The 144,179-nt window shown below is 41.6% G+C and overlaps 4 protein-coding genes and 1 long non-coding RNA gene across 23 annotated transcripts; 1 reads left to right on the top strand and 4 right to left on the bottom strand.

The window, feature by feature from the left end:
• Nucleotides 1–18,350: 18,350 nt before the first annotated feature.
• Nucleotides 18,351–27,312, top strand: LOC131222534 (protein DETOXIFICATION 42-like). Of its 2 annotated transcripts, none has more exons than XM_058217650.1 (13): nucleotides 18,351–18,488; nucleotides 19,028–19,149; nucleotides 20,955–21,167; nucleotides 21,424–21,557; nucleotides 23,265–23,400; nucleotides 23,691–23,787; nucleotides 24,752–24,852; nucleotides 25,024–25,187; nucleotides 25,334–25,405; nucleotides 25,525–25,641; nucleotides 25,948–26,043; nucleotides 26,628–26,749; nucleotides 27,146–27,312. In XM_058217650.1, the coding sequence occupies exons 1-13, from the start codon at nucleotides 18,397–18,399 to the stop codon at nucleotides 27,186–27,188; spliced, it is 1,509 nt and encodes a 502-aa protein (XP_058073633.1). In that variant the 5' UTR covers nucleotides 18,351–18,396; the 3' UTR covers nucleotides 27,189–27,312. The 2 variants fall into 2 exon arrangements, with proteins under 2 accessions (XP_058073633.1, XP_058073632.1); XM_058217649.1 differs by having other exon boundaries at nucleotides 21,367–21,557.
• A 2,235-nt stretch (nucleotides 27,313–29,547) lies between these two features.
• LOC131222533 (putative pentatricopeptide repeat-containing protein At5g52630) lies at nucleotides 29,548–31,747 on the bottom strand. Its single transcript, XM_058217648.1, has one exon. The coding sequence runs from the start codon at nucleotides 31,505–31,507 to the stop codon at nucleotides 29,660–29,662; it is 1,848 nt and encodes a 615-aa protein (XP_058073631.1). The 5' UTR covers nucleotides 31,508–31,747; the 3' UTR covers nucleotides 29,548–29,659.
• Nucleotides 31,748–50,486: 18,739 nt separating this feature from the next.
• Nucleotides 50,487–56,680, bottom strand: LOC131222530 (transcription factor MYB83-like). Its single transcript, XM_058217645.1, has 2 exons — nucleotides 56,235–56,680; nucleotides 50,487–51,956 (listed from the first exon to the last, which is right to left on the bottom strand). Exons 1-2 carry the CDS (start codon nucleotides 56,525–56,527, stop codon nucleotides 51,254–51,256), a joined length of 996 nt encoding a protein of 331 aa, XP_058073628.1. The 5' UTR covers nucleotides 56,528–56,680; the 3' UTR covers nucleotides 50,487–51,253.
• A 33,588-nt stretch (nucleotides 56,681–90,268) lies between these two features.
• On the bottom strand, nucleotides 90,269–139,289 carry LOC131222527 (ATP synthase subunit O, mitochondrial-like). 18 transcript variants are annotated; one of them, XR_009160092.1, is made up of 5 exons: nucleotides 138,882–139,255; nucleotides 121,100–121,339; nucleotides 105,998–106,065; nucleotides 93,687–93,798; nucleotides 91,110–91,227 (listed from the first exon to the last, which is right to left on the bottom strand). XR_009160092.1 is itself a non-coding variant. In XM_058217639.1 (3 exons), coding segments are annotated over exons 1-3 (402 nt in total). In that variant the 5' UTR covers nucleotides 139,165–139,256; the 3' UTR covers nucleotides 90,269–90,662. The 18 variants fall into 18 exon arrangements, 8 of the variants coding, with proteins under 8 accessions (XP_058073622.1, XP_058073625.1, XP_058073623.1 ...); XR_009160090.1 differs by lacking the exon at nucleotides 105,998–106,065 and having other exon boundaries at nucleotides 93,629–93,798; nucleotides 138,882–139,254; XR_009160091.1 differs by lacking the exon at nucleotides 105,998–106,065 and having other exon boundaries at nucleotides 91,110–91,201; nucleotides 93,629–93,798; nucleotides 138,882–139,254.
• LOC131222529 (uncharacterized) lies at nucleotides 134,856–135,885 on the bottom strand. Its single transcript, XR_009160096.1, has 2 exons — nucleotides 135,675–135,885; nucleotides 134,856–135,601 (listed from the first exon to the last, which is right to left on the bottom strand). It is a non-coding gene; the product is annotated as an uncharacterized LOC131222529 (long non-coding RNA).
• Nucleotides 139,290–144,179: the final 4,890 nt, after the last annotated feature.

Raw genomic sequence — 144,179 nt, 5'->3', positions numbered from 1 at the left:
ACCCGGATGGTTCGGTGGACAGGTATAAGGCACGTCTTGTGGCCAAAGGGTTTTACTAAAAACCGGGACTTGACTATGGAGAAATGTTCAGCCCTGTTATCAAACCAACCACCGTTTGAACTGTCTGCAGCCTTGCCGTGTCCAAAGGATGGACCTTGCACCAACTCGATGTTAATAATGCTTTTCTACAGGGCTTTCTTGCAGAGACCGTCTATATGGCACAACCTTCAGGGTTTGTAGACCCGGCTTTGCCCAACCATGTCTGCCGACTCCATCGTAGCATCTATGGTCTCAAACAGGCCTCGCGGGCCTGGTTCTCTCGTCTCAGTAGTTACTTGGTTCGCATGGGCTTCGTGGGATCGAAGTCCGATACTTCTCTATTTATCTGACGGCCTGGGTCCAATCTCCAACTGGTTCTCATCTATGTGGACGACATCATCATCACAGGGGATAACTCCGACTCAGTCGATCATCTTATTAGGGATCTTGGCCTGGAGTTTTCCTTAAAAGACTTGGGCCCATTTCACAATTTCTTGGGAGTCGAGTGTCACCGTACTCTGGATGGTATGTTTTTATCTCAGCAAAAGTATATTCGCGATCTCTTACTCAAACTCAAGATGGATGGTGTGAAGCCTGTCAACTCTCCCATGGCCACGTCCTGTAAGCTATCAAAGTTTGGAGGTACTCTCTTGTCCGATCTTTTCCTCTTTCGAAGTATTGTTGGAGCCCTTCAATACCTCAGTTTCACTCGACCAGATATTGCCTTCTCCGTCAATAAGGTCGCCCAGTTTGTGCAATCTCCTACAGAGGATCACTAGTGCTCGGTCAAGAAGATTCTCTGTTATCTCAAATCTACTATTACACATGGTCTCTATTTCTCCTCTCAATCCACATTAGGTCTTACAGCCTATATTGATGCAGACTGGGCCGGATCTATTGATGATCGAAAATCCATTAATGGGTATTATGTTTTTCTTGACAAAAATCTTATCTCCTGGAGTTTAAAGAAACAATCTACAGTGGCACGATCCAGCACCGAGGCCGAATACCGGGGAGTTGCCAATGTAGCCGCCGAAGTTGGCTTCAGTCTCTCCTTCGTGAGTTAGGACTCCCCCTATCCACTCTTACAGTGCTTTGTGATAACCTTGGAGCAACTTATCTATCGGTCAATCCGGTATGTCACACTTGGTCGAAACATGTTGAGATCGACGTTTATTTTGTCCGTGATCATGTGGCCAATGGAACCTTTAATGTTCAGTTCGTCTCCACTGAAGACCAACTTGCTGATGTACTCACTAAACCGTTAAGTTCCGCCCGTTTCTCTTTTCTCAAGTCCAAGCTCTCGATTCTTTCAGAACCATTACACTTGTGGTATATAATGTTAGAGTAGATGGCATGCCTGGAAAATATCTCATGGATCCACCCCATAAGGCAACTCGTGATCCATGAGATATCTTGGTGTCTGAAAAATATCTCATGGATCCACCCCGTAAGGCAACTCGTGATCCATGAGATATCCTGGTGTCCTTAGATAATCTTGCTCCAATTGTACATAGTTATAATTAGCCTCACAATATTCAGTTACCATGTATATCTTATAACAGCCCTCCAAATCAGTGGCTAATTGTTCTCCTCTCAAGTTATTAATAGAAGCCGTGCACCTCCATGAGATGCATCGGATTACATCTCAATCTATCTCCACATACAGTACTTGAATTTGCTACCACTGATCAGAATTATGGGAGAAGATTGCACTGGATCACACCATAACGTGCTTCAATTCCACAAGAAGGGGGGCCATATCGGAGCATCGAAGAAATCGGCTTCTTGAAATGACACAACACCACATTGCCACATTGGATGATCATGTGATTTCCATGTCATATTGACATGTATGGCTTCAACACTGCACAAGCATTTCATGAGAGGCGTCTGTGGGATGTCAGCGTGCCAATGTGGTGTAGATGTATATCAGCTTGTTGGTGTGGCGTTCTTGGTACCTCTTGCATTGCAACGATTTCAATTTCATTGTTGAACTGTACCTTTCCTCTTCTTCTTCTTCTTCTTCTTCTTCTTCCATTAAAAAAGTGAATTTTTACCTTTCCTTTATTTTTATTTTCAGGACATCTTGAATTTTAATGTCTCTCTCTATCCGAATTCCTTCAAATCTAGAAAATACTGAATCGGTATGTTCTTAGTGAAAAGGGAGGAAAAAAGATTGAACTGAAAATCTTTCATCGAGATTTCTATTTTTCTAGAGAGACTGATAAAATATCTGGGCGGCTTTTCTAACCGTTGATCAGGCAATCCACGCACATCTTGGATTAGTTTGTTGATTTCATTCCTCCAAATGTCTATTTCTATGCGCATGTGGGCCCACTTGATTAACAAATAGATTAGGAAAATTCAAATCGGAAATAGGAATTTTATCAACAAACCTCAATTTATAGCTGGTTTTCCGTACCTTACGTGTGCAAATACACCGGTGTCATTTCCTGTCGCACACATGTTCTTATTATTAAAATCACAGAACTGTAATGACGCAACCCATTATTAAAATGGGACGCGGATTGCGTCCTATCCCACCTGTCTCTAGCCACGAATTACGTATCTGTTTGTTCACGCCGTCCATCCCTTTTTTTAGTATCATTTTAAGGTATTGGCCCAAAAATAAGCAGAACCCATGCTAGGATCCTTACTCTTGCTCTGGTGGTAGACTCTCAGGAGTTTCAACACCTGGTCAAGGGTTCGAGTATCCATAGGTGGTGAAAACCCACCACGGCATGAGTGTGTGGGGATGTGTGTACGTGTGTTGAAAAAGAAAAAAAGAAAGCAGAACCCATGCTAAAGTGGACCACACTACATATGATTCTTGTATTTAATGCTTTGTACATTTAATGCAACCTAAGTTTTTTTTTTTTAATTTTTTGTGTGGTCCACTTGAGCATTACATCTGCCTCATTTGTGGGCTCATATCTTAAAATTGGGAAACATGAACCCACTTATTTAAAAAATATTAGATGAAGTTGTCTAACACATCCAACTATTTCCAATACCGAGGCCCACATACTGATTGGACCAAATTTTATTTTTGAGAAACTTGTACAAGGTCGGACCAACCTGATGGATGGATTAGATCTTGCTTGTATGTGCCATGTTGGTGCATGTGTGCAGTGTACACGAGCTTTATTGCACATGTACGTGCACTTAGCGTCTTTTTTTTTTTACACACACACACCACCACACACTCACACCGTAGTGGGATTTCACCACCTAAGGGTACTCGAACCCTCAACCAGGTGTTGAAACTCCTAAGAGTCTACCACCGGAGTAAGAGCAAGGACCCTAGGTGCACTTAGCTATGGCGAAGCTTTGTTCTTGACATAAAGTTTTTTGTTCAAATTGGAATGTTCTTGACGTAAAGTTTTTTGTTCAAATTGGAAGGACACGAGCTTTATTGCACATGTGGGTGATTCATTAGTTTTGCAGTATGTGGTTGTTGGATTTGTTGTTAGATGGTTAGATGTTGATGAAATGATTTAATTTTATGGCAGGATGATCATGCAGTGCCCAATGATGATGAATATGAGGAGAAGATGAAGAAAGAAACTATATCGTTTTTCTTTTTAGAAACGTAAGTTAGAGTCTTTTTAGATTGGTTTAAACTCCTGTTTCTCTCAATTTTTATTTATATATCTATTTTTTAAATTCAGATACGAGACCATTATTATAATTTTTTTTAGGGAATGTACGGCTAAGAGACACCATTATAATACATAAGTTTTTTTTTTTTTTTTTTTAATGCAGTGGCTACGGCTATTAACCGTAGCCTATTATCTACAAACCCCAGTCGTTTCTAACTTCAGCCTATTGCTACGACTCTCGTTCTACTTTTAGCTACAAATATAACCTGTAAGTGTATGCACTTTTTAGGTACGGATAATATAATCCGTAGCCATAAAGATCTATAGCTACGGTCGTACTATAGAAGATAACCGTAGCCATATGATTTAGCTATAGTTTTTATCCATAGCATTTACTCCTTTTCTGGTAGTGCATATTAACTAAGTTCATAGTGTGGCCTATTTACAACTAGCAGAAATGACGATTCGATTATGATCACCATAAACCGTCGATTCTTAGGTTAAAAGAATACTAGGTCACTTTGATTTGTTAATTAAGATCTGACCCTTAGTTATCTTTGCTTTAAGTAGATCTTTATTTAGTTATGGTTGTTTTGATTAGTCAGTGATAGTTAGCTAAATTTGGGATACATGTGAACAAATCACGAGGCTAAGTCCAATGTTTAAATGATCGAGCGAATTCATTAGTTTCCTACAATTGATTAATCAGATTTGAACAGTTCTTTACTGGTATCATCCACATATAGGCTCACCTCGAGCATTAATGGTTAGTTAGTGACAACGTGAAATAATTATACTATAAAATTTTTAAGATTTTTGAAAATTCAAAATAGCAAAAATCCATGACATTACACATCGTCATGTTCGTTAGAAATCCACCGGGGTCCACCCTGATGTTTATATGCCATCCAAACTGTTCATAAGGTCATTCTCACTAAGATGAACTGAAGACGTAAAAATATTAGCCGGATCCAAAACTTCTCTAGTTGCATGAATGTTTCAATGGTTGGTGTTCAATCCACAAATTTCTTTTTATCGTGTGGACCATTTGAGCTCTATATCTGCCTCAGTTTTGATTTTATGTCCTAACATGAGCTGGAAAAACAGATGGACGGGGTGGATTTTTAACAAACATCACGGTTAGCCCCACCTATCTTCCGACATCAGAACTTGCTGGGGTTGGCTACCAACCACGAACAGGTAAAGGACGCAAGACTCCGTTGACGAGAAGAACTTTGGTACTCTGGCAGAGTGTGATCAATGAAACGCAGGTACTTGGCATTTACATACGTAGAATACAGGTAATTCGAGTTAAACAGTCTAATCGATGGGTCATACTTAGATTCGTCATGGCCCAAAATTACACTTATTTACTTACTTAAAAATTATACTTATTTAGTTACCTGACCATCTGATTGATGGAAAATTATACTTATTTAGTTACCTGACTATCTGATTAATGGAAAAATTATACTTATTTAGTTGCCTGACTATCTGATTGATGGACAATTATTGGACGGTCAAGATGAGAAATATTTATGCTAAATATACAATTCTGAGTGCCTGTGTATCAAGGGTCGTTGCAGCTAGAGTATCAAATAACTCCCAAAACCAACATGGTATATCAATGGGGGCATCTGAATCCATATCTTGGTAATCAAAGGCAACTTTACCATCGTTAATGGTCCTCGTAAATGGGCCCCACTCCCACTACGAGGCAGAACATGGCGGGCCACAGCAAATGGTGGTGCGAGTCCATCGCCATCTTTTCAAGAAGCCACATGAAATCTTTAAATAGAGAGGAGGGGATGATCTATCCTCTGAACTATTGATTTGGGTGAGAGTGGGAAGTTGAGTTGGGTAACTTGCAACTAAAACACTCTTCTCATATTGTGATTTGTGAGCCAGCCAAACACGTCAGGAACCAAGCGCTGTTGGGAAAACAAGGTATGCATTTACACCTTCTCTCTTTCTTTTGATTGGGTTTCTTTGAATTTGGATTTGCAGAGAAACCCAATAGATTTTTATTTGTAAATTTCATTTTTAAGCATTATTGAAGCAGAGATTTGTATGGGAACCCAAAAGTCTCTCATTGGGGTTTACAACAATGGGGTAGACTCATCTTCCTCGATCTGGAATTTCATGCACTGCTATCCAGACCGTCCAGATTGTGGGAAACGCTTTGGATGAGCCATATCTATGAAATTATGATAATCAATAAATCCTAACCTGGCAATTTGTGGCCGTGAAATGGATGGTTAAAAGTGCAATAGTGATGCTCCAACTCATACTCAAGCAGCTTATGACGCTTGATACGCAGGATTAAACCGACCAAATTGTGGAACCCACTGTCGCCGAGAAACAATCTCAAATTCCAGTTGTTTGAACGATCCCAACCGCTGATTAGTGGCTATTTTTATTTTTAACCGTCCAAAAATTGTCCACCAATCTACTAGTAAGATAATCACTCAAAGATGGCCTTCGGGTCATGATGCATCTAAACTAGCGATCCTAATTTGGACGGTTGATTTGAGTTACTTATATGCCTTGAACGCAATTTTAAGTGATTTTTAAGGGCCTGTGTATCATCCATCACACTCTATCAGAGTATCAAAGTTTTTTTTTTTTTTCTTTCTCTTTCATGACGCTACCTACACAATTGGGTCAGTAATTTGGACGGTCTAGATTGCCAACTTTAGCACGTTGAATGGTGAGGAATCACTCTTATTTTAAGAGGCCCACAGACTTCCAAGAGACAACACGACATCATGCAACTACGTGATTCTTGTTTAAGGCTATTGCGTGTCAATTACGTGTCAAAAGCAGATTCCTTCTATGTAGAGTATTTTACAAGACTCTCTCTCATGCATTATTTAATACATGATTCGCATCTTTGTACAGTAAACCTTCGGTTTTATTTGTGGTAAGTGGGCCACGGTTCAGTAATCTAGAGCATTAGTCTGATGATTATAATCATAGATTGAAAGTTTCTCAAAATTTTAGTTGATATGTTGATCTTAACCATTCGATTAGTGGCTTACGCATTTAGATGGTTTGAAAAGAAATAAAAGAAAACTGGTGATTTTGGTCTCTGGGATCTTCCAATACGATTTTTTTTTTTTTTTTTTTTTGAGGAATTGTTCATCGACGGTCGGAATCAATCTGCCACCAATGGTCTGGATTACTGGGCCATGATCCCCACTTTTCAGATTGTCAGAATTGAAATGAAACGTGTCATGTTTCCAATCGCCAATTTTCTGAACTTTCTAAGATACCGCTTTATCTCCTGCGGGTGTAACTTTTTTGTAGATGAATCGAACCATTCAAAAAGTGGGCCGTGTCAAAGAGATTCCCTGGAAATAAATTCATGGTGGCCCACTCATCAGGCGGCCCACAGTATTGAAATCCACGGACAACGGATGGTCTGACTCAATGTATGGAAAGCGAACACCCAGATCCATAGCTCAACCGGTAGACTGAGTGGATACCTCGTTTAAAAACTTGAGGTCTTGGTATCGATCCCTAGTGGGTAGTTAACATCGAGTGTGTGTACTGACATGACATGGGTGCGTACTAACAAGCTAACCCCCAAATAAAAAAAATTGGAAGGACCGCGAATTGCCTTCGCGGGTACTTTCTTATGTTGGTGAGGGGAACGGATTGGCTACTCCCCCTGACACCAGCCCCGTGGCTGGTGGTCGGTGCTCTGTGGGCCCCACCATGATGTATGTGTTTCATCCATTTAGTTCATCCATTTTTACAGATCATTTTAAGGCTCGATACAAAAAATTATAGGGATATAAATCTTAGGTAGGCCACACCACAGGACAAAAATAATGAATGGATATTCACAATTAAAATCCTCGTTAGGCCCAATGTACTGTTTATTTGACATCCAATCTGTTGATTTGGTCATAAAGATTCAGATGAAGGGAAAAAATAAATATCAGCTTCATACAAAACTTTTATGGCCCCAAAACGTTTTTAATGGTCAAAATTCATTCAACACTGTTTCCTGTAATGTGGTCCACTTGAGATTGATATATATTTCAATTTTTTTATGATATCATAAAATGATATATAAAAATAGATGGACTGCATGGATGACACACATAAATCATGGTGGACCCCACAGAGCACCGACCACCAGCCAATGGCTGGTGTCAGGGGGAGTAGCCAATCCGTCCCCGTTGGTGAGAAGTCCACCCGTGTATCCCTCATCTTAAGGACATGAGACAGAAAATTGAAGCAGATCCAAATCTTAGAAAGTCACACGAGAGAGAAAGAAATAGCTAGGATTGAAACCTTCTTGGTTCACCTTGATGTTATATGCGTTCAGAATCGTTTATAATGTCATTCTCACTTAGATTATCTTGAAACATAAAAGAAAAACCTAATTTATATTATTTACACTTAACATAATTGACATTGTTAAATAAGAAGCTACCATGTGATGACACTACAATAAATCAATAATTTCAATCTTGCAACTTACTAAAAGTGGCTCCGACCGTATCTATACACAAGTATGAGATAGAAAGAAAGAAACACCACTCGAAGATTTGTGACTGACGCACGCATGAAACATGTAACCCCAGGATGTTTCCTAAGTACAACCAATGGTTGATTCTTCACAATCTAATATATGCACGGCAAAGTTGTCTTCCCAATCAATGTTATTAATGAAAATGTCCAAAGTATGAGTGATATTGTTGTGTGGATGCCTTGGATTTCGCTCCGTCAAGAAGGTGAAGCAGGGTTAATTTTGTCGGTTGGACCCATTGGATATTGGTTCGACCTACAAAGTGCGAGTTTTCTCAGAAGTGGAACATGTTCTGTTGGTCCGAGTTGGTCCAACTGATGGTGACTGTCGGTCCGATCGGCGGACACCGATTAGTTACATGGTTTTACACAAATCAAGGTATTTAAGGTCTAATATGATTAGGGCTTGAAAATTACGAATGTTTTCTCTCATAGGGTTAGTGTTTTAATGCTTGAGAGGTTTTCTACACTTGTAAGGCTTGTGAAAGTATTTTCTTAAGTAGCTAAGGTTTTTTATTTTTTGATTTAACACACGCTCACACACTCACGCTAGTGGATTTTCACCACCTATGGGTATTCGAACCCTTGACCGGGAGTTGAAACTCTGGAGAGTCTATCACCCGAGCAAGAGTAAGGACCCATTATAAGGGGAGATCAGGTTGCTTATATAATCGAAGAATGTGAGTGGTGTAATTCTAAGATTTTGATTATAGTGGAGATCTTTGTCACTTTGTGTTGTGGTTTTTTTTCCCGAGACTTTTTCATATAAAAAAGCGTGTATTTATGTTTTGCTTTAATTAGTTGTTTTTGTTTGATTTTTTTATATTTATTGAACATGTTTCCGCAAAGCGCATGATTGACCATAGTATTAAATTCAAATTTCTAAAATCTGAAGTTAATTCAAGTTTGTTGTAACTTTTAATTTCAACAAATATTTTTTTGGAGGCAACAAATATCAAAATTAGACCTTAGCCCCGAAAGAAATACCTACTGTTAAAACCTTTATGGGTCTACCTAAATGTTTATATGCCATTCAAAACCTTTATGAGGTCATTCCCACGGGTAAAAACTTAAAACACAAAAAACTTAGCTTGACTAAAAAATTTCATGGCTACGCAGATGTTTTAATGATAGTCATTCAATCCCACTGTTGCTTCTCTTGTGGCTCACTTGAGTTTTACATCTGTTTTATTTTTTTCATCTCATGTCTTAAAATAAGGTGGAAAAACAGTTAGACGGTTTAAGTTCACAGGAACTTCTTCCTAAAGGCTTTGAGAGGCCATCCCATTCAAATGTAAGGGTGCTGCCCATCTAATGAGTGAGTTGGTCCGATTTTCTTCTCGAGTGATCTTCATGGTAGGGTCCTTCTTTTGCACGGCTCAAATGTGTCACGCAACTGACATGATGGCCTAGATGAAAACGACTTACGAAAGAAGTTCAGAACAATGGCGTCAGTGAAAGTCTCTTTCTAGAATGTTAGATTGAAAATTTCTGGACCAAGAAAAAATGGGTGGCTCGAGTCCAAAGCAAATGAATGGTATATATGGAGGTGATAGGAAGGTTCCTGCACCTTCTGGTACAGTGTACTTGGGTTTGAAGTTCTGAGACTTGACTTGAGATCCTTAATCCGGTAATCCAGACCATTGGACTGTTGTCCATCACCATGGATGGATCATTTCTTAAAATTGTAATCAGTTGAAAATTTCTCGCCTTTTTATTTTGTGACCTACTAATGGACGGCCAAAGGAGATGATTATAGTAACCGTCCATATTCAAAGGAAAAGTTCTCAGGATCGGTGGCTATGATCTTCCAATCTTGGATATGGGGTATTGTCTGTCCCTTGTAGGATGCAAACTGATAGTCTGGATTTCCAAACAATGGGCCCACTTTTCAGCTATATATTGTGCTTGGCCTCCCGTGCAGGATCTTCTAATTCCCGAGCTACTTTTCGGTCTGTCGCGACTCACTATCTAGCAAATCTCGCCACCCGCGGCGGTAAGATAGTGCTATGAATTGAACCGTCTATATGCTCTGCGCTACCATTAAAAAGCTATTATTCCATAATTATACTTCAGAAATCATCCTAGCCTCTGAATTTTTTTAGTTGAATGCGGGCTATGAGAAATCTTCTTTTCGTTGTTATAAATTCACCCGTAGATACTGATGTCACAATCGTTCTTCTAGAGTAAATTTCCTATGGTTGCCCATATAGAATTGAGCCCACAAAATGGACGGTTACGATCATCTGGCCACTCAGCATGTGGGCCTCAGTGAACAGTGACACACGCTGGAAGTGTACGCTAGGTTGCTAATGTACACCTCAGATACGCGTACGCTAGGTGCTAATGTACATGTAGGATACATGCGCGCGCAGCTAGCCGAACGTGCAGAACACATGCCAGCGTGAAAAGTATGCTGGATATGATATCGGATTGCGTGCAGACTAATTTTCTGAGGAATGGTTTGGCTACTCCCCCTGCCACCAGCCCCGTGGCTGATGTTCGGTGCTATGTGGGACCCACCATGATGTATGTGTTTCATCCATTCAACTCATCCAATTTTGTGGCCCCGGAAATGTTTCAACGGTGGAAGTTCAATCCCGACTATTTCCTGTCGTGTGGCTCTGCCTTGTTTATGGCGCACATCTTAACATGAGCTGTAAAAACGGATGGAAAGAGTAGATTTCTTAGAAAATTCATGGTGGCCCCACCTAGATTCCCGCTGCATGAATTTCGTAACGGTGTGGGCTTCTGACTTCTCCATCCGATCTAAGACTCTTGTAAATTTGGGCCTTTGGTCCTAGTTATTAGTAGATTTTTTTTTTTTTTTTCACTTATTTTATTCCCTTGTAGTGGGAAGCGGATTAGGTGCGGCCCATACGATGTGGACCATTGATGTATTCTATATCCACACCGTCTATCCGTTTCTGCGGATCATTTTAGGGTATGAACCCAAAATTGAAGCAGATCCAATTCTCAGGTGAACCATACTATTGGAAACAGTAGCGATGGAACTGCTTCGTTTTTTGAATATGTCCTAAAATGAGCTTTCAATACGGATGGACGGCGTGGATGTAGTCACATACATCACAGATGTATCACAGTAAGCCCCATGGTCAGGTGTCCCAGCCACCTGGGGGGATCCGGTTTCTCACCTTATCCGCTCGTCGGATTCGAGTCTTCCGACGGAAGAATCAAAGACTTCTTAAGCGAACTCGCGTGTGTAGTAAAGCTCGTTTAGACGCCACACATGTGTCAGCATGGTTCGCACCACAGGTGCGAAATCCAACCCAACCATCAGGTTGGCCCCGGCCTTCCCCATTTAAACCCCAAAATAAAATCCATTCAGAATTTGGGCCCGAAATAGGTAGGTGGGTTGGCGAACCAAAGCAAAGTTTTTTAGAGTCTTACATTTATTTTGAAGAATGACCCACCTGATTAGTGGATCAAACTGATTCTTGGGGTTCTTATATCAATGCAGTGGTTCGTATCCAATGGATGGATTGGATCTTGAATACATCGTCCCATGCTTGAACACGTTTGGCATGTACATGAGCTTTATTGCACATGCGTGTGTGCTTAGCGAAGTTAATGAATCTTATCATAGTGGAAGGTTTGCACGAATATACCCCGAGGCATTGCAACGTGATACGTCAAAACTTTAGCCTTTCAATCTGGATCGTCTTCTAATGATCCAAACCGTTAATACGACGAGTATCAACTTGTATGGTCTAAAACAACAAAGGAAAATCTTCAGGTTGGATCATTTCAACCATTCGAAGTTGGGCTTTTTTCTTTGAAAATGGACGGTTAACTAACCTTGCCTTAATCAAAGGGTTGAAATATTCAATCTCTTAAATTCTAAGCGTTCCCCATCAAAGGATAATTCTATTCATAAACGGTTTAGATCATTTGAATAATGGCCAATTGCAATGGATAAAGTCCGGACGTTTCGCACTGTAGTACGCGCATGATGTATTGAGAAAACCTCCCGAATTTTACCCATATTTGGCATTTATCTTCTTAACCGTCTGTCTAAATGCGGGCCACAGATTAGGGATTTGATTGTTCTATGTTGGAGATTTCTGGAGAATCTCCAATCCAGATTGGAACATCAAATCGACGGTCGGATTACCGGGATATGTGCCCACTTGCACAATCTAAAGTATCCGGAGGGTCACATAATTCCAAGCCAGGCCATGTTTAGATTTTCTAGACCCACACGCAGTCACGTACCGTCCAAGACGGGCAGTTTACCCGCGGCATACGTGCCACTTCCAACACGGTACGTGCGTATGACATCTGACAATTGCAGCTGCTCTCCAGCATTGAAGTTGGCCTGATAATATCAGGCGGGCCACACGTGTAATCCGAATGTGGATTGTTTGTCATGTCATCCTGAGCCGTCCATTGTATTTTACAAGGAGGCCCACCTGATGAGCAGGCTGGAGTTATTTTTGTGCAATATTATATTCAAACTTCGAAGTTAACGTGACTTTACAAAATATAACTTTTTCATCCATTCATTTTAAAATTCAGAGATTTCTTGGGCCCCGATTGCAAGCGGATTGGCTGGTGAACCACACACCACCAACTTCAGTAGTGTCACGATATCATGCATCCGGTTGAGTCGGGTCGACCCAACACAGTACCGAGTCTAGCACGCTTGACCCGATCCGAGTTCAGGTATGGCATGGATTAATTCGGACTAAGTCCGACCCGGTCAAAAGTATCGATTCAAGTCGAGTTGCCACCGAGTCAAATCTAAAGGTGATGGAGGCAGGGAGTGGAGTGGAGAGAGAGAGAGAGGAGGAAGAGGAGGGTGGTGATGGTGGTGGGTGGCTGTTGGGTTTAGAAGACAAGGGAGGGAGGGAGGGAGAGGAGGTGGAAGGTGATGATGGTGGTGGGTGGCTGATGGGATTGGAAGAGGGAGGGAGGGAGTGGAGATGAAGATGCGGAGTGTTGTGATGGTGGTGGGTGGTTGCCGAGTTTGGAGGAGGATGAGGGAGGGAAAGAGACTGTTTGGGATGGGATTGGGATTAGGGTTGGGTGAGGCATGTAGGGTTAGATATACTTGATTTTTAATTATATATATACTCAAATTCGAGTTGAATTAGGTTTCAGATCGAGTCAAGTATGACCGGAGGAGTTTTGGGTCAAGTAAGGCCGATGGGTATTCGGATCGACTCATCAAGCTCTGAAATCTACATATGGTTCCAAGGAAATTAAAGTTAGTGGACTGGGCAATGATGTATTTATCATATCGCATCGCTTATCCATTTTGCGAGATCATTTTAGCGAAGGACACCACTATTACTAATCAGACAATGATTCCCCATTAAAACATTCCTAACATTCATGCTACTCTAGAGAGGGTTTCAACGGTGGATGTTCAAATTCCTGCTGCTTTCTGTAGTGTGGTCCACTTGATCTTTGGATCCTCTTATGGTGGGGCTCAAGCTTTACAACAATCTCACCGAATTAACGGACAGTTTAGATATAACACATACCTGATGGTGGGCTTACAGAACTTGACGTCAACACACCAGAGGTCGGTGTTGCGTAGTACACCAGCCAATCCGCATGCGGCGTTCAATTTCCTCTTACCTACGAAGAAATGATGGCCTTGAATTTCGGATCTCACGTGATACTCTGCGTACCGTGAGGCTGCGGACCTCACGTGAAGCTTATCGTGAGTTTGGAGCCGTGCAGCCTCTGACAGTTACAGGCAACAATTGATGGTGGATATCCACCCATCGCAAAAATCGGGCTACGTTACGGACAACAGTTGACAGGGACACTCACCCATTTAAACCTTCCTATTCTTTTATATGGCCTATTAAGATTTGGTTCACAAATCCAACCCATTCATTGTGTGTGCCCCACTTGGATGAGGGGGTAATACCAAGTTTGAGCCGTATTCAAAACTCATGTGGGCCTATCGAGTGCTTTTTTTTTTCTTTTTTTTTTTTTAATGTTTTAGGCATGATTTCACACAGTCTCAGGTACTATGACCCACTTGAGTTTGGGACACCAGTGAGTTTTTTAATATCTCATAACCTAGAGTGAGGGACCCACCAAATGTACGGCGTGGATGTTTGATACACGTCACGGTGGGCCCCACACAACATGAATGTCTGATACACATCAAGGTGGGCCCCACACAACTCGACCTCATGGAAGCTCTCGTCAAAACTCCATGGGGCTCTCAGTCTCTCACAATGATGTCCCGGTGGGATTCGTTCGTCCATCAATTTCACCGGATGACATCAAGACATGACCAGCTCAATTGGTCCATCGGAAACCGTGTCATCATGGGGGCCCACCGTGATGTTTATGTGCTATCCAAACCGTTCATGGGTTATTTCCACTTGGACGAAGGGAGAACACAAATGTCATCCTGCTCCAAAGCTACCGTGGGCCCACTCTACAAAGGTTTCAATGGCGAGCGTTCAATTCCCACTGTTCCATTTTGGGTCTGCCTCAATTTTGAGGTCATGTCCTAACATCAGCCGACGAAACTGGTGGACTGAATGGATGCCACGTGGACATCACAGTGGTCCCACAAAGCTTCCGCTTATGGAGACTCTTGTGTGGGAGATGAGCTAAGGGGCGCTTGTTTGATATTTTAATTAATTGATAAATATCTGTAAATGGATAATAATCAACAGAGAATTCCTATTACCCTAATGGTTTGGCGTCCGAAGCCGTTTTTTATTATTTTTATTTTTTAGTGAGTAGTGACGTGGACCAATGAGAATTAGGGTATCAGGAATACTCTGTTGACCTGATAACAGATATTTTAATTAATTGATAAATATCTGTAAATGGATAATAATCATTTCATCTAGTGTTTACATTACTTTTTCTGTACTTGATTTCACCATATGCTCTTTAGACCCAAAGCCTAGTAATATTGTAAAATATTTGTGGATCTCACTGTCATTTACGTTGCTTATCTACATCATTCATCCATTATACTATTTGTACTTATGGCACGTGCAAAAAGATGAGTCGTATACAAAATTCAAGCGAACCACATCGTGTAAAAAAGAAAATCAAACACATACCCTTAAAAATCTCTTAAGGCTACTGTTTCTTTTGATGCAGGCTACTTGAGTATTGGATCAGCTTCATTTTTTATCTTATGCTTTAAAATATTATGAAAAAATAGATAAATAAAATAGATATATAATATACATCACCTTACCGGTAACAAATTTAAATTAGTTCTTTTGAATTGGTTTTCAAGGCAAGAACGCATGTAAATTTTCAAACGGAGGGAAACTGTGATAATTACTCGTTTGTTGAATATTTACACCAGCCTTGAGAAATCAAACATGCCATAAACTCCTTTACACTTGTTTTAAGTGCATTTATCCTCATCTTTTTCTCCTAAATAAAATTCATACTCTTGCACAGCGAGATGGATGATACGCATGCACCTGGAAATTGCATAGATGGCGTGCACGCAGACTCTTTAAACTGTACAAAATCACTCATCCCAGTTCAGATGTATCATGAACCAAAAATTACCTTATTTGCTTATGTAACCATCCGATTGCTGGACATTTATTGTACTCTTGAAAACGAAAAATATCTATGGTCTTTTTCCACAAACACGTGTCCCCAAATCAGCAGTTAGGATTATTAAACCAATCTGATTTGGGGCATGCAGCATAGCTACCGTAACTCCCACGATTTAGTCGGATTAAGCTAAAGCTAATGTAAGCCACGTGTTCTGTTTCTGAGCGCTTGTGTATCAAGCATCATAATCTACCAGAGTACCAAATAATTTGCCGAATAAAATCGTATCCGTATCAAAACTCCTCGTCTTCTCGCCAGCTCTTTCCGCCTCTTGCTTTCGTACTCGACAGAGAGAGAGAGAGAGACAAAGAGCTGCCTCTTGCTTTCGTACTCGACAGACAGAGAGAGAGAGAGATGGATGGACTTTTGCAGGTGTGGCATGCCAGATTCCATGGCACGCTACGTTGAAAACAGTCCTACATCAATTTCACTCAATTTCATCGGTCTTTCCTTTGAATTTGAGGACATTTTCATTTCACAGGAATCCCACTTTCCTCTTTCGTGCGTAATCTGTAGATTTTGGGGTCAATAGATTAGTTAATCCAAGCCATTGATCTGATGTCCCCCACCTTGGATGAACGATAACCAAAAAATCTACCTAATTGGAAGATCCTAACCATAAGATATTTTGCCCTTTTCTCGATTGGATGTTGGTGGATCGTTCATCCATGATGGGGGCCATGAAATCAATGTATTATTAGATAAACCAACCATGGACCCCAAATGCACGGGTTTCGTTAAAAGATATGCCCAAATATCAGGCCGTTCTAACCGTCGGATGAAGAAGCCCAACTTAAAATTTAGATGTTTTTATGGTTGTGGTTCTTTGTTTCTGATTGCAAGGTTTTGATGATACTTGGTGAATAGTTGTAAGCTGTAACTGATTAGCCTGTAAATTGTCTAATCCTTCCATTTATAGCCATTAGGTTGTAATTGGATTATCTGTAAATAAAATTACAGCGTTTTGCCTGTGAATCAAATGAGGCTAAAAGCTGTAAATCGTTTACAGTTAGCCCCATTTATAAGCATCCAAACACGATCTTGATTGATCATTATCACCACCCTCAGTTCCTCAAAGTGGGGCCCACGTTTTGAGCTGTCGTCATGGAAACGGCATAGATGATCAGAATCGTACGGTAGTTCTTTACATTGCTGTTTTATATTTCGGAGAGGAAAGAAACGGATCAAGAAGATCCAACGGTGGAACGTGTTCTAGGAGGAACCGTGCCTCCATATCACTGCTGCACACGTGGCATACGTTGACTAGATCGGAACTTCGGTACATCAAACGGTGAGGAAAGATCCATTTATTAGATGGTTGGGATTGTTTAATCATGTATTTTTCTATTAGTTGCTAATCAATGATAGGGCCCACAGGATGTCTGGTTGAGATCGTCGTACGCATGTGCCACGTGTACAGTACAGGATATGGAGGCATGAAAAATGTGGTGTGGTCAGTTGTAAAGGAACGACGCGTTTGGGCATGGAAATATCATGGGTAGTTCCCATATGGTGAAATCTTTCTTGGTAGAATAAGACGCGAGTTTGGATACGGTTCCTAGTCAATGGCCGAGGTTCCGTGAATGTGGGGCCAATGTTTTCTGACATAAAAGGTCCCGCCGGTGGGCCCCACCAGAGATGAAAAAACCATCGATCTGATAGTTCCACTATCATTTCTGAAAAGATCATTCGTAAGATTCTCAAAAGAATCTGTCAAGCTTCTAGTTAGACGTTGTATCAGATTAGTTTCGGCCAATGGTTTAGAATTTAGAATGCTTTGTTATCTATCTTTGTACATGGACTTGTCAAAGAACAGCTCTTTAGATGTTTGGTATTTGGTTATTTTGTAATTTCTATTGCTGAATTATTTTAATTGCGCGTTTGTTGAGTTGGTTGCTTTTTTAAATGTTCCGTGGCATTTTATTCCTTTTTTTGGGGGGGGTTGGAAACACATGCCATTGGTTGTTTGTATGTGGGCCCCAGCTGTTGGGCCCACTACCTATTTGATTCTATGCCTTGGAAGAATTCATATATATATGTATACTTCCAAGGAAGGAGGTAGTAACCGGGCAGGCTCTTTTGCAATTCCATTTTCTTTGTTTGAGTCTTGGAGTTGAGAAAAAGCTGTTTTGGGTTTTGAAAAGTATAAATTAAAGTCAGTGTGTATTTTGATTATTTTTTTTTTTTGTTTTTTGTTTTTGGAGCATGGATTAAAGTCTGCTGAATTTTTTTTATTTTCATTTTCTGACACCCAGCGAGCGTTTGGGCAGCCTCTCTTTCAAGGTATGGCTTCTAAAATTGAATTCCTCGTCACTCCAATTGTATTTTTATTTTCTTTGAATGAATTGGTGTGTTTGAATTCTGTTATCTTGATTCTTGGGTGGTGTTTGGTTTTGTTCTTGTTCATGATTGGGTATTGTATTGAAGGATGTTTGTTATGAATTTTGGTTTTGGCAGTTCTTGTTGATCATAACTTGATGACGATGACGATGATGGATCCTGCGGTGAATTGATTTTCCTGTGGGAAACTGAGTTTTCTCTGCTGCATGATAAGGTGGTACCTACTGCAAGCGGAACCCTTGTGCCTTGTAGAATCCTTTTCACATAAAGGTGGTTATTACAAATGGACGGCCCCCTTATGGGCAAGGATACTAGTACCTATCAGTCCAGAAATGGAAGGAAGACGCCTTTTCATATTTTTCTCAACGATGCAAGGTACCTTTTTGTTCTGTTGCTTATAGCAGAAATTTCTCATCCAAGAAATGCATTGCGGTGGTTTCATCGCTGGCGGGGATTTGGGAATCACAATATGTAGAGACTTCAAAGAAATGGCAGTAATTTGTTCCAACGCCATATCTGTATTTGAGGCTGGTTATTGATGCATAACATTTTTATTAAGAGGACTATTCATTTACAATCCATTGCATGTGAATTTCACATACTCACATGTCATGTGTATGACATCCAAGCGGTGCAAAACGTGGGCCCCACCAAGGAGGTCACCTGGCAAGAATAAGGCTGGTCCACTCATCATGCAGATTGCCCTGTACTATGAGAATGGATGGTTTAGATCATACCTGCTGACGATGATTGAAAGTGATCATGTGGCCTGTCCAATGAGTGGACCTGCCAGATTTAATGGTTTGCTAGGGAGGCCTGATTTTGTTAGTTTTTGTGATTTCTTTTGACCTTGAATTTTTTGTTTTAGTGATCATTTTGAACGCTGATGCTCAGATATGTAATTGCATGATCAGGCTCATTTTCAAGAGGGATGAGCTAGGCCTGGAGATAGCTCAGATTGCACTCCCTGCGGCACTGGCTTTGGCAGCTGACCCTATTGCTTCTCTAGTTGACACGGCATTCATTGGCCATATAGGTTGATCTTCTCACCTTTTCTCTCTGTCTTCTTCTTCTTCTTCTTTTTTCTTCTCTTAGAAATTGATCATTTTATTAGTATGAGATCTACACCATATAATGCGAGCAGCTTTTAGACGCTTTCCCCACAATTAGTTTGGTAGGGCAGAAAACTTTTGAATATTCAAAGGATGTGGGAGGACAATTTAAACGTAGGGGTACTTTGGGAATGGAAAATGTAGCTGGATTTTACATTTAGCCAAATTTACCACTGCAAGTAGGTGTAAGTTTGCTTTTTGTACTTTCAAATCTTTCAACAAGTAGCTGCATCACCTCTCCACTTTGCATGTAGCCTGTGGGAAAGGCATCTATTAACAACCAGTGGATCAGAGGCTCTGTGCAGCCCACCTTGATGGTTTGTGACATTCATTCCATATAATTGTTGTTTCGGTTCATGTTAGGTCACTAGCCCAAACTTTAGGCAGTTTGGGGACTAGAGTAGACCGCAACAAGGGAAACAATGAGGATGGGTCGCCTATTGTTTCTCTCTCTCTAGGTGGCATGCACCTGCGTGTAGGCTCTACCCTTCCCTCCATCTCTCTCTCTCTCTCTCTTTTTTTTCTCCCTCTCTCCTTTCTCTCTCTATCCCCACCATGGCAAGAAGAGCATGATCTGATATGACAAGTGATCCTCTAGTCAGTCAGATATTAGGCCAGACATAGCAAAGCAGGGAATGGAAATATTATGAAAAACCCAGACCCAATATGACAAATGACCCTCTAGTCACTCAGATATTAGGCCAGACAGCAAAGCAGGGAATGGAAAAATCACAAAAAAAACGTGGGCCAAATTGTAACAACCATCTACAAACAGTCTGAATTCCCCAAAAGATTTGCCTTGAGCAGTGCCGGAATTCCTGCCTTGCGAGAGCCTAATCGATAGTCATATGGTGGATCCTTCTTTTCATAGCTTCAACCAACAAGATGCTATTCAAAAAAATTCTAGTATTCTCTCCTTCCTCACTCCCATAAAATCCCGAAGAATTACATCCTCCAAAGCGTTTCCTTATGGCCCTTGAACGAACCAGCTAATGATTCCTCCACCTTTCCAATTGAGTTGTTAAAAGACCAAGCAACCCCACAGAGAGGAAGAAAATGCCACCACATCTCCCTACCCACTACACACTGAAGGACCAAGTCATCAACCAATTCCTCATCATTCCACATGATACGCATGTTAGGGAAGTTCATTTTTTTACTTTCTATATTTATTTGAAAAAGAATTATATGATCTGTGACCCATATCTTTGCACGGTACACCTGGGCTTTCAATTCTGACAAGTAGTCTGTTGAATTCCAGCCATAGGAGTATGGTCCAAATATATCCCAGACCGGAAAAATCCTAATCAGCTATTAGGACCTCTTTCTGTTGAATGTGGACCACTTTTGTACTTCTGTTATCTCTCCATCTATAGGCCAGAAATCAACAGGCTATGATTTTCCAGTCTGGATGATAGCAAGTGAACCATAGGAGAGTTTCTTGTAATGCAATTTAATTTTCCAAGTCTTTTCTCGGAAGAAGAAAACCAATAGATAAACCAACATTCTAAAGAGGTGCACTCACATGGTAATGGTACCATTATTGTGGGGCCCATGTGATGTGGCCCACCTAAGTTTTGGATCGGACTGATTTTTGAGTTCTATGGTGAACACAAGGGGGCTAACACAATTGACAGGGTATTTTGATGCAAACATCAATTGGGCCCCCAGTACCACCACTCCTGGAAGAATAAGTCATGCATCCTTGCCATTTTGTTTTGTTTTGCAGGTCCAGTGGAGCTTGCTGCCGTAGGAGTTTCCATTGCTGTATTTAATCAAGTATCAAGGGTTGCTATCTTCCCACTTGTTAGCGTTACAACATCATTTGTTGCAGAGGAAGATGCTGCGTGTAAGATGATGAGCACTGAAGAACGAGGAAATGAAAATCTGGAAGAGGCTTTACCTTTAAGCAGTGAAATGAAAAACTTGCCTTCACATCTTGGTATGCCAACATCCATACAGCCTCGTTCTTAATAAGAAGAAATGGTTGGTCAGATAAAGTGATGAAATTAGAAAGTGTCTGAATTTTCTTTTGATCTCTTTCATATTGATTTTTTCATGTTTACATTCATTTGGAGTTTCTTAGTTCAATTCAACCACCTGGAAAATCAACATGCTTTCTTTCATCATTGCTCTATCAGATTCTGGCAACAATGAGTACCACCCGTTCATTGCTTTTGAAAATCAAAATATGGCAGAAAGCAGGTATGAGAGAAGGTATATACCGTCGGTGTCTTCAGCACTGGTTATTGGTGGAGTGCTTGGTGTTCTACAAGCTGTTCTCCTCATTTTTGCTGCAAAGCCTCTCTTAAACTTCATGGGCGTGCAGTCAGTAAGTGGAACACATTAATGGGTTTGCATTAATTGTTGGTCGTGGTTTCTCATTTTCTTTCATATGTCATAAACATCTATTAGGATTTTGAAAGAGAAAATGCATCATTTTTCTAATGTTTTCCATAAATATACCTCCCTATTTTGATTTACAGGGTACTTAAATTTCTTAATTTTTTAACCATAAGAATCTTTAGTCTTATAACTTGTGCTTATTAGCATTTTCACTTTAATACATTGAAGCACAAAAACCTATCTAAATTAATTTCTTACACATAATTACATTTATAAGACCATGTTTGGATACACGTATTCCAAGGGAAAAGAAAAGAAAAGGTAATAATTAGGCAATGATTATTGTTATGAGCACTATTGAAACATGAATTCCATTATTAGGGGGGCTTGTTTCGATAGCAAGTGGAAATATCATGTTTTTGAGACTATAAAAGGTGAATCCAAACTATGGAAAAGTGAAATGATTGCTTTCCTCCCTTTTCTTTGCTATCTAAAACATCACAAACTGTCACATCAATGGAAAGCATTTTCCATTTCTATTGATTTCCATGGAATTGGTGATATCCAAGCACGCTCTAAGAAATGATCTGGTGGGAAGCGAATTTTAACATGAGAATGCATTAAGTGAGAGAGCCATTAGATCTACCATGCATTTTTTTATGATTGGATTTCAGTTTGAAGAATGTTGCATTACGTGTGCTTGTGTGTCTTTGCTCATGCTTATAGGTAGGGAAACTTAGTGTATAACGCAACCATGTTGAACCGCATCACCACCGCAACTAGAGGTCTTAATGTCGTATGGCTAATTGGAATATTAGACAAAAAGGAAAGATGAAGGAGAGTAGGCAGTTCATCCATATAAAAAATGATTTATTTATTTTTTAATTGTGTGCTCACTGCTATGCATGCTCACTGCCATCACATCTATATATAAGAAAAAAGAAACCTAATCCTGATATAGCTCATATACCATGACCTGATCCTACTTGATAGTCTTGATTGCATTGAATCCCAACAATTGCCATTCAGACACATGATACTTCTTAATTGTGAGGAAACCCATTAGCAAGAACTCATAATCTAACTCTAACAATGACTCTTTAACAAAGACAACCATGATAAATGCACATTAGTATTTATCATGCAAAAATTTTATTAGATCTAATGGATCTCCCACTAGATGCATTGTAATGTTAGGATGAGATTATACTGCTACATCACCTTGATCTCGATCATGATCTCGACTTGACCCCCACCCCCGATTGCATGCGTGGCCCACCATTATATGGTTCAGATCCAACTTGTTCATTGTGTGCGCCCCATATGGATGAGAAGGGTTTCAGGCCATTTCAGAACTCAGGTGTGCTTCACAAAGTGAAATTAGAGTGCATGATTTGTCACTTTTCCAGATGGTGTGGTGCACCTTAGTTTTGGATATGGATTATTGTTTGGGGCATCCCATGTTCAGGAGAGGACTCACCAGATGTATGGTTCATATGCGAGATACACATCGTGGTTGGACTGACTCTGCTCAACCTTACCACGAGTTCAGGTAAGGTTGACCTTACCTGGACATTCTCCTGAGAGAGGCATGATTTGTTGTTGGAATTATAACATGGTCATAACTTATCCTGTTAGAGAGAGGCATGATTTGTTGTTGGAATTCTAACATGGTCGTAACTTATCCAAACAGGATTCCCCAATGCTAAACCCTGCACAACAGTACTTGACATTAAGGTCCCTTGGTGCTCCTGCTGTTCTTTTATCATTGGCCATGCAAGGGGTTTTTCGAGGATTTAAGGATACAAAAACTCCTCTGTATGCTACAGGTAAGCAGAGAACTAGTCAACTTCTTTTCTCTATTTATATCAGCTTGTATGATTTCCTAGCTGCCTTTTGTTCCTACTCCTTGATCCGGAACATACCATGTTTCCAATGGTTGTCACTTAAGACGGAAACTGAATATTTCTTCTAATGATCGGAGGAACATTTGTCGTCATGCCCCCATGGATTCCTGATTATTATTATTATTTTTTGAACAGAATTGAATTTTCTCGCATTTGTTATTTGGATTCCGTATGCATTTCATTTAACTTCTGTTCATATTGATCCAATTCAGTGGCAGGGGACCTGACAAATATCATTCTAGACCCGATTTTTATGTTCGTCTTCCGCTTAGGTGTCAGTGGTGCAGCCATTGCCCATGTTATTTCTCAGTAAGAACTACTGGATTTCTCTTCCAAAATAATTTATCTTACCACTAGCGTATATCAATGCTTTAAGGGGCACACTCTGGTGGTACCGGCTTATGATGGTACTAGGTGTGGGACCCATGTGATGTATTCACACCATCCAACCCATCTATCAGATGTGCCACCTCAGAAAACCTCTCAGCTCCAATCCAAAACTAAGGTGTGCCATAGCAAAGGGAACAGCTGGGAGGGAATACCACCCTTAAATTTCACAGAGGCCCACCTGAGTTGTAAAATAGCCTGAATTTTGGCTTGACCATCATCTGGACTGGATGAAGGGTCTGAATAGCATTGACTATATGCACACAACATGCTGGGCCCCCAAGCTAATCAACTGTGTATGTTCCCTGTGCTGTGGCCCACCTGAGTTTTGGATCAGGCTGATTTTTGGGCCTTCAGGGTTTTCTGAGGTGATGCAACTTATGAACAGTTTGGATTCCACAAACACATCACTGGGTCCCACATCTGCCCTGTGCTACTAGAGGGCATCCCATGTTTTAAAACCTGGACGGCACACTGACCCAATTTTTGTGTTCAGTTTTGTCCAACTGGTCAGACATGTTCCTGACTGTTTTGGCCTTCAGTAATTTAAATTTTATAAAAATAGCAAATAATATGCATCTGCTACAGGTTGGGGTGTTTGTTTTCCAAGTGGAGGTTGCAGGTTTGAACTTTACCTATGGCATTGCATTTTTGGAAAAACCGTTGACCACCGTGGTTGAGACGGGGGTCTAGCAATCCGCCGCCCCATTTTGTTGTCACTGGTTCCAGTCTTCACTGGCCCAACAATCCATTTCAGTTGTGGGTCTTAAAAAATAGGCACATGCCTTTCTTGTTTACGAGCATCGAAGCATTCCACTTTTCTTTTTGCAAGGCTGCATGTTATATGTGTTCATGTCCCTCTGGCTCAAAAACCTTGCTCTTGTAGGTACCTGATGTCACTGATACTGTTATTGAAATTAATGGAAAAGGTCGATGTCTTGCCCCCAAGTATCAAAGATCTTCAATTTAGTCGGTTTCTTAAAAATGGTATGGGTTTTTGTTCTTGAAACTATCTATAGTTGTTCTTGGGGTATTCTTCAACTGTGATGTGATCATGCTGTTACTAGTATCCTTTGAAGGAAATTAATTTCAGAAACTCTATTGAGATTCTGATTTTCCATTGATGAGGCCTTACTCAGTCCATGCACTTGGATTCAGGCTCTCTATTGCTAGTGAGGGTGGTAGCTGTAACATTCTGCGTAACCCTGGCAGCATCAAGGGCTGCACGTCAGGGCCCGATCTGCATGGCAGCATTCCAAATCTGCTTACAGATTTGGTTGACGACATCTCTTCTAGCTGATGGATTGGCTGTTGCTGCTCAGGTTAGAAATGCATTCCCAAACCATATCAGCTTTTTGTAGCATTTAACAGAACAAGTTCAATCTCAAGTGTTCTTTTTCTTTTTCTTTCTTTCGTTCTTTCTTTTTATTTTTTTGGTTCAAACTCAGTTATTTTAGACTCTTCTCAGGCAATACTCGCATCTGCATTCGCCAGAAATGATCGTGACAAGGCCATGGCCACCACATCCCGAGTATTGCAGGTACTCTTTCATTCTGTTCTGACAGAACACACCATTTTCTCTACTTGTGATTTATCTGTTTGGTCCATGATTTATGTAATTGGATTCATCTAAATACCATATATGCTGCGATTTTACAGTTGAGTCTGGTTATGGGATTGTCTCTGGCTGCATTTCTTGGGATCGGCTTGCAATTTGCATGGAGATTATTTACAAAGGACGTCAAAGTGATGCAACTCATGCGTATAGGCATTCCGGTATCTCGTTGTTGACTTTTTAGGAACAACAATATAATCATTATTATTATTAGGGAAAAGATTGTGTGCCAGGTGTTCACCGAGAGCCAGGGAACCGTTAATATCCCACCATCCATAATGGTGGGCAGAAATCTTGACGGGCATTGAAAAATGGAATTTATTAATCTATGAATTTGGAAATGCTGCTATATTCCTGCCATCCTTAAATGTTGAGAGATAATATGCACACTACTCTTGGTGCATTGTTGTTGTTGTTGTTGTTGTTCTTAATATTTCACTACTAATGTTTTCTCTTCATTCACTCAGTTTGTAGCTGCTACCCAACCGATTAATGCCGTGGCATTTGTTTTTGATGGGATCAACTTTGGAGCTTCGGATTTTGCATATTCTGCTCATTCGATGGCAAGTCCAGTAGCTGATATTTATTCCATTAGTGTGTGTGGCGCATGTGTGTGCGTGTAGGGGAATGCTAACATTCCTACCTTCATGGGGCGTTGGTAACGTCCCAGAATCTCTTAAATGACACATGGGATTAGCCAATTATCAATCCGGACTGTCCATTCATTCATACCTCCAGGTGCAAGCCATGGTGCAAAAAATCACACTGATTGAATGATTCTAACCATCCGATCAATAGCTTGAATAGCCAATCGACTCGTCCAACAAGCCCCAAATGGATGGGCATTGACCCAAAACTCTAGCCAATCAGATGGTTTTAACCACTCAAATTGGAATGGGGCCTGCGAATCGGCTCTGATCATATTCACCTCAGCTCAAATAATTAGGATCATCCCATGGGCTTTCTTTTTATGCTACAGGCAGTCCATGGCTGGGTCTGGCTGGAAGATTGGTCCAGATTGGTGGATGTCCACAACGTATCCCATTTTTTGAACTCATGTGAAGTATCTTTCGTGATAAGCAATGTGCAATTAGCATTCTTCCATGTTTTTAATATAAAATTTTTAAAAGGATTCTCTGTTTTTCAGATCATCGTAGCAATTCTCAGCATTGTCTGCCTGTTTCTTCTGTCATCAAGCTACGGTTTCGTCGGAATATGGATAGCTCTGACCATCTATATGAGCATGCGCATGTTCGCTGGTTTTGGGAGGTAATCCACTGTCATTAACTAAATTTGCAGCTACAACACACTACAACTGTTCCCATTTGCCGTACATATGTAGCTAGGTGATGAGCAAACCAAACCATTGATATGATCATCTTGTGGGGCTACCTTTTGCACGGTTCAGATGTCCCACTCATTTGGCAGAATGGCACATCTATGGCATGTAGATGTACACATGAAGAGGCTTCATGTGGTGCTATCAAACCTCTGATATTTGTGATCTGCCTAATGAATGGCCTGGATCTCTCAAAAATATACCATGCTCAGGAGACTCACATGAAGAAAAAAATTAGAGGCGTTTTCTGACTGTTGTTTTGTATGTGTCCCACCATTTCAACGGCCAATGGGGGCCTCTGTTTTGACTTGTGGAATATGTTGCAGGATAGGGAGTGCAAGTGGACCTTGGAAGTTCCTCCGGAATTGATATTTTCGTTCTGTTGAGTGAAAAATTCCCAAGCCCTTTTGTGTTACATAACCCACTACTAACCATTATATTTCTTGTATTATAATTAATAGAAAGAAACAAAGAGAAAGAAAGGCTGTTTTCTTACTTCCTGTGTATCCATTTGATGGCCAATGATTGGATGGTTTGGATCATCTGCTAATCTTGTGCAGTGGCTCACCCACCATGGAACCAACGGGGATTGGGCACCCATTTGTTTAAAGAGAAACCCATGGAAAATTGTAGCACCGAAACATTGTGCTGTGGCATACTTCAGTGTGACTGTGGAAGATCCTGGCGATCAAATCTTTGGTTTTTCCTCCGTTGAATGTGGCTTGTTCATGCATTTCTTTTTTAATCATGTATTCCCGTGCCAAATGTTAGAGCTGACAGGGGATCTTTTGGGAATGGTTCATCCGTGATGGTGCCGTCAGATCAATGGCTTGGATGGACCCACCATTGGCCCCAAATTTACAAACTGTGTTTCGCCCAACTAACTTGCTTCGCCATGTGTTACGAATAGGAAACTCTGGGCTCTTATTTTAATACATCTTATGGCTAGAAAAGCACTGTACCGCTAGGTGATCAGTTCTCCCATAGAGAACCGATGAGAAACATTTGTTGGAGCTGTATATGGTACTCCACATTCAACTGAAAAAAGGTTCATGGATTGGTGGCTAGGATCTTCTGATCTAACAGATTTTTTGGGGGGCAAGCCGTCAAATTCTGGATTATCAAAGCATGGGCCCCACATCCCATGATACCTCTTTTAATAAATCTTCGCTAGGAAGTAAAATCCAAACTCATCTATCCTCAAAATCATCATCATTACAACCTCCTCCATGCACTCTTCAAAATGAAGCAACTCAATGGAAAACACATCAACGTGGCAGCATTTCACCATAATCAAGGTATCCAAAAACCGTTAAATAATAGTAACGGTGGCAACCATTACACGTTACTAGGATGTAACAGCCGTTGTGGAAACATGATAAAAAATAAAAAACAAAACAAAACAAAACTTATATTGCAATTTTCCACCCTTTCATAATTGAACTCTTTTCACTTGAATATATTCATAAGTTTTAAATAATAAAAAGGTTGAAAGATTTCAACCTTGGGTACACCACATCCATGGTGAGACTCATCTAAACGGTTTGGGTCGCTGAAAGAGAAAAAGAAAAAAAAGAAAAAAAAACCAATCTAACAGTTACATGCGCTGATGAATCCTATTGCAATCATAGTTCATAAACCCAAAAACTCGACTCGATCCTCACTAGGGTTGGGTTGACTTGAAGACACGAACGAGTCTTGAATTGACTCGAGTCGATGTTATAATATATGTTTGAAGAATATAATTGGTGTGAATACATATTTAAAATTCTTACACATAGATTTATCTTTAGAGGGGCAGACGTGTAGCTTCTGCTTGTGGAGTGCAAGTAACACTGTTGCGCTTCCACAAACACTGCCAGGGCATGAAGCTGAAATTGACGGATATTCCATGGTACAACTGAATGTACCATGTGCACCCAGCCCAATGAGCAAAAGGACCTGACTCTGGGTTGGGCCCACCTGCACATATTAATTTGTTAGAGAGCAGGTTTGCCTGTGAGGCTTTGGCTAACCAGTCTCCAGCATCTCTGCAGCCTTGATTTTGGGCCCGGATGAATGGTGGGGACAGGCTGATGATCGGCTCAGATCAAGAACATACGTGCCACATTGGCTCTGGGCAAGTTCCTCCCCTGACCATGTCCATGAACATCAATACCAATATAGCAGCACAGAGGTGGTTTTAAACATTAATTTTACATGGCCTATTGTTCCACCAAGCGTACCATTAGAATCATCCAACAGGATGAAAATTTTACGCACAACCCATGCACAATAAGGCCCACCGAATGAGCGGTCTGGACACCCAAAAGGTGGGATCCTCCTCAATGCATCCAGGTTGAGCAAGAAATGCCTTTTAAATAAAAATGAGAAATGATCAGATACTGTATCAGAAGTTCACATACAACCATTTTTATCCTGCCAACATGTCACATGTGTAGAGTATCCAATCTGTGGAATATATGTGCCACACCATGATGAAGAGCTGATATGAAAAACAAGCCAATTCACATACTGAGTTTTGACAAAACATCAAAATTATCGAGTATGACTAAGTGTAATGGTGCCGTCCACCAGATGAGTGGATGAGCCTATTTTCATATCTGGTGATTATCATGGTGTGGCCCACCTTTTTGCACAAATTGGATATCCTAACCATGTGAGAACTTCTGATCCAGCCACTGGATGTGATCATTTCCCAATGGAAAGTTGAGTTATCGTCAAGGAGTTGGTGTCAAACATTTGGTTTTTCAAGAACACTGTTTGATTCCAAAATTGCTATTTTGCTTCTCTTAAATAAATAAAAATGTATTAAGGTAACTCAATTTGTATAATGCCCATTACCAATAATCGCCGCAAGAGCACATCCCACCCTCAAATCGATGGAATCGATTGTTATCCCTCAAGATAACAGTCCTTGCTGTGCACTTGGACACAAATTTGATTGCCGTGTGACAGTCCCCGCATATCCGTAAGTTCTTCATCACCCGTATAAGCCGATCAGGTGGGAAGCTAATCAGCCCAAATGCAATAGCTAATCTCTCACTGTGATACCGGATGGCCTGCTTCTTTTCTTCGCTATCCAAATCATGCAAAACAAAACTTGTGTCAGCAATGTAGCCTGCCCGCTCCATCTCCTTCTCCAACTCTGCTAATTTTCTATAAATCTCTTCAGTCACTGGGTGTGACCGGTCCCCAGAGGCAAATGTGTGGACCCTATTGCCCTCCTCAACCCAACTCAAACCAGTCTCCTTCTTCACACCCCGGTCCCTCATCATCTTCCTTGCCCTTGCAGCATCGGCCCATCTTCCTACAGCTGCATAGGCATTCGATAACAACACATGTGCACCGGAGCTCATGGAGCCTGATTCGAAAAGTTTGTCGGCCGCAAATGCCGCTGTCTCTGTATCCCCATGGATACGGGATCCAGTCAACAATGCGCCCCAAATAGATTCCGTCGGCTCAATTGGCATCTTTTCAATAAATGTGACTGCATCGGGCAATTTGCCGGCACGGCCAAGCAAATCCACCATACATGCATAGTGCTGAGCCCCTGGCTCAATCCCATGTTCACTCATCAGCCTGAAATAGATTTCGCCCTTCTCGACAAGCCCCGCGTGGCTACAGGTGGAGAGCATGCACAAAAAAGTAATGAAATTTGGCCGAATTCCAACCATCTCCATCTGGCCAAAAATTTTGAACGCTTTCTGTGTGTGGCCATGTTGGGCACATGCAATCAGCATCGAATTCCATGCGCCAAGATTTCTGTCAGGCATTTGATCGAACACGCGATAAGCTTCCTCAACAATGCCGCACTTTGAATACAAAGAAATCAAAGAACTACCCACGAAGCTTGATGAATTGAAGCTCGTCTTCAAGCAAAGACAATGCACCTGAGAACCCAATTCGAGAAGCGTGGAATGACCACAGACCCGAATCACACTCGAGTAAGTAAAATCGTTAACAGCCAAATCAGCAGCCAAAGCCCGTTTAAACAGCCTCAGAGCCTCCTCATCTTCGCCGAACTGAGCATATCCATATATCATTCCGCTCCAAGAAACCACATTCCTCTCAGGCATTTCATCGAACATCTGCCGAGCATCCCGAATTTCCCCACATTTTGCATACATATCAACCAACGAACTGCCGACAAAGACATCCAAATCGAACCCGGTCTTCAATGCTAGGGAATGTATCGATCGGCCGCACAAAGTGCTCGACAGGATTGCGCAAGATTTTGTTGCGCTAGGGAAAATGTGGTCGTCTGGCCTGATCCCGGCCTCGAGCATTCGACGGAAGAATTCGAGGGAGAGATCGGGGAGTTCGTTCTGGGCGAAGGAGGAGATGACGGAACTCCAGGAGGTGGGTTTCTTGTAAGGAATTTCGTCGAACACCTGGCGGGAATCGAAAGGGCGTTGGCATTTTGAATAGAAATTGATGAGGTAGTTGGAAAGGAGGGCGATGTTCCGTACGCCGGTTTTGATAACGTGCGCATGGAGTTGCTGGCCATTGGTGAGCGATCTGGAAAATGTAAGGGCCTGGAGAAGGCTGCAGAGATCTCGGTAACATTGCTCGAAGCTCACTGAGTTTGATCGATTCTGTAGGAACGTTGAGAGATGAACGGTTGAGATCGAGAGATGAGTGTTTAGATGTTGGAAGGGCTTTCTGGGGATTTGCAGTGGTCGCATCAGAGATGCTGTCTCAGGGTCTTGTATTTCATTTCTTTTTTGTGGCGGTGTAAATGACAGAGAAGAAAACGGCGGGGAAGGACAAAGGAAAAGGGCAGAAGGGTATTTCTGTAATTTACTAACTCAACCCTATGCTTGGTCCACCTTGATGAGTTGATGAAACAAGGGCAGGTAAAAGATACGTTGGGCCCTGTTTACTCCCGCACCTATTACAACCTTAGCCTACGAGTTGAATGTTGCTGTGCGTCGGCACATTCATGCATAGGCACATAAAGTAGACTAGCGAATCACGAGTTAGTTAGATCGTGGGTATCTTAAATATCTCTTTTTTTTTTTTAATCAGACGTCGAACCAGAAAAATTAAAATGTCATGATAAGCAAAACACTATTTCAACGTATTTGATACAGCAAGAGAAGTGTAATGACATCTAATGAAACATGGCTAAATATAATTAGCCATACACACCCAAAGATCATGAAATGGGGCGCTAAGAAAAAGAAATCGTGTGAAAATGAAAATACATTGTATGCAGAAATACATTGTATAGCTGTTTCATTTCAAAAATTAAATGTATCATAACCAAGACGACTAATTTATTGAATGCCAATTTCAAAAGTCAAGAGGCCATACACTAGCCCATCACTTCTCTACGTTTATAAACATAGCACTGAATGAAGAGCTTCGTGGCCTCGCCAATTTAATAAAAAATAAAATCAAGTCAACGTTGCTCATCAATCTTTCGTCATTTATGAATGCTTATCTTATCTTAGTGATAGCTATTCAATTAAACACGATGTCACACGTGTTAACGAAAACTCGTGTTCAATCAAATATGTAATTATGATAGTGCAGATGTGCCAAAGTCATACTTGACTCGAGTTTGATTGAATACTTATAACCTAAGTTACGGAGAGCAATTAAGATCGGATTAGTGAAGATCACCCGCTTTCTCAACCACTAATTGTTGCCACGTCGATCAATTTAGAAGAGGAGAGTTAGTCCTTCTAAATGAAAACTTTTTGCCATACACTAAGGATTTTTCTTTTAATGGTGATGGTGACCTTGTGTTTCTCAATAACACACTAATGGATAGAAAGAATAAAAATTAAAGGCTAAGAATGCCGAACTGGTGCTCCTTGTATAGATTAGGAGGGCAGTAGTCCATGTGTAAATTTTCACATCATAAGATATTTGAATAATCATAAATCTCATTGATTCTCCACATAGTTAGTTGTATCATGCCACATGTATATGAAAGATCCTGTAAGCCTTCAAGAGTCTTGATGTGACCGGACTCTTTCCTTTTATAGAATTACTTTTTCCTTTAAATTCTTGTCTAACTTTCTTAATTCTTATTGTTTAGGCAAACACATTCAAGCCATTATCATTGTGATAAAAGTACTGTCTCTGGGGCACTAAAAAATCCATCCAAAGGACTAACTCTCTCCTTCATATATCGCCTGGTCCCATTGTCAATCATTGGCTGAGTAGTTAGGTCTATTTTCACAAATCTGATTCTAATTGCCTGTATAAGTCACATGGTGTTTGTCTCGTTCGAGTCGAATATGACTCTGGAATGCTCAACATACACATACTCGCACACGCATAAACAAAACCAGGTCATTCGTTGCATGTGTTACTTTCTGTTTGAATTGAATAGCAGCAGACCCCACCACCACTTATAACTACCCTTGAATAATCCCAGGCTACAATAGTTGTAAAAATCTTTAGAATGTTTTAGAATTCTCTAAATACTAGAGCTATAACGGCTAGCATAAGTGGCCTTTTGCAGTGATATTGAACAATTCTAGTGCATGATCCTATTCAAAACCAAGTTTTGCATGGCCCAAGCTTGGTTTAGATGAGCATGGAATATTATTTTAGAAGAGTTGTAGAGTGTATTAATAGATTGAAGGAATGCCATATGACATAATTTTAATAGTGGTGTAAAAAAGCTAAAAGTTCTAAATAAGTGAGCCCTTCTCATATGGAGCACACCAAAAAGAAAGAAAGAAATAAAAATGTAAGCCTTTTGAGCTCTTAAGCCTGTGAGTATTTTGACTTCCACTCTTTCATGCGTTCTGGTCTCTCTTCCCACGCAGGAGTGGATTAGGTGTTACCTTCGTGTGACTGGGTGTTACCCTGATTGCGGAGCCCACCTTGATGGTTTTCTGTATATCCATGTCGGCCATCTGTTTTTTCAGCCCATTTTAGGACATGGTTCAACAAATTATGTAAATCCAAATCTCAGATGGACCACACCACGGGAAACAGTGGTGATTGAACACCCTACCATTAAAAATTTCCTAAGGCCCACTGTAAATCCTCCGAAATGTTTATTTTCCATCCAACTTAATGTGGATGAAGGAAAAATACAAAGACCGGCTTGATCCAAAACTTGTGGCCATGAAAAGTTTTTAATGGGCGACCTTCACCACTATTTCCAGTGGTGTGGTCCACAGGAGATTTGGATCTTCTTAAGTTTTGGAGTCACATCCTGAAATAAACTGGAAAAATAGATGGACAGCGTGGATATAGAACACATTAGTCAAGGTGGGCCCCACACGGTCAGGGTAACAGCTAATCGGCTCCCCAGCTAACACTCTTGACAGTTGGCTGTTCGTCCGAAAAGGAATTGTGGAAGCCTTAAAAGGACAACGGTTTATTGCAACCGTCCATCTAATCCCACTTTGATGCAGTCAGCATTGATGTCAGATTATTCTCCACCATTGATTGTCGAGCAGCTTGTGATTATGACCCTTCAAGGCCCAAAATTTCAACCCATGATGCATGTATGGTCATTTTTATTACTTTAGGGTACCATGATCGTGAGTGGATGAAGAGTGGCCACTTTCACGCTGAAGAGCCCTTTACCTAGATATGTATAATTATCAGTATTTCTGGCACTTTAATGGCTGTTGTGGTATTTCGTGGTAATAGACAGTAATTACACCTTTTTGGTGTCGTTTGGCACATTGTCCTCTATGGTAAATGAAAGCTATTTATTATTTTTATGTACTTTGAAATCTCTTTATTTTGTTGTAAATTCATTCAGTTTAGTGTGAAATACCTTTGCTTATTCCCTTTTTAAAGGCAGGAAAGTCACACCAGTAACAAAAGCATTGCCAGGTTACTCATCCACCATACATCTGGCATGTTGTTAATACTACAAAAAAAAAAAAAAAAGAAAAAAAAAAGAAAAAAAAGAAAACCCTAATAATAAGATGAATCACTAAAATCACACCGGTAAAATAATCCAAAATATCCAAACAATGGTCATCTAATGGATGGTTGAAAAATGTTGGGAAGTATTTTTCGGGATTCTTATGTTTGGGCCCACCCAATGCTTGGAATTTCCTTTTTTTTTTGGGCTAAAGTATATATTTCAATGGGCTTATAATAATCATTTTGTCAAATATTACATATGTACACTAATTTGAAATGTTAAAGTTGATTTACTAAATCAAATTTAGATTCCCATGTATACAAAGGAACTCGAAATTCATTCTAATTATAGGCTGCCAAATAATACAATTAAGGATTTCAATTTAAGTCGATTCTATGGTAATACATAAATTTCATGGTAATTGTTATTTGGATTCAAATTCATACCAAATATCAATTACCAAATGAGCCCATAGTGTGTCAAATGATATTGAACCCATGCAAAATTGGTCACATTAAAAACTTATTTGACTTTCAAATAGTCCAAAATCCCAATAATTTCAAAATTGTTTAAGATGATTAAGGCTGATTTAATGAAGTCCTACACAATAGAATCATGGTGATTCTAAATCCTTAATTGTGTTTGAAAGCTTGTAATTGGAATACAATAGAATCTAAACCTTTCCTTGAGAGCTTGTATTTAAAATGTGATGAAATTTTTTAACATACAAGACTTAAATTTAATTAACTAAATCAATTTTAGTATTCCAAATTAATAAACATATATGATATTTGACAAAATAATTATAATGAGCCCATTGAAATAATGAGAAATTTCAAGACTTGAGTGGGCCACAAATGCAAGGATCACAAATGAGCAACTCACTGATGCTTTTTTAACCATCTATTTATAACGTTTGGATAGTTCAAATCATTTTATTAAGGTAATTTTAGTGTTATAGCCAATAATTAGATTCTTTGAAGGTATCATCAATGTGCTGTGTATGGTGAATTAGTATCCTAGCCACACCTTTTCTTACACGTGCTACTCTCTTGCTTTTAAATGAGAACTAAAAGTAGCATTTCATTCAAATTACACCCAAATCACACACAAAAAAAAAGTGGGATTTCAAAACATACTAAAATTACATATTTCAAATATATTTGTTATCAAAATTGTGAATTTGTAGTGTAACAGATCCGTCGAAAAACTAATTAACGACGGATTTTGTCCGTCGCTGTCTGCGGCAATGCAAAACTAAAACGACGGATGAGGTCCGTCGCTGATCTTAGGAGAAGCAACAGGCTATCCGTTACCAAATTTTATAATGACACCAAATTAAAAATCCGTCATTGAACTATGGAAAAGCCCGAGTAGTACGTCATCATAAAATTTTGCGACGGTTACGATCCGTCGCTGATCTTTGGAGAAGCGACGGCTACAGTACGTCGCCGATCTTAGGGGAAGCGACAGATCTCAAATCCGTCGTTTTTTTCGACTTGTTCAAAAATCAGAGATGGATTTGGTCCGTCACTAAAATTTCTGAGTTTTTTTTTTTTTTTTTAATTATTATTTGTTTTTGAATCTGTTACACTTGATAGTCATTGGAAAAAAAAAAATCACACAATTATTTAATAAGAATCTCATTCAAAAAATTAAAGTGAATATCATTTTGGGTGTGTTTGGATGCCCAATTAGCCTTAATAGCAAATTGAACTAAATATATAGTAAATAGTCAAAATTGGGTCAACTACTGATGAAATAAGGTAATGTAAAGAATATCATCTGCCATGAAAACTAGACAAATGATCATCATAATTATGTCCCATCAATTAAAATTCAAATCCATGAGATATTTTTTATTCTCAATATTTCTACAAGCATCCAAATGAAACATAACACAATTGAAACAAAAGAGAAATGGTAAAGACGATAAACCTATAAGTTGCTTCCATTGATGTTTCATCATGAATGCTAGCATTATAGTCATCATGAACATAAGAGACATTGCATTAGTTTTATATAAACACATTTGATAAAGTGATATTACAATCCTAAAGTTTGGGTTGTTTAGTTGTCTTTTTGCCATAAATTCATTGAAGTTATCAATCATAAACATTGAATTACTATTACCCTCAGAAGTATGCAGTATTAAAGTTCAAAGGTCAAACTAAAAAAGAAAATCTCAGTACAAAAAATAAAACAAAATGCTCATTTCAATCAATGTTGCTTCCTATGGAATGATCCAAGATTTAAATCTTCCTTATTTTTGGGCACATGCCTTAAAATAAACTAAGAAAATAGATGGATGGAATGGATAAAACATAAATCATGATGGTTTCATAAGAACGACCAGTACCACAACCTCAGTAGGAGAGGAGGCGGATTAGGTAGTGTGCAACACACCACCGAGCTACCTGGTGTGTTAAGGTGGCAAACTGCTGTGACCCAAACACGTTATATCTATTATATAAACACTATCCATCCATTTTACCATACCATTTTAGGGCTTGAATGCGATAGCTAAACAAATTTAAAGCTCAAGTGGACCACACCACAAAGTAGTGGAAACAATGGTGCCCACCATCGAAACCTTCCTAGGGTCCACCGTGATGTTTCTTTGTCATCCAATCTGTTGTGAGGTCTCATTGACAATGATGAAGGGAAAATACAAATTTCAGCTCGCTACAAAGCTTCTCTAGCCCCCAAGAAGTTTTCAACAGTTCGCCTCATTGTTCCAATGCTTTCAATGGTGTATTCCACTTGTGATTTGGATTTAGCTCATTTTGTCTCATACATTATGGTGGGGCCATAGCAATTTACCACATCAACACACCATGAAGTTCTGTGGTCAATTGCAGGCCACCCGATCCGCTTCTGGTACAAGAGGGATGGGAAGCGGATTGGCTGGCTCTTGTGTCCACGTCAGCAAGTTCTGTGGCTCCCATCATGAGGTATGTCTTATATCCACACTGTCCATTTGGAGAGAGCCGTAAGGCTTGAGCCAAAAAATGAAAAATAAAACAGATCCAAAGATCAAGTGGACCACATTGCAAAAGCAGTGGGGGATTGAACATCTATCTTCGAAACCTTTTTGGGGTTGGAGAAGTTTTGGATCAATATGATATTTGTTTTTCAATTTCATCCAGGTATGTGTGACTTTATGAACATATTGGATGGAAAATAAATATTATGGTGGGCTCTACGAATGTTTTAACAGTGAGAATCATTGTCCCACTGTTTTTTGTTGTGTGGTCCACTTGAGATTTAGATATGAATCATTTTTGGGTTCATGATCTAAAATTATCTCAAAAAATGTATGAATGGTGTGGATATAATAAATACATCATTGTAGGGCCCATATAACATTGATCTCCTTTCAACCGTTCGTGCAACTCGTAGCTCGAGTAGGTCAGCGCTCGTCTTGACCCGACATGTACCTACACTAGCCAGGTCGGCGGGGTGTGGTACACCAGCCAATTCGCTTATAGAGAGATCACTATCAAATTTGAATCCTCTGATGGGACACACCTTTTTAAAAAAAAAATTGAGCTTTGAGATCTAGAGCCACAAGTCTATCTGTACTCACTCTCTCATGGGAAGTGGATTGCCTACCGACAGCCTCAGTAGCGAGGTGGCCACTGACAGTCCCCCATGGCTGCATCATGATATATGTCCTATCAATGCTTTTTATCCATTTTTCCAATCTATTTTATATCATAGCCCAAAAATTAGTAAAATACAAATCTCATATTAACCACAACATAAGAAAGAGCTGTGGTTGAACACTCACCATTAAAAACTTATTAGGAACCACAAAAGTTTTGGATTTAGCTGATATTTGTGTTTTCTCTTCATCCACCTGGTCATGACCTAATCAACAGGTTGGATGACAAATAAAAATTACAGCGAAACAGTAGTCAACTCAAAATTTGGATCTCTCATTTTTGGGCTCATGCTCTATGATGATTTGGAAAATTAGATGGACAGCTTGGATAAAACACATATATATCATGTGGGGCCCACAGAGAACCATCAGTAGCTACAATTCGCATCCCTCTGTCATGAGCTCTCTTCCTTCATACTTGGACAGTTGGCTGAGTCGTCCAAAAAATGAATGGTGGGTACGAATGCGCAGTCTATCTAATACCAGCTTGGTGCAGTCGGCATCAATGTTGAATTGTTCTCCACCAATGATTGTCGAGCAATTTGTGATTATGACCATTCCAAGGCCCGAATTTTCAATCTACTGTGCATGGATGGTCATTTTTTTACTTTAAAAGGACAGTGATAGTGATTGGATGAAGAGTGGGTTCCTTCAAGAGTCCTCTAGCTTGGTTACTCCCAACTTCACTTGGTTTCGTGAAAGAGATATTCTCTTAGCTTTTTTATCTGGATATGATTTCTAGTATTTTTTGTTGGGTTTGTATCCCAACTACTTGCCGATGTGTGGCTGCAGCCACCGTAGAATAAAAGATTGAAAAGAGAAAGATATGAGCTGCTGCTGTATTTTCTTATATATAGAAACGAATTACATTGCTGCCTTTATAGGCTTTCTTATACTATGAAATTACTAATTTATCCCTGTCTAGATTCATCCTAGGGGCATCTAAAGAAAGGAAAAATCCAAAGGAAAAATCTACTGTTTATCTTCTCCAACTAATATTCTAAAATTAGAAAAATCTCACGGCTAAAAAAATCTTACAGCTAGCATGCACAGCTAGCACACACACCCTTCACACGGTTTTGGATTTGCAAAATCCTCCACTGTATCCAACACTCCCCTTCAAACCAAAACCGGCTTCATTCCGAGCATCGTTCTTAGTCGTTTGAATGCATCTGTCGGCAATGCCTTTGTGAAAATATTCGTCACCTATTCCGTAGTATGACAATACTCTAATTTCATCGTTTTCTGCTTCACATGATCTCTCAGAAAATGGTATCGGGTATCGATGTGTTTGCTTCTTCCATGCTGCACCGGATTTTTGGCTAGCTCGATTGCCGACTTGTTATCCACATATATGACTGTGGATTCTTCCTGCGGATGTTTCAGCTCCTTTAGCAGATTTCTCAACCAAATTCCTTCACAGACGGTGGACGATGCTGCCATGTACTTTACTTCATATGTGGACAGGGCGACCACACTCTGCTTCTTCGAATTCCATGTGAATGCTGTCGACCCAAGATAGAAAACATAGCCTGTGGTGCTTTTTCTTTCATCTTGATCACCACCCCAATCACTATCAGAGTATCCATACAACATCGCATCATCATTGTACGGATAAAAGAGACCAAACTCAATAGTCCCTTTGATATACCTCAGTACTCGTTTTGCAGCTAGCCAGTGTGACTCTTTTGAGGCTTCCATATACCGGCTTAGAAGCCCAACACTGTAGACTATATCTGGCCTAGTGATTGTGAGGTACCTTAAGCTTCCGATTAGGCTCTTGAATAGGGTTGAGTCGACATTTCTTCCTTCTCCATCTTTCGTGAGCTTCAGGCCTGTTGTAACAGGTGTATTTACGGCTTTACAGTCGACCATCTGAAACTTTTCAGGAAGTTCCTTTGTGTACTTCTTCTGGGATATGTGAATGCCGCCGACTTGTTGCTTCACCTCAATGCCCAAGAAGAAAGACATCAATCCACCATCAATCATCTCGAACTCTTTGAACATAGCCTGATTGAATTCTTTAAACATCGCCTGACTGCTCCCAGTGAACAGCAGATCATCAACATATAAACAAGCGATAAGCATATCACCACGGGCATTCTTCTTTGTGTAGACGGCATGCTCATATGGACATTTGACGAAACCATTTTCTTGAAGATAACTGTCGATCCGTGCATTCCAAGCACGAGGAGCTTGCTTCAACCCATACAGGGCTTTCTTCAGCCGATACACCTTGTGTTCCTCCCCTTGCATGACAAAGCCTTCAGGCTGGTCAACGTATACTTCTTCTTCAAGTACCCCATTTAAGAATGCAGATTTCACATCCAGTTGGTAAATCATCCAACTGTGATGAGCTGCAAGGGAGATTATCATTCTTACAGTGTCAAGCCGAGCAACTGGGGTGAAAACTTCTTCATAGTCTACGCCATATTTCTGTTTGTAACCTTTTGCTACGAGCCTTGCTTTATATCGTTCGATCTCACCATCGGCATTCCGCTTGATTTTGTACACCCATTTGAGACCAATGGTCTTCTGGCTTTTGGGGAGTGAGGTCAACACCCATGTTCGATTCTTCTCGATGGCATGAATCTCTTCTTCTATAGCCTTTCTCCAACATTCTTCATTCACAGCCTCCTCGAATGTGAGAGGCTCATGGTTCGCATACAGGCAGAGTAAATTTACTTCCTCAGTTTCTGCATAGACGTCGTTAAGGCTTCTCATTTTAATAGGAGCCAAGGGTGAAGAAGAATCGGATGAAGATGTGCTGGATGAATTCTGATTTGATGAAGTACTTCTAGGAGAGATGGAGCGTACTCCTGGACTTCGGCGATTCGAATGGGGTGATATCTGCTCTTGAATCTCAGGTCTCTCTTCTTCGTATTCTTCGACCTCGACTTGCTTTTCTTTGGCCGAGTTTCCCTCGTTCCATTTCTATGCTTCTTCCTAACAAAATACCACATCTCTACTCACCACCAGCTTATTGGTTAGTGGGTTGTAGAGCTTGTATGCCTTTGACTCTTTGCTGTAACCGATGAAGATGCATTTCTCGCCACGATCATCAAGCTTTTTCCTTCTCGCTTCTGGAACTTGAGCGTAGGCGACACACCCAAAGATCTTAAGGTGCGCCACGCTTGGCTTGTATCCACTCCATGCTTCTTGCAGTGTCTTGAATCTAACACTTTTGGTCGGACACCTATTAAGCAGATAGGCAGTACATGCAATGCCTCTGCCCAGAAATTCTTTGGCGGACTTTTCTCCTTTAGCATGGTCCTCGTCATGTCGAGGATGGTGCGGTTCTTCCGTTCTGTAATTCCATTTTGTTGTGGCGTGTACGCTGCAGTGTGTTGTTGCTTAATGCCATGTTCCCTGCAATATTCTCGAAAAACATTTGAGGTGTACTCCCCACCTCTGTCAGATCGGAGAGTTTTGATTTTAAGACCACTTTCTTTTTCAACAAAGGCCTTAAAATTTTTAAAAATAGTAAAAGCAGCAGACTTCTCTTTAATTACATACACCCACAATTTTCTACTGAAATCGTCAATGAAGGTAATAAAGTATTTATTACCCCCAAGAGAGATTGGCTCTAATGGTCCACAGATGTCAGTGTGAACCAACTGCAACGGTTCTCTTGCTCTTCGGGATACTCCACTCGGAAAGGAGTTTCTTTGTTGTTTCCCAAGTGTGCACGTCTCACACACATGTTCTGGAGCTTCAATGGCAGGCAAGCCATGCACCATGCTTGATGAGGACAGAAGTTTCAAGCCACTGAAGTTTAGATGGCCAAAGCGAAGATGCCACGTCCAGGAATCATTCTTTACTTTCCCATAAAAACATTTCTCAAGCATTGTGTTTATATGGAGAGGAAACATACGATTCTTCGCCATCTGGACTTTTACAATCAAACATCCATGGATATCTCTTATGGAAAGAGAAGAGTTCTTCATGTGTATGACATACCCTTTTTCGAGGAGTTGTCCGAGACTCAGTATGTTACTTTTCATGTTGGGCACGTAGTACACATTTCGATATAGTTTGGAACACCATTCTTCTGAAAGATTTTGATTTTGCCTTTACCTTTCACTGGCGTTTTTGATGACTCTCCAAACGTTACATCGCCATGAACTCGTTCTGTGAGTTCCACAAAAAGTTTCTTGTCGACGCACATGTGATTACTTGCACCCGTGTCGAGATACCATACATCCTGCTGATCACTACTTTTCTCTTGTGCAAGGAGAAGTGTGGAGCTTTCTTGTTCATGGCCTGATGCTTCAGCATAGTTGGATAACTCGTCTTGAGTTACCGGCTTGCTCCAGCAATCAGATGTATAGTGGCCAAGCTTGTTGCAATTATAGCATTAGATGTTCTTTGTACTTCCCCGTCCATGCATAGATCTACCTCTACCATTTCCTCTTCCACGGAAATTGGTATTCTTCTGTTGGTTTTGGCCATGACTTTGTTGGTATTCGCGCCCTCTGCCTCTTGCGCGATTGTTAGTAAAACGTCCACCACGTTGTGAACTTCCACGTCCACCATTGTTATCATTCAGAGTCAATCTTGACTCCAAAGCTTGTTCCATCGGCATGGAACTGGCATTCTTCTGCATTCGTTGCTCATGAACTTGCAACGATCCCATCAACTCCTCAATGGAGAGTTTCTCAATATCTTTTGATTCTTCGATCACCACAACCACATGCTCAAACTTGGTTGTGAGGGATCGAAGTATCTTTTCAATAACTCGGACATCTTCAATCTTTTCACCATTTCTTTTCAAATTATTGACAGTTACAAGCAAACGCGAAAAATAATCAGTAACATTCTCACCTTCCTTCATGTGAGTCGCTTCGAACTCGGCTCTTAATGTTTGAAGGCGAACCCGCTTCACTCGATCTACACCCTTGAAGATGGTGCCAAGAGTATCCCATGCTTGCTTGCTTGATGTTGCTTCGGCAATCTTTTCGAAGGTGGATTCATCCAACCCTTGATAGAGGAGAAACAAAGCCTTATTGTCTCTCTTCCTTTGATTTTTGAGCGCAGTCTTTTCTTCGTTGGTGAAGGCGGTTTCTTCTTCCATAGTGGGTTCTTCATACCCATCGGTGACGATCTTACATAGTTCTTGTGACCCGAACAATGCCTTCATTTGGATGCACCATTTTTCATAGTTGTCCTTTAACAACTTAGGAACCTACGGCTGGATTGTGCTAGCCATCTTTTTCTATTTCTTTTTTTTAAAAAAAAGGATGGACTAGAAGAAGAGATTTTGTTTTTTTTTTTTTTGCTGAAATCTGATTTTTTGAAAAAAAAAAATTAATCTCTGATTTTTTTTTTTTCGAAATCTGATTTTTTTTTTAAAAAAAAAAAACAAATTTTTCTGCTCTGCTACAACTGATTTTTGAAAACAGATTTTTTTTGAAATCTGATTTTTTTTTTTAAAACAGATTTGCAAACCTCCTTCTCACGGCTTTTGAAAAACAGGTGTTGAAAAATAGCTTTTGAAAAACAGCTTTAGGATCTGATTTTGAAAACAGATTTTTTTTTTGAAAAACCAGGGAGTGCAACAGGACCTGCCTTTTTGCTGATGAGGCCCAATGATCGAATGCTGCTCTGATACCACTTTGTTGGGTTTGTATCCCAACTACTTGCCGATGTGTGGCTGCAGCCACCGTAGAATAAAAGACTGAAAAGAGAAAGATATGAGCTGCTGCTGTATTTTCTTATATATAGAAATGAATTACATTGCTACCTTTATAGGCTTTCTTATACTATGAAATTACTAATTTATCCCTGTCTAGATTCATCCTAGGGGCATCTAAAGAAAGAAAAAATCCAAAGGAAAAATCTACTGTTTATCTTCTCCAACTAATATTCTAAACTTAGAAAAATCTCACGGCTAAAAAAATCTTACAGCTAGCATGCACAGCTAGCACACGCACCCTTCACACGGTTTTGGATTTGCAAAATCCTCCACCGTATCCAACATTTTTGGCATTTTATCTCTAATTTAATAAAAACTTTTTTAAATAAGAGCTACTTTAATAAGTTTTTTTTTTTCTTGCCCTTGTTTTAAATAAGTTGATTTGATAAGAATTATCTTTTCAAAACTTGGGGGAAAAAACACTCTTTTTTGAAATTAACATATTTGGTAAAATATTTAAATAAAAGCTTTTTTAAAAATAGTAGATGTCATTTTAAATACTACAACTACTCTATTATTAGAGCAATTCATATTGTTGTTTTGATGGAACTCATCATAGGTGGCCGTGCCCCAAATGACAAAAGAATGAATGACTACAATCTCCTCTATATTTAAGACATTTGGGCTATCTATTATGTCAGACATTGAATGTGGATTATTCATCATACAAAATACACCTTTGATGTGGACCATCCATTGTGTGAGCCAAAACTTCAAAGTGAGTTGTCCATCGTGCGAGGCCCATCTTGGATATGGATCATTCATCATTAAGGGCTAACCTTTGATTTGGACCATCCATTATGTGGGGCCATATTGATGTAGACCATCCATCATGTGGGGTCCACCATCAATGCTAATTGTCCTTTATACGGGGCCCCTCAATGTCCATTACCCATGATATGGAGTCCACATTCAATGTGTCCATTATGTGGGCCCCACCTTCGAAGTGGGTTGTCCATCATGTGGGGCATACTTTGGATGTCTTCCATCTATCATGTGGGGCGCACCTTTTAGGTGGATCATCCATCATATTGAGCTACTTTGGATACGGCCCTCCATTGTGCGAGAGACCTTGGATGTGGATTGTCCATTAGGTGGGACCTACTTGATGTGGATTGTCTATCAAAAGGGGCCGTACTTTAATGTGGGCCATCCATCATGTAAGGTCCACTCAGTTCATTATGTGGGCCCTCCTTGACATGGACCATTCATTATGTGGGCCCCCACCTTCAATATAGGTCGTTCATCATGTGGGCCCACATCTTATGTCAATCATCCATCATGTGTTCCCACCTTCAATATCTTTCATACATCATGTGGGTCCTACCTTTGATGTGGATGGTCCATCATGCTAGGCCACACTTTTATGTGGGCCTTCCATCATTTGGGGCCCACATTTGATGTGAACTGTGTATTATGTGAGCCCACCTTAATGTGGACCATTCATCATGCGGGTCCCACCTTCAATATGGGCCATTCATCATGTAGGCACACCTTTGATATCCATCATCCATCATGTGGGCCCCACCTTTGATGTGGACCATCCATCATGTGGGGCTCACTTGATGTGGATAGTCCATCATCCGAGGCCACATTTTGATGTGGGCCATTCATCATGTGGTAGCCACCTTTGATGTCCACCATCCACCATGTGGGTCGTTCATCATGTATGCCCACCATTGAAGTCAACCTTTCATTGTGTGGTCTCACCTTCAATGTTCAGGTGGGGCCCACTTGATGATCATCCATCATGTGGGGCCACACTTTGATGTGGTCCATCCATCATTTGAGGTCCACCTTTGATGTGACTGTGCATTATTTGGGCCCACCTTGAAATAGACCATTCATCATGTGGGACCCCACCTTTAACATAGGCGGTTTATCATGTGGGTCCACCTTAGAGAGATTGTGAAGAGAAAAGATTAGGACAAATACGAATTACTTTAAAATTTTAATAACAAACTTGTTCAAAAAATAGTTAAAAATGTCTACGCTTAGGCAAAATAAGCTCTCCAAACAAACAAAAAACAAAAAACAAAAAAAAAAAAAAACCTTTACTCACTTATTTTTAAAGAACTTTTTACTAATTTCTAAGTATTAAAATTAAAATTTTAACAAACCATCTATTTTTTAAATAAAAGTATATCCTTTTAAAATAAGCAAATAAGTTCTTATTAATAGAGATGTCAAATGGCTCCTGATGATAAATGGAGATTTTTTGTCATAGAACTTGAATTTATTATAAATGATCTAAACCTCCCACTTTCATAAGCCATTAATGGTATGATAGGATTGTCTGATCAATGTGATTTTAGTAGATAGCCCACTAAGAGTGTACATTAGCCAGGCTTGTTCACTGAAATCATAAGCTAGAATGAACGAAGGAGTAAAAGCATCCATTTAAAATCAACATAAAGACAGATAAGCTTCAAAATCTCGTGAGCAACGGATTAATAAAAATCCCAATTATGAAATATCAGAGCTGCTCAATAGGACCGATTGTTCAAGAGTCAACAACTATACCCTTGAAATTTAGGATCAAACTTCAACTTTCTTTTATCAAATCAATCTATTGTATGATAAGATTTAGAGACTAAATATATAAGAGGTTGTTTGGCACCGTGTATTTGGATTTGACAAGTCGTTTGACAGGATGGATTATTTGAGTGTATTCCAAATTTTCAATATGGATCGATCTCCATGTTAGGCTTAGGGCTGAAAAATTAGCCATACTCATGATTTAAGTGAACTACATGATTGGAAATAGGCTAAGGTGGAACCTCCAAACCACTTTCCTTGGATGGGCCTGATTTTTGGAACTCATGCCTTAATTTTTGTGTGGCATCTAATGGTTAGAGTGGATTTCATGTAATTATTATGGTGGGCTTTGTAAAAATCAAGGATGGATATTTCTCTCTCAATTGTTTCTTTTGGCATGGCCCACCTGAATCACAAGTCAGCCTAAAATTTTGGCTTTGAGCATAATGTTAGATAAGTCATCTAATGGTGGGAGTGGATTTCAGGTACACATCACATCGCTGCGACTCAAATTCCACGTTGGGATTAGATCTTTTAACTTTTTAAAAAATATATATGTTTTTTTATTATGTGAGTTTGCTGCACAATGCACTATACAATAGGTGTTAGCTGGGCGAGACGCTAGTGGGTGTTTCCTTAACCATAGGGCCCACCATGATGTATGTATTATATATTCATGTCATCTATAATTTTTTCGGCTCATTTTAGGGTATGGTCTAAAAATGAAGCAGATCTAAATCTTGAGTGGACCACACAATACAGGTTGAATGCCCACCTTTAAAAACTTTTCGAGGGCCACAAAAGTTTTGGATCAAGTTAATATTTGTATTTCCCTTCGTTCAGGTCATGTGACCTTATCAACAAGTTGGATGGCAATAAACATTACAACGGCCCTAGGAAGTTTTTTATGGTGCGCATTCAATCACTACTTTTTTCTTATTGTGTGGCCCATCTCAACCATAAGTCACCTTAAATACAAGCAAGCAAACCAGCCCTAAGTGTATTTGAGATGAGTTAAGTGAAATTTGTCCTAAATCTATCATTTGGTGTCCTATATTTGGAGGTAAATGAAATCGAAGGAATTTAAAATCTCATATTTTTGTTGTCATTGGGTTTAGTTGCTGCTAGGCTACTAATTCGTTTTACACGTAGCGTACTGATAATATTCCAAAATAATTTGATTATTGACTACAACGCTAAAATCACATTAATAAAATGATTCAAATTGTTCAAACGTTGGTTGTAAAATAGACTGTTAAAAAATGCTTATAAGTTGCTTGTTGGTGATCCTCACATCCGTGGCTCACCTGAGGGTTACAATTCATTATTTTGGCCAAAGTATATATTTTAATGGGCTTATATATATATATATATATATATATATATATATATATATATATATATTTGTGATATTAAAGCTAACTTAGTTAATCAAATTTAGGATCTATGACTTTACTAAAGAATTTCAATACAATCTGAATACGCGCTCCCAGATAAAAGGCGTAGATTCCGCAGCATTTTAATGATAGATTGTGATTGAGTATTCACTATTCAGAATCACCTTAATTCCAGTGTAATTTTAATTTGAATTCCAATGCATCTCAAATAAAAGATGCCAAACAGGGCCTCCATCTATAGCTGATCTTAGATAAGATGGTGCTTGGCTGAGTTGACTCAGTCCATGGAAATTTAAAAGCGCCCCATTCATAACCGGTACGTATTTTTGCCCAACTCGTGTCAAAGACATAATAAGCCATTTATCTAATTAATGGGGGTGGCCTAAGATGATCTAGACCATTAAATTAATGGATGAGATGTGCCATAAGAACATCTAGACCCATTAAAATAATTGACGGGATTTACCTAATGGGTTGGTTCTAAATCAGGTCTAGGGTTTAAAATTATAGCAGGCTTTTCACACATATGATGCCCATGGCCATGCAGTGGGCTCCACCTTAAATATGGATGGAGAAAAACTAAGGACCACACGCCATCAGTTATTTTCATTTCCTACCATCATGAATATGAGGGCCACTCACCAAATGGACAGGATTATCTGATAGATGTGACATTTGAAATATAAGCCGTCCAGGCTAGGTTCCAGTGGATGGATGGACCCCCATTGACGTATCACCTGCCACGTGTACAGTGCTATCATGTTCTCGTTATTCCTACTCAACCTCATCAACTCCAACTTCTTATTTGCTTAAGAAGCAAGCTTCCAAGCTTTAGTGCGTCGGAAGCGGATTTCCTGATAAAGTACTTCTTGCGACCGGACGCTTGGTGGGGCCCACCGTGATGTTTGTGAGAAATCCACCCCGTCCATCCGTTTTTCTGGATCATATAAGGACATGTTCCGAAAAATGAAGCAAATCCAAAGCTGGAGTGATCCGTACGACAGAGGATTGAACCTCTACCGTTGGAACATTCGCGAGGCCACAGATGTTTTGGATCAGGCTAATTTTTTATTTTTTCAGTTCATCCGACTAGGAATGACAACGGTATAGATGGTATATAAACATCACGGTAGATCCAGGGAGGTTTCAACGGTAGGCATTTACCTACCCACGTTTTCCTAACGTACGGCCCACTTGAGTTTTTTTGGATTTGCATCATTTTTCGGATCATGTCGGTAATATGAAAAACGGACGGACGAGGTGGATTTCCCGCCTCACCTAGCTTCCCGTAAGAGGAAGTTTCTGCGAAAGGGAATCCGCGTCCAAACCACCAACCCACCAACCCACAAACGCCGGTCTGGATATATAACTGTCAGAAATGCTCCAATGCTCTCACAGCACTTGGAAGTTATTGTGCTCCTAGTTGCATCGGTTCACTTGAAGACTCCAATCGACCAATCTGAACCGTCCATTTAAGTCCAGAACACATTGGATGGCCTATTACAAAAAATTTTCACGGTTCAGATGGTCCAATTTATTCTTTATTTGGCCTTTTTCCAAGCCATGGATGGCATGGTTATGATTGCCTAACAAAAACATTCTTTAGAATCATTAACAATCCATCATGGGATCTAAAAATTAGATGGATCAAATTTCTGATTAGACCTACTTTGGTGTAAATGATCTTGATCATCCCTATTAAAGGCCATTGATCAAGTGGTTAATATTTGTCTAATCAATGGGATCTTTCACTCAGAGACGTTTGATCTTTCTACAGCAATCATGTTCCACGTGGCGCTCCTAGATGCCACACGATGATGTTGAAGTAAAGACGTGGTCAATTACGATGGCATTGTCCGAAGCGATGATGACATGGATGACCACCGTGACTCAGATGCGCACTTATTCATCTTTCATACACTTGGTAATGATGATTAGAAGGAGGTTTGATGAAAACCACACGCGTGCATTAGGCCATCAAACACGCGCCAACGTGGCACACATGTGAGATCTGAGCTGTCCATCTGGTGCATCCTTTCCTAAACATGTCCACTCCATATATCAGGTGAATCATAGTTTATAAAACAAATCGACGGTTAAAACAAATTTCTGCTTGTTCCGAACACTATGGGCCATCCAGTGGCCAGACAGTCCAGATTTTTTGTCCAGGTAATCTAAACGGTGGGATCCACCTCGTGGACGGAATGGATCTGACGCAGATGTACCATTTTGGTCCATGTGGTGGTGTGCGTGTAGGATTAGCAAACCTCATAGAGAAAAGATAATACTCTCAAAGCATCTTTCATGCATTTGTCTATTCTCTTTCACCAAATCTTAGTATAATGATTGCCATAGTCTGTTATCTCTATGAAATAATTGATTAATGGAAATGGTATTATTACTCATTTGGAATCTAAGGTGTGAGGCTAACAACCTACATTATGAAGAATGGATGTAACAACGTGAGGAGAGAGAGAGAGAGAGAGAGAGAGAGAGAGAGAGAGAGAGACTTGAATGACATAAGTGCATCCAGCTGGGCAATTCATCAAAGCTTTTGAACTCCACTTGAAGAAAACATGATATTCCACAAACTCTTATTTCCTTCTTGAATATTACAAGATCAAAAGTTCTTATTATATGTGCAATGCTACAACATAGAGAGAGAGAGAGAGAGAGAGAGAGAGGCTGCTCTTCACTAATGTGTGGTAAATCCTACTCGCCTCCCACTAATAACAACTTTTTCATCCCCCAAAAATCTCTTCTTCTTTTTTTTCTTTTTTTCTTTTTTACATCCATAACAACTACAGTCTACCACCAACATATGATGTGGCCCACCTCTGCTATTCACATTCTCTGTTCAAATATTATTTGATATTATTAGCCCATGAGATTGAAAGAACACCACCCCTGAATTTTCATCAAACCACAAGATTACCCTCATCCCAAGGAAGGAGTAGATAAAAACCAGAAAAAAAAAAAAAAAAAAAAACCCAAGAATTTCTTGTTTTCACCAAAATTACATGCGCCCCCCCTACCCTAACCTTCTGTCAAAGGATTGCTATGGGTTTTTCATGGCAGGAAGGGCCAGTGGTTCAAGGGTATTTTAATCATTCAAAATGCATGTGTTCTCTTTGTTTTCTTGGAGAGGAATAATCAGTTGGGTATTTTGGTGGAAGAAAAAAAGAAAAGAAAAAAGAAGAAGAAGATAGGTATGGATTAAAAGAAAGGTAAAAGGAAAAGGAAAGTCCATGTGACTGAAAACATGTGTATGTGGACAGCTAATCATTCAGCTTGGAAGTTAAGAAAAGGAAAAGAGGAAATATCTTCCATCAAATCCCCTAGGTCCCACTCCCCCATCCTCAAGTTTTCACCTTCCCAACCATTCCCATCCCCAACCAAATTCTCTCCTTCATTGTTGTTGTTATTGTTGTTGTTGATAGTAGTGTTATTGACATTGTAGTTGTTGTTGTTGTTGTTGTTGTTGTTGTTGTTAGTGTTGGTTTCACTATTGTTATTTGTAGTAGTATTCTCTTCAAAGCTTACACTCTCCAGTGGGGGAACAAACATCCCAACTTGTGCTCCCATCTGACCACCATCCATGACCCCATGATCACCATATAATATATGCTCAAAACCAGCTTGTGTTAGGCATGGTGGCACCTGGAAGTAGTCTGCGGCTAAGCCGGCCATGTCGAACGCAGGCAACGGGTGGAACCGGTTGCTAAGGGTCATGGCATGGGCTGATGTTGATGACGATGACGACGACAACGATGATGATGATGATGAAGAATCCATGCACATGGTCATGATGTCATGGTCATGGATAGATATGAGCCCCCCCACGACTTCTCTAGGCTCTGAAGAATCACTGTGTTTTGGTGATGATGCAGATGAATTTCTCAGCCTTTTCTTTATGGTGGAGTTCCAGAAATTCTTTATTTCGTTGTCGGTCCGTCCCGGCAAGCGCGCGGCAATCTGGGACCATCTGTTTTTGTTGGACACACAAGGAAAAAACACATAAATGGAACGTAAAAAAGGAAGGAAAATGGATTAAAAATGGATGGTATGAGTGCATCTTAAGGTCCATTTGTAAGTATTTTTATGCAAGGCTAGTTAATAAAGCTGGTACATACATACACAATCTAGCACACGTGCCAATATGGAACGCGTGTGTGAGATCTGAGCTTAGAATCAGGTGGGCTAAACTATTTTGATCTTTTTTGTCTAAGGGTGGACGACCACAATATACAAAACAAATGGACAGCTAGAAAATCTTTTAACCATCTTTTTGATTCATACCTAGTGGCCCACCCAAAGAGTGAACGGTGTGACTTTTTTTAGGAAGAAGATTCCAACCAGATGAAAAGCTATACTCGTGTATTGGCAAGTGTGCCTGCATGTGGACGGATGGCTCCAAACATGTGGAATCTCTATACGTACAAAAATTAGGTTTGCTAGCCCCACAAGCACCTTCTCCACACACAACTTCATACACGGCACGTGCTAGCCTAGGAAGTGTGTAAGCCATCTGAGCAATGCATAAGGTGGCCCATCTATGAAAACAACCATCCTATAAGAAAGTAATGAAATGACAAGAGATTAAAAAAAAATTGCTTGATGAACTTTCATGTGATCATCTTCAAAGTGGGGTCAACCTTATGATCAGACGTTCCACATATTCGCCATGTGTGCACGTGCGCTGCGTGTAAAGATGCGTGCGGGGTTAGTAAATTTACTATCTTTTACTCCTGAGGCTGATATAAATTGGGGGAACTTTCCGTACCTTTTTCAAAAAAGTCTTCAGTAAGCTACCCCATTTGAGAGTATTATCATGAAGAGCAGCTTTCGTTAGATTTCTAGAAAAGGTTGGGTCGCCCGTCCGAGCAAAGCTGTAAGCCGCTCGAGTGGGCCCCACCATTATAATGATACTTATGTAAAATTCACACACCAAGGGATTGAAAACCATATACAAGCAACTCTCACCCTTCAAATTGTTTTCTTTAATGTGGTCCACCTGGATCAGGTATGGGCATAATGTTGGGGTCCCAAGCTTAAATTTTAATACGATATCTAATGATTAGAGTAGATTTCATACAATCATCTCAGCAGGCCCTGTAAAAATTTAAGGTGGGTGTTTCTCCCAACTGCTTCCTTTGGTGTGGCCCACTTTAATCACACGGCAGGCTGGATGTTTGGCCCTGGGCTTAATGCAGGAATACAGATAGAATGGTCGGAGTAGATTTCTCATGCACAAAGGTGGGGCCGTAAAAAAAAGAAAAAAAAAAATCAATGATTTATCTCTATCAAATGTTCCAAAAAGAACGGCGATTAGGTGAGAATTTTTACCAAACGTCGACCGTTGATTTTTGACAGATATAACGTAAACATTACGTGATATCTATCGTGAAAAAGTTAATTAAGTTGACCTGTCATACAGGTGAGCTGTACTAAAGGAAATAGCTGGGAGAAAGACATGCACTAAATTTTTTAGGGCCACTGCAATGATTATATAAAATTCACTTAACCATTAGATGCCCTCAACAACATTTCTTGGGCCCACATTAAGGATTAAGGAGAATAGTTTGGAAGGTGAGAGTTTTTCCTTCTTTTTTTTTTTTAGCTATAAACATCTCCACGTGTGGATGATTTCCTGCCCATTTACTGCCCTTGTAAGTACTCTTTCCAATCATGTAGTCCATATGAAGTACGGATTAATCTGATTTTTAGACCTTGGCCCTAACATATAATGACACACTTATTTGTGGAAACAGATTTCACATAAACATCACAATGGGTCCACCAATAAATCTAGCCAAGGTACGAGAATCAAAATTACTTAGCTTGGATGCCTATTGCCCGGTGAACGTAAGATATCCCTAGTTTCCTGGCCTTAAGGGGCCACCATGATGTGTGTATATTATCCATGCCGTCCATTCACTTTGCTGGATCATTTTAGTGTCTATGCGACGAAAAATGAAGGAGATTCAAAGCTTAAGTGAACCATGACACAAGAAATAGTGGGATAATGGCAACCACTATTAAAACCTTCCTAAGCCTACAATGATGTTTATTTGCCATCCAACATGTTTATAAATCACACAACCTGGATTAGGGAAATGTAAATATTACCTTGATTCCAAACTTCCGTGGACCTCAAGAATTTTTTAACGGTAAGCATTCAATCTCCACTGTTTCCTGTGGTGTAGTTAAGCTTTTTATATGCCTCATTTTTTTGGCTCATGCCCTAAAATGATCTGGTAAAACTGATGGACGGTGTGGATAAAACATATACATCACTGTGGGGCCCACAGAGATGGGTCACGATCTCCAGGCAATCCAGCTCCTGCCTATTGAAACCTTCTCCGAAAAGATACCGGAATGTAGATTATGTATTAAGTATTTTTTTTGTAAATTTCCCTATAAACTATATACATGGTGGTGTCATTTTCAGCCCTCGTTCTTCCATACAAATTAAAACACATACGTAACATGCGTTTGTGGCCCTAATAATTAAACACCCAATAACTCTCAAGTCATGCATCGCTTATTGAACACTGTCCTGATGTACCATTCTGTACAAGTGAGGCCTATATTTCATCAATCTAGACCGTTGATATTGTGGGACTCACTACAGATGGTATATGACCTAAAATTTGTCTAGATCTAAAATTGTAACAATCCACTCTATGGCGCTTTTTCCTGACCGTAGGTGCATTTTTTTCCTCAGCCGACTATTTCCAGGCCTCTAGTTGAAGGGTTAGGAATCTCTAATTTGGGAGATTTTTCTGAAATCTCCAATTAACGATAGGGCCCATCAAATCAACCATCTAGATCACCTAAACGTGATTCCATTTGTTGTTAGATTGGAAAATGGACAGATTATCTACAGAACCCGAACGATCTCATGAGATGGAGATTCCATAATTCCATGCGTTTACTTCAATGATGCAAGCGCGACTTTTGAGTAAACAGACTCGATTCGGTAGTAACCCCTCCAATATCGACGTTGGTGCTGGAAAAGCTGTGTGGGACCCACAATGATTTTAGTATTTTATCCATGCCATTCATCCATTTTTCCTGATCATTTTAGGCCACGAATACAAAAATGAGGCAGATCCAAGTCTAAGGTGGTCCCCACCACAGGAAAGAGTATTGATTGAATACTTACCATTAAAAAACTTCCTAGCGCCGACTGTAACGTGTATTTTCCATCCAACCTGTTGACTAGGTGACACCAAATATCAACTTGATTCAAAACTTTTGTGGCCCAGGAAGTTTTTTAATAGCAAGCGTTCAATCACCACTGTTTCTGTGGTGTGGTCTACCTGAGAATTAGATCTACCTCATTGTTTGGCTCAAGCCCTAGAATGATCCGTAAAAATGGATGGACGGCGTGGATGAAACAAAGAAACTATGGTAGGGACAGAGATTTTCCGGCACCGACGTCAGTACTGGAGCAGTCACTACCGAAGTCTTGATTAAATATAAACATACACGTGCAAGCCAGGCATGCCTACATGCACGCAGTCATGCATGCGTATATCACACGTATGTCCGTCTCTATGCGTCATTTGTCATGCAGCATATCAATCTAGAACGTCCATCCTTTCATACCATTATGTACAACCCATGGTCCAAATTCACACCGATCAAATGATCCTAATCCTTTAAATGTGATCCATTTTATTACAACCATCCATTTTTCAAGATCCACATATCATGATTATCATCGCCAAACCAAAATGCTTCTTTGAAACCATAAGCAATCTATGGTGGGGTCCATCGAATAGATATTTTAAGAAACTGATTGAACCTATCCGTTTCCATCAATCTTTACTGTCCATCTTTCATATTATTGATTAGATGGTTAGGAATATTGATCAATTTGATTTTTGCACAATGGATAGCCTCTAGTAAAATGAATGAATGGACAGCCTTGATCGTCCGTCCTACATGTCAATTAAAAGCTTTGAAGACTTTTCTAACAGCCCAATGAAGTTGAGAGACTGGCATATATATATATGAAATTATTTCCTATTGTCATGGCGACCAGAATTTTGTATCGGGATGAAAATTGGGCTAGTGAGGTTTCAAGGGGTGCTGAATCATATGGACCGTTCAGATTATGTGCACATGACACGTGTGCAAAGGTGCCTGGTGCGCATTCATGTATATATATATATATATATATATATAAAAGAACACTTATTGTGTGTGTGTGTGAGAGAGAGAGAGTGTGTGAGAGAGAGAGAGTATAGATCACCTGTTGCCAAGGATGGAATGCAAATGGATAATGAGATCTTGTTCGTGGGAAGAGAAAGCGCCCCTCTTGAGATCGGGGCGGAGATAATTGATCCAACGAAGGCGACAGCTCTTACCGCATCTTTGAAGGCCTGCATTCCGAGCGACGTCGCTCCAACAGCCTTGACCATTGCGGAGCATGTAATTCATAAGCTTATCATCTTCTTCAGGAGACCATAACCCTTTCCTAAGCTTCTTGATGTGGCTGTTGTCGTTGTGGTTTTGCTTTGCCGGTTGATCCGGCTTCTTCATCATGGATAATTGAGAGTCGTTATGGGAGAGTAGGAGTATATGTTTCTCCAACCCAGTTTGATAGAGAGGAAGTGAGAATTTAATAGAAGGAGAGAAGAGTCTTCATGGAGTGGGATGTGATGATGGGAGTGGAAATTTGCTTACAATTTGGACAAGGAAAGAGAAGAAAGAGAGAGAGAGAGAGAGAGAGAGAGAGAGAGAGAGAGAGATGCTTGAGTTTGTTGTTGGGTCGTGAGGACAACGGTTTGGAGGGAGACCTTTTTAGAAGAGTGGGGATAGTGAGAGAGATGGGTGGTCATCTTGTCTTTGACTCCAGCTCTCGTCTTTTTCGATGCATTTTTCTTCACTCACAAGGTAATCATCATATAGAGAGAGAGAGAGAGAGAGAGAGAGAGATCGAGAGGAGCTTGTTTTATAACCAAGCTAGGGAGATCTTGCTTCGACTTCACATAATCTCTCTCTCTCTCTCTCTCTCTCTCTCTACACGATACATGTATGTAGTGAGTGCGGTTCGTCTGTGTTTAAAGGCACACGAAATTCCTCTACCGTCGCTTCTCATTAATCCATGTCATTTCGATGGATACGCTGGATTTCTCTCTCCGAATAGATTGCTAACTACCCAACACAATTTTTAATGTGTAACTTTTTCTCGGTCATATCATGATTTTTTTGTTAGATCTACGCCATCCATTAATTTTTCAGATAAATCTAGAGCATGACTCTAAAAATGAGTACATCTAAAGCCAAAGTATATCATACTACAAAAAGCTTCGGGGAATGAACAAAACACCCTTAAAACATCAACCGTGACTCTTAAAAAGCTTCGGGGAATGACCAAAACACCCTTAAAACATGAACCGTGACTCTTATTTTCCTTCTTACATGTTCACGAGATCACATGTACTGGGATGAAGTTAATATACAAATATCAGCTTGATCAGAGCTTTCTAACCCATAAGAAGTTTTCAACATAGCATCAATTCCTACTACTTTTGTTTTAGGATTTGGATCTTGAATGATATGAAAAAAATAAATGAATGTTGTGAATCTAAGAAATACATCATGGTGGGCCAGTAAATTTCACACCTCATGAAATTGTGTGAAATAGCGAATTAGGTGATACTCTGGCCTCACCCAAGACGGTGCAACCCTTTGCATGGGGCCCATCTTGATGTGTTTATTACTCCATCCGTCCTTCTTTTTTTTCAAATTATTTTAGAACATGATACTTAAAATTAAGAAGATCCAATAATTATCAAGTCGACCATACACTAATAAATAGCGGTGATTGAACACCCTATTTTTAAAATCTTCTGAGGGCTTACCTTAATGTTCCGGAAGATTTTATTTTCTATCTAATTTATAGATAAGTTCTCATAAGTCCGGATGAAAACAAAAAACCAAAAATCAACTTTCTTTTTCTTTTCCTTTTTTTTTTTTAACACACGCACCCGGTACACACCGTGGTAGTGACCACCTATGGGTATCAAACCCAAGACCTCGTGTTGAAACTTGTCAGAGTCTACCACTGAGGTAAGGACTCGAAGCCAAAGCAAACAACAAACAAACATCAACTTGATACAAAGCATGTGGCTCATTAATAGTCAATCACCACTGTTTCTAATGTTATGGTCCACCAAATAATTAGATTTATTTCATTTTTTGGATAATGACATAAAATGATATACCAAAACGGATGGATAGAAGGGATACATAATACACACGTGACGCATGGTCTTGGGTGGGCCAGAGTCTCACCTCATCTTCTCCCGTGGTGCGGTACATTCCGGGTGGAGAGAAAAAACTAGAACGGTTGACATGTGAAACTTATGTGGGCCCATCATGACATATGTATCGTATCCACACCGTCCATTCATTTTTTTTCATACCATTTTATTAGAATAAGACCAACAACTAATCATATCTAAGGCTCAAACGGGCCACACAACAGAAACAGTGAGAATTGGATGCTTACTATTGAAAACTTTTTAGAACCACATCGTTCTCTGATCAAGCTTATATTTGTATTTTCCTTTCATCCATGTCTATGTGAACTTATGAAGAGGTTAGATTGCAAATAAACCTCACGGTGGACCTTAGAAGGTTTCAATTGCAATCATTCAATCCCTGCTGCTTTTTATGGTGTGGTCCACTTGGGACTTATATGTGCCTTATTTTTGGGCTCATACTCTGGAATAATCTGTAAAAATTGATGAAAGGTGTGGATCTAAAACATAATGATTTATGGGCCAGAGAAGTTCCACACGTTAAAATTCATATTGTGTAGCAGAAACGCATCGAGTCATCGGTGATGACGTGGACTAATGAGAAGCGACGGCGCTGAATTTTCCTGTGTTGAATCCGCACTCGTATGTATTTTGTCTGGGCGCGCTCAAATGGTCTTGTGTGTCACAGTAATGTACTCATGGAATTCAACCCATTGGTGAGAGGTACCACTTTAGAAAACCTCCAAAGCTCAAAAATCAACCCGAGCTACAGGAACTCGGATTGCGTCGTGTAGCATACAACACCGACATACATACGTGCTGCTGGAAAAGCTGTAGACCCCCACAGTTGATGTAGGTGTTTTCTCCACGTTGTGCTTTCACTTTTTCATATCATTTTATGGTATGAGCCCAAAATTGAGGTATAACGAAATCGTGGAGATACCTCGTTTCAACACTTGATGTCTTAGTATCGATCCCTAGCGGGGTGGCTAACATGGAGTGTGTCTACTGACATGGGTGTATGCTAAAAAGCTAACCTAAAAAAAAAAAAAGTATAACGAAATCACATGGGAACCACACCACAAGAAATAGTCGTGATTGGGCGTGCGCCGTTAAAAACTTCTTAGAGCCACTGTAATATTTACTTATCATCCAAACTGTTGATTAGGTTACAAGGACCTAGATGAAGGGACAATACAAATATCAGTTTGACTTGAAACTTTTGTAGCCTCCAAAAAGGTTTCAATGGTGAGCTTCAATCACCACTATTTCCTATAGTGTGTTCCACATGAGATTTGGATCTATCTTATTTTTGAGCTCATGAACTAAAATGAGCCGGCAAAATGGATAGATGGCCTGGATAAAAATACATATATAATAGTGGGGGGCCACAGTTTTTTCAGCAGCATACACTGCCAATGTCGGTCCTCCATGCTACGCTACGCAATCCGAGTCCGATCCGATTCTAGGATGGACTGTATTGGGAGGGAACCCCACCGTTGATTAGCCTAGAGGTCCATTGTGTTGTGTACATATAATCAAGGTCTTTCAGACCCTTCATCGACTCCACGTGAAGGGTCAGGATAATATCCAGGTTGTTTTGTGTCTCAGATGGACCGTGGTGAAATTCAAGGGCGGGCATTGCCTCCATCTGGTTTCCTTTTCTGTGGCCCACCTTAGTTTTGGATCAGGTTGGTGTGGGGTGGCAGAGGTTTTCTGAAATGACCGATTTGATAGACAGGATGAATGGTGTGAATATATTGTGTGGGCCCCACATCTGCTCAGTACTACAACCAAAAGCTTGCGTGGTACCTGTACCACTAGAGCGCATCCCATACTGCATTTGCGAAGGTCAGCGTGGCGTCATGGGCCTACATGCACGCATGGTTAGATTCTTGTTATTCAATTCAGAGACGTGAGTGCACTTATAATGAATGGTTTGATGTCTGTTAAACGTATACGGGTTAGATTAAGTGTTTTTGAGACATGTTAGAGTTATATTCAACTCAAAGTAAATTGAATGCTTGTGACCCTAGGCATATAATTTACCAAATTAGAATTAGATTTACGAAGAATAGCTGGACTATGTATTCAGCCATTGACTGTTAAAGTGATCATATAATTGCAAATGATTAGAAAGTTAGTCCCTCTAAACGAGATCTTTTTGTATTAAAGACAATTCTTTAATGACTTTGCTTTCAACCGTGATAGCTTAAATCGTGTTTCTCAATAAAGAAATAAAAAATATACAAATTTTAAAAAATGGTTGGATCAGTGATTTTATTACTTAGAATATCAAGAAAGTACAATCAGCAAAAGGAAAAGAAGTAGATGATATTATCAATGGTCGTCTGCACTAGTGGACGGTTGTGAAAAATACCCGACAGTTGTGAAACGATTGTGGTGTAAGGTCAGTAGGACATGACTGAAGATATACCAAGTAAGAACTCTATAATCGGGGGATCCGACGACAGGGTCGTGGATGTTTAGACTAACCTGCTGATGTACCGTAGCCGTGCGCTAAACAACAACGAAACTAAGCTAAGAATTAATGGGTTCGGACTTGCTGCGTCATAGCTGGTCAGAAGTTTGTTAGTGCACTTATTTTTGCACCATGATTTGTCAATTACGTAAGTTATTATATCCGTAGTCGGTTGAGCCTTTAGAGAGTGAAGACTGAAGACACAAGTGAAACTAGAGCATCAAGGAGCACATACAGGTAAAAGAGATGCTTTGGTGACCCTAACCCTTGATCCGATACAACCACATAATCTCTAGATGATTTTGTCACAAATAGGAATATTAAATTGATCATCCATTTGCCTTAGGAGACCAAGAAAATTATGATAAAAAAATGCTAGAAGATGTGCGAATCTATTGCGTAGAAGATAGCCCAAATCAGCAGATTTCAGGCCATATTTGATGACATCGAGCTGCCATCGAACTGCCTTTGATGGCATTGAGGAATTGCCCTCGATGACATTGATTTGAGATCCTAAAATGTCCATCAAGGTTTTTAGATTTTTCCACTGACTCTCTCGATGGCATTAAAACCACTTCGATGACATCAAACTATGATTTTCGATTGCATCGAAAATCATGTCGATGTAATCGAAATGGGTCCAGAATTGTCCAGCAACCAAACATGATTTTTAGCTGAAAATCTTGATGGCATCGAGGAGCCCTTCGATCCATCAAAGGAATCTTCGATGGCATCGAAGGCCCTTCGATGTTATTGATAGGACTGTTTTTTTACCGTTGGAGCTCGAACTATTTATAAATGACATTCGGTTCTTGGGCTTTTTATGGGTTTTTGGAGCAACCAGAGGTAAGGTGATCTCATATGCATATCATTCATTCCTTGCCTCCATTCTTATGAGTTTCAAGCAATCTCCCTTAATATTTCAATTCTGATGAGGATTCCAACCTCACCATTGGAGATGTGCTTGAACTCTTCCATTTCCTAGATATTAGACTTAAGCATTTTGGTAAATCATTGTCGAGATCTTCTAGAAGACTCATCTAGTTAAATCCCCTAGGCAATCAACTACCCATTAGTTGTAGGAGATTCAACCCACTCCTATCACCTTGGGTATCTCAGAGGAGCGTTTTCAGCAAGGTGATTGATCGTGGAGCTGAACTCATGGTGAAGCTGTAACAACATGATCGGGGGAGCATTGAGGAGCTGATTGAAGCATGGGAGAGCGAAAATCAAGCAACCCACAAGGCGCGATAAGCGAGGCTCAATTAGATAAGTGAGTTGTTATTTTTAGAGTCCATTGTTGTACTCCTTCCTTGTATAGGTTGGATTGCAAGAGTTTATGTTCAAACTCACCTAAGTTCTTTCGTAAGACCATGGCTCTTTCATAGGGCCTAAATTTCGTGGCTCTTGTGTAGGACTAAGGTTGTTAGTTAGCTTAAATTCCAATGTGTAAGGCCCGTATCCTAGTTCATACCGTTCTATAGACTTTCGCGATCCTTCCCGTCGAATTTCGACAATTCACGACTGATAATCGATGTTTGTGCACGACCCTAAGTCGTTTCCATAGATCTGAGTCGGTTCAATCCGAAACTTATACTATTGTGACCGAACCGTCACTACGTTTCCAACGCCGCGTCTTGCATACTGATCCGATACCCCGGCCAGGAGATGTGGACCCGCGTTCAATTCGAGAAAAACACCTCGTATTTGCAATCCCAATAAAATCTCTACAACATGTCTCATCAATCAATCACTCAAATCAATTACATCATGTCAAGTACAAGAGTAACTCCAAAGTCAACTCTCTCTCACCCTCTCTCTTAAACACTCATACATGTCAAGTACAACCATCACCTCACATCCATCACTCACCTCTCTTACAACCATCCCTTCTCTCTCTCTTTCTCTTCACAAAAATTCGAAGCAAGAAGTAGTGCACGCCCAAGCCATTTTCAAGAGAGAAAAATGTATTGCGTGGCCCACTTTCCACCCCAAGATCCATCATCCTAGCCCTTCTTTTCTCATCATCTTCCATCAAAGTGAAGCACAAGGAGATCAGCATTCCATCAGGCCAAGAAGATCGAACGGTGGGTGCTTTATAGGCTAGATTTTCATGTTTTAATGATGGGCCAAGTGAGGCCTACTGATTGATGGTATGGATCTCACTTTGGACCCTAGGTGTGGTCGATGGCCCACCTTTATCCTCATGATCATTCCATGATGGGGCCATTTTCAATGGACCCTATCATGATGTTTATTTTCATTGCATGGATAGGGTCATCTAGACCTTTCATTTTGGTAGAGAAAGGATCTCCACCGTTGATTTTGATCGGTGGACCCACATATAATGGGACCCACTTGATTTATGTTGTGATGTACGGAAGGGAAGGCCCATAATGTCAGGGTCCCTCCATCATTCGATCTCTTTCTTTTTCTCTCTCTCCCTCTCTCTTTCATTTTTCTATTGTGTGTGATGATGTGGCTGCGTGGCCTACTTGGATGGACCCCACCTTGATGTATGTCTTATCGACACCATTCAGCCATTTGGTGGCCTACCTGGACAACTCGTCTGTAGGTGGGGCCCACCTTAAATGTGTTGTATGCAAACCGTCCAGCGTCCAGGGACGCTGGACGTGGCCAGGCCGTGAAGTGTGAACTGAGGTGTTACTGACATGAAAGCAGAAATATCAGTTTGTTTCAAAGCTATTTGGGTGGGACACTCATACAGGCCCCACCTTGATGTATGAATTCAATCCACGCCGTCCATCCTATTTCCCAACTCATTATAGGCGTTGAGCCGAAAAATGAAGCTGATCCGATTTTCTGGCGGGCCATAGCATAAAAAACAGTGGTTTTCACCGTTAAAACCCACCTTGATGTTTCGATACGCCAAAATATATCGAATATTAGGCTTGATGGGTCTGTCTTGAGCCGTAGAAGCCAACGCTAGGGCATCTGGATGCGGACCCCACCTGTGAAAAACCACAAAAAACTGTTTTTAAAAAAATGTAAAGCAGCTGACACTCCTACTGCTGCAGCAGCAGCAGGACGCTGCGTATAACGCTGGGAGACTGGGACGTGGGTCCCAGTCATGGCCCCCACCGTGATGTGTGCGGAACATCAACACCTTGCATTTGGTGGCCCCCCTTAAGATAGTAGGCCACCCCAAAAATCAGCCATCTACATAACTCAAGTGGCCCACACGACCGGGAACAGTGTTGATTGAACGTCTGCCATTAAAACCCTTTTGGGTATCACAAAAGTTTTGGATCATTATGAATTTTTTTTCCTTTCCATCCAGGTCTATGTGACCTTATCAATAGATTGGATTACAAATAAATGTTATGGTGGGCCCCACGTGGGACCCATTTGCATGGAAACGGATTGGATAGTGTACCGCACACAGCTATATATATATAGCTGCTGTATTGACGTCAACACCCATGTGGGTCCACACAATGTACGTATTATATCCATCGTCCAGCTGCTGGACGGTGGTTCATACAGTGATGTATTTGCCATCCAACTGTCCGTCCATCTTTGGGCTGTCGTGAGACCCACTCCACACATGTTGCACGTGTGAAGGTGGGGCCCACAGATGTATGCATTGTGATGTATGTGGCTGGGAGGATGTACTGTACATCCTAGCCGTCCGTCCACCACACCTGGACGTTGGAACTTGTAATATTTAAATAATAGTATATTATATATATATATATATATATATATATATATATATATATGAAATATACATATATCTTGTATTTGGTGGGCACGCACGTGGGACCCACCAAAGGGATTAGCTGACGTACCTCTGATGTATTGACGTCACCATGGTCCGTGAGCCACACATGATAGATGTGTTTTATCCCTGTTGCATTGCAGCTGTGGGACCCACACACGTGTGGACTCCACCATGTTATATGTATCTTATCCACACTATCCAAACGGCGGACCACACCTTGATGTATTTGTTTCGATCCACACCGTCCAGACAGTGGTGGACGGTGGTGGACATGTTTGGGTGGTACTTATTTACTTAGACAATGTTTGGATGGTCTGCCGCACACTAGTCATATAGTTGTCGTGTTGCAACGTGTGGGACCCACCTTGGAGTATGTATTGTGTACCCACTCCGACCATCTGTCTAGATGGCATGGGCCCCACTTGTACTGTATGTTTTATAACCACACCGTCTGTTCTTGGACGGTGAGCGTGGGACCACCTTAGTTGTATGTATTGTATATCCACCGCCCATCCATTCTGACGTGGCCACACCATGATGTATAGTTTCATCCACACCGTCCAGATATTGCTGGACAGTGCTGGATCATGTTTGGACAGTGCTGATCATCATACGTGGGCCATGTGTGCAGTGATACACGTGTTACACCTACAACTATTGAAATGATTTTTGGTGCGGCCAATATGATGAGGCCCACCTTGATATATTTGTGGCCGTCCCTGAGGCCCACCTTGATATAATTGTGGCCCATCCCTGAGGCCCACCTTGATGAATTTGTAACTCGTCCGTTGAGGCCCATTTGATGTTTGGAGGCCCATGGGTCGAGGCCCATTAGGAGTACATAAGGCTTATTGTAATGTGATTCCACCAAGATTTATGTAATGATGTTTATGACAGGCTATACCTTGGGAGCAATGATGGTTTGACGTCCACATTGTAAGAATAATGTTGGTTAAATGTACACATTATAACTCTCCCTAGGGCCCATTGATAGGCTCATACTTGTTGTGTGTAGGCCATCTAGATCCATTTTCGTTGTGAGGATAATTCATCACCTTATAACATGCTTAGTATAATTCCATAACTCATGCTCATACGCATCATATGTATGCTTGATATGAGTAGTGACTGATCATAGCATATGCCATTGGGTAGACCATTCACTGGACTCCTTATGAGACGGAGTGCCCCACATTATTGCGCGGTACGCGCAGGATTACTGCATGACTGGACGGTGTAACTCATGCATCTCGTATATGTGTGACATGATCATTGTACGCCCTAGCGACATTAGGATCGTGGCCTCCACAGGCACATCGTGGATGGCCAGATGAGACACTAGAAATACGTGGTTCTAGCACTGTGGGCACTTAGGATGTCCTTGGATGAAAGTCACAGAACCTCCGAGGCCAGGAGACGCCCCAACATCTAGACCGAGTAGAACATAAGCTTCCGAGTGCCGAATACTAGTAGGCCGCGTCTCTCACTGTGTCATAATCGGTTGGGAGGGGGTGTGGCCTTATCCACCTGAGTGAGGGGGCTGTAAGCTAGGCTGAGTTTGACTAGCTCACAAATGGGTCTGCTATCGATGAGCCAGGTAGGTATTGGCATACTACTGGTCAGGCAGATAGTGTGGTCTCTTCCACTCGCTGGGTTGTGCAGCTAAGGAGACGGCAGTCAGTGTGGAGTGTAATAGACCTCGATGATTCTCCAAATAGGAACAATACTGATTTCTGGACTTGATATGAGGACTGACATAATATTATGACACCCCATCACTATTGCACATGTGTGCGGGCGCACGTGGGCAGACACTGATGTGGGCAGGTGTGATATGGGCGGGACTGAAGCCTGGGCGAGCTACTAGTGGTTAGAAGGCTACTTTGCTGGCAGGCTACTTAGCAGGAGTTGCATACCCATTCATTCATCCATTCACTATCAACTCGGGCTGGTGGTACACAATTATTTATTACGTGTACCTTCGTAATGGCGAGGATTTCGGTTGGGACACACGACTAACCTGAGATCAGGAGTTTACCACATTGTGTTTGACTATCAAAATTTAGGTATGGGACTGGTTTGGATAGAATTCCCTTGTGATGGATCCCATAGCCTGCGATACTACATATTATCATCCCGACTTCACTCTAGCTTGTCATTTCATTCGCATCGCATATTGCATGTCATCCACGGCATATGGCATTTTAAATTACTACGTTTCTACACTTATATGACTTAGACGGACTTGTCAGGATTCGCATATTGTATTGCATCCGCAGTATATGATATTTGGTTCATTATGATCTGCATTGCGTACCCTGATATTATATGACTCATGGGTTACCAGTATATTTTCGCTTACTTTGATATTGTATGATTCATGATCTTGTCAGTATTTTCGCATATTCTGATGATGTATGATATATGGCATTGTATTGGATACTTGGCACTTATCTTATGCACACACTTTCACCACTCTCTAAGCTTTCTATAAGCTTATGCACGATAGATGCGTGCAGGTGATGTTAGGATGCAGCCAATCTAAGGCAGGAGCGTGTGGTGGAGCTTTTGGAGTTTTCTTTTATATCTTTATATTATATTTCCATTTCAGCATTGTACTCGAATGATTATATTAGTGGATATGTGGTGATGATGTTGCTCTTGTAATTTGGGTATACTTGTGGTTATGCTTCTTACGAGATAAATGTACGTTGAAAAATCCTTCTTATAGAAACCTAGGATCGGAATCTGGCGCATGCATACTGGGAGCCGACAATGGGGTACTACGGAGGCTGTTGGCACTGGATTCGGCAATCGAAAATTTTGTGAGCCCGATTTTCGAATTTGGGACGTGACACGATGGGTCCAGACCTGCTGCATCATAGCTGGACAGAAGTTTAGGTAATTAAGTTAAGAAGCTAAACTAATATGTGTCCATGAAATACGAGAGAAATGAACAATGTAGAGCTAAAAGATTGTGTGTGATTAAATTAGCAAGTGGCCCTGAGCTCTTCTTCGAATGCTTATTTTATAGACTTTGAAAGGCGTTGATCATACATAAACTTTATTACTTACGCATAAGTCTTCTAATTGTGTAGCATTTGTATCCTACTTGGATATGAAATTCATGTTGTATGCTATCGTCAGTGGATGATTTACTTCTTATTTTGGATGGCTTTCTACTATTCACTCCGACTTTCTTGCGGCTTCTAAAAGATTTTGAATGATCTCTCGAAGAGTTTCCTTTTTAAGTCAAAATCTTGGGATGGCTATGCTATGTGTTTACTAGCTACGGATAATCCAGCAATAGCAGGTCTTTGGGTGAAACTTCCTCCATATGCTAAGGTTCATGCGCACCTTACGTCCATTGGTCACATATTATGTGAAAGATTACCACCTTTTGGGTTTTGCCCTTGCTTAACCAAGCTCTACTTGTTAGTACAAGAAAAGTTGTGTGCCCCACCATGATGTATGTGTTATATCCACACTACCCATTCATTTTTCCATATCATTTTAAGGAACGAGCCCAAAAATGACACAGATCCCAAAGTTCAAGTGGACCACCCCATAGTAAGCAGTGGGAATGATGACTCCCACCATTGAAACCTTCTCAGGGCCCACTATGATGTTCATTTGCCATCCAACTTGTTCATAAGATGACACATACCGAAATGAGGGGAAAACACAAATATCAACTTGATCCAAAAATTGTGTGCGCTCAAGTTTTCAATGGTAGGTGTTTAATCCCCACATTTTCATGTCTGGTCCACTTGAGCTTTGGATCTACCTCATGTATCTACTTATGTTGTAAATTAAGCTGGAAAATGGATGGACGGAGTGGATGAAACAAACACACATATATCATGGTGGGGCCCCCAAATCTTTAACTAATACTGAGCTCGACAGTCCTAGAGGGGTCACTACTGAATTCAAGTTTGTGTGTCACTACTCAGCGAGGCCTCATGTTGAGTGTTTTGATTATCAGAACCATCCATTTTGTGGAATCTATGCTATAATGGCTATCGTATTAAAATTGATGTGAATAATTACTTTGATCATCACTATTTATAAATGATTAAGAACAACGTAAAAAATCAATAGTTAAATTTAAGCTTTAAATTTTAAAGATTATGATTATTAATGAAGTGAGATTATATAATAATAACAAGAAAATTAACTGTTCCAATCATTAGACCATCTCAGCATATGGGGCCATAGTAGGCGGCGACATGGCCAAAACATGTTGGAAAAAAAAATCCACACAAAATCGATGCAACCAAAGCAAAACTACAAAAGCAAATAGCTAAACCGGACACAAGAGGCAAAGAGAAAAATAAAAGATAAGAGCCTAGAGGTTTCGTTGTTTGACAATATATATACCTATGTCTACAGGAGAGCAACACGAAGTTTTTAGCTTCCCTAAAATAAGAAAAAACAAAGGTAGAAGGCTTCTCCGACTCTTCTATTGTACGGTAAATCTCTTATAAAAAGACATCCAAAGAAGATGCCCTAACTTTTGACATATGTTCACCTTATATAGAGCTTGCTTAAAGCCTAAGAAAATACATAGGTGCAAAGAGAGGGAGAAGTTGTTTCCTAGTAAAGAAACACTCTTTACATACATGTACACATGAAACACATACATACATACGCACATCGCCAAAACAACTCTAGCATATTGTTCGCATTTCTCATTATGTAGTCGATGCAAGGGTTGGTGTGACTAGCTTAGTTGTTAGTCAAACATCATTTAAAAAAGGGGGTGACTTATTCACCTCTACACCCTCACATATATGTATAGGAATTTGGACCCAACTAATTGTCGAGTAGTTATGAATGAAAGATAATTTGAAAATCAAACTAATTGGCAAATTCATATATTTATTTCCCTAATTGAATTGGGGCAGTTGTCCAAGATGCTCTTAGCTATCTATATAGGAGGAACTAGATAATATGGTCTAATCAATAATTAGCAAGTTAGGTGATATCCACAATGGGCCCCACAATTTGGACACTCTAATTTCACATGCAACATGTACAATGGATGAGTCATGGGGATAATAATGGTTAACTCCTTTAGCTTCAAGTGAGAAGCATTTCCCTTAATGGTAAAATGATCAGCTTTATATATTAGGTGATGGATATTATCCTAAGGGTAAAGTAGCCTTTTCGCCTATGTCTCCAAGTTAGGACATGTTTATAAAGACAAGGAGATAGTATGCTCTTTGTAGAGTGTAAAAGGGTTTTCACATGTGCTATCAAAATAAAGAAGAGAGAATAAGAGAGGGCTCCTCCCAAGGGGAGAGTCTTCTACAAGGTTTTCTTCTCATGTATTAATATATTAATAAGGTGAAGAGAGGAGATGAGTGGCTTTCAAAATATTCTCTTAATATATGATGAGAATGTTGTTGATGGCTCAAATATTTCAGCAACAGGGTTTGTTGATGCCATTGATAGACCATTCGATGCCATCAAGAGTTGTTCGATGTCATCAACAACTGTTCGATGCCATCAGAAGAATTCAAAAATCTCACGATTGGTTGTTGGACACTTTAGGTGTTTTGCTTGATGTCATCGAAAGGAGTTCGATGGCATCGAAGTCCCATCGAGAAAATTCAGAAAATACATGTTAGTCATTAGAACGTTTCGGTGTTTAGTTAGATGACATCGAAGAGGTTCGATGCCATCGAAGTACCATCGAATATGTCATCGAACGATTGGGCAGAGTCGCATAAGTGTGGGATTTGTTTCCTATTTCAATTGTGATTCACCTAAAGGCTATATATATGAGTGTAATCGAAAATAGGGGTATCAAAAGAGCTTTCTAATTCGTTACTAGGGTTTCAAGGGTGTAGATTGGATGATTCGAGGCTTGTTCGAATCGGGTAATCTCTATCTCTTGTAAGTTTCTGCTTTCATAGTTTATATTTGTCGCTTTGTGCTGTGGTTTTTTTCTACAAGGGTTTTTCCATGTTAAATTTAGAGTCTTTGTGTTTGAGCTTGATTGTGTTATTTGAATACTTTGCTTGATTCACCACTGTGTGCTTCCACGATTCCCCGATAGAGAAGAAGTGAGAGACATTTCATGTATGTATACTGTAGTTAAGCATTGCTTCTCTTCTATCTTGCATCTTATATTCTCCTTTATTTAATTAGTAGAAGTATGTTTGTACTTTCCTGTGGATGTAAGTACAATGTAACAAACTACATATATTTTGTTTTTCCTTCTCCATTCATTTTCCTGTATACTTAAATTTATGGTTATGATTATTTCATATTATCTTCACATGATCTATGAGCTTACTGCATATGAGAGCTCAATTCATCTACCAAATTAGTGATTTTGAGAGCTCAGATCGTCTCCTAAATTGGTGATGGTGAGCTCTCAATTTTTTGCCACAACATAAGTCACTAAAATGTCTAAAAATGATGGTGCAGTAATCAAGCCATGCTTACCCTAGAGTTGGAAGACTTGGGAATGTGGCAATCCAACTCTACGTGCCACATTTAACAGGGTGATGTGCAAATTGGGTGACTCGTATGCAGGACCCCTAACATAGATGGTTTATGTATCAAACTTTTACTCACACTAGACAATCCTATCCATTCAATTTGTGGTCACCAAAGAAACAATGAAAAACAAAAATAGTATATGGTCAAATATGCAATGGATGAAGTGTACAAAAAGTTATGGATTTGATTGTATCATTGGCTTGATTTTTAATTAAAATACAAGCCATCTATCTTAGTGCCAGTATCCAGGTCGACCTAATCCATACATCATCCTGCCACGTCTTGTGGAGAAATGGCTCTACCATATTCTTATTCTTCCCACTCAACTATGTGATCTCTCTATAATCCCTCAGCGTACATTGGAAGAAAACATCTCCCACCTTAAGTTGATGGTGGAGGAAATCCTAGCATATTTTTCTAACTTTTTGAAAATTTGGTGAGAAAAGCATAAACCTAATTTCTTCGAAGCACAGCGATAAATTTAATTGATATTTCGACATATACAATAGGATAAACTATAGAATCTCTAAAAAAATAGAACAAAAAATAAAAAGCAAAATCTTACATAATTGATGCAACTGAAGAAAAACTGCAAAAGAGACAAATAGAAACAACACACAAGAGGCCTAGAAGTTTTTGTGGTTTAATAATACACATATGTACATAGGATGGTAACACAAAGCTTTTTGCTTCACTAAAATAGAAGGAAAAAAAAAAAACACAAAGATACAAAGCTTATATCTCTCCCCACTCTTCTATTGTATGTTAAATCACTTATAAAAAGACATCCGAAGAAGATGCCCTCACTTTCTACTTATGTTACTCTTATATACATAATATATGAGAGAGAGAGAGAGAGAGAGAGAGAGCTTGCTTGCTTAGAGCCTAAGAAAATACATGGGGTTAGATCTTGTTTCCTAATAAAGAAACACTCCTTGCATACGTGTACACATGAAACACATAAATACATACATACGCACCACCTCAACAAAACCAACTCTAGCATTGTACCACTTTCTCATCATGTAGTCCATGTAAAGGTAGGTGACTAGCTTAGCTGTTAGTTAACCACCATTTTCAAAGAGGTGGTGACTCATTCACCTCTACACCCCGCCTTTATGTATGGGAATTTGGACCCAATAAATCATGGGATAGTTGTGGATGGAAGATAGCCTAAAAATCAAATTGATCAGACAATCTCGTCTATCTATTAATTTCCTCAATTGAATTAAGACAGTTATCCAAAATACTCTTAGCCATCTATATAGGAGCTACTAGATAATACGGCGGATGAGTTATGGGGATAATAATGGTTAACAACTTTGGCGTTAGGTGAGATGCATTTCCCCCCATGGCAAGGTGATCATTTTCGTACATTAGGTGATGGATATTATTCTAAGGGTAAAGTACTAGTCTTTTCACCTATGTCTCCAAGCATGGATGGTTAATATGTGTAAACTCATATGTAGGACCTAGCATATATGGTTTGTGTATCAAACTTTTAATCTCATTAGACAATCCTATCCATTTGATACTAAAGAAATGGTGAAAAACAAAAACAATTTACGATCAAATAAGCAATGGATAAAGTATAGAAAAAGTTATGTATTCGATTGGCTTGATTTTTAAAATGTAAGCCATCCGCCCTAGTGCTAGTAATGGGTCGACATAATCCATGCATCATCTTACTATGTCTTATGTAGTGGGCCTCACCGATCAACGGTCTGGATTGTTATACAGTGGGACTGGATGATTGAGTAGACCAGTGGGCCCCACTTCGGGTGATGCGCAGTCTATCTGCGCAGCTCTGCATACTAGGGCTGGAATGCTATAGCTGTCTTACGCAGACAGCAGTTTGAGTTGAACTATGATGCTACAACGTGGAGCATGGGAGAGAGAGTTGTGATGGGTTTCAAACTCCCTCTCCACAGACTCTATAAAAGAGAGTCGGGTCTTCGATCCTACACCACGGAAGAAATTCGAGTCCCATCTTGTGTATTGCAGAAAGGAGAGGAAGATCCTAAGCTCTACAGGTTTTCTGGTATTCTTATCCGGCTTCCATGGCGGCGTCTCAGCTAGGTAAGCTATCCGACCCCTGATCGCCATGTCCCATGCACAGACAGATCCGTGGGCCTATTCCGCATATAGATCAGATCCCACAGTTGGTATCAGAGCCATCTGTGCATAGGTATGGAAGATCATATTCAGTCATCTCACATCAGCATCAGAGATTTTCGAATTCCTGGAACAGTTGAAATCAGGGATTTTTCCCTGAATTCAGAAATCAACTATTAGGGATTTTTCCCGGAATTCAGACCTGAATAAAATAAAGGATTTAGGATTTGGAATCCCCAAATCAGGTAATTAGGGTTTTCAGATTTGGATCCCCAAATCAGATAAATTAGGGATTTCAAATCCCAAATCTCAAATTGGGGATTTCATATCTACAACCCCAAAATCAAGTTGAGATTAGGAATTTTCGAATCCCTGGATTCTGAAATCAGACTTATTAGAGATTTAGATTCGAATCTCCAAATCTGGATCCAGTAATTAGGGTAATCTGGAAATACGAAACCCACATCTATTTAGGGTTTTCAGATTCCAGAATGCAGAACTTGGATTCGCATTCGATTATCCCAAATTGGGGATTTCATATACCCTTACCTGTATCCTCAGTGGAGGCAGACGTGGATTTCCATTCCACCTCCGACAGCTTTCGCATACAGAAACACCGTCAGCCGCGATAACCTTCATCGGAGATGGTAGTGCCATCTTGATCGGCACTGTGGAAGATGTCAGCGGCTCGGCTTTCGTCTGACTGTGAATGCATCTACTGCGGCTGGGGATTTCATCCCAATCTCTTCAGTCGCTGCATGCAGTAAGTCGAAAACGGCTGGGGATTAGAGAGGAGCTCCGTCTCCATCTCCGTTCGTTGGACGGACAGCGAGGGCAACTCGCTCTCTCTCTGTCTGTCTCTCTTACAGAGAGCTCGAAATAGGGCATTCTAGCCTTTTGAGTTGAAAACGGGAGTTCTCTTGCCCAAAATTCCATCGGGTTAGTGGACCCGATTGTGCTGATTCGGATCCGCTTGTGGACCCGCAAACGGGAATCACCTATGTCCAAGTCTTGGGCTTGACACGGATACGGGCCCATTAAGTATATCCTCGCCACACAACCGTGTTTCCCATGCCGCTAGTGGGCCTCATGCATATGGACCCATCGTTTTGAACCATCCAGTTTACATTCATTTGATATATCATGGCCTGATTAAAGCATATAGCTTGTCCATATGCAACCCATATTTAGCGCATGTTGGATACTTAAACTAATGTTTGGGCCTTCCCTTTAGGGCCAAGTTTGATATCCGCTTCCTATATCTGAGTCATCTGTTTAGTTTATAATGAGTAAATAATCTGGACCACTCACTAAATGGACGATAAAGAATATGAAACTTTCACATGTGGATCTTAAGTATTGGATATAACATGTCCATCTTATGGACATTAATGTAAGGATCTAACCATCCATCTGAATTGTTTCATACCAACCGTCTATCGTGTGAGTGTCAAAGCTAGAATTGTAATACTCATTGATGATGACTAGATCATACAGAGTCCTGATGCGGCCCTATTATTGGCCCATCACCCATCCTTAAGAGTTGATATGGACCATTGGAATATATGGTGTGAAACCTTTCCGTTTGTTTCACTTTAAGGTTCCTTTATTTCCAAAAAGGGTCAGTACCAACTAACTTATAGGCCGCATCGGACTAATTAAGATATAATCCATAGAGAGGCAGGATTATAATCGCAATCCTAAGTCTATATTCATAGAATTGGATTCGATTGTGCTATCAACCATAGTGGCCTCAATCGATGAAAATTTTATAAGTACAGACTTGTGTCATTGGGATAAGGAGGATTGCATGCAGTTGCGTTCATGTTTCATGCAGATGGTGACGAAAACACAAATAATCACTGTTTGGCAGTCACATGGACAAGTGAAGTAAATAGTATTAGTGATGTAAAGCTGAAAGACTCATCTCACCCACAGGTGTTGAATGTTTTAAATTTACATAATTGACATCACTTAGTTTCATGTTCAGGAGGATCACTAACATATTATCATTATCTCTCATAGGAGGAATGATGATGATGTAACAAATCCTCACCAGGATGAGATGGTTGGGCCCATTTTCATCCTGGATGATTCAGTTGATGCCTCCCTTAGCAACTGAATTGATTAACTTTGCCTGATATTTGTTTACATTCACAACATTACCTTTGTGAAACTATGAACTAATGTGAGTATATGTGTATCTCTTATATTTCAGTCTCAATTCCAACTAATACGCATCAAGTTCCTGCCTTAAATGGGTCTAATTATACTCAATGGAAGAACGCCATTGAAGTTGTACTGGGCTGTCTTCAATTAGATCTTGCCCTGATAACACTAGAACCGCCAAAGCCATCTGATAATGCCACTGAAGCTGAATATAATAGATGGGTTGCATGGTTTAGATCAAATGATACATGCCTGAAAGTCATTAAATATTCAATTTCTGAATCGATGAAGGGTGTCATGCCTGAAACAGATAAGGCTAAAGTTTTCCTAACTGAAATGGGAAAACGATTCAAGAAATCTGATAAATCTGAAGTAGGCATTCTTCTGAATAAATTGACTCGCTCGTCCTACGATGGAAAAGGCAACATCCGTGAATACATTGTAGAGCAGATCGAAGTTGTTTCTAAGATCCGTGCTCTAGGGCTTGTACTCACTGATGATCAACTGGTTCATTTGATCATGAACAACCTACCTCCCCAATTCGGCACGTTCCTGGTAAACTATAACACTCAAGGACATGTGGACATTGGATGAACTCATCACTCGGTGCGTCCAAGAAGAAGACAGGATCAGACAGATGATAAAGGTTCAAAATATTAATATGGTGACTTCAGGACAAGGGCATGGGCAAGGGAATAAAGGTAAAAGAAGAGGAAACAAGGTTCTAATAATGGATTCTCGTGGTCCTCCATCCGGAAACCATGAGAATCAATCTGAAATGGATCTAAACGCAAACGAGTTAAAGGCAAACCATGCTACTTTTGTAAAAAGACGGGTCATCTAAAGAAAGACTGCGAAGGTTTTAAGGATTGGCTCATAAAGAAAGGTAATCATTCTGTTCTTGTCTGTTTTGAATCTAATTTGACCGATGTGTCAGTGGATTCCTGGTGGATAGATTCAGGAACTACTATTCACATATGCACTTCTATGCAGGAATTATTACAGGCCAGGCCACCAACTGATGCGGAGCAGTCAGTATACGTAGGCAATGGTGTCAAAGTTGATGTGGAGGCAATAGGAGTCTATAGGCTTAAGTTGAAGACTGGTCATTTTTTGAATTTAGTAAATACATTCTGTGTGCCGTCTATAAGGCGCAATTTAGTTTTAATTTCCTGTTTGGATAAGTTGGGATATTCGTTCCACTTTGGAAATAAAAGTTTTAGTATTTACTTTAATTCGATTAAAATTGGAACCGACTCTTTAGTAAACAACTTATACCAGTTAGACTTGGTTGCCTCTCATGTCTATAATATTAATACCTTGCATGGAAATATAGTGGGATCCAAGCGAAGATTAGACTATGAGAATTCTTCCATGTTGTGGCACAGGCGGCTGTGCCATATATCTCGTGAGAGATTAGACAGGCTTGTGCGAGAAGAAATTTTGCATTCTCTAGACTTCTCTGACTATAAAGTATGCATTGATTGCATCAAAAGGAAACAGACTAGAACGAGAAAGAAAGGTGCAACCAGGAGTGTAGATCTATTAGAAGTTATACATACAGATATCTGTGGACCATTCCCTACAGCCTCATAGAGTGGCCACAAAATTTCATTACCTTTATAGATGACTACTCTCACTTTGGGTACCTATACCTTATCAGTGAGAAATCAGATGCCCTGGATGCTTTTAAAATCTATAAAGCCGAGGTTGAAAATCAACTCGATAAGAGAATTAAAGTTGTCAGATCTGACTGTGGTGGTGAATACTATGGCAGATATGACGAATCAGGACGCAATCCAGGGCCATTCGCTAAATACCTGCAGGATTGTGGCATTGTTGCTCAGTACACTATGCCTGGTACTCCAGAGCAGAATGGAGTTGCTGAGAGACGTAATCGCACCCTTATGGATATGGTGCGAAGTATGGTCAGCAATTCAACATTATCAGAATCTCTGTGGGGTGATGCGATCAAAACTGCAGTTCATATATTGAACAGGGTTCCCATCAAAGCAGTAAGCAAAACTCTTTTTGAGTTGTGGAATGGGAGAAAACCAAGTCTCCGATATCTACATGTTTGGGGTTGTTCTGCTGAGGCCAAAATTTATAACCCGCATGAAAAGAAGCTTGATCCTAGAACCATAAGTTGTTTCTTCATTGGATACCCAGAAAGATCAAAAGGCTATCGATTCTACTGTCCTTCCCACTCCATCAGGATTGTTGAGACTGGGAATGCCAGATTCATTGAGGACACTGAAAACAGTGGGAGCACGAACATAAGAAATTTTGTATTTGAGGAATAAAGGACTGTAACTCCTGTTATAGTCAATCCAGATCACGTGGACATTAATGATGCAGTCGATTCTGCAGTCACTGCAGAGCACCACGTAGAACCTCATATACAAACCACTGATGAGGAAAATCAAGATCAGACCCAACAAACTGAACGAAGAAGAAGATCTCAAAGAGAGAGAGGCTATGAATCGAGACGATTACATCGTATACTTACAGAAGCACGAGTTTGACATTGGGATGGAAAAGGATCCCGAATCCTTTGCACAAGTCAAACAAAATGTTGATCTTTCTCGTTGGTTTGATGCCATGAAAAATGAGTTGAAATCCATGAGGGATAATAAAGTATGGGATCGTGTTGAGTTACCCTTTGGAATAAGGCCGATCGGTTGCAAATGAATATTTAAAACCAAGTGGGACTCCAAGGGTAATGTCGAAAGATATAAAGCCACACTTTTTGCCAAGGGTTTTAATCAACGTAAGGGCATTGACTTTAAGGAGACTTTCTCACCAGTATCTAAGAAAGATTCATTCATGATCATAATGGCTCTTGTAGCTCATATGGATTTAGAGTTACATCAGATGGATGTAAAGACTGCATTTCTTAATAGAGATCTAAATGAGAATGTGTTCATATTGCAGCCCGAAGGTTTTGTAGCTACTGGCTCAGAACATTTGGTTTGCAAACTTAAGAAGTCCATCTATGGGTTGAAACAGGCATCGCGACAGTGGTACCTTAAGTTTCATGAAGTAATTTCTTCATATGGCTTTGTAGAAAATACTATAGATGAATGCATCTACATTAAAACCAGTGGGAGTAAGTTCGTTATGATGATTTTGTATGTTGATGACATTCTGTTAGCTAGCAGTGATACCAGGATATTGAGCGACACCAAGAAATTTTTATCTCAAAAGTTTGAAATGAAAGACCTTGGTGAAGCTTCTTACGTCATTGGCATTGAGATTCGCCGTGACAGAACACTTGGACTGCTCAGCTTGTCACAGAGGACCTATATTGCTAGGGTACTCGAAAGGTATGGCATACAAAATTGTGCTTCAGAAGTTCCCCATTGTGATGGGCGACAAATTTGGTTTATTTCGGTGTCCAAAGAATGTTTTAAAAAGAATCGAATGAAAGAATTTCCATACGCATCGTAATAGGAAGCATCATGTATGCTCAAGTCTGGACGCGACGGACATTGCCTTTGTCCCTGGAATGTTGGGAAGATATCTATCTAATCCAGGAATGCAACATTGGATAGCGCAAAGAAAGTATTACGGTATCTTCAAAGAACAAAAGACTTCGGACTCACATACGGAAGGTCCTGATCACTTGGAGTTGATCGGATATTCAGATGCAGACCGCAGTCTGCGTCGATACTAAGAAGTCTACTTTACGATACATCTTCATGATGGTGGGAGGAGTTGTCGTGGAAAAGCGTGAAACAATCTACCACAGCCTCATCCACCATGGAAGCTGAATTTATTGCTTGCCATGAGGCATCTAATCAGGCACTATGGTTACAGAGTTTCTTCTCAGGTTTGCGAGTACTGGAGCATATCCCGAAACCGTTGAGAATATTTTGCGATAATTCGGCTACTATTTCCTTCTCTAGTAACAACAAGCATTCGTCAAGGTCGAGGCATATCGACATCAAGTATCTTGTTGTAAAGGAAAGAGTTCAGAATCATCAAGTGTCCGTGGAATTCATCGGCACTAAGCAGATGATTGCAGATCCGCTCACTAAAGGGCTCCCTATCACGCCATTTCAGGAGCATGTAACATCCATGGGAGTCATTGATCCCACAGATGTTTTCAGTTAGTGGGAGTTGAGCGTACTTTGATTTTCACAGACACTTAGAGATCTCGTTTTATACAGTTTGTTTGGATGATTTTGATATAAAGATTTATTTCTGCTTATTTATATATATGCGCAAATTTTGAATAAGTGGAACTATAGTTGTGTCTCGTTGGAGACATGAAAAAGCTTCAGGACCTCTTAAGGATAGGCACATATTATCACACTAAAGTGTGTAATCCTTATACCACATTTCCTAGTTCGTGATCTATGTCGTTAAGATTGAAAGTATTTGTGATCGCGCTTAGACTCACTTCGCCTAAATTAAATGTTGTGATGACTACCGCGTTTCGATACTGACTGTTTTGATGGACCAGATTGAATAGCATTACTCATATTATCCAACTGTTTTCATTGGTTAACCATTTAGATATTTTCTTAAAATATCAAAACTTGTTTACAAAATTATTATATATATGACTATCATTGACATTGCTCAATGAGGCCCAAGTGGGAGAATGTAAGAACTCTATTTAGTGGGCCTCACTGATCAACGGTCTGGATTGTTATACAGTTGGACTGGATGATTGAGTAGACCAGTGGGCCCCACTTCAGGTGATGCGCTGCGCAGTCTATCTGCGCAGCTCTGCGTACTAGGGCTGGAATGCTATAGCTGTCTTATGCAGACAGCAGTTTGAGTTGAACTAGGATGCTACAACGTGGAGCATGGGAGAGAGAGTTGTGATGGGTTTCAAACTCCCTCTCCACAGACTCTATAAAAGAGAGCTGGGTCCCCAATCCTACACCAACAGCAGAAATTCGAGTCCCATCTACTGATTTGCAGAAAGGGTGTGAAGGAGAGGAAGATCCTAAGCTCTACAGGTTTTCTGGTATTCTTATCCGGCTTCCATGGCGGCGTCTCAGCTAAGTAAGCTATCCGACCCCTGTAAGCCATCCGCCCTAGTGCTAGTAATGGGTCGACATAATCCATGCATCATCTTACTATGTCTTATGAAGAAATGGCTCTACCATATTCTAATTCTTCCCATTCGATTGTGTGATCTCCCTATAATCCCTTAGCGTACATTGGAAGAAAACATCTCCCATCTTAGGTTGATGGTGGAGGGAATCCTGACGCATTTTCCTAACTTTTCGAAAACTTGGTGAGAAAAGCATAACCTAATCTGCAGTAGGAAACAATGTAGAATCTTTAGAAAAAAAAATCTCGTGTTTTAAGTCGGGCCTAAGGTAGTGGCTAACTGTCCCTAATGGAGTCGTCGGTTCTTCAACTTTCTCTTCTCGTTAGTGGATTGGTGTAGTTAGGGTGATTAGGGTGTGATATTGACTCAATTATTAATAAATGAGTAATTTAGAGTCGCCACTAGTAAAAAGAAACTAAGAATTTATGATCAAATAGAAAGCGTAGAATTACTTAAAGGGTGAGGAATCGTAAAATTCTCCAATTCAAGTGACTCTTACAGTTGGTCTACGATCGTAGATTTCAAATGAGGACCTTGGTGACATAAAAGGAATGGTTAGACACCCTTTTTTGGCCGCATAATATCTGGTCTCTACTTTATGAGATTTAACAATTTTTTAGGGTATTCAACAAGATTTCAATGTAACTACATTAGACCGTACTGCATGGAGTTCAAGATTTCGACTAGGCAAAGAAATGAACAACACCCGGCCTTTTAGGAGATTCAACAATATTACAGCGTAACTACATTAGACCATACTACGTAGAGTTTAGGACTTTTGGTAGGCAAAGAAATGAACAACACCTAGTGTTTTTCGCAAGATTGAAATTCCCTGATAGGCAAAATAATAAAGAGAGAGAGAGAGAGAGAGAGAAGAAGGTAGATGGCAATAATAAAATAAATGTAAGTGTTCGCAGTTGATGTAACGGACTGTGTGGACTAAAATGTAATTTGATTTTAGATTCAAAAATGAAAATGGAAGAACAAACACCCCTTTTTTATAAATATGATGGTTAGATATTCTCAAATCTAACTCTACTCCTAACTTCAGTAGCTTCTTTTGCTAGGAATCTTCACTCTGAGTTGGGCAAGGTGACAGCATAGTCAAGCTTTTCTCAAATTTTTGAGACCTTAAGACGGACCAAGTATATGTAGGTTATCACGCCCAAAGCCTAAAAACTTCCTCCCTCTGATGTCTCTACGACCCTTACAACTCTCTTCTCCATCCTTACAAGGCTCGCTATTGTGCTGCTTAAATTAACCTTCAACCAACCATTCAAGGGTTGGTTGTAGACTAATATATAAGTGATCTTTCTACTCGCTAAGGCCTTTTGTGTTAGGCAATGTATCCTGCGCCAATTAAGGGATTTTTGCACCGGGTCTTTAGGGACCGGTTATGTCTTTTTTCTTCATTTAGCTGCGTAAGGGTTTTGAGGAGTTGGGATGAGTGGCCATGATTTACTCTTTATCGAGTTTGGCATGGACCCAATGATCGTAGGCCCTTTCGACCCGACCCATTTGGATTTTCAACCCCCTTTCTATCTAATTCATGTAAATTTTTAAGCCTTTTCAGAGGGCTCTCGGCGGTTTGGTTGAGATCAAATTGGGTGGGTCCATGATCTACTGATCCGGTTCATTGGCTATCTTGGGGTCTGCCAAAAGTACACGTTGCCTAACTTGCATGGCCGTCTAACGGATATCGAGTCGCACAGAGACATTTTAACTAAAGCCTAACTAAGTTGATGAATAGTTCGTTTCCACTTAGGGCGGGATGTCTACACTATGGTTTTGATTATTTCACATTATTTTCACATGATCTAAGTGCTTACTACATCTAAGAGCTCAGTTCATCTACCAAATTAGCTAGTGATTGTGAGAGTTTAGTTGTCTCCATTAGTCTCCCAAATTGGTGATTTTCAGAGTTTGGTCCACCTCCCAAATTAATTAATGATAGTGAGCTCTTAATTTTTTACCACAACATGAGGCATCAAAATGTCTAAAAATGATGATGAAGTAATCAAGCCCATGCTCACCGTAGAGATGAAAGACTTGGGAACATGGTAATCTACCTCTCCATGCCTCATGTGACAGGGTGACGTACAAATTGGATCAACTCATATGCAGGACCCTAGCATGGTTGGTTTATATATTAAACCTTTACTCCCATTAGATAATCCTATCCACGTGATATGTAGCCATAAAAGAAGCAATGAAAAAAAAAAAAAAAAGTTCACGATCAATATGCAGTGGAAAAACTATAGAAAAGGTGATGGATGGGATCGTTTCATTGGCTTGATTTTTAAAACATAAGCCATCCATTCTAGATCCACTACATAGGTCGACCCGACTCATACATCATCATGTTGCGCGTGTCTTGTGGAGAGATGGCTCTACCATATTCTTGTTTATCCAACTCGACTGTCATTTCCCTATAATCCCTCGGCGTACATTGGAGGGAAAAACGCCCACCTTAGGTTATGGCGGAGGAAATCCTGGCCCAGTTTTCTCACCTTTTTAAAATTTTAGTGAAAAAAGTATAACCTAATCCTTCCTGAACAATTTAATAGTTGAGAATTTGACACATGCAATAAAATTAAAAACTATAGAAAAAGTGATGGGTATGATTGCCTCATTGATTTGATTTTTAAAACGCAAGCCATCCGTCCTAGTGCCAGAATATGAGTGGATTTGAGCCACTGGTCATCCAGTCATATGTATGTTATATATATATATATATATATGGGAAAAGGTACTATATGCTCGACCTCACGAGTCTGTCCCATGAGGTCGAGCTGTGTGGGCCCCACCGTGATGCGTTTCAAACATCTACCCCATCAGTAAGATGCACCATTTTATCGTGGGCCTAGATCTCAAAAATCAAGTCAATCCGTACTTGTGTGGGCCACACCACATACAGAAGTGGAGAGGGGCCATGCACCATTAAACATTCATAATCATTTTTTGGGCCCACCGAGATGTAGTTTGCAAATCCAGCCCATTCATTATGTGTGTACTACTGGGATGAGGGTTCATACCATATATATATATATATATATATATATAAACTTTCCATGAGGTCGGGCTGTATAGGCCCCACCGTGATGTGTGTTGAACATCAACACCTTGCATTTGATTGGTTCCCTTTAAAAAATATATATATACACATGTGTGCGCGCGCGCGTGTGTCTCACAACTTATAGCCTTTCCAGTCTAGGGGTGGATTCCAACCGTACATCGTCTTGACATATTCTGAATCATGTTGCCGTACGGTGTGATCGCCCTACGATCACGCACCATTAATTGGGAGGAGATGCTTTCCACCCTAGGTTGCTGGTGGAGGGAATCCCAGTGCATTTTTAGCCAACCTTTTGAAAATCCAGTGAGAAAAGCGCCACATGATTCATAAATATAGTAGAGATTTTGATAATTTCTCGATATTTTCATGAAACATTCATATACGATATTATTGGTAGAAATGATTATTCAAAAGTTTAAATAATTCATGTTTACCTGTATTTTAAATTTTTAAAATTGTTTATTAATTATAATAAATATTTTTTAATATTTTATTTTTAGTCAGATTTCCCATATCACGAGAAAAAACATAAAAGATTTGAAAATCTCTTTTAAGAAATTCCCGTGCTAAGAAATTGACAAGAACGAGGTCTTTGTCGTTATACAATGCCTCTCGTTTTGCCTCAGTCGCGGCTAAAGATCCAGCGTGAATGGCTGCCTCTAGAGCCCACATGTTTAGCTGTCCAATTGTCGGGACCGTCCATGTTTTGGAATCTATGTATTGAGTTGTGACCTTAGTAGAAAAAATGAAAAGAAATTTTTCGGTGGCTTGTATTCAACTATAAAAATCAAAGGCTAGGATCATCACTGAAGGCTGATCATAATACTGACCTGACTCTTTGGGCCCATCATGATGCATGTGTTTTATCCACGCTGTACATCCGTTCTTCCAGGTGGATGCGGATTGCTTGTGGAAAGTATGTGGGTCCCACCATGATGTATGTGTCTTATCCACGCTGTCCATTCATTTTACCAGCTCATTTTAGGGCATGAATCCAAAATTGAAGCATATCCAAAGCCTCAGTGGACCACACCACAGGGAACACTAGGAGTTGAAACCTACCCATGAAAACTTCTTGGGGCCACGGAAGTTTTGGATCAAGCTGAAATCTGTGTTTTCCTTTCATCCATGTCTGTGTGACCTTAGGTTGGATGACAAATAAACATCACTGTCGGCCTTAGGAGGGTTTCAACGGTGGACGTCATCATTCCCACTGTTTCATGTGATGTGGTCCACCTGAGATTTGGATATGCTTCAATTTTGGGCCCATGACATAAAATGAGCTGTAAAAACAGATGGACGGAATGGATAAGACACACACATGATGGGCCCCACAGAGTTTATTTATAAGGTACTAAGTACGCAATCGACCTCTCCGTAGTTTTGCCAGCTCATTTTAATGAGCCCAAAATGAGGATACCCTACGGTTGAAAATTGAGGGCCACAGAAGTCTCAGATCATCCTGATGTTTGTGTTTTCCATTGGTCCAGATTTTTGTGACCATATGAACGGTTACCTATAGCAGCAACGAACAATACGGACGGCTCAGATCATAGGACCATCCCAGCATGAAGATGGTATCCGTACAATGCCACCTATGGCCAGTGAAACGTACGTGCAAGTTGCAATCACACATACATGCGTATACGTACGTGCGTGTTTGTGCACGTGCGTGCGTACGTCCATATCTGTAGCACGATTTGTCGGTAGCTGCATGGATAACCGCATTTGCACGTGAAAAATGCAAAGAGAGAGAAAGGTGGAGATGAATTGTGTTTGAAGTATTCTCTCCTCTCTCTGTCTCTCTCACATCATTTCACTTTGATACTCTGTCCAGTGTGATGGATGATGCGCAGGCGCATAGAAATTCCTTAGGAACTGCACATGTGGCATACAAGTAGTCAAGCTAAACCGTCCAAACCATGGCGCCCAGCGTAGATGTATCAATGACCTAACATTAAGCCTATTCGATTATCTGACCATCAGATTGGTGGACAATTAATAGACGGTCGAAATTGAAAACATCCAACTGTCCTATATATCTCCACAGTGTCCAAGAATCAGATATGCAATCTGATCATCCTGGGATTAGGATGTGGATTTCCTACGAAAGCCTTTCGCATGAAGTTATTGCATTGGGATGCTAGGTGGGACCACCGTGATCGAATTGCATATCTGTTTCTTGGACACAAAGGTGGATCCAAAACTCAAGTGGGTCATACGAGAAGAAACAATGGAGACCCAGTGACTACCGTTTAAACAGGCTAAGAGCTTTTTGTTTTCATTTCATCCCACTAGAAATGAACCTATACACGGTTTGGATTAGGGGTGCACACGGTTCGGTTTGGTCCGGTTCTGGGGTGAAACCGGAACCGAACCATTCCTAACGGTTCTAGGAAATTCGGAACCGGAATCGGACCGTTGGCACCCTAGAACCGAACCGGAACCGAACCGTTAAAACCGGTTCGGTTCCGGATCGGTTCCACGGTTCTGGGCTTTTTATAATCCAGCCCAATTGCAAGCCCATGTCCATCCATGTTGTGGTCCATTTGATGAATGGTTTAGATATTGTATAAGGTGTGTAAAAATACATTTACGAAAATAATTATTCTAAAGAAAATAATTATAAGGTATGCTAAAATACATCGGTTTGGTTCCATAGTTCGGTTCCACGGTTCGGTTCTACGGATCGGATCCATGGTTTGGTTCTACGGATCAGTTCATGGTTCGGTTCGGTTCTACATATCCCCAAACCGAGAACCGAACCGTTGTCACCGGTTCTTGAATTTTTGGAACCGGAACCGGAACCGGTGCACTTTAGAACCGGACCAAACCGGACCGTTTGGTCGGTTCCAGTCCGGTTCCATGGTTCTACCGGTTAAATGTGCACCCCTAGTTTGGATGGCATATAAACATACACGTTGAGCTAAAAAAGGTTTCAACGGTAGACAACTCTTTCTTTAGATCCACCTGATTTTTGGTCTCATCTCTTAAAATAATATGAAAGTAGATTTTTCAGAAACATCATAGTGGGCCCCACGTAGCATTCCAGCGCAGGAACTTAAGATTCGGCGAGAGTGGGATGCACAATTAATCTGATCAGGTTTTTATTTATTTTTGAGTTAACATATGCCACGTATACAATTTATGTGTGGTAGCGTATCAAGTGTGATAGGCAGCCAGAGTATCATATAACTAACTCCTCTTTCTAATAATAAACTTTTGCAAAGACAAGGGAGAGAAAAAGGAAGAATGAATCGCCAAAAGAAACAAAGAGACAAACACTAGACGAAATAACACGAGGATTATTCGCTAATCGTGTCGTAGCTGTTGTACGACGTGTCCCCTGCATTAACATATAGGGACCCAATTTCTTGCATTGAGTCTAAGTGGGCCCCACTTGATCGGTGTATTTTTCCACCGATGCCCATCACAGCAAAGCTGATATATACTTGCAGCACAAGGACCCTTGAGCCAGTGCCATTACTTTATTTGATTATAACAATCCCTTTGTATTAAAGGAGACATTATCAAAGGAGAATCTTAGGTCATTCCTCACACACGTGACACGTGTGCAAGATATGAATCCCTTTGATCAGACCTGTCCAACCATTCGGTGGGTCACGTATTATGTAATTGAATGGAAAAAAGATGATGACCGATGGTCCATGTTCGACATGCAATGGTGGCCCATGGCCAACCTGATGACTGGATCTGCTTGATTTTTTGGTCAGGATCCGTTCTTGGTGCTCCCCATTTGATGGATGGCCTGGGTCCGCACATGTAATGCAAATCATAGTTCTCTTTTGAAAATCTACTCGGCATCTCTTCTCAAAGCACAGGAAAGGAAATGGTGTTTTTTAAGGGTTTGTTTGGATTCATGAAAAGAAGACGAAAGAAATATTATTTCTCATGCAACTAACTTTCCATTTTTTGTTAGCCCTTTTTTATATATATAAGAATGTGTGGGAAATGTTATTTTCTAATATTCTTGTTGAAAAATAAATAAATTTATACTTTTCTCCCATTATTGAAGAAAATCATATTCCTCAAGGATCACAGCCAAATGTGTACATTATGCTCCGCTAGTACCATTGTGCCATGTGCTAACGCACCACGTCTCACCATCAATCTTTTGTTGCACTCCCCGCCTTTGTAAAGCATCCAACATGTGCTAATGTGACACATGTACCACTATTCATATTCCCTTACACCTCCCATACAAAGCACTCCACATTAGCCAATGTGCCATCACCTATCTTCAATGCTTCAAACACACCACATGTGCCAATGGTGCCAACGTGCACAAGTGTTGTCATGTAGCTTTAAGTGCACACATATCAACCATATGGTTTTAAGCACCTCACATATACCACATATGTCACAATTCAACTTTAAGTACTCACATATGCCGTTGCCACATGCTACCACCCATCTTCAAGCATTCCTTATGGTCCCTGGGAAATTTTTTATTTAGCCAAAAAAAATAAAAATATATATACTAAAATTTAAAGAAAATATTGTTGAAAAACAATTAAGGAAAAGAATGTTTGATTTTCTCACAATTTTCCAAAAATAAAGCTTCTTAAGAAACACCATTTCCTTTCATATACTTTCCATGAATTCAAACACATGCTGAGAAACCTTGTTTTCATGAAACCCTTGAACTAAAGCATACAAGGCATATTGTGGCACTTGAATCTGAATTGTGGCCCACCTAATTACTAATGGTGGCACATGTAGCACAAGACACTCATAGGCACATTGGCCATGTAGGCACTTGGAAGCTAGATGGCAGCACTCATTCGCATTGACACCATTAACACATGTAGCATTTTTGCTACATGAAGCCATTGAAGATGGACGGTAGCACACTGACGCATGTGGAATGTTGTGCACATGTGGGGCACAAGAGAAGATAAATGATGGTACATGTGGTCCATTAGAACGTGGGGCTCAAGAGAAGATGGATGGTGTAACATGTGCCTCATTAGTACATATGGCACATGAGAGAATGGATTGTGTCACATTTGGGACATTAACTCGTGTAAGGCGCAAGAGAAGATAGATGGTGATACATGCCGCACATTCGCACATGTCACAATGGCACGCGTAGGGCATATCTAAATATACTAAATAGGGATAATGGCTCATGTGGCAGATGTGGGGCAACTGAAGATGAATGGAGGCACATTTGGGCTAAACCCATGGAAAATAGTGTTTCCCACATATTCACATGAATCTCCAGTGTCCAATGTATGGACCATGTGATCTCACTGCCAAATCTACACCGTCCAATGTCTGGACCATGTGAGGTCACTGCCAAACACTTGGGATGTACCTCAAATCCAGTCATCCAAATGGTAAGACCACTAGATAGGTAAAACACAGATCATGCAGCAACAAAACCCTGCCCCTAGATGGCACTGATCAAATGATCATAAATGGTCCACCCAATGGGCTTTGGTGGCCATCCAAAATGGTCAGAAGCATTTGATTGGCAAGATCATTGAGCAATGGCCCATCAGAGAAAAAAAAAAAAAAAAGTTGCAGGGAGGCGCTGCAAGACAGCATATCTCTAATTGTCCTTTGGCAGCATGGCCCACCACTCTTAAGCAACCAAAACAGCAAAGTGGACTGAGAGTGAGTGGGGCCCACCAGACATGAGTAGTCAAATACCATTGATGAGGCCCTCTTTTTCTTTTTGCATCTTGTCTGCCTACGTTATCCAAAAGTACACATACCCATCTGATGCAGGAACCTCATGATTTTTTGGCCAGGGCACCTCCACGCGGCCCGCACCTTATGAGTGGCCAGGGTCCCACACACGTGTGACATGTCAATTCCCTCTCTACCATGATTCAGAAACCTAAAAACTCGATTCCACATGATGTTCAACTGGGTCGGGTTGATTTGAAGACTCGACCTGACTCTGACTCAATATTTAATTATTGTAAATTGAAAATATTAGGATTGTTCTTAGAGATTTAAAATAGAAAGAGAACATAAATGAATAATAACATAGATATTTCACTAGCTAAGGGTGTTGCTTCACTTGGTTATAGCTGATGTGTTGCGGTATGATATGTCAGGACTATAGTCATTGGGTTTGAGGCTTTTTCAATTACACAAACCGTCTATTTTATGGGGTACGGCAGGCAAAAAAACAACTTTCAGATTGAATGTTTAAATGCATTGATTATACAAAGGAAGGTTAAGATGACTGTTTATGTTCAATGCAAAAGAGCTAAATTATCTAAGGGTTGAAATAATTCAATTGAGGGCCTTTAGGGCCTGTTTGGACAGCAGTACTAAATGGGATGGAATTGAATTAGATGGTATTAACATCAGTTATTGCACAATGATTACATGTCAGGAAATACCATTGTATTTTCACTGTTCAATCCCATGTTTAGGATCAAATTCATTCACTGAGAAATACACTGTATCATGAGAAGTCTGCCTTTGGCAGACCATGGAATTGTAATCAACCGACCACATTTCACAACTGTGTTTAGTCACCTGTGCGCATGTGCAGCTTGAATGTCACATGTAAAAGGCACGTATGGATGAACGGTATGGATAAAACATGTGTATCAACATGAGGCCCACAATTGTAGTAGATTTCGAAATCCACCAGAAATCCTGCGCCATCCACCATAGGCATTGGAATATGTGATGCCAGGATTAATCCAATCATTTCTGTTGTTATCAAACACCGGATGGAAATGCAATTCCATACCACCTAATTCTATCTAATACCATGCACCAAACAGGCCCTTAGTTGTTTTCTTCCAACCATACAACGTCGGATATCAATGGTTTGGATCATTGGAAGACACGACATAAATTCAAAGACTAAAGTCCCAACTTATCAAATTGCAAAACATAGGGATGTATTGGAGCAAACTTCCATTGGAGGTTTGAATCCCACTTTGCACCTTAATTTCTATTTAATAAAATCTGCCACAGAAGGCCAATGACTCAGTTGACTGAGTCAGGCCCAGAACCAAGCTTCCCAGCGACTTGGCTCGAAATCTAGACGAGTCGACTCAGCTGAGTTTTGGTCAGCAAGTTTTGGAACTATGCTCACACTAGCATTGCCACAGCACTCCAAAGACTGAAGGTACTGAGAGGTTCTAAAGCTTTGCTTTTTTCTCTTTTCCATCCAGGCTCTCTTTTGGTGGTCTCCTCTTTCAAAAAAGTGGCCCTTTTAAGGGAAAAAAGGAACCCCAACGCATCCTGTCCAAGAAGTCTAAACCTTAGAAAGAGAGATAAGGTGGGGAAAAAAAAAAAAAGACAGAAATAAAGAAAGAAGAAAAAGTTTCTCAGTTGGGCCAATGGCAGTGTCTTCATTCATCTATGATTGCAAGCAAACATACGAGAGATGGAAAACGTCCTGGAGGATTATAACCCTCACAGGAGGCCTTTTCAGGAACAGACCACTCACAAAGTGTGACAAAAGAGAGTCATGCCATTGCATTTATAGCCTTTCATTTCTAGGATGGAGGCCCAACCCACCCCCATATTAGGAAAAGGAGAAACCATAGCCCTATCAAGAAAGCTTTTCTCCAAAATCAATGGAGATTAAAGCAAAAGTAACTTTGCAAATGAAAAAATAAAAATAAAAAAATTGATGCATCAGGCTCATGCTGCTACTACGTACATGGCTCAGAGCATCTAGAAGTTCTCCATCTGCCTGGCCCTCGTCGTGATCTACATGTCAAAGAATTTTTACCCAAATTCCACCACCAATCCCCCGAGTAAAATCTGATTGATCTGCGGAGGATGTTAGAATAGAACACCTGTTATAAAACATAAAAATTAAAAAAATTTAAAAAAAAAAAAAAGAAAAAGGAATCGATATACCAGTCGTGCAATTATTGCTCACAAGCTGCTGCACTAAAATGGACAAGCCAAAAGATTTAGATTATTTTCTTTTCATATTGATGGGTAGTCGTATGAAAGCAATTTTTCAGAGGGTTGGATGGTGCTCTTTGCCGACCCCAATCTGTTGGGAAAAGCAATGATGATGGCAGTGGTGGTGATGCTCTTTGTCGCAACCCAAGATTCTGGGTTCACTTCGATTGCAACTTTATCAAATGGATGAAAAGTCATTTTCCATGACGATCCGTTACAAGGGTGGTTAGTCTTGATGTGATGATGACTTTGACACATCTAGTGATGTCAAATTATGTGGTTGACATATGAATATAATTGGGTACATACATTAAGCTTAAGATACATCTTGTCATCCAATATAAGATCCAGGCAACGGTAATGGTGGGAACCAGCGTTACGAGGCCATAACAGTCATTACGGGAAAAAAAAAAAAAAAGACCCATAACGATCTGTTACAAGGCCAATACAGTTTCTCCAAAAAAAAAACGAGGGTTGTAACAGCCGTTACAGGGGCCCCATGCCATAACGGCCATTATGGCCCATATCATGACAATAAAGAATACCTTATATAGGATCCATTGTCTCTATGGAAACTACTTAGTGGCTTAACTGCTTAGGTCTTAGTTATTGGAGTTCAAATGAGCTCATTTTCATGGGCCGACACTTTCAGATGTTTTGAAATAGTTTTCGGAAGGGTTTCAACAGTTAAATCTTATATTTTAATTTTTAATTTTGTTTTATAATGCTTGATGGAAAAATAATGGTCATGACCTATTAGTGACCCACCACTTAGCAGCCGCTTGGTCAGAATTATTTTCAGCACTTATCACTGAAATTTGATATTTTCAGTGATTTTCAATAATTCAAATTGTTTGGCAAATCCAACTTAATGAGTGCTTAAATTAATTTTCACTGAAAATATGAGTCTTTTTTAAGGTCCCCTCCCTTCATTTAATGTTGAAGGCTGAACTCTAAAAGTGGTGGTGCATTAAAACTTCTTTTCACTTTTAACTAAGATAACCCTAAAATTATTTCAACATTACAAATCAGCACTCACATTAATTTTCAGAGCTTATTTTTCAGTTTATCAAACAGCACCTTAGTCCAACATGGGATTAAGACAGTGATGGAGGGATATGGTCCATTTGAAGCATGGATAGATATAATGTGTGCACTTTTGATGATTTAGGGCACATACAAAAGTGCGCAGGGTGGTGGACTACCATACTTATGGTGGGAGCACCAAAACCCTAACCTCCTCTATATAAGATCCTATTCTCAAGGATGCCCTAGACTCCAGAAAGTGCGGGCATCCTTACCTTCTTCCTTCACACATTTTTAGGGAGAGAAAGGAGAGAAAAGAGAGAATAAATGCTTCTTCTCCTTGTGTCACTTGGGTAGTCCACTCCAAGGGTTTATCTTAATTCTTAACCCTTAGATCTAGATTCTAGGTCTATTGTGGGAATGGTATCCATATTTACTTAGGCATTCACTCTTTATTGAGAATAAATCATATAGAGACCTCAACTTGAGGAAGAAAAACATTGACAATCTCATCCTCCATGGCTTCGATCTAAGGTGTAAGATTTGAAACATTCCCTTCTCATATTTGTTCTCCAAATATGAGATCTACATATTGGCCGATCCTTAATCAGACTAAGAGATTACTTTTGAATTTTATGCTTCCATTTGTCTTTCCAAAACCCCATCAGACCTGCACTCGAATACCACGTCTTATCCACCGTGCCAAACATGATGTTTCGGTGATTCTCTTTTATTTTCCTAATTTCATACGTCCTAGGTTAGTATGGGCCATCCCAGTAGGACTCAACCGCCCACAAAGCAGGTTAGGGTCTGATCCGAGTTTGAAAACACTGGACTTCACCCAAATGCAACCAGGGAAATGCTTGGTTTTTGGCTTGTTAATCAACAAGATGATCACACCATAAAATGCTAATATGATAGATGTAAAAACTACAGCCTTTTTTTTCAAATAATTTTAGGGTATGAGGTTCAGGGCCAGTTTGGATGAATAATTGAAATAGATAGCAACTTTGAATTGATTGCAATTTGAAATCATGCAATTCAAATACAATGCAGTTTGATTTAGTAGTCACTAATGTGATTTTCATTCTATCCATGTACTGTTCAGTTGGTTTTTTTACGAAGGTGGTCAAATTACCCATTTCTCTCATCCATGTGGAGGAGATAATGACTGGACCAGACTGCTTTTGTGGCCAGTTCATATTCACGGTGGGTCCCATCTAATGAATTAAATATTGAAGAATGCTCAAGTGTACTCACCTCACACATACAAGCAAGGCATATACTTGATTGACCGCACATTTGTAAGTACACTCACCTCGCAATGTACAATATCCGAGCCGTACATCCAGTGAACCCAACTGTCAGGTTCCATGACTTGAAAATTAGACCAATAGGATCATCGGAAGGGCACACATACAAAAATGCATCTGACAAACACGACTATTAGGTTAAGTGTCTAGAAAATCAGGCCAATATCAATATGATCACCATGTGGGGCGCACTTACATGAAACAAATGAACAGTAAAGGGAAGTGAGGGCACACCATAAGAACCAATGAGCAATTGTACCATCATCCAAATAAAAAGAAGTATGTTTGCAAAACATATGAATAGTTAAGAGTAGTTAACCAATGGTAAGGACTATGTAAGGCCCGTATCATAGTCCATACCGTTCCATAGGTTTCTGCGGTCCTCTCGGTCGAATTCCGGCAACCCTCGACCTGTATCCGACATTTGCGCGCGATCCTCAGCCAAGTCCTACATGCCAAAGTCGCCACGAACCGAAACTTGTACCCTAGCGACCGCGCCGTCGCCGTGGTTCCAACGCCGCAACTTGTGCACCGATCCGATACCCAGGCCAGGAGATGTGGGCCCGCATTCATTCCAAAGAAACGCCGCTCGTTGCGAATTCTGAGAAGAATCTCTACAACATGTCTAATCAATCAATCAATCAATCAAGTCAAGTACACTCCATACCTCAAGTACAAGCAACCATCACTCTTTTTCCGTAAGTCAACTCTCTCTCACCCTACCCATCCCTCTTTTACCAAATTTTCAACCCAACCCATACATCTCCATCCCCTTCCTTACAACACCCATCCCATATCATCCCATCACTTCTCTCTCTCCCTCATTTCTCAAACACTCCCAAGCAACAAAATATCACACGTCCAAGCCTCCCTAAGCTCTCCAAAACAACAAGTGTGGCCCACCTTCTCATCTCTCATCTTAACCATTCATCTTTCATCAACCTCCATTAAAATTGACGGCAAAGAGCATAGGAGTCCAAGGAGCTAAGAAGAAGGTCGATAGGTGGGTGATCCACCGTTGATTTTCTATTAGGGGGACCCACTTGTGTTGGGACCCATTTCGATTTATGTATTGTAATCTCGAGGGGCCCATAGTGGCGGGGTCCCTCCCTACACACCGTCTCTCTCTCTCTCTCTCTCTCTCTCTCTCTCTCTCTCTCTCTCTCTCTCTCTCTCTTCCTTTGTATGGTGATGATGATGAAGAGGTGTGTGGCCCATCTGGTGTGTGTGTGTCCCACCATGAAGTATATATTATATCCGTGCCATCCATATTGGCCCACCTTGCTAGGATGTCCAGCGGCAAGCCCACTGGCCTGTCCGTCTGGACAGTTCCAGTTGAAGAGAAAACGCAATATCATCTTGATAAAACGTGGGGCCCACGTGATGTTATGTCATCCAGACCACTGACTGGACGGAGGGAAAACACGAATATCATGTTGATCCAATCATGGTGGCCTACCCACGTGGCACCACCATGATGTATGTGAATACCCTCACCGTCCATATGATAAGGACAGTGGGCCCCTGCTACCATCCAGCCGTCCATCCAGCGTCCAGATGGTCTGGACGCTGGCACTCACACGTGTAAATATATATGTATGTACATATATGTATTATATAATATAATAAATTAAATAATAATAATAAATAAATAAATAAATACTATGGTGGGCCACTCCCACGTGGGACCCATCTTTAGCATAGGTCATCTGCACTGTCCAGATGGGCAGCTACTCACCTATTGTATATATAATATGATATATTTGCATATATAATGAATATACATATATAATATATTATATTATATTTAACAATATAATATATGATATTATATTATATAATATAATATATAACAGGTGAGCCACGTTCGTGGGACCCACCTGACGAACTGATGGGATGGTTTTCTGGTGGGACCCACCCCGTATGAGTTCATCAACGTCATCCATCTGATTGGGCCTCCCTGATGCATGCGCAGCATCCAGACCGTCCATCCAGCAGCTGATTAGCTGTTGGATTGATGGCAGCAAGTTCTGTGGGCCCCGCTGATGTACGTGATGCATCTAAACCGTCCACCTTTTTTGGCAAGTCTGTCTCACGGCTTGGGACTAAAATAAGACAGATCTAGTTATCAAGTGGACCACACTACAGAAACAGTGGTGTTGAATGTCTACCAATGAAACCCAATTTTTGGGTTGCAGAAGTTTTAGACCAATATAATAATTGTTTTCCTCATTGTTCAAGTCTTTGTGACCTTATGAACAGTGGATGGGAAATAAAATGGTGGCCCCTCTAAATTTTAACATTGGGAACCATTATCACCATTGATACTTGTGGTATGGCCCTGATGATCTCTGGATATGATTCAATCTTTTTAAATAATACTCTAAAATGATTTCTATCAATAGATGAATGGTGTAGTGGTACGGCCCAATTGACTCGACCCATTTGATCGGCCCAATTGATTCGGCTCATTAGTACCAGCCCATTCGACTCAACCTATTCGACTCGGCCTATTCGACTCGACCCATTCGACTCGGCCATTTGATTCTGCCCATTTGATGTAGCCCATCTGATGCATGATTGACCCATTGGAGTGGCCCACTTGAGGTATATGAGGCCCAATGAGACGTATGTGAGGCCTTTGTGTGAGTCGACTGTGATATATATGAGGTGCATTACAAGGTGAGATTCCACCACGATGTATGTAATGATGTTTTGGCAGCCATGTCTTGGGAGCAATGATGGTTTGACGTCCACATTGTAAGAACAATGATGGTTAAATGTCCGCATTGTTACTCTCTCTAGAGCCCATTGATAGGCCCATACTTATAGCGTGTAAGCCGTCTAGGCCCCTCTTCGTTATGAACAGGATCCATCACCACATAACATGTTTAGTATAGTTCCATGATTCATGCTCATATGCATCATATGTATGCTTGATATGAGGAGTGACTGATCATAGCATATGCCTTCGAGCAGATTGTTTATGGGCCCCCTTAACAGGCGAAGTTGCCCTTCATGAGCGCACGGTACGCGCAGGATTATTGCATAACTGGTAGCGTGATTCATGCACTTCGCATTTGTATGACATGATTTCTATACGCCCTAGCGACATCAGGGCTATGACCTCCACAGACACATCGTGGATGGCAGGATCGGACACCGGAAATATTGTTCCTAAGCATCGGGGCGCCATAGATGTCCCTGGGGTGAAAATCCCTAAACCCGATGGTACCAGAGGATGATTCCAACGTCGAGACCGAGTGGATAAATGAGAGCACGAGGGCCGAATACCAGGAGGCCGCGTCTCCCACTGTGTCGTGGTCGGTTGGAAAGAGGTTATGCTTATGGTTATGCTCATTACGAATCAAAATCATGTTAGAAATCCTCCTTATAGAATCCCAGGATCGGAACCTGGTGTATAGGTGTCAGGAGCCGAGAATGGGGTACTACGGAGGCTGTCGGCGCCGGATTCGGCGATCAGAAATTTTGTGAGCCCGATTTTCGAGTTTGGGGCATGACAGAAGTTGGTATCAGAGCATAACTTGGGAACAACCCAAAACAACATCACATATCTAGTATGAATTTAGATCAATTAGGTTCCGAGTGCATAACCTTCCGATTTAGTCCCCTAACGTGCCTTGAGAGTTCAGACAGCTCGATCCTCCGCATTTCCAGGGCGAGCCAGATCCGACTGCAGCCGAGAGATGGCACTCCGATATGGAGAAGATTTTTTATACTATGCCATATACGACCCAGCAGCGAGTCCGGTTGGCCATATTTCTTCTCCAGGGAGAGGCCGAGCACTGGTGGACCTCCATTACTCGTGTTGCAGGGCCAGATTTCGTATAGACATGGGAGGATTTTGTGGGCCGATTCGACCAACAGTACTTCCCCGACCACATTCGTCGGCAGAGAGCGTTAGAGTTTGAGACTCTGGTGCAGGGGGACATGTCCGTGACGCAGCATGCGGCCCATTTTATGGCGCTATCAAGGTTCGCGCCATATTTGGTTAGTGATGAGGGGCGGAAGGCCCGCCGTTTCAAGAACGGCTTACGTTACGGTCTTCGAGGCCGTGTTATTGGGCATGAGCTCCCGACTTTTCAGGCGGTAGTGCGGAAGGCTCAGATTTATGAGACTGAGTGGGCCGGCGGGCAAAGCGATCGAGATCAGAGGAAAGGTCAGAAGAGGCAGGCCCCCTCCAGTAACTCCCAGCAGCATCGATGGCCACAGAGGTACAGGAGCCACCTCAGCAGCAGCAGTAGAGAGCACCACAGCAGCCCCCACAGCAGCAGTTGAGAGCACTACAGCAGCCTCCACAGCAGCAGCGGTAGCAGATCCCACCACCGAGGCCCCCTCAACAGCAACATCAGCACCAGCCTCCAAGACCGCAACAGTAGATGCAGCAGTTTCGAGTGCCTCAGCGACATCAGCAGCAACAGCATCCTCCAAGGGGACAAGCACCTCCCCAGCCAGCTCAAGCTACATTCTATGCGGCTCAACAGGACCCGCAGTCATCTGGGTGAGTCGTTAAGGGTATACTTCCAGTCTCTGCATGTATTGCTCAAGTACTATTTGATTCCAGTGCTTCGCACTCATTTATGTCTGAGATTTTTTACCGATCAACTGGATTACCGATAGAATCTGCTAGTGAGGGATTGACCGTATCAATGCTCTTGGGTAAGACCACAGTATTGGGCCATTTTTGTTCATCTTGCCCCGTGTTAGTGGAAGAGATTTTCTTGCCCGCCGAGTTGTATGTGCTGCCGATGTCAGATTTTGACGTTATCTTGGGCATGGATTGGCTTGCCGAGTACCACGCCATCTTGGACTGTTCCGCGAGGACAATTACATTCTGCATACCAAGCTTGCTGCAGTTTCAGTTCGTTGCCGAGCCCAGAGGAGAGCCATTGTCTTGCTTGATGTTCTGTGCCAATGAGGAGCTTGTTGCCGCTTGTATTGATCAGTTGTTTGTGATTTCCCCGACATGTTCCAAGAGATTCCGGGATTGCCACCGCGTCGGCATATTGAGTTCCAGATTGATCTCGTGCCCGGTACCGCGCCTATTTCGAAAGCCCCTTATCACATGGCACCGATGGAGTTGAGGGAACTGCAGCATCAGTTGGAAGAATTGCGTGAGTTGGGATTCATTCATTCGAGTAGTTCTCGGTAGGGAGCGCTGGTACTCTTCGTCAGGAAGAAGGATGGCTCATTGAGGCTCTGCGTGGATTACTGCAAGCTCAACCAGGTCACAATCAAGAACAAGTACCCGCTCCCGAGGATAGATGATTTGTTTGATCAGTTGCAGGGTGCACGGTTCTTTTCGAAGATTGACCTGCGTTCCGATTATCATCAGATTCGGGTCCGAGAGGACATCCCGAAGACAGCTTTCAGGATGCGTTATGGTCATTTTGTGTTTCAGGTTATGTCCTTCGGACTGACCAATGCGCCCACAATATTCATGCAGTTGATGAACGAGGTCTTCCGTCCGTATCTTGATCAGTTTGTTATGGTATTCATCGACGACATCCTGATACATTCGAGGACCCGTGAGGAGCATATGCAGCATCTAGAGATCGTATTGCACACCCTCCGCCGTGCCCATCAGCTGTATGCGAAGCTGGAGAAGTGCAAGTTTTGGCAGAAGGAAGTGAAGTTCCTCGATCACGTGGTGACAAGGAAGGGTGTCGCAGTGGACCCCTCGAAGGTTGAGGCAGTGCGTCAATGGGGCCAGTCCACGACTGCGTCCGAGATCCGTAGTTTTCTTGGTTTAGCGGGCTATTATCGGCGTTTCATTGAGGGCTTCTCCCGCATTGCAGCCTCGTTAACCAGGTTGACTCGGAAGGGCACAGAGTTTGTTTGAACTGACGCATGTGAGCAGGCATTCGTGGAGCTTAAGGACCGTCTGACGCCCGCTCCTGTCCTCACTCTTCCCTCTGGGAGTGATGGATTTGTTGTATTTATCAATGTCTCACATATTGGTTTAGGTGTTGTCCTGATGCAGCACGGCAGGCTTGTGGCTGTTGCGTCTCACCAACTCAAAGTCCATGAGCTGAACTACCCCACGCATGATTTGGAGCTGGCAGCAGTCGTCTTCGCATTAAAGGTGTGGAGACACTATCTCTATGGAGTCAGGTTCAAGCTCTTCTCTGACCACAAGAGCTTGAAGTATTTATTCTCTCGGTCCGAGCTGAACATGAGGCAGAGACTCTGGATGGAGCTCCTGAAGGACTATGATTTTGACCTCCAGTACCACCCAGGCAAGGCAAACGTGGTGGCGAATGCCCTCAGCCATCGGCCACGAGCCCTGGTGGCACACATGATGATTCAGGAGTAGAGGATGCTCGAGGATATAGCAGAGTATGACTTCGAGTTTGGTCTGCAGTCTTCTATCGTTCAGATATCGAGCCTGTCGATTCAACCCTTTTGTCGCAAGGGTGATCGAGGCTCAGCAAACGAACGAGTCGTTACAGGATTACCGAGCAGAGGTAGCATCTGAGAGTCAGTCAGATTGGCAGATTGGTTCTGATGGTGGACTTTGCTTCAGAGGCCGATTATGTCCCGGATATTCCCGAGTTGCGCAAAGATCTTATGACCAAGGCACATCGATCGCTGTTTTCTATCCACCCTAACTCGACGAAGATGTATCGTAATATGAGGAGACAGTATTTTTGGACAGAGATGAAGCGCAAGATCACCAGTTTTGTGGCCGAGTGTGACACATGCCAGCGTGTCAAGGTTGATCATCAGAGACCCCCTGGTCCATTACAGCCGTTGAGCATCCCGATGTAGAAGTGGGAGCATATATCGACAGATTTCATTATGAGCTTGCCGAGGACTCAGCGCGGTCATGACGCCATCTGGGTTGTCGTGGACCGTCTGACGAAGTCGACATATTTTCTTGCGATTCGTGAGACTTGACATTCAGACCGGCTAGCCAGGCTGTTTGTTGATGAGATCGTGAAACTGCACGGTGTTCCTGTCTCGATCCTTTCAAACCAAGATCCGAAGTTCACATCTCAGTTTTAGGGGAGCTTTCAGAGAGCGATTGGCACTGATTTACGGCTCAGCACCACGTATCATCCGCAAACCGATGGCCAGACCGAGAGGGTTAACCAGATCCTTGAAGATATGCTTCAGGCCTGCGCGATTGATTTTGGGGGTAACTTGGATGAGCAGCTGCAATTGGCTGAGTTCGCGTACAACAACAGCTATCAGGCGACCATTGGCATGGCTCCTTTTGAGGCATTATATGGCAAACCGTGCAGATCTCCGAGTTGTTAGACCGAAGTTGGAGAGCGGCCTCTCCTAGGTCCCGAGCTTGTGCAGCAGACGTCAGAAGCTGTCGATATCATCAGGCAAAGGATGCGCACAGCTCAGAGCCGGCAGAAAAGTTTTGCTGGTCGCCAGCGTCGTCCCTTTGACTTTGTTGTAGGGGACCATGTGTATCTCAAGGTCTCGCCCATGAAGAGCGTAGTTCGATTTGGAGCGAAGGGCAAGCTTACCCCGAGATTCATTGGACCTTTCGAGATCACTGAGCGCATTGGCATCGTGGCCTATCGGCATGCCTTACCATCTCAGTTGTCTGGCGTCCACAACGTTTTCCACGTCTCTATATTGAGGAAGTGTGGGTCAAACGTAGTTCCTGTTATTGATTGGCAGTCATTGGAGGTTCGTGAGAATGCTTCTTACATTGAGCAGCCAGTCCATATTCTTGACCGGAAGGAGCAGGTCCTCCGAACCAAGGTCATTCTCTTGGTGAAGGTTCAGTGGGGTCACCATTCAGTTGATGAGGCGTCTTAGGAGCGCGAGGCCGAGATTCGAGAGCGTTATCCCCATCTCTTTATTGATTGATTATATGTTGTATCTTGGATACTGTCTTCGATTTTATATGATGATGCAATGTTTCTCCTGATGAGTTATGTCTGGTTGCGATGATTGTGTAAATTTCGAGGACAATTTTTATTTGGAGGGGAGAGCTGTAAGGCCCGTATCATAGTCCGTACCATTCCATAGGTTTCCGCGGTCCTCCCGGTCGAATTCCGACAACCCTCGACCTGTATCTGACGTTTGCACGCGATCCTAAACCGGGTCCTACATGCCCAAGTCGCCTCGAACCGAAACTTGTACCCTAGCGACCGCGCCGTCGCCGCGGTTTCAACGCCGTGACCCGATACCCAGACCAGGAGATGTGGGCCTGCGTTCATTCCGAAGAAACGTCGCGCGTTACGAATTCCGAGAAGAATATCTACAACATGTCTCATCAATCAATCAATCAATCAAGTCAAGTACACTCCATACCTCAAGTACAAGCAACCATCACTCTTTTTCCCTAAGTCAACTCTCTCTCTCCCTACCCATCCCTCTTTTACCAAATTTTCAACCCAACCCATACATCTCCATCTCCTTCCTTACAACACCCATCCCATATCATCCCATCACTTCTCTCTCCCTCATTTCTCAAACACTCTCCCAAGCAACAAAATATCACACGTCCAAGCCTCCCTAAGCTCTCCAAAACAACAAGTGTGGCCCACCTTCCTACCTTCTCATCTCCCATCTCAACCATTCATCTTTCATCAACCTTCATTAAAATTGAAGGCAAGGAGCATAGGAGTCCAAGGAGCTAAGAAGAAGGTCGATAGGTGGGTGATCCACCGTTGATTTTCTATTAGGGGGACCCACTTGTGTTGGGACCCATTTCAATTTATGTATTGTAATCTTGAGGGGCCCATAGTGGCGGGGTCCCTCCCTACACACCGTCTCTCTCTCTCTCTCTCTCTCTCTCTCTCTCTCTCTCTCTCTCTCTCTCTCTTCCTTTGTATGGTGATGATGATGAAGAGGTGTGTGGCCCATCTGGTGTGTGTGTGTCCCACCATGAAGTATATATTATATCTGTGCCATCCATATTGGCCCACCTTGTTGGGCTGTCCAGCGGCAGGCCCACTGGCCTGTCCGTCTGGACAGGCCCAGTTGAAGAGAAAACTCAAATATCATCTTGATAAAACGTGGGGCCCACGTGATGTTATGTCATCCAGACCACTGACTGGACGGAGGGAAGACACAAATATCATGTTGATTCAATCATGGTGGCCTACCCACGTGGCACCACCATGATGTATGCGAATACCCTCACCGTCTATATGATAAGGACGGTGGGCCCCTGCTACCATCCAGTCATCCATCCAGCGTCCAGATGGTCTGGACGCTGGCACTCACACGTGTACATATATATGTACGTACATATATGTATTATATAATATAATATATTAAATAATAATAATAATAATAATCATAAATAAATAAATACTATGGTGGGCCACTCCCACGTGGGACCCACCTTTAGCATAGGTCATCTGCACCATCCAGATGGATCTGGATGGTGGGCAACTACTCACCTATTGTATATATAATATAATATATTTGCATATATAATGAATATACATATATAACAGGTGGGCCACATTCATGGGACTCACCTAACGAACTGATGGGATGGTTTTCTGGTGGGACCCACCCCATATGAGTTCATCAACGACGTCCATCTGATTGGGCCTCCCTGATGCATGCGCAGCATCCAGACCGTCCATCCACCAGCTGATTAGCTGCTGGATTGATGGCAGCAAGTTCTATGGGCCCCGCTGACGTACGTGATGCATCTAAACCGCCCACCCTTTTGGCATGTCTGTCTCATGGCTTCGGACTAAAATAAGACAGATCTAGTTATCAGGTGGACCACACTGTAGAAACATTGGTGTTGAATGTCTACCATTGAAACCCCATTTTTTGGGTTACAAAAGTTTTAGACCAATATGATAATTGTTTTCCTCATTGTTCAGGTCTTTGTGACCTTATGAACAGTGGATGGGAAATAAAATGGTGGCCCCTCTAAATTTTAACACTGGGAACCATTATCACCACTGATACTTGTGGTATGGCCCAGATGATCTCTGGATATGATTCAATCTTTTTGAATAATACTCTAAAATGATTTCTATCAATAGATGAATGGTGTAGTGGTACGGCCCAATTGACTCGACCCATTTGATCGGCCCAATTGATTCGGCCCATTGGTACCGGTCCATTCGACTCGGCCTATTCGACTCGCCCTATTGGACTCGGCCTATTCGACTCGGCCCATTCGACTCGGCCATTTGATTCGGCCCATTTGATGTAGCCCATCTGATGCATAATTGACCCATTGGAGCGGCCCACTTGAGGTATATGAGGCCCAATGAGACGTATGTGAGGCCTTTGTGTGAGTCGACTGTGATGTATATGAGGTGCATTGCGAGGTGAGATTCCACCACGATGTATGTAATGATGTTTTGGCAGCCATGTCTTGGGAGCAATGATGGTTTGACATCCACATTGTAAGAACAATGATGGTTAAATGTCCGCATTGTAACTCTCCCTAGGGCCCATTGATAGGCCCATACTTATAGCGTGTAAGCCATCTAGGCCCCTCTTCGTTATGAACAGGATCCATCACCACATAACATGTTTAGTATAGTTCCATGATTCATGCTCATACGCATCATATGTATGCTTGATATGAGGAGTGACTGATCATAGCATATGCCTTCAGGCAGATTGTTTATGGACCCCCCCTGATAGGCGGAATTGCCCTTCATGAGCACGCGGTACACGCAGGATTGTTGCATAACTAGTAGCGTGATTCATGCACTTCGCATTTGTATGACATGATTTCTATACGCCCTAGCGACATCAGGGCTATGACCTCCATAGGCACATCGTGGATGGCAGGATCGGACACCGAAAATATTGTTACTAAGCATCAGGGCGCCATAGATATCCCTGGGGTGAAAATCCCTGAACCCGATGGTACCAGATGATGACTCCAACGTCGAGACCGAGTGGATACATGAGCGCACGAGGGTCGAATACCAGGAGGCCGCGTCTCCCACTGTGTCATGGTCGGTTGGAAAGGGGTGTGGCCTTACTCGCCCAAGGGTAGGGGGCATTGCTAGGCTGAGTTTGACCAGCTCGTAAATGTGTCCGTTATTAACGTGCCGGATAGATATTGGCAGACTATTGGCCAGGCAGATAGTGAGGTTTTTTACGCTCACTTGGACTGCACATCTGGGAAAGAGGCAGTACTATTTGGAGTGTACTAAACCCCCATGATTATCCAGAATGAGAACCATACTGATATTTGATGCTCTAGTGAGGAGCTGCATTGATATGTGGATGAAGATTGGCATGCTTGACTTGCATTTCGCATCGCATGGCCTGGATATGGCCGATAGCATTCATGTTTTGCACTGCATAGCCTTGGTACGGCTAATTGCATTTACGTACTCATCAGCATGATTCCGTATTATTCTGACATTGCATTCTGAGCACACTCATATTGCGCACACACTTACACCGCCTTCTAAGCTTTCTATAAGCTTATGCACGATTGATGCGTGCAGGTGACGCCAGGATGCAGCCGTAGCTTCACCGCAGTAGGAGTTTGCAGTCGAGCTCCAGGAGTTTCCGTTATTATCACTATCTTGTATTTCCCTTCATACGCATTGTACTCAAAGTTTTTGATGGTGTTCTTGTGGTTATTGTTCGTGGGTTATGCTTATGGTTATGCTCATTACGAATCAAAATCATGTTAGAAATCCTCCTTATAGAATCCCATGATCGAAACCTGGTGTATACGTGCCGGGAGCCGAGAATAGGGTACTACGGAGGCTGTCGGCACCGGATTCGGCGATCAGGAATTTTTTTAGCCCTGTTTCCGAGTTTGGGGCGTGACAGACTACACACTGATGGGAATCTCAGCTTATCCAAACATCTGACACCTTAATGAGAGGGAGGCAGGAAGAGAAGAAAGAGAAGGGGACTTTTTTTTAAGCTCTAGCAAGACATCTTTAAATTCCTGGCATTTAATCAGTTCTTTTTCTTTTCTTTTTTAAGGTAGTGGAAGAAACAATACCCATTCGACCTAATAAAAAAATTTAAATGCTTTTAGATTGCAATATATTCAATTCTATCTATTTTTGGAAGGGAATATATTCTACTTGATCTTCCAAATCACAATCTAAAAGTCAATAAATTTAAACAAATCGCCATCTTGGTACCTTTCCAAACAGGCCATATTAACAAACCTCCACAATGAAAAAATAATAATAACAATAATAATAAGAACTAGAAAAAACTTATGATACAGAATAGAGACGAAGAAAAACAAACAATCATGAACAACGCAACATAAAGGATGTCGTAGTTGTACATGAGAATCCATGATAGTTCCCAATAATAAAGACCAGTGATGGCAGATCTATGTGCAATCAAGGAGTACCTTCTGTTCAAGCTTCATCTTCCCACATCCAATAATATCCTACAATGTCTCCTTCAGTTGTTTTTCCTCTTCCAACGGAAGTGGCAGGCCAAAATAACCAATTAAATGAGTGCTTGAAAATCAAGTACATGACTATCTTTTCTTTTCCTTTTTTTCTTCTTTTGGATCAGCAACAGAAGAATTTTATTTTTATTTAAAATATAATAAAATATCTCCAACAAGACAAGAGACCAGTTCCATCCAGGCAATGGATACGACCATTGTAACAATAATGAAAAGATATACTGAAAACCACCAGAGAAAGCCATAGTTTGATGATAAATACCACAAATGAAGTGTGGAACGAGAAAAATTACAAGAACTAGAGTTGTTTACATGGATGATGGAGCGGAAGTCCTCAAGGGGCAAAAAAAAAAAAACAAACAAATTTTACTTAAAAATAAAAAATAAAAAAATAAAAATAAAATAAAAAGCTCACCCAACTATTACACAAAACCTAGTATAGATTTTGAAGAGGTTAACTTGCACTTCTATGATCGAGATAGAAATCAGGAGAATTGTACAAAATCAAGGGATTGTTCAAATTTGATAAGTGAAAACTGGTTGTGGTTGTGTGTTTTCGAACGAACCACACTCCTTCGTATATGTCAAGGGGGGAGGGGTTTCAGAGTCCCTCAATTTAAATGAAGGCATCCCACAAGGCAGTATAGCAGCATTTGCCCTCATACTCTCTCCCTTCACAATAAAGTTGATTGTGCATCACACAAAAATGAATAGTTTTCATTAATTACTAGGTTTCATAACTATCAAATTATGACAAGGCTATATGATGCATGTACGTGCAACATGAATGTATGCGGTAGTTCGCAAATAAACTTGTAAGGATTTTTCCCACCGTCATCATCATCTAACAGTTAATACCAATTACTTGGGGTCAACTGAATAAATCTTGTTCCACCTTTCCACTCTATCAAGTGCCATAACTTCAGTACCATAGGTCATCAAGTTTTTTATTACCATTTCCATCCATGTCCTTTTGGGCCTTCCCCATAACCTTTTGAGTTAGTGCATGGTTACAAGCCCAGGAAGCCTATAGATCTCATTCCCATGTCAGTCTCCCACGGACCTTCAAAGTCCATAGACGCATATTCATGATTTGTATGCTAAAATCAAGAAGCAGATTAATGTGAGCAATAAAAAATACAAAATTTTTGTTGACTCTCATTGTAGGTATAAAGAATTTCAAGTGGGAAAATATGTGATGATTCAGATAGGGCCAGAACGGTTTCCACAATGGGCCATGAAGAAATTACAAGCTCGTAGTGTAGGACCTTATGGCCCGAAATTGCTGCTAGCAATGAAGAAGTTCAAGGAGTTGAAGTCGTGCCACTTGCAGTTGTCAGATGCTCCTTATCCTAGGCTAAAGAGAGTGATGATTGATGCCAGCTTTCAATTTTCCATACTTACGTTAAGTAAAAGTGCTAAAAATTGCAAGGTGATATTTGATAGTGGCAGTTGCACCAATGTGGTCTCCGCTAGTACTATATCTTGTTTGAGTTTGAAACTTGTCTTGTACCCTCAGCCCTACTGAGTTTCTTGGGTTGATGCATCCTCGATACCGGTTTCTCAGTGGTGTCTTATTCCCATTTAGTTTGCTTCATACAAAGACACGCTGTGATGCAACGTTTTGCCTGTGGACGTAGGTCACATCATTTTGGGCAGACCTTGATTGTATGACCTTGTTGTGACACAATTCGGCTATTCAAATATGTGTTCATTTATGTATGAAGGAAAGACAATAAAGTTAAATCTTCTTCCGCACAAAAGCACCCTAAAGAAGAGGAAGGGAAGGACGTCAAGAAGGGTGATCCAAAAGATGTGAGGAAATCCTAACCTAAATCTCTCCACATAATAAATGCCAAAGAGTTTGAAAGGGATACTATGCTGATTTAGTGGTGTATGCCCTAGTGGCAAGAAAGGTCACACCCAAGGTTAGCATAGAGTTGCCACCTGAAGTGAATTTGGTGTTGGAGGAGTTTAGCAATGTTTTCCCTGAGGACCTATCGGATGAGCTTCCACCCATGCAGGACAGTTAGCATGCCATGGATTTTGTCCCCGGGTCGACTCTACCAAACCTTCCTCACCACCAAATGAATCCTGCAGAGCATGCAGAATTGAAAAGACAAGTCTATGAGCATCTTAAAAAAAGGTTCATTCAGGAGAGTTTGAGTCCATGTGTTGTGCCAATCCTCCTCACGTCTAAGAAAGATGGCATTTGGCGGTCATCCGCATCCTCATCAAACTCGCAAATCACGAGGGCCTTATTTTGCTCTTCTATGAGGGATTGGTGTACGAAATGACCATATCAATGGCAATTATAACACCGAGTTTGCTCACCTGCTCTCGAGCTGGTACTAGCTAGACCTTTGCCCTTCATGTCCTTATTATTGGATTAAGCACCAATATGGGCTTTGGATTGACTCTTAAAATTAGGCTTCTCCCTGGGGAGTGGCCTTCACATTGGATTCATGAGAGTCGAATCGCCTCACAAATTGCGATTTTAGATATCGCTCAAGTTCTTGCACCACTTGGTAGGCATGCTCTAGGGTGGTAATGTCGTAAGGAATGAGTTCACGTTGAAGCTCGAGTCTGAAGCCCATCCCGAAACAGGAAATTGTCATTAATGGGTCATTCTCACGAATTGCAGTTTCAGATACCGCTCAAGTTCTTAGACCACTTGGTAGGCATGTTTTAGGGTGCAAACGTCATGAGGAATGAGCTCAAGCTGAAGCTCGGATCGAAGGCCCATCCTAAACGGGAAAGGGTCATTAACGGGTACTCCTCAATGTTATAGCACATTATATTTTCTTCAAACCCAGCGATGTAATCAACCACGGGTATTGATCCCTAATGAAAGGATTACCACTTATCCAAAAGCTTCCGACAGTAAGAGATAGGAATGTACTTTTCCTTTAAGATCTCTTTCATCTCATAATGCAGGGGCATTTTCACACCGGGCTCAAGTGGGGTAGCTTGTAGGATGCGGGGAGATACTCGGGGTGGGTGGCCCATGTGAAGCAGAACCCATGTGAAGTGGGGCCCACAAGGGGGTTCGGCCGAGGTCCTAACCCATGCGATGTGGGGCCTGGGCTATGAGATAAAGGGATTGATTCGCCACTCTTTATCAGTTCGAGCTTTTAGAGCAAGTGATTAATTATCCTGCATCAAAGTGGTATCAAAGTAAGAGGTCTCGTATTCGCGACTCCTCACAGGAGGTGATTAAGGGCCTGTTTGGATTCGCGTATTGGTAGGCATCATATGGTATTAAGGGTCCTGATTTGACTTCTACGCTGTTTGGATTGGAATTGAAATGCTAAGAATACAACGCACACGAATACATACAAAAGCCAAAAATTTCAAATGGCGGTAGAGCGTTGTCATACGGCTCTGTTGCCAGGTGTACTCTCTCTTCAATGCACTTGCATTGTATATCGTGCGAAAAAATTCCAAGAAACGCAGAAGCTTTATCTCCAAAGGGAGAACGGCGAGTAGTCTACACCAGCAGCTCCTACGCTCATCACTGCCATTGTGCATGCCGCCATCCAGTGACTGTTTCTTCCCTTCTAAAGGTACTCTTCCAGTAACAGCGACCAGGATAACCTCCTTGAGGACATTGCGGGTTGCAAATCGGTCATTCGCACCACCTACCTCCGAGGCGGAAGGGCAATCATACAAGTATGATCATCTCTCTTCCAGTTGGATCTCCGATCAGTTTGGAAGTGTAACCATGAGCCGATTCATGGTTCAATGTTGCATCGCCCTCTTCGTTTGCAAAAGCCCCTTTTCTACTGATGGCGTGTATACAGATAGGCGTATACACCCCTATCTGTCAACCCCATATTCCCTATCCAGCTATGCCTATACCGCTGATGGGGAGAAATTGAGGAAAATATCAACTCGTCGAATCCAACTGGGGATTTTGCAAAATCCGTCTTGGAGGGGTGGAGTATTGGAAAGGACGGGTGCATGCGACCCAGAATCAGGTAGTCGATTCTGTCTGTGGCTTGCAGAAATTTTGAAAATTGGAATGCTTCTGTTTATAAATACCCACAGTCGTATAATCTCTGCAAAACATTCTGTATTTGGAAATATTTCTGTTCTCCTAAGGCTCTCCATCTACCGGCTTGATCTCTCTTTGAGGTATTACACTTCTAAAACCCCTTTTCGGTTAAAATGCACTCTTTCGTATATGTTTACCATTTTCAGCAATAAAGTCCTCGTAAACTGTTATGCGAGACCAATGTAGGATTTCCCCTGATAACATTGTTATATGCCTAGTTACAATTACAGCTGCAAGGTTATATGCGGCTGTACTGAGATTTTCAATAGGTCCTATGTGAATATGTTTTCCTTATTCACTATTGTCTACATTTCTATATCAAGGCATGCGTGCTATTAAAGCACGCATTTTTATTTGCCATCTCCTCAATCAAATATTTTAATCGTCAAAGCAAACCCTAACCCCTAAAATTAATCATGCGCCGATGCAGACATTAGAAGTCTTGCAGCTCTCAGTGCAATATTTCCAAGTCTCTACAATCTCCAATTCAGAGAACAAGTATGTGAATACTGATTTCGATATTCCCATGTTTATCAGAATGTATAATGTTCATTGACGGGTACTTAAATCAAAATAATTATGTGTATATCAAAAACTTTAGAAGATATATGTAGACAGTAAATCAGGTGCTTCAAGTAATCGATGATGATCAGCTGGTTGGATAAACAACTGCAAATACATATTCATGATTGCATAAATAACTGTAAACAGATATTCCGATTTGCTTAAATAACTGAAAACACATATTCATGTATGGTTACATAACTGTAAACAGATAGTGAATCCAAAGCTTAAATATTTATAAACAAATATTCATGCATCAAAAAAATTATAAAAGTGTGAACTTGGAAGTTCATGATTGGATGTGTAAGTGTAAACAAATTCATTTATGTTTACATAACTATAAACAGATATTCATGATTCAAAATGTCTACTGTATGTTTGATTAATGTTTCATTCAACTATATTGAAAGATGCATGCTTCGTTCAACTGTAAGAAGAGATTCATGCTTCATTCAACTGTAAAAAGAGATTTATGCTTCATTCAATTGAAAAAAAAAAAAAAACTGTAAATAGATAATGATTTGATTTGCATAAAAACAGATGCATCACATACTTTTCAGCTTCTCTGTTGTGACTGTTAAATATCAATTGCATATTTTTCTATAATTTTTATGGTTCATTGTAATTTCCATTCAGATAAATTTCATCTACAATAATCTATGGCTTCCGATAGCTGGGAAAATAGTGATGAAAGGTCATCTGCTAGTGAATGGACTGAGAGTGAAGTAGTTGCAGCATTAACAACCATTGCAGTCTTTGCATGTGTAATGGGCGCTGCTGAATATTATCGCCGTTACTGTATTAAGGCAAAGCAGAAGGATTGTCACATTGATAGGGATAGATTTGTCAATGGCATAATAAGAAAAAATGATGTTGATTGTCTTGCGCAGCTGAGAATGTGCAGGGACAATTTCTTCGAATTATGTTCATTGTTGAGAGATCGCAAACTCCTATCCGATACGAGGAGGTGTAGTATGGAAGAGCAGGTTGTAATGTTCTTACATACTGTCGGACACAATGTACGTAATCGTGTGATTGGTCATCGATTTACAAAATCTGGTGAGACTGTAAGCAAACACTTTACTAGGGTGTTGGATGCTATTATCGGTCTATATCCAGAATATGTGAAGTTCCCTGGATTTCACACACCCAAAGAAATATCCGACAATCCTCTATGGAGTGCATACTTTCAGGTAATATTATACAAGTGTTGGATGTCGTAGGTAAGAATTATACGTGGTAAAAGGAACTGATCATGTGGCACACGTTTGATTCTTGGACTACGTCAGGGCCCTAGATGGCACCCATATCCCGGCTTATTTGCCAAAAGAAATGAGTTCAACTTTCAGAAATAGGAAAGGATTTGTCTCAAAATGTTCTCGCTACATGTACTTTCGATATGAAATTTGTGTATGTGCTTGCTGGTTGGGATGATTCCGCATCCGATGCACGTGTCTTACAAAATGCATTAACCCATCGCCTGGACTGTTTTCTGATTCCTCATGGTAATCATATATAGGGGGTGTTTTTTTACATTTTAAGAGTTTATTTATGAAACATAACTGAAACATATATTACAATATGTAGGAAAATATTATGTCGTTGATGTTGGATATGCACATTCGGCCGGGTTTATGGCCCTCTATCGAGGTGTGCGATATCGTTTGAATAAGTTCCGAACTGGAAGAAAGCCTGCTAATCAAAAAGAACTTTTCAATTATCGTCACGCCCAGTTGCGAAATGTCATAGAGCGGTCTTTTAGGCTTTTAAAGGGCCGCTTTCCTATCCTACGTACTCCTCAGTTCAAGTTTAAAACTCAAGTTAAAATTGTCATAGCTTGTTATGTCCTTCATAATTTCCTTCATGTTAATGGTGATGACGGACTGGCTAAGATAGTAGAGGACAGCGGAGATAGTACAGAGGATGTTTCACCATCCCCTGTAGAGATAATTAGCATGAAGGAAGGACGAGCTTTATCTCGGGTGACGGATCACGGTCGGGAAGAGTGGGCGAGGAAAAGAGACGAGATAGCTGAGAGAATGTGGAATGACAGTCTTCCACGCACCAGATAACGTATTTAGTTTTCACTGATTCTGTACTGATCTGTTATGTTTATAGCAGGAATATTTTAACTCATTTTTACCTTTCGTGTGGATTTTATAGTTAGATAGACAGTAAACTTTTTATATTCCCTTATGAATCATTAATTTCATACATCTTCCGAATGCTCCTGTCATATTGCTATTAATTTGTTATGTTTGTAAGTCAAAATGAATTTCCCGAGGAGCACCACGAAGGATCCGAGGAATAAAAACGTCAAGTCATCCCCTTCAAATAGGGGTGGTCATCCAGCCATAAGTCCATGATCACCAACACAACCTCTTTCAACTCCAAAAAAAATTGACACGTCCTCAAGGAAAGGGCCCTCACCAAAGGGTATATCTACCCCGAGGCGTAGAATAGCCTCTACTAGTAAAATAAGTAGAGTACAATGGGCTGACATTATGGACAATTCGTTGGTAGATGCCTTGGTTGAACAAGTCAATCTCGGCCTTAAGAGTGATATCAGGTTTAAACCCAAGGCCTACAAGGCAACCATCAAAGAAATGCATGATAGTTGTGGCATTTTACTTGAAAATCGTCACATATCTAATCGCCTGCAGACCTTGAAGAGGTTGTATTGGGCTATAAAGGACCTACTCAATGCATCTGGTTTTGGGTGGGATGAAGACAGAAAGATGGTTGTCGCTACCGATGATGTCTGGGATGGATATATCGCGGTAGGATTTATGAATTTTTTTTCTTTCCATTCCACAAAGTTCTAGATTTCAATATATGATGTTTAATATATTGTCTTTGTTTGTACAATCACACCCCTATGCTGAACGAGCGCGTGGAACGCACATTGACAGATGGGATGACTTGGCATTTATATTCGGCAATGAATGTGCACATGGTTCATTTGCAAGCACGGCTTACTCTTCACCTATTTCAGGAAAGCGGCGCAGTCGTAACAAATTGAATTCTGATGACGACTCTGACGAGCAGGCTTCTGATACTGTACGACTCTCATCCGATGATGAGGATGATTAAAGGCCTACTCCCTGCACTCACGATGTCGATCGATCCACAAAAAGAGCAACGGGATATGACAAAAGCCCAATGAAGACAACGTCAGGATCTCGTCACAGTCGTGCAGATGCAAGTGACAATAGCCGTCATAGGAAAGGTAAGCCGAGCGAACAAATAGGGGACAGGATGGGGGGAGTGGCAGAAGCTGTAAAGGCCCTGACCATAACTATGGCACAGGGCAAGAGCATGACGCGTGTGCAGCGGGTCCTGGGGATACTTGAGGACGTGGATGGTCTTAGCAGTGAGGACCAAATTCGGGCTGGAAGAGTGTTGCAGTCCGATTTAGTAAGTGTTGGGTATTTTATGAAGATGGGACACGAAATAAGAAAGGAATGGATAGAAAATGTTATCCTTCCTCAGAGTGGCCAGGAGTGAATTTGGGTCACTTATCATATATTTCTTGACAATGGTGTTTTGGACATTACTTTCTTTTTGCTAGATGGGTGTGGTTACTGTTTTATCTGGGCCATACATGGAGCGGTCTTTTGGAATTTAACTTTAATACTGTGGATGTTTAAATTGTTGTTGGCTCAGCAATTCTGATGACAATCTTGACCTTCCCATATTGATTGTGCCGTATATATGAGAATGTTGCAGGTTTTAATGGAGGTCAAATGGGTCATGTGGCAGGTTTTAATGCAGGTGGATTAGATCATGCAATTCGTGCATGGTTTATGTTGGTTAGTAGGAATTGTGGTAGTTATGCGTGGCCACTGAACTATTCCAAAGTCTACTTATAATGTCGCAGGTTTAACATTCTTACTGCTACAATTCTGGCATGAATCATCCTGCCAGTCAAGGAGTTTTGGTTCTCAATTATGTTCTGATAGACAGATAATCTTCACATATTTGATAATGATACAATTCTGCTACTCAGGGAGTTTTGGTTCCCAGATTTGTTCTAATAGGCAGATCATCTTAACATATTTGTACTGATACAATTCTGCTACTCAAGGAGTTATGGTTCCTAGATTTGTTCTGGTAGGCAGATCATCTTAACATATTTGTGCTGATACAATTCTGCTACTCAGGGAGTTATGGTTCCCAGATTTGTTCTGGTAGGCAGATCATCTTAACATATTTGTACTGATACAGTTCTGCTACTCAGGGAGTTATGGTTCCCAGATTTGTTATGGTAGGCAGATAATCTGCACATATTTGTATTGATACAATTTTGCTACTCAAGGAGTTATGGTTCCCAGATTTGTTGTGGTAGGCAGATAATCTGCACATATTTGTATTGATACAATTTTGAACTCAGGGAGTTATGGTTCCCAGATTTGTTATGGTAGACAGATAACTTTCATATATTGCTATTGATACAGTTCTACTAGTTTGGGAGTTTTGGTTCTCAGATTTGTTATGCGAGACAGATAACCCTGACAGGTTTTGAGTGATACAGTTCTACTGGACAGGAAAATCTGGTTCCCAGATTTGTAATATTGGTTCACTTGTCTACCACTACTAATAGTTGGTTTGGATAATATTGGCAGGTTAATGTTGAATTACGGTTTCGTATTCATAGGATTTCCGATGCACTCTTGTTTTGAATCTTTCGATAGATACTATTGACATCATATCACTGAATCAGAGCTATTTGAATTAGTTTCATATTGATATACTTCTAACTATTTTAATCTAACATACCATCACTTGCATTTAATGAGGTAGACAGATAACATTCATATATTGCTATTGATACAGTTTTGCTAGTCTGGGAATTTTGGTTCCCAGATTTGTTATGCAAGACAGATAACCTTGACAGGTTTTGAGTGATACAGTTTTACTAGACAGGAAAATGATAGTTCCCAAGTTTGTAATATTGGATCAGTTGTCTACCACTACTAATAGTTGGTTTGGATAATATTGGCAAGTTAATGTCGAATTACTGTTTCGGATTCACAAGATTTCCGATACACTCTTGTTTTGTATCTTTCGATAGGTACTATTGACATCATATCACTAATCGGAGCTATTTGAATTAGTTTCATACTGATATATTTCTGACCTCATTATGTTTACATACCTTCACTTTCATTTTGCCTGCTTCTTATTCAATTTGTCAAGATATTTGCTAGACATCAATCTCCTTTTGCGCTGACAAACTGTATGTTTACCAATTGCAGGAAAAATGAAGAAGAAATTTTACGTGGTGTTCGTCGGAAGGAAACCCGAGATATTTGAGTCGTGGGAAGACTGTAAGGCACAAGGTCACGGATTTGGTGGGTGCAAACATGAGTCTTTCACGTGTTGTGAAGATGCCATGATTGCATGGAATCAATACAAGGTTGGTTGATGCGCTTAAAAAAATCGTACGTTTTAAGATTTGATAGTTAAAGCAATGATTATTAAATCTTACTAGTATCGTATTAATAGAGAATATGCTTTGTTTACTATTTCATTTAGGTCATCGTCATTGACAGAGCAGCCGAAGAAACACCTGGAAGTCAGCATGTTCGTGCATCACGTCGTCCCGTGACGATAGACAATGAGACCTGTGTAGCTGCACCCATAGAGCGAACCATAACAGGCGACATTGGCTCAGAAGAAGACAGGCATGAAAGGGTGGCGACTGATGGTGTAGGAAACGAACCAGTCATCGATCGTCCGCTTGTTGGTTTGTTGCTTAGTCTGTTCATATTGTTTGCGGCTGGTAGGGAGTTTATTTTGTCGTTGTTTACGTGACTGTCCAGAGCAGCCGATTTCAATTTGAGTCTAAATCTTTAGTTTTGGAAGACTGTTTTAAAGTAGTTTGTGAAGGATCATAATGGCGTTTTGTGTGTGTGTGTGTGTGTGTGTGTGTGTGTGTGTGTGTGTCTATGTAGTATTTTTTTGGGAATATACTATGTGTACGATTTTTCCTGTGACTTTCATTCGGGTATGAAAAATCTGATCAGATGTGTGATGTGCGTTTTGTTTATTCAATTGCATAATTTGTTGTGATTTTTATTTTAAAATTATGCATCAATTTTTTTCCTTAATGTATGGCACAAAGGTGGCCCAGATCAGGTTTCGTTAGCTCCTAAAAAACCGATGGACGGTGTGGATGAGCGCTAACCTCATCGTGGGGTCCACAACTGGCCCCCTATTTTTCGGATGGAGGTTTTTCGCAAGATGTTCCTGTGCTGGTAACCCAGGTGGGCCTTACTATCATGATACTTTGTAGATCAGAGCCTTCCATCGGTTGCTTAATTTTGTCACACTCAATATCGGCAAGTGGGCCTCACTAACGTGAACCCTATGGATGGTTGGATAGGATTACTCAATAACGAACATGTTGGACGGCTAGGATTAATGATATCAACTGACGGTTGGCACCAGCTCTTATGAAATGGACGTCGAATTTCAAAAAAATCATTCCGTACAGATGTTGTACGACAGTACAATACGCAGGCCTAATACTTCGTATCCAAACATTGCATAGTACAAGAAATTGTATACTTGCCTGAAGAATACGTCCTATCCAAACATTGAATAATGGCATGCTGATTAGGATGTATTCTGAAAATCTTCCAACGTATACATGAAAGGTACCCGGATACAATACAACACATCCTAATACGTGAATCCAAACAGGGCCTAATGCATGGCCATTTTCACACCGGGCTCAAGTGGGGTAGCCTGTGGGATGCAGGGACACACTTAAGTCGAGTGGCCTGTGTGAAGCGGAACCTATGTGAAGTGGGGCCCATGAGGGGGTTCGGTCGAGGTCCTAACCCATGCAATGTGGGGCCTGGGCTATGAGATAAAGGGATTGATTCGCCATTCTCTATCAGTTCGAGCTTTTAGAGCAAGTGGTTAATTGTCCCGCATCACAAACCTTTCTTTTGTTTATAAATTAATGTTCCTCATGCCTTGCAAACTAAAGCTACTCAACATGGTATGCAAAAATGGTTACATTGCGGCCATTACGTAACGGTAATGGTGGGCACCATTATACTTTAAGAGGCTGTAATGACCTGTTATACGCCGACATAGGTTTTTTTCTTTTTTTTCTTTTTTTAAAAAAGGCTCTAATAGCGGTTACATGCCATATCGTAACAATAATAGCGGTGGCCATTACAGCCACCATTACCGTTATTAAATACCTTACTCCTCGGAGAACCATTAGTTTAAAGGGGAAATCTTCCTAGATTCTAGGATTCCTAATCTCTCTCTCTCTCTCTCTCTCTCTCTCAAAGGCACCGAGTTGGCGACACAAAGTACTAATAAAGCATAAAATTATAATTACAATCCTCCAAAGATTTTACATTTGATGCCCATTCCAAAATCAAAGATTTTACTCTAGATAGCACATCCACTTCCTTACGAGAAATATTAACAAAATATCCACTATTTCTTGCCCCCAAATCGCCCACCAAATAGCCAAAATTGTCATTCTCCATAGCACAGCCTTACGTTTCCCAATTTAAATGCCATGCCAACTCAAAATTATCAACACAACTGAGTCGAACATTACCCAAGACATACCAAAAGCATAAATGTAGCAGCTCCATATTTTGGCAATGGCCTTGCAATGAATAAAAATATGATTAACTGACTCAACATCCCCCATACACATGATGCATAAGTTTGAGAGAATCATAGATCTTCTTTGAAGGTTGTCAACAATGAGAACTTAATGCAGGGGCATTTTTCACATCGAGCTCAAGTAGGGTGACTTGTGGGATGTAGGGGCACACTCGAGGTAGGCGGCCCGTGGAACCCATGGATTTTTGGGGCCCATGTGAGGCGGGTGGCTCGTATTAGGCGGAACCCACAGATATAGGGCCCACGAGGAGGGTTCGGCCGAGGACCTAACCTATGGATTTGGAGCCTGGGCTATGAGATAAAACAATTAATTTGCCATGCTCTATCAGTTCGAGCTTTTTGAGCAAGTGATTAATTGTCCTGGATCAAATTAGTATCAGAGCGGAAGGTCTGGTGTTCGATACTCCTCACCGGGGGTGATTAATGCGGGGGCACACTCAGGGTGGGCGGCCCGCGAAACCCATGGATTTGGGGGCCGTGTGAGGCGGGTGGCTTGTGTGAGGCAGAACCCATGGATTTGGAACCCACAATGAGGGTTCGGCTAAGGAGCTAACCTATGGATTTGGGGCCTGGGCTATGAGATAAAGGGATTATTTCGCCATGCTCTATCAGTTCGAGCTTTTAGAGCAAGTGGTTAATTTGCCTGCATCAGAAATCTCTTCTGATTAGCCAACCAAATGACACAACTTTTGAATGTACCCCATAGTGCCACACATGGGATGTATGGTCGCACCACCTAGCAATAGACTTGGATCATAGATATCAGTAGAAAGACCTAACCAAGAAGTGGCCCAAATTATCCTTGAGCCAAAGCATCTTGTCCTACACAGTACTATCTAGAACATATGGGAGAAGCTTGTTAAGGAGGCTTGCCAACTCTTCCACTTCTTCATCATTCATGTCGCGTTGACAAGGAAGAGACCAAACAATATCATTTCCCACTATAGAATAACACTCAGAAATTTTAATTTCCTTTGTCAAAGAGAGGCACGCTATTCTTGGGAACACTACCTAGAGAGTATAATCCTTGGCCCACACATCTCCCAAAAACAAATTCTCTCACCATTTCCTAAAGAGAAACCCACCCCATCTCTAACATCTTTCTTAAGAATCGAAATTCCCTTCATATTCTGGAGGCTCTAGATATGGAGCCTCTAATCCACCATCCCCCATCCTAGCCCCATACTTCCCGGTTTTGATCTATTTCCACCACGAGACTCCTTCCTCCCTAAAACACCACACCCATTTTTCCAAAAGAGACCTATTCATCAACTCAAAATCCCTAATCCCGGCCCCTCCCTCCTTCAAAGGTTTACAAACCTCACCCCACAACAATAAGTGAAATTTCATTCTGTCATCCGAACCCTACCAAAGGAAGTCTTTACGCAATTTATCAAGTTTTGAGGATAAAATTGGGGCACTTGAAAAGGGACAAAATACAAGGGCAAACTCAAAAGAGCAGACTTAGTGAGCATTATCCGACCACCGAGGGATAAATATGGGCTTTTCTGTTTGTCTAGTTTCTTTTCGAACCTCTCCACAACTGTAGAGCATAAATGCTTTGCCAACTTCCCGATACAAAAAGGAAGACCGAGGTAGATTATGAGAAAAGTCCCCCACCAATGATCAAATTCCTTAAGAACTCACACCCCCAACATTTCACTCCTGGTGGCATTCGCTTTCAAACCTAAAACCATTGCAAAACAACAAATGATTATTCTCAATCTTTGCACCATATATTCGTCGGCTTCACAGAATAAGAGTATCATCATGAACTAGAAATGAGAGATAGGCAGATGCACCCTATCTACTGCAAACTCCTGAAAAAGACCAACTTCTTGCCCTTTAGATAACATTTTGCTTAATGCCTCCGCCATTACCATGAAAAAATAGGAGGATAATGGGCCTCCTTGCGTTATACCTCTCAATGGCCTAAAGAATCCTTTCCAGGATCCATTGACCATAAGATCTCCGACAAATATCTAAAAATCTCCCATTTCTTCTATACATTCTCTTCCATCATTATTCAATCATAGAAAAGCATTCCTCTCTAGTCCGCGCAGTCTATCTAATCCAGCTACTTCAAATGCAAATAAGAAAGCTTATCTAATCCAGCTACTTCAAATGCAAATAAAGAAACAAAATAACCGGGTCGCTTTGTTAAACCGGAGGATCTTCAAAAGCATACAGTTTGGCAGCTCCTAGGCTTACTTTCCACATTTGTGGAATTGAGGTGGGGCCCACTAGGCAATCTAAACATTGTCTAGCCATTTGATTGCAAGTACGTAGACCAAAAGTGGCCGAAACTGCTGATCAGGCCCCTGGACAAAGTTAATGCCCGATCTGTGAGTCCAGGCTGTTTGCTCCCATTTGCCTTATTTTAGTTTTTGTGGTCCTGCATCATGCAGGGTCCATTTAACAAACTGATAGTTCCAATGTGCAATATCATGCTACAGTTTCTCCAGGAAACAGCCAGTGTATAACATCTAGCCAGCTGATAGCAGTGCCGAAAAATAATATGGTTCTATTTCCAACAGTACTTTCTAAATGCTGCAGGCTATATGGAAAAAACTTAAATTCATCAAGGAAAACCAATCATACCTTAACAGCCAATGTATAACATCTAGCTAGCTGATAGCAGTGCCGAAAAACAATATGGTTCTATTTCCAACAGCACTTTCTAAATGCTGCAGGCTATATAGATAAGACTTAACTTTATCAAGGAAAACCAATCATACCCAAAAGTTCTCACTCACATCTGAAAATCCACCTTAAGAAAATTTCTCTTGTATAGTCTTTACCCCGGTCTCCCCGGGCACAGATAAATCCTTTATGAACTGTGAAAAAACAGGACTTTTCTTGGAAGCCTCAACAATGTCAAGAATCTCAGATTCAAATTTGTCCGGCATTTTATTATTCTTTTTTTGAAAGGTTCTTTGTCCGGCAAACAAGGCAGAGGCATAGTTTCCAGACACTCCAAAAGGCACTAGAGGTACCTAAAAAAATCAACATAGTTGAAATTAACACTGATCAGTAAATTACAAGCATTCACATTGCAGATAGAAACAAATATGCTAGTCGTATTGTTATCTTGCAGATGGAAACGAAAATGCTAGTCATAATTTTATCTTGCAGATGGAAACAAATATGCTAGTCATATTGTTATCGTGCAGATGGAAACAAATATGCTAGTTGTATTGTTATCTTACAAACTAACCAACAACCATTAAAATATTGAACACCATGAGCAGCAAGTACTCTGAATATCTCCAGATGGGTGTGATAGAGTGATCCCTGGACTGAAAGAAATTGTTTCTGAGTTCTGAGAGTCGAGAGATTCACCTAATGACTAGATTTGCATAAAAGAAATCTTTCTTTTTTTTAACATGACTGGATTTAGCAGCCAAGCTTGTGTGGAAATTGGAAAAACATATAAAGTTTCTAGAGTATTCTTCACTGATGGATAAGTATCACATGGCACAATCTAAGTCATTAATGTGAGGTGTCTAAAAGGTTCCTAAGCCCATATGTAGGGAAATCCCCTCATTTGGGGCTCAACTCCTCAAAGTTGTAATCTTCCCTTTATGGTGCAATATAAGCTTTCCCATTCACTCTCCTGTGCTCTCTTTAGTTCTCCTGCAAGGGAGTGCCCACAGAGATAAGGCTTAAACTTGATCCAAACCCAAAAATAGTAGGAGAAGGTGAGGATGGGGTCATTCAATCGCTTAATGAATTGGAGAAAATGTGGTGAGGAAGGCCAAACCACTTAATAGGGAGTTGATGTACATTGACATACAAACCGATGAGTATTTCACAGAAGCCATGGTTGGCACAAGGGGATTCACAACGTCATCTTGGGAGAGTAGGAAACATGATGGGACTAGCGGTTTTAAAGGACTCCAGCAAGATAAAAGGTGATTAACTCTGAAGTCGAACCCACCGATGGTGTGGCCAGGCATCGATGGTGTGGAGTGGCAAGGCACGTTTGTCTATTGCTTCATTGGATGACTTCAAAGTCATTTTGGGCATGGATTTCTTGATTAGAATTCCTAATTTGTCCATGGTTGAAGGCCACTCATGATGAAGAAGAGCTCATCTTTCTTCATCACATCCATGATATCCAATCAACATGTGAGCCCCAACATTGGAAACAGGCAGATGGGAACTTCAACCAAGTTTTTCAGCCCCTCCATTTGTTATGTTTGAGAAGAACTTTTCTCTCTTAGGTTTGATAATGTTAGCCCTTGTTTCAAGATGGGCCTCATTCAGATCCGCCAGCTTGAGGGGAAGTGTTGTAAGCTTGATAGTTGAATAAGGCGCATTGGGCCTAAGTCCATGTAATAAGGCCCATAGGCCCCATTCACGTTTTTTGTTTTTACTATTATAAATAAGCGTAGAGAGGTGGGGTTTCAATATACACCCTCTCTCTCTCTCTCTCTCTCTCTCTCTCTCTCTCTCTCTCTCTCTCTCTCTCTCTCTCTCTCTCTCTCTCTCTCTCTCTCTCTCTCTCTCTCTCTCTCTCTCTCTCTAAATCAGCACCATGTAGCCATTTAACATTTTACAAATTGTGGCCCACCTGACGATTAGATCAACCTGATTCCTGGGCTAGGGCATCGATATAGTGGTGTCATTCTAATGGATGGATTGCATCTCAGACCTATGATGCCACGCTGGGCGCTGGCACTTGCGTGGCATCCACACAAGCTTTATTGCACATGCTTGAGGGTTTGCAAAGCTCTGATTATTGAATCCCTGAAACTTTTTGGTTTATGGCCCAATAATTTAACTGTGGACCATCTTTTCGTGCACTGTCCGTTCACATATCGTATTTGGTCTGAAATTCTGTCTCGATTTCAGCTTCAATGGGTTTTTCCAGACTCGGTTTGCAGTTTGTTGAAGGCCTGGCAAGGAGTTAAGTGCGGCAAACAAAGGTCTAAACTCTGGCAGATATCCATCTTGGCTGCTTGGTGGGTGGTGTGGGAAGAAAGAAATGGGAGGTATTTTAATGACACTTCAAAGTCGATAGAGGATACGATCAGTAGGGTTATACACTTTATAGTTGAATGGGCTTTTGCTATTGAAAAACTAAAGGGTCGTAATTTGCTTTTTCTAGGGTGAAACTGATCGGCTATCACAGCTGGCCAGTCCCCTTTTGTTGCTCTGTTTTTTCCTCTCTATAAAATTTCTCGTTATCTGTCAAAAAATAATAATAATAACTGTGTGATGAATGAACGGTTTGGATTATCAAAGGAATGATGCAATTTTCACATCTCTTCTGACATATATTTTGTGTACAAGAAACCTAAAATCAATGAGATATCACTTGCACCTTTCAAAATAAAAAAAACAAAATGAGACATCACTTGCAAAACCAAAATAGACATTTCAAGTAATGCACAAAGATCAGAATTTTAACCATGAATAATCTTCAAAAAAGAGGGATGTTTCTTACCAGTGTTTATTCGCTATGCATGGCCAACTTGGAATCTATCAATCATTTATTTATCCACTGCCCATTTGCTTCCAAGGTGTGGTATGGCATCCTTCTCAAATTCAATATTTCTTGGGTTATGCCACGTTCCTTGGGTGCCTTGTTGTCTCTTTGGGATGACGTTTCAGTGGGTGAGGAGTTAAAAGGTTCCTAGCGACTGAGTTTGCGGAGAGTGTGGGGATTGGTACGGGAATGGGACGGATGTAATTTTCTAGCTTCTGGGGTCTTGCATGGCTTTGTTGTTTTTTGCACTCTGCTCTTTGTATTATTCATTGTCACCTTTCGGCGCCTTACTAATAAAATTCCTATAACTTCCCAAAAAGAAAAAATTAGAAGAATAAAGTAAGAAATCAAGACAGTTCCATTTTGTTATTTATCAACCTGTATGATTTTGTTCATGCCTCGAGGCTCTAACTAGAAATGATAATGAAGGACCATTGGCATGGCCCATGTTATGGGAAAATCCAAAGTGCTCTGAGACCTGAAGAGTCCTCCGAGTAGCGAGGTATTGAGAGACATTCAAGTAGCGTGATCGAGAGATGTCTCTGAGTGGCGAGGCTTGGAGTGTCTTCCGAGCATCGAGGCATGAGGTAAACGTCTGAGAAACAAGACTTGATGAAATCTTGCTCAATTTAATATCAACTCCGAGGTACAATGCCATCATCGTCTCGGACTGATACGGTGTCCCATTATCACGCGATCAACGGGATAACTGCATAACCGTCAATATATACATATTCGTCGGTCGTGGTTAGTGGCTAAGATCGTGCAAGTATTGCGGACATGTCTATCCTAGTTGAAAGGTATAAATAGTTGTCAAATGCAAGGGAACAGGTACGCAAAATCTCTCACCCAAAACCCTACTACACCGCTTAGACCCAGATTCCTAGCCTGACTTTGGCATCAGAGGGTCCCCTGCTCTAGCCAGGGTCTCCTTTGTCCTTCCTTTGTGCAGGTATCAAGAGGTCGAAGTCCGAGCTCGGAGCTCGGTGTGGGTGAACCAGATTTCTGCATCAACATTTTGGTGCCGTCTATGGAAAATTGGACAAAAAGTCTTTTGTAACTCCACCATAAGTGGCTAAGGGAAAAAGGAGAGCACTTGAGGCGCAACCAACGGATCCCGAACCCACTGGACAACAACACTCATCTTCAGTACTCCATGCTGAGTCGGCCCCGTTTGGACCATCTCAACGAACTCGAAGCCGAGGTGGCAAGTATCGAGCGTTACAGAATCAGGTGCAAACATTGGTCGAAGAGATCAATCAACTGAAGCGGCAACAGGCCGCAAGTCATCATCCGCCTCCCTATCAAGAAGAGAACGCTCCGGTCCCTGCAAATCGACCCATCCTCATAGGATCGCAAGCGGGAGCATCTCGGAGCATGTCAGCCCGAGCCCCAACTCATGTACGAGATGCAGCGACCCGAGTCCTGACAAACGTATCTGAGACTTCGGCCCTAGCCCCGATAGACCTCCACCATGAATTAGAAAGGAGCAGAACACCCGAGGTCAAGGCACCTTCTGAAACTGTCTCTGAGAGCAGAGACCCATGGGAAGCTCAACTTGAAGAACTCTGAAACCAGATCAAGAGCATACACCAGGATCACCAGACGTAGGCTCCAACTGCAGTAGAGCGATGATGGAGAAGACCGAGCCTTCGTTTATTAACACAATGCCTCCAAGGTTCAGGATGCCCCCCATCATCCAGTATTCAGGGTCCAGAGATCCGACGGAACACAGAGTCGTATCGTTCTTGGATGCAAATTCAGTCGGCATCGGAAGTAATGATGTGCAGGGCTTTCTCCATTACCGTCACAGGGGCTGCGAGGAACTGGTACCGACAACTCAAGCTGAGGACGATTAGTACGTTTGTCGAACTCAGCGAGGCCTTCCTGACGCAGTTCATCGTCGGGAAGAGGAGTCGGAAAGCATTAACCCATCTGCTTACCCTCAAACAAAGAAGTGGAGAGTCATTTAAAGATTACATCTCTTGGTTCAACAAAGAAGCGTTGCAATTGGACGACTATTCCGACAAAATGGCAGCAATGATCGGCGGGCTCAACAATGAGAGATTCCTTTTCTCGATAGGGAAGAATTGATGCAGGACATGAAATTCAAGTATGATGTGCAAGAATTCAGGCTTAGATCATACCAATTCATAAACAATTACACAAATTCCACATCCCACATGATAGTCCAAACATTCAATGAAAGGGGAATCTATGCGGGTCCAGGCCGACACAGGCTAGGGCTGGACCAATAAAAATTATAAGCCAAACGATGTCAAAGGGAAATAGAAATCAACCACAAAGGAATAAGAATCAGTCCATAATCCAAGGGATTCACCAATTTCAAATCAAGGAACCCTAGGGTGAGAAAAGAGATAGAAATTGGGGATTTAGGACAATCTAGGGTTAGGGCTGAAAAGAGGAAAAGAAGAGAAAAACCTATCCCAAAAATAGCCCCCAGGTACAGACGGTGCCCCGAGTCTGACGCACGTGCGCAGGTGGGCTGGCCGCACATGTGATGAAGGCCCGCCTTCCCAAATCGGCTTTTTGGCCCTGGTCGGCCAGGCTTAGGCTGCAAAACCTCCAAATCTCACGTCGATCCGAGCTACGGTCTAGGCATGGTGCTCCGTCGAAGTTTCAGCCCTCCTGCAAAGCCAGATTCTGAAAACTGGCTATAGAGGGATGAACAGCTGCAAAACAAACGGATTTGGCGCGAATATGGTTGTGGGAAGGATGAAATAAGATGGAGGGGTGGATGGGGATAAACGTGGCTTCGCACCACGGTAGTTAACCCTTCAAAAAGGGAGGGCTTCGCACCCACTTTAATTTTTCTACAACTCAAAAACTCAGAGAGCAGAAAAACCACGTAGAAATTTTTATTCAACTTCAATGAATCAAAAAGAACTACAAGGGATGCATATTTATATGGAAAACCCTATACCCCTAAACTCGCGCCATGTGCGCAACCTATTACTTGGCAATGAAGTAAATTAAAATAAAAACCAAACAAAGAAATCTAAAACATTCATGATATTTTAAATAACATAAATAAGCAAAACCTAAAATATGAACTTAATCCGACTAGTAGGCCTCAATCATAGGATCCCATGATGGGCTTTACTTGATTATCGGACCTACTCCAAGGAACCAAAACTCCGCCTTCTAGCTAGGGGGTCGTCCCTGGATGTCATCATCAATCCAGATCGACTGTGAGGCCCTCCTTTGTGCGTACGTGGGTAGGAGGGCGGCGTGCGTGTGATGTCCCCATCAATTCTCCCCAGTTGCGAAGATTTCACCACTAGCGAAATAAAACTCCTAAACCGCACCAGGATGTCAGGACCAAGTCTTTGAAGCTCCTCCTTAGTGAGTCACGTGCTGTCTGAAGCTGGCCGTGACCTTCATTTAACTAGGAACTTTTGAAACCCGCCGTCCAACGTTGAAACTATCTGATGGTCCAGGATATCCTCTATTTCCTCTCTGGGTGTGTGAAGGTTAGGTATGGGAGGCAGAGGCTGGGAAGAAAGGTCAAGAAGAGTAGATATGGGAGGTAGAGGCTGGAAAAATGGGTCGGGATGGGTAGGTATGGGAGGTAGAGGATGGAAAAATGGGTCGGGACGGGTAGGTATGGGAGGCAGAGGCAGGGAAAATGTGTCAGGAGGGGTAGGTATGGGAGGTAGAGGCTGGAAAATGGGTCGAGAGAGAACCATGAATCAAGGGAAAGGTATGGGGAATCAGGATGGTTAGGCGAAAGGTTGAACAATGCATCAATGACCCCTTGAAATGCAACTAGATCCTCCACGTTGAATGTGGAACTAATTCCCATGAAGGGTGGAAGATTTGCCACGTGCATTTAGACCGTTTCGTTTTATAATTTTGAATGGTCCAACGCTATACACGTGTAATTTTCGAACGATTCCCTGAGGGTACCGCTCTGGCCTGATACAAATCATCATAGAGTCTCTTACATTGAATTCCTTAAAAAATTTATGTTGGTCTGCAGAAAGTGAGTAATGTTCATTACTATTCATGATCTTCTGCCTGATTTTTTGATGCCATGAATGAATGTGATGCGTAAAAGACTCTGCATGCTCTGACGGCCTATGGGACAGTGACATAGGAACAAGATCAATAGGTTTCTCAGGTTTATAACCAGTAACGACTTCATAAGGACTGAGACATGTGGACCTATCAACAGAACTATTAAATGCAAACTCGGCTCTAGGTATTATGGTGTCCCATGTTCTAGTGTGCTCTATATCCCTCCTAGGGTAAGACTCATCCGGTAGATCATCAAGAACGACATCACAAAACTCATCCACTACCGGAATGGCCTTAGTGGGTAACTCTACACTAGCCTCTGGTGCACTCTTTAGCCACGAGGCCGCACATGTTGTACCCCTCAAAATAATGGTCATGACGTCCCTCATGGGGTGCGGGTACAGGTGCACGCCCATGAATGATTTCTTGGCCACCTTCATTCATTCATTGGTCTATCCTCCTGACCACCTGCCTGAGATTGGTCATCTTCCCTAATGGCGGGGTTTATCCTAAGGGAGGCTTCTATTTGGTCAAGGCATTGATCTATGCTTCGTTTCAAGCACTTACCCCAAGACTCAATCTGCTGAGACAGCTTGTTTAGTGACTCTAACAGTTGTTCCATGTTTAGTGTAGGTGCTAGCCAAAACCATGACCCATGTGTGTGGGCATATACTTGCTTACTCCACCTAAGGACTTTCTAGGACGACTATATGTAGCTAAATAGGACTAACTGATCCTATGAGACTATAAATGAGGGAACTATACAGTGTTATTAAAATCCAGTAATATAGTTGACAAAAATGGACTTTGAACTCCTAAAAGCTACATGTGATGGACTGGATGCATGAAGTACTCAAATATCATAACCCTAAACAAGTAATGTATTCCCCTATAAGAGCCCTAAGCTCTAATACCAAATTTGATGCAGGACATGAAATTTAAGTATGATGTGTAAAAATTCAGGCTTAAATCATACCAATTCAAAAACAATTACACAAATTCCACATACCACATAATAGTCTAAACATTCAATGAAAGGGGAATCTATGCGAGTCCAGGCCGACACAAGCTAGGGCTGGACCAATAAAAATTATAAGTCAAACGATATCAAAGGGAAATAGAAATCAACCACACATGCATAAGAATCGGTCTCTAATCAAAGGGATTCACCAATTTCAAATCAAGGAACCCTAGGGTGAGAAAAGAGATAGAAATTAGGAATTTAGAGCAATCTAGGGTTAGGGTTTATAAAATTAGGGATGAAAAGAGAAAAACAAGAGAAAAACCTATCCCAGAAATAGCCCCCACGTGCAAACGGTGCCTCGGGTCTGACGCACGTGCACAGGTGGGCTGGCCGCACGTGCGATGAAGGCCCGCCTTCCCAAATCGGCTTTTTGGCCCTCATCGGCCAGGCTTGGGCTGCAAAACCTCCAAATCTCACGTCGATCCGAGCTACAGTCTAGGCGTGGTGCTCCGTCGAAGTTTTAGCCCTCCTGCAGGGCCAGATTCTGAAAACTGGCTGTAGAGGGATGAACAGCTGCAAAACAAACGGATTTGGCACGAATATGGTTGTGGGAAGGATGAAATAAGATGGAGGGGTGAATGGGGATAAACGTGGCTTCGCACCACGGTAGTTAACCCATCGAAAAGGGAGGGCTTCGCACCCACTTTAATTTTTCCACAACTCAAAAACTCAAAGAGCAGAAAAACCACGTAGGAATTTTTATTCAACTTCAATGAATCCAAAAGAACTACAAGGGATGCCTATTTATAGGGAAAACCCTATACCCCTAAACTCGCGCCATGTGCGCAACCTATTACTTGGCGATGAAGTAAACTAAAATAAAAACCAAAGAAAGAAATTTAAAGCGTTCATGATGTTCTAAATAACATAAATAAGCAAAACATAAAATATGAACTTTATCCGACTAGTGGGCCCAGATCATGAGATCCCATGATGGGCTTTACTTGATTATCGGGCCTACTCCAAGGAACCATAACTCCGTATTCTACCTAGGGGGCCCTCCCTAGACGTCATCATCGATCCAGATCGATGGTGGGGCCCACCATCGTGTGTACGTGGGTATGGGAGGCGGCGTGCGTGTGCGTGCGTGTAATGTCCCCATCAAGAATCCCCTAACTACCCTGAGCGAACTCATGAGGCGAGCTCAGAAGTATACGAATGCTGAGGAAATCTTTAGCTCACGGAAGAATGCCCAATGCTCGGAACCTTCTTCCAAGGACAATAAGCATAAGAATGCTCCACCACAGCCCAGTACGAGTAAGAGGAGAGTGGATGAGGATTCGTCCCACAATTGGAGGCCGAGCAGAAAGCCCAAGAGCCACTTCAGCTCTTATACTACTCTTAACACAGCTCCAGAGCAGATTCTGTTGGAGATTCGAGACATGAACTTGTTGAACTGGCCAAGTTGCATGAAGGCAAATGCAGGTCAGCGAGACAAGTGCAAATATTGTCGCTTTCATCGAGACCATGGGCATAATACCAGCGACTGTGTCGACCTGAAGGAAGAGATCGAGACTCTTATCCGCAACGGCCATTTGCGTCGCTACATAAGAGAAGAAGAGCAGGCTCGGAAGGACGAGCCACCAAGTCAAGCCGCAGGCAAAGGCACAGAGATCCGAACAATCTATGGCGGACCGTCCAAGGGCGGTGACTCGAACCAAGCTCATAAAGCTCATTATCGGAGCACCGACCCTGAACATTATATTCACTTGGCCGGCAGGCCGAGAAAGGAACTCCGAGTGAATCCATGCAAACTTACGTTCACAGAGGATGACGCTCGCGAGATTCAGCATCCCCACGACAACGCTCTAGTAGTCTCGATGACGATAGACAATCACAAGGTCTATCGCATCTTAATTAACACAAGGAGCTCAGCCAACGTACTATACTCCTACGCCTTCGATAAAATGGGGATTGACAGATCGAGTCTCCGACCTGTAAAGACCCCGCTGCACGGCTTCGCAGGTGATAGGGTAATCTCGGAAGGTGCAATTTCCCTCTTGGTCACAGTAGGAGAGGGGCAAAGTTAGGTCACCCTACTAGTAGACTTCCTGGTGGTGAATGTGCCGTCAACTCATAACGTCATCATCGGGCGACCATCTCTCAATGCTATGAGAGCGGTAGTCTCCACGTACCATTTAATGATGAAATTCTCTGTAGTCGGAGGGGTGGGTTATGTCAGAGGTGACCAACGAGAAGCTCGGAGGTGCTATTCAATAGCAGTCAAGAAAGGCTCGGCAAGGCAGGCCCTCGCGATTGGCACACTCAAATCTATGGGTGATGTCTCAATTAAGAATCCCTCTATGGAGGATCTCGTAACCATAGGTGCGCTCGACCCCAGAGAAGACAACTCAACAGAGAGTTCTCCTATGGAGGACCTCTTAACTCTCCCGCTCGATGACACAGATCCAACCAAGACGATTCAGCTCGAATTGTCATTGAATTCTGAGCAGCGAGATCAGATGATGAGCTTTCTGTGACAACATAAGGATGTCTTCGCATGGTCCCATCAGGACATGCCAGGCATCAACCCTGAAGTTATGGTCCATAGATTGAACGTGGATCCAGAGTATAAGCCAGTCAAGCAGAAGAGGAGCTTTCGAGCCAGAAAGATATGCAGCGATTGCCGAGGAGGTTACTAAGCTCCTCGATGTCGGTTTCATAGAAGAGGTCAACTACCTCGACTGGATCGCTAACATTGTGCTCGTTAAAAAAGCCAACAGGAAGTAGCGAGTCTGTGTAGATTACTCTAACCTCAACAAGGCCTGTCCCAAGGACAATTTCCCCCTCCCGAGGATCGACCAACTGGTTGATAGTACAGCCGAGCACGAGCATCTAACATTCATGGATGCGTACTCTGGTTATAATCAGATTGCAATGCACCCCTCGGACAAGCAGAAGACGACGTTCGTCATCGACAAAGGGCTCTATTGTTACCGGGTGATGCCGTTCGGGTTAAAGAATGCAGGGGCAACCTACCTACGACTGATTAATAAAATGTTCGCTCAATAGTTCAGTAAGACCATGGAGGTCTACGTCGATAACATGTTGGTGAAGAGCATTAAGTTAGCCGACCACATCTTGGACCTGGCTGAGGCCTTTTCTATCCTCCTGAAGTATCAGATGAGGCTAAACCCGACCAAGTGCAGGTTCGGTGTGGGTTCGGGTAAGTTCCTCGGTTTCCAGGTTAGTCAGAGGGGAATCAAGGCTAACCAAGAGAAGATAAGGGCTCTCCTGGACATGAGCTCACCCCGGAATCTGAAGGAGATACAGTGTCTCATAGGGAGAGTGGCCGCGCTCAATCGCTTCATCTCCCCAGCCACGGACATATGTCTCCCCTTCTTTCAGTAGTTGAAGGGCAGTAAGAAGGTAGAATGAACTTCAGAGTGCGAACGAGCCTTCCAGCAACTGAAGCAGTATCTGGGCTCGCCCCCATTGTTGTCCAAACTAGAGAAAGGAGAACAATTGTTCCTCTATCTAGCCATATCTCCCTCGGCTATAAGCTCGGCACTCATCAGAGAGTCTGGAGGAAAGCAGTACCCGGTGTATTATGTCAACAAGGCGTTGATTCCGACCGAAACAAGGTATCCAAACATGGAAAAGCTCGCCCCAGCTCTAATAGTCTCAGCCCAACGATTGTGTCCATACTTCCAGGCTCACTCCATTACCGTCCCCACAGACCAACCTCTCCGGCAGGTACTGCAGAAGCCGGACATGTCGGGACGGTTGATCAAATGAGCTCGGTGAATTCGATATCGAATATCGACCGAGAACAGCTATCAAGGGTCAAGCCATGGCCGACTTCATAGCGGAGTTCACCGCTCAGAATAGTGAAACAAATCTACCAAGCTTAGGTGCGCTTGTAAGATCAACAGAAAATCCTATCACAGGTCCTACTCCCCGGTGTGTGAAGGAGGCTGAGGTTGAAGATAGATGGGTGTTGTTCATGGATGGTTCAACGAATTTGAAGCGAGGAGCCGGGATCATTCTGATTGCATCCAACGCGACGACAGTCTAGTATGCCATATGACTCGAATTCCGAGCCTCTAACAATGAAGCAAAGTATGAGGCCTTGTTAGCTGGGCTCAGGTTAGCGGCTACTCTAGGAGTCTGAGTTCTGAATGTTAAATGCGACTCAGCTCGTCGTGAATCATATATCTTCAGAATACGAGGCAAAGGAAGCTAGGATGATAGCTTACCTGAATGAAGTTCATAGGATGATGGGAAAATTTCAGGAGTGCAACATCAGCCAAATTCCGAGCGCAAAGAACTCTTGGGCCGATGCACTTGCAAAGCTTGCCTCAGCAACAGAAGGGAGGATCCCGAGGTTTGTCCCAGTGGAATTCCTAGATAAACCGAGTATCGATGGTCACGAGGTCATCCAACCCATACAAATGATTCCGAGTTAAATGCATCCAATAGTTGAATTTCTCAGAGACGGAAAGATCCCCGAGGATAGGGCCGAGGCCCAACGCTTGAGAGTTAAATCGGCTCGGTACACTATCATTGAAGATACCTTATACAAGAAGGGGTTTTCTCAACCATATCTAAGGTGCCTGCGACTGGATGAAGTTGAGTATGTGATCAGAGAGATCCACGATGGTATATGCAGGAATCATTCTGGGAGTCGAGCCCTGGCTCAAAAAATCATTCGTCAGGATACTTCTGGCCGACTATCCAAGCTAACTCTAGAGACTTCACTCGGAGGTGCGATGGATGCCAAAGGTTCGCAGCCATCCCCAGGCAGCCAGCAAAAGAATTAAGCCCTATGAGTGGGCCCTGGCCATTTGCCCAGTGGGGGATCGACATCATCAGTCCCCTACCCCAGGGCAAGGGACAGACAAAATATGTAATCGTGGCGGTGGATTATTTTACAAAGTGGGCCGAGGCCAAGCCGGTTGCCAAGATCACCGAGCAGAAGGTGACAGACTTCATTTGGAAGAACATCGTCTGCCAATTTGGTATTCCACATACCATTGTCTCGGACAACGAGAAGCAGTTTGATAACGACAAGTTCAGGGGCATGTGTCAAGGGCTCAGCATCAGAAACGCCTACTCATCACCACGGCATCCTTAGTCGAATGGACAGGTAGAGGCGGTGAACAAAATAATAAAGGGTCATCTCAAGACTAAACTAGAAAAAGCTAAGGGCGCATGGGCCGACGAGCTACCGTTCGTGTTATGGGCATACAGAACGACAGCTCGGACTGCTACAAGGGAGACACCATTCTCTCTCATATGGAGCAGAGGCAGCCGTCCCAGTCGAGATAGGGATTCCCACTGCCCGAGTGCAATCATATCAAGAGGGACATAATACAGATCAAATGACAACGAGCCTCGACCTGGTTGAAGAACTGAGAGAAGTCGCCAGACTACGTATCGCAGCTCGACATCAGCAAGTCGCCCATTTCTACAACTCCAGGACCAACGCAAGACGTTTCCAACCAGGAGATCTCGTCTTACGTCGTGTGTTCCAAAACACATCAGAGCCCGAAGTAAGATCCTTAGGGCCCAACTGGGAAGGTCCCTACCAAGTTGTTAGCTTGGCAAAGTCCGGTTCTTATCGGCTCAAGACTTTGGAAGGACGCCCTCTACCGCATCCGTGGAATGCCGAGCATCTGAAAATCTACTACTCCTAAAGGAAACAATGTAAGGGTCGGCATGTTTCATCGAAAGTCTACTGTTTTAATAAAAGTAATGTTCTACGAAAAGTTGTTCGGTTCTACACAATCTACAAGGACCTACATGAAGAAAAAGGTCCTGCAGGAAGGTCGGCCGTCGGATTGGATGGCCGACCCATTTCCCGAATACATTATAAGGAACCATCTCTCATGTGCAGAGACGAAGCTCCTCGGCGAGTAGGCTCTTATAGAAAAGGTCAGCTCGTCTCTCAACAAACATTTGACAGATTAACAGTCATTATCATTCAACTATCGACATATAAAAGAGCATGTCATCAACCAAGGATTAATTATCCGTAAAATCATCATCCAGAAACATCCAAAAATCATCATCCAGAAATTTCCAAAAATCATCATCCAGAAAGAAAAAAGTTAAAAACTACTCGGCGGGAGGATTGGGGTCGATAGGCTGAGGAGCAGGGGGAGCCTCAGAGTAGGGAGGAACCCCGGTGTCAAGAGCCCGGCAAGGCTGACCTCCATCGGCTGGCCCCTCGGCATCCTCAGTGGCAAGAGCATCAAGGTCGATGTCTGGGTATAGCTCCCGGACGTCGTCAATGCAAGCATTGTAGCCACAGAAGTAGAACCTGTTAGCTTCAGCAGTCCTTTCTGCTGAGGACTTAAATTCCTCAATGGTAGCAGCAATCATCGAGGCAACTGAAGCCCCGGATTCAGTACGCTAGGCCGCTTTTGCCTCCTTGACCGCGACCTTCAATTCTTCTGTAGCATCGACTTTTGCCCGTTCCAACTCAGCCATCAGACGAGCATTATCCCCCTCAACCGAACCGAGGCGAGCTTTAACCTCCGCAAGCTCGGATGAGATATCATTGCAACGAGCTTAAAGCTTGATAGCATCCCCTTGATACAGCAACACTTTCAGCTTCTCCTCGGACAGTAAGCCCTAAAGCTCCTCCCATTCCTCCCGAAGTGATCCGACTTTATTTCAAAGGGCCTCTATCTCCATGTCCTTTCTGGTTATTTTCCTTAATCTCTCTCAAGTTGACAGGAACATTGGCATGGGCTGATTTGAGGCGAGAGATGAGTCGAGAGCAATTTAAAAGCAGAAGAGGGGAGAATCTTCGTATGAGAATTACCTTGTAACAGACAGAAGCAATGTCGTTGATGAAGGACTCATGCCGCTTGGTGAGAAGGTCGGCAATTTCTTCTTCAGGGGCATGTTTCGCTGCCCAGTTGACCAAACCGGACATATGATAACCCAGAGAAAATCTCGATCTTCCAGCCTCAAGAGCCTTCGGATGAGGAGCAGACCCTACCGCCTCCTTGGTACCACTAGCAGCCGAGGCCTGAGCCCCATCCCCAGGAGGGGAGAGCATCGCGTCAGCGGCTCGAATGGCTTCCTAGCACTCGGAAGATGATGGGATTGCGATGCAAGGCTACTGGGAGGCTGGTGGGGGGATTTCGGGGGCTTGAGGGACAGTGGCAGGATGGAAGGTCCGAGCCTGAGCGATCCTGGATCCAGATGCAGTTGCCATTCCGACTCCTGCGACATCAGTTGACATGACATCGGTTGAAACTGCAGCAACAAAAATTGGAGCTACAGCAACGGAAATTGAAGCCTCGCCTCGAGTCTCCTATCTCTTCCGAGGAGTTATCTTCACTCGAGGTTCAGCAAGCAACATGTCTTTGAGGGTCGGGGGCTTCCTCTTCTTGGATTCAAAAGCTTTTCTGGATCCGGCAGCTTCGGCCATACCTATATAAGCAACAGAAGGTTAGAAAATTTCCGAATTCAGGAGACTGTAGTATGATGAAGAGGTACTCACTTAAAGTAGAGAGGAGTGGCTTAAGTTTGCAGAGTCCGGACTGATGCAGATTGTCCAAAGTGATCACGCGTTGCTCTTTCATGCGCAGCCTCGCTATTGCAATCTGATTCTTTTGACGAGAAGATAGTTGGGGGGCTCCCTTTGGGTATTCTACAAAACAAAAAAGGGGTAAAGATCGATCAAAAAGGGTCGGGTCAAAAAATTATGGAGGAGATTAACACAACTCAAGGTCCAACCTGGGCGAGCAAATCGAGTCGGTACTCGGACCCGTTGATTCCTGAATTCAGCCGCAAGTGCTTCCCATTCGCCCGAGGCCCAAAACCACTTGTTCTTCCAATCTTTATTGGAAAAAAGAAGTTTGAGGACGAAGCTTGAACCCTGGTTGGCTCGGGCAGCAAAGTAGTACCAATATGGCTCGTTGCGGTCATGCTTGGCTTGGTAGAGTGTCAGGAACTCGTCAGGCGTCAACTCCTGGTCTCTAGCTTGGTGCCATATCATGTATGACGCCATCAATATTAGGAATTGGGAACGAGTTAGCCCGGGGCTAGTCTCAGACGTGCAGTCAGGGCACGGATGAAGGGATGTAACGGAAGCTGAAGCCCGCATTGCAGAGCGCAAATGAAAATGGCGATGTCACCCTCGGCGAGGTCCCCTGGGGTGTCGTGGGGAGCGGGGGCGCAAATTCAGACGGAGTCAAGGATTTGAAATTCTTCTCGAACCCGGTCCATCTGGGATTCGATAAGCACCGAGCCCCCGATGACGAGCTCTGTAGCTTGGCCACTTGAAGGACCTGCGGTAGCCCTCCCTTTCGAATCTCGGGATATCCGTTTCGTGCCCCTTGGACGAGCGCGGGGCTTAGACCCTTTGCCTCTGGTGGGCGGAGGATAGAGAGGTACCGCCTCTAAGGGGCCCTCGGAGGCCTCTCGCTGGAGTCCGAGCTCTCTTGTCCGGACTCGTTCTCATAGGCATATCCTTCTCGGATATCTTCCGAGCCGTTCAACATTGTGAAGAGTTGGAAATGAAAAGAAGACCGAGAGAAGGCCGGGAGTAGGAGAGACTCGCCGGAAATCGCCTGATCAGTCCATCGAGAATCGCCTACTCAGGTCGCCGGAAATCACCCTCTCAACTCACCAGAAATCGCCTACTCAGGTCGCCAAAAATCGCCTACTCAAGTAAACCTCTACAGCAAATGTCTTAGGAGCAAATGTGAAATAAGAGTTCCCCTGGAGAAGGGTACGAGGGCTTATATAGCCTGGAGATACCCTCTGCATTTATGGCGAATCGATACGAGTGCAGCCGAATCGTCATGAGCTGACCCTGCAAGACACGTGGCGGTGGATCATTAGCCGAGCATTGTCGAGCCACGTGCTACAAGCATGGGGCAGTTGGAGCAACGTCGTTTTGTCCTCCTTAGTCCACATGGCAGCCTCATAATCGATCCGATGATTCGAAATCGTAACCGTCGCCACGCGTTCACCCCGTATAGGTCTGCAGACAGAGCCTCAACGATACGCCTTCTCGACAACAGAGTCATAATTGCAGCCGTACGCATTAAACAAGCCGACGGTTCATAGCTCAAGGGGTTGTGTACGATTTTCACCATGTATTTACTCTCTGAGTCCGTGTCCGAACTCAGAGAGTGGGGGGGCTTCTGTTATGGGAAAATCCGAAGTGCTCCAAGACTTGAAGAGTCCTCCGAGTAGCGAGGTATTGAGAGACATTCAAGTAGCGTGATCGAGAGATGTCTCTGAGTGGCGAGGCTTGGAGTGTCTTCCGAGCATCGAGGCATGAGGTAAATGTCTGAGAAACAAGACTTGATGAAGTCTTGCTCGGTTTAATATCAACTCCGAGGTACGATGCCATCATCGTCTCGGACTTAATCGGAAGAGTGGAGCAACTGATACGGTGTCCCATTATCGCACGATCAACGAGATAACTGCATAACCACCAATATCTACATATTCGTCGGTCGCGGTTAGTGGCTAAGATCGTGCCGAGTATTGCGGACACATCTATCCCATTTGAAAGGTATAAATAGTTGTCAAATGCAAGGGAACAGGTATGCAAAATCTCTCACCCAAAACCCTACTACACCGCTTAGACCCAGATTCCTAGCCTGACTTTGGCATCGGAGGGTCCGCTGCTCTAGTCAGGGTCTCCTTTGTCCTTCCTTTGTGCAGGTATCAAGAGGTCGGAGTCCGAGCTCGGAGCTCAGTGTGGGTGAACCACATTTCTGCATCAACAGCCCATATTCACGTATATTCCATACTCCTGTTTTTACTTGGTTTTCGCATCAAAGCATCATAAATCTCTTCTACCTTGACTTTTACTTCTTTTGAGCTAGCAGTCATAGAATAGCCAGACAATGAGAGAGTTATAAATGGAATATAAGTAACATATGATCTTGCTAAAATCAGTTCCAAAGAAGCAGAAAATCAAGAACTCCATCACGATGTCAGCTCGAGAAATGACAGAGGTGAAACAAAACCATGATAAATTCATTTCAATTCGGCTTTTTACCGTTGAAGATTGAAAATTAGACCTGGTGGAGCTTCGTCGAGAGGTTGATTCCGGCGCGAAAACCGATTCCGCTCTCAGAATCCTGCGAATGAGATAGAGGTTGTGTCTCAGACGCTCTGCCAGAGCCAATGGAGGGAAAGGGGGGAAAAAACCTAGATTTTTCGCGGGTAGAAATCGCCGGTAGTTGGGATGCGTCCGCAGGTTTTTTCTTCTTTGAATAGTGTTGCTGTCGGCTCCCGCGCGCAGCTGGAGATTTGCTCGCACTGCTGGGTATCTCTGGCATGTACACGTGGCAATGGTTGGAAGCGTTGGCCTGGTGCGCCACAGCATGCACGGGCCAATCCTTTGAAATCAGCCGGATCCACGACGTAGCTTTGTCGGATCAACTTAGCCTACAAGGCTTCGCTTGGGGGTAGGGTCCTTATGTTTACGTGACATCCGATCCGTCCATTATATCTCCTTGGTTCCTATAAATCAGGTCGATCAAAAACTTAGTGGACCCACACTGCCTAAGATCATTACTGAAACTTCTCAAGTCAGGTGTTGGGGCCCACCTGAATTTTGGAACGGCCTTATTTTCAGGTTGTCCATTCATCTTGGTTGGCCACATCTTCTGAATGGATTAGATGGCCTATAGAAAACATGATGGGCCCCACACGCCATCCTGAATGTTTGCCTTGGGGACATCCCCATCCCAACTGTTATGGTGTGTTCCACCTGAGTTTTGAAACACCTTGATTTTTGGGCACCGAACAGAGCACTGGGAAGGGCGCTTGATGTATGGACTGGATGTAATTTGCATCTCGAGGTGAGCCCTGTAGATAGTTTGCAGTTCAAGCTTAGCCTGCAAAGCTGGGTCCCGCCGCGTAGTATCGTAAAATGCAGTGTTGCTCGTGCCGGACGTAATGTATGCTAGCTAGGGCTGAAAGTTGGGTGGGTTCAACCCGACCTACCCGACCGGCCCGGCATTGGGTTGGGCTCAAACAGTATATATCGGTCTAATCTTAGGCTTGGGCTATACAAACACTAACCTGATAAAACTTGAGCTAGGCTCGGGTTGCCCAACCCAACCTGAACCCGATCAATATATAAGTTACTTGTAAATTGTAATTGAGTGTAGATCTTTTGTGTCAAAGGCACACTAGTGATGTCGAGTCTCATTTGTCCACATCATTTCTAGAGATTCAAGCTAACAAAATATGCTAGATTTATCTATCCCAAATAGATTGGGTGCTATGCTACGTGACTTTTAAAGGAGTAGTTGACTTATGTTTTAGCTTGATTTTTAAAGAAAAAAAAATGAAATTTTGTATGATGAATAATTACATATATAATTAATAAAATCATAAATACAAAAAATAAGTCCTATATTGAAGTATAATAAACTAATGTAATAACAAAAATATTAGCACGTATACACCCGACCAACCCGACTGAACCCGCTTGGGTTGGGCTTGGGTTGAGAATTCCCAACCTGAGGTTGGCTTGGGTTGGGTTGGGTTGGGGTCGAGGTATAGGAACCTTGGGTTGGGTTAGGGTTGAGCACCAACCCGACCCAACTCGCCCGACTTTCAGCGCTAATGCTAGCATGATAGGCTGACATGATTTGCAGCCCGGCCATCGGTGGTCACACAGAGGCTGAACAAATCAACGCCAGCCGGTTGCTCCATAATTGCTTTCAAATGCACTTTGAAAGTTCACTCACCCTACAAGTAGAATGGAGGACCACGTGCAAGATCCGAGCCGTCTGTGGGGTGATCTCCACAGTGTAGATGTTGTGTGAGAAAATCAGGCCGATGAATAGTGGTCACCAAGTCAATCTTGCATGGACATATGTGGATGTTGGATCAAAGTCGCGCAAGGGACTTTTTCAGGCTTTCTTATATACATGCATGACTTGGAGAAACCACTAATTACTAGTTAGTTGTTTAGGTTTCTGCAGTGGGCTAGACATTGTAGGACCTATGAACTAAAGATTTTGAAAAACCGAAAGTCAAAATGACTATTGATCCGTGACCTCCGATTATGGGTAGGGAATTATAGTGACAAAAAAAACAATGGAATGTGTTGGGCACCATCTCTTCCCCATGCAAATATATGGTAACTACTTCACGGGACTTGACAAAAAATAAAGGATTATGTTTATTGTTGCACACAGATGATACAATGTAGTGTATGGGAATGCAGTGTGATAATGTGATGCCTGCTTCAAACAATGAATTGAGAAAGATTTATCTATCCAAACTCACTAGCTTTTGAGTGGTTGAAGTTCACTTTATCCAAAATTTTAATGGGGCAGGAATCGGTATTCCCATAAGTCATAAATAATACACCCAATTTGACTATATGAGCATGGGGGTTGAGAGTGGAGATGGTGATACATACTGCTGATGCATGTGTGAATAAAACTTATCATAACTGGATAAGTGGGTGTACAGGTTATCACAGGGATCGACTAGAGTGGGATGGATCGACTTTTTAAATAGCTTTGGTGGTTGGGATATGGGGTTGACTGGGTTGAATGGTTTCCCCTCATTTCACCTTCCTCCTCTCCTTGGTAATGGATGGGCTAGACCCACCCTTCCCTTCCATTCCTTAGGATGGGTGATATTGGGATTCTTAGTGATAAAAGATGAAAAAAATATAGAATGGTGGAAGATGAAGACGGGTGAGTGGAAGATGATTCGAAAGTGAAGATGAGGTATTTATAAGTGTTTACAGGTATGTGGGATGGCATTTCTATGATTTTTGAAAAGTTTGGGGGTAAATAAGGTTTTAAGGGTTGTGATTTGATAAGGGAATGAAGTGCGCCATGTGGCACTTTTGTAGTTAGTTGGATGGATGATAAAAGTGCAATTTCAAAGAAATCAGGGTAAATTGATCATTTGGGCTCAAGTTGGACTCTTGGGGTGGGGTTTTGTTTATCTATCATTCACCTAACACATGATAAAACATCTCAAATTTCTACAAGACAGGTGGTGTGTGATGCACTTCTCACCACACGGATGGACCTTAGCTTTGGTCGTGAGCCCTGTTGAGGTCTTTGTTCCTCTTTAGTTTTGTCAATTTTGCTTAATTATGGTATTGGGACTAAACAGGCTCGGGTCTAGGCTTGGGCTAGGTTTAACTATGAGTTTGTTTTAAGGGTTTCATGGTGCTTAGATCAACTTATCATCCTTAAGTGGAGTGTCTACAACAAATAACCTATTAGAGTCTACTAGAATCCATCATTGGCAACCAAGCCAGAGACTTATCAATCCATGGCCTCTTGCACCTTGTTCAATCTTTTCCTGTGGCCTCTCTAGGCAGGAATTACATCGGCACTTTGATGTGAAAGCATCATCATTTTGATTTTACGATGTTTATTTAAACACATTAGTCTGCATATAAGTTGGTGGTCAACTGACCATATATAAGCGAGAGAGAGAGAGAGAGAGAGAGAGAGGGAGAGAGAGCTTCGCCATCATTATAATTTTATATTAGTATTGCAGCGAAATTTTTTCCATCAAAACGCATGAATCAATGTATATTACCTCATTAATTGATCATTTCAGCAATTTAAAAGTGTTATCATTGTGATTTTATTAAACTCATTCACATGAATTCTCAGCCTTGCCTATTTCCTATGAGATGGGTATCGTATAAGTATTGTAATTTGCAATCATTATATATATATATATATATATATATTCCTTGAATAAACCTTGCAATGGATATCAACTTCAAAGTGAATTATCTAAATGAGCTTATGTCGTGGGTATTTTATTAATTTACAAGTATTTTTTTATTAAAATATTAAACACTAATACATTAGGTATTGTAATGACATAGGATAGATAAATGATTATTTAATTCAGTGTTAAGTCACACGAACTTATATCAGAAGCCATAACTCATCATCAGCTATCCGTTTTGCACATATAAAATATATCATTAAGAAGCTGTTGTTAAGCTCTGTCCTAACCAACAACCTAAAGCTAGGTAGCTCCAATATGCCTTAGAGGGATTTAATCATTTTTTAAATTATATTATGGTTCATAGCCTATTTTCTAGTCACCCAGCGGTTACTTATGGGTTTTGTAGGATTATACAACCCTTGTCTATTTTTATCAATCTTTAATATTTTGAGTCAAATTAATTATAGGGTTTCTTTTGCTGATAAAAGATCATCGTATGCCACTATAGGCAACACTTTCCATAAACAACATTAACTTTTTATCTTATTTTCAGTGTTTTTTTGTTTTTTTTTTTTTCCATTTTAAATTCAATGACGCCTTTCATGGAGATTGTATTACTAGAAGTGTTCATATGAAGGGAAAATATTGTTTTTGTTTATTTATTTAGTATTTAACTTATTTATTAGGTAACCTATTTTTATGTATTTAGAGTAATGTTCATTTTTGAGTTATACTTACCTTTATCATGCACAGTATCAGTCAAGTGTCAATATATTGTAGATACTATTTTAGATATCATCAGGGAAATTAGATACACATCATACAGTGTGCATCTGTTCGTTTGGGAGCATGTATTTGATGGGTATTGGGTTCAACCATAATCCAAATATTCTAATGGATTTTTGAAAACACATCCCATGGGTGAGAACCAAACGTGATTCACACTAATTACTATCCAATGATTCAAAATCCGGCGATTGCTAAACTTCCTAAGGGCCTGTTTGGATGCATGTAAAGTTCTTAAGTAGTAAAGGAATTATAAATAATCTAATTACAGGGCTGTTTGGATGCATACATTTGCCTATAAGCCTTTTATATGTTATAAACAAATTATAGCTATGAAACATGATAAAAAACTATGTTTCATATTACAGGTGAAGTCTTTACCACTAAAAAGACATTATATATGTTAGAACACAATGATTAATATACACTCATGATATGTGTGGCCTACCATAATGTCTATGGTACATCCAATCCATCTATCATGTACTTCCTTACATGGCTCTAAAAAATCAATTTGTCCATTATCAAATGGATGACACAAGGGAATGATGGGGTATTTGACATTAAAAAACTTATAAATTACATTTGGGGCTCACTATGATGGGTGGAAGACATCTAATCTGTTTAGCGTGTGTATGCTTTAATACTCTTTAAAAACCTTAAAAAAATCAAATATTTCTTCAATGATTTACGGATTTCGAAAGGGTCACCGCCCAAGCTCTACAATATAAATACTTAATTTATCCACTGTGAACACTTTACAAGCTAACCAAAGATGATTTATTTACTTGTCGACAAATTATTACTTACAAGCTAAATGGAATAACATGTAAAC

This window comes from Magnolia sinica, chromosome 13 (assembly GCF_029962835.1).
Source record: "Magnolia sinica isolate HGM2019 chromosome 13, MsV1, whole genome shotgun sequence".
NCBI lineage: Eukaryota > Viridiplantae > Streptophyta > Magnoliopsida > Magnoliales > Magnoliaceae > Magnolia > Magnolia sinica.
The sequence above is the reverse complement of the archived record's forward strand: the minus strand, read 5'-3'. Positions and strand labels throughout refer to the sequence as shown.

Bases quoted from the DNA above. Each gene is read 5' to 3' on its own strand.
- LOC131222534 (XM_058217649.1), top strand. From the start codon at position 18,397: ATGGACGGCCCCCTTATGGGCAAGGATACTAGTACCTATCAGTCCAGA. The intron at 23,401-23,690 runs GTAAGCAGAGAA...GATCCAATTCAG, and splicing joins AACTCCTCTGTATGCTACAG to TGGCAGGGGACCTGACAAAT. The intron at 26,750-27,145 runs GTAATCCACTGT...AATATGTTGCAG, and splicing joins ATGTTCGCTGGTTTTGGGAG to GATAGGGAGTGCAAGTGGAC.
- LOC131222527 (XM_058217637.1), bottom strand. From the start codon at position 139,211: ATGCTGTGGCGCACCAGGCCAACGCTTCCAACCATTGCCACGTGTACA. The intron at 121,340-138,881 runs GTAAAAAGCCGA...TGATTTTTTTAG, and splicing joins CTAATTTTCAATCTTCAACG to GTACCTCTAGTGCCTTTTGG.
- LOC131222530 (XM_058217645.1), bottom strand. From the start codon at position 56,527: ATGATGAAGAAGCCGGATCAACCGGCAAAGCAAAACCACAACGACAAC. The intron at 51,957-56,234 runs GTGATCTATACT...CAACAAAAACAG, and splicing joins CATTCCATCCTTGGCAACAG to ATGGTCCCAGATTGCCGCGC.
- LOC131222533 (XM_058217648.1), bottom strand. From the start codon at position 31,507: ATGCGACCACTGCAAATCCCCAGAAAGCCCTTCCAACATCTAAACACT.